We start from the raw sequence: 144,179 nt of genomic DNA, 5'->3' as shown, positions 1-144,179 counted from the left end.
TGATGCGAACCGAACGCTGTTTCTCAAGCAGTGGCTTACTTGAGATGCTGCCAATATATCAACTTAGGTTGGTTATATTGGGAGTAGATGGTTCGGCGCAAGGTATGGCGATCGTTGTTCATACCCCTGCATTTTTGCGGGACCCCGTGAATACGTTGTTTTGATAACGTATGTTAACATTGTCTTTACGGCGGTAATGGTACAAATGCTGTTTCTATAGTGAACAGTAATGATTGGGGACGCTTTCATGACATGCTGGCATGAAAGGTTCAATGGATATATACATTGTGGTTTTCTGCAGGTACACTAACCACGAATACAAAATTAGGACGGATAGGACTTATCGGCTAGTTATTAGTGAGAGACGTATGTCTTATGCCACTGAAACTAACCACGTAAGTCCGAAGATATTCGGCAATTGTTTTGGTTGTGAGGTTGAATAGTACGTGCATGCATAATACATTAACCAACAAAATGAGTGCTTGAATTTGTTGATTTTCTAAGGATAGGTAACATGTTGGTTATTCTTAGTATGGGTCCAATAGAATCTTTAGTTGAGTACCTTAAGTATCCATCTGATTTCCAGCCTTTGCTGTTATCAGAATCGATTGTCTCGTTCTATTTACCTTGTAAGTTCTTAGCAGGGTAAATATATCTTACCATTTGCATTCTTGTCGCAGATGGCTGCTCCTTCGAACGTCTCTTGGGATCATGCGGGGCATCTTCACACTAATGCCTTGCATTGGGAAGGTTTTCCTCATCTTCTATGGGAATCATTAAGTCTGTTCCATTACACTGAGCCTCCCCAATACGACGAAGTGGAGTATCGAGAAGAAGGTGTTCCTCGATGCTGAGTTAGGATGACGATTCCTCAACATCCTTTCCGCTCCCAGTGGAATCCCATAGAAGTTGATGTGGTGGGGTATCGTCTTGTTGATACCATCGAGACTGCTGCTCTGGAGGCTATCAATATATTCTGCAACCAGCATCCAATGGAGGTTGCCGGGTATCCTATTGGTCTTTCCCTGCTATAGACTCCAGTGATCCGGAATGGAACTTTCGGATAGACCATATTGGTCATTTGTTGGGAGATCTAGCCGAAGAAACGATCCGTAGTATCACCAGGTTCATGAATGTTCAGCACCATTATCAGATTTTGCTGCTTCGTAGCATGGGTCAGTTGACTGGTGTGGCTCAAGGTCACTATCGGAATGCTGACCGTCAAGTCACTCAGATAGTGGAACTTCAAGCCTTGGTGACTCAGAAGGATGAGATCATCGCAGCACGAGATGAAACCATCCTTCATTGAGAAGATCAGATCAACAAGTGTGATGCCATCATCACTCAGCGTAATACAATCATTGAGTTCCTCCAGGAACAAATCCACGATTTGATCCTTGAGGCTGACGATGCCCAGGCTCACATTGAAGAACTGCAGCAATAACCGGTACCTCCCGCTGCACCTCCAGTACCTGAAGGTGGAGAAGAAGATCCGGAAGAAATTGAGGGCGTCTCAGATCTTGACTCCAAGCATGGAGATCCGGAGCCCAATCCTCAGCCAGATTACTCTTCCTTTGGCAGTCAGTCTTCTGTAGGCAATTTCGACGATTTCTAGTTGTCAAATCGTCGACTCTCTAGATGTAACTCGTGTAAAGTGTAATGACTTAGGTAGTAAGTAGTTTACTTAGACCATGTGCCATTTGTTGTAATATAGATGGCCTGTGTATGGATCCTTTTAATGTACGATGTTAAGGACCGCCAGAATCTGCGATGTAATATAAGATTTGTGTTTCATCATCTTGTTCTATATCTTATTTCTGAAATGAGTTGGTTGAATGGAACATGTGAACTGCTTATCTGAGTGGTGTACCTTCTGAAATTGGGAGTAAGGCTATGTGGTTAATAATGGATATCTCCTTGGTTTCAGATGGTTGGAGCCACGCACGGAACCCCGGAAGGTTTTCGGGCAGATCAGGCCAGCGGTTCTCAACAATCGCCACCACCACTGCCACCTTCAAATCTAGCCGAGGTTATGGCTTGGCAGACCGAACTTCTCAATCTGCTGGTACAAGCATAGCAGAACCAACAGCGCCAGCAATCATGAGGAGGTCATAATGAACCCCAGGTGGCAAACTACCAGGACTTCTTCAGCACCCAGCCCCCGCTATTCAGCAAAGTGGAGGAGCCCCTTGATGCCGATGCTTGGCTCGCACCATTGAATCCAAGTTTGCTCTTCTTACGATTCCATGTGCGGACTCTAGCAAAGCTCATTTCGCTGCCCAACAATTACGCGGAGCTGCCCGTATCTGGTGGGATAACTATTGTGCAATGCAAGCTGATGGCCATGTTATCTCCTGGGAAGAATTTTGGAATGCTTTCCGAGAACATCATATACCCGAAGGGCTAATGGAGCGGAAACTGAATGAGTTCTTGGCACTTACCCAAGGCACCTGCACCGTACTATAATATGCACAGGCTTTTAATCACCTATGTCAGTACGCGGGCTATCACGCAGATAGTGACACCAAGAAGCAGGACCGTTTCCGTCGGGGCTTGAGAACTAAGCTCAAAGAACGTCTGAACCTTATAAAGGCAAATACCTTCAGCGAGCTGGTTATCATGGCCCTGACTCAGGAGGATTGCATCACGGCACATCATGCCGAAAAGAAGCGAAGAATTTCCACTGGACCCGCGGGCGTTCAACCCTCGCGGTATCGATTTGTTCAGAATGCACCACCTAGAGCGCCACAGCGGAATGCTCCGTTTGGCAGACTGGTTTCAGGCCACCTCAACAACAAGGAGGGTATAGACCTCCCGTACCTCCGCAACAACCACAGCAATCTGGCCTACGGCCAAATGTTCAACAAGTCCAATAGAGAAGCAGCACTTATCGCTGTTTCAATTGCGGGAGTGCGGATCACTTTATCAGAGATTGTCCGCAGCCCAGAAAACCTAATCAAGGGTAGAATTCCAATCAGGGTAATCAGAACAAGAGCAAGAGGCCGATGATACAAGTCCGGCAAGGGCGAGTTAACTTCACCACCCTTGCACAACTTCCGGATGGAGCCCCCATCATGTCGTATACATTCTCTATTCACCACAAACCAGTTGTTACATTATTTGATTCAGGAGCAACTCATAGTTTTATTAGTAACAACTGTGGTACCCGAATAGGACTTGATCTTTGTCCTACCTAGGGGTCATATATGATTTCTACCCCTGGAGGAAAGATTACTTCTAACCAAATGGTTAAAAGTGTGTCAATCCAGTTAGGCAGTAAATTAATCAAAACTGACTTGGTACTGCTAAACTTAGAGGGTATTGATGTTATACTTGGGACAAATTGGATGACTGAACATAGAGTACTGCTAGACATCTCTTCCCGAGTTATTGAGATTAATTCACCACATCAAGAAGCCACTACCCTCTATCTGCCTCAGCCGGAGTATCTACACTCTTGTACTTATGCCATCACAGACATCAAAGTAAAAGATATTCCTGTAGTCTGTGGGTATCCCGATGTCTTTCCAGATGACTTGCATGGAATGCCACCAGACAAAGACATCGAGTTCATCATTGAACTTCAACCTAGCACCGCTCCTATTTCAAAGAGGCCATATCGTATGCCTCCAAACGAGTTGCCGAGCTAAAAATCCAACTCCAAGATCTTCTTGACAAAGGTTTCATACGCCCAAGTGCTTCACCTTGGGGTTGTCCTGCTCCCTTTGTAAAGAAGAAGGACAATAGCCTAAGGTTATGTGTCGATTATCATCCACTCAATGCGGTCACTATCAAAAATAAGTACCCTATTCCCCGCATTGATATCTTATTCGATCAACTAGCTGGAGCTAAGGTCTTTTCTAAGATTGACTTACGCTCTGGTTATCATCAGATCGAAATCAAGCCTTGTGACATTACAAAAATGGCTTTCTCGACCAGATATGGATTATATGAATATCTGGTTATGTCCTTTGGGCTTACTAACTGTTATCACCATAATTTGACTGGGCCAAGAGATGGGCCGAGAGCAACATGGGCTGAAGGAAATCATCATAATGGTCTGCGAATCGGCTTCTGTGTGAACGTGTCAAGGGCCAGGATGGCCGTGTATCTAAGGATAGTTTAAATATAGTAAGTTAGAGATTGTATCGTAATCAGCTAGGATTAGTTAGAAAAGAGCAAGTCTCCGGACTATAAATATGTATCATGAGATTCAATAAAGGAATCAATCATTCACAACAAACTCTCGACACATCGCCACCCCTTCCCCAAGGGCTTTCTCCAGGTAATCGACATGCTGCTCCGATCATGTTCTGCATGGTCGGAGCAGCGTTACTTTTATCTGTTTATCCTTGTGTTTCTCGTACTGAAGCGTTTTTTATGGCGAGTAACACTAGTTATCTTAAACGATTATGATGATGCATTGGTTTTGAATGGTAAATCCATGTTGTGCTTGTTGTTCGTGATCGTTTAGCTGCTCTATACTTGATCTCAGGTGCAAGGGCAGCGCCATGCTCTATTCTTGTTTAGTAGATCTAATCTGTTATGGTAGTTCTTTGTGTCACAAGGAATTGATTTAACATCTGTATGATTAGGCCCTTCAAACGGGTTAAATGTTCCGGCTGCATGTTTGGTGCCTTATGGTAACCTGATGAGGGATTGTTCCGGGAATCGACTTGTTCGTTGGTTTTTAGGCCTCTCCTTGGGTTAGCGTATTGTTATCTTTCATGTTCGTTAGGCTTAACCACACGTAGGATGTTCCTATTATGCAATGAAAGCTTTTACCCTCACAGATTGGATTAGCTTGGCAATTACAGAGCATGCTTTTATCTTTTCTATTGGATTCGTACAAAACGTTCGCATGTTAATAGATCCGATCTATTAAACGTGGCAATCGGCTTCTTTTAGCCGATTCTGGAAGGTACCCGAAGGTCCGACCTAGTACAGTGACTCCATCGGCTTCTTTAGCTGATCTCGGGGTCATTGTAAGAGCCGATCACGGCTCGGACTAATGTTTGATATGGCTGTGCATGCAGAAAATAGCCAACGAACGACTTCTACACCTTCCTGATCAGGTATAGGTCAGGTGGCACGGCTAGCACTTCACCAAGCCAGGGTGTGTGCCGGACTTCTGGGCCGTTGACCGAGGGACCGGGACCCACCAGCAGTCCCGGAAGCCTCCCGGCTCCTCGTGTTGCCTGTCGCTGCTCGCCGGTGGGTTTTGATCGACAACACATTCTGGCACGCCCAGTGGGACCATATCGACTACTTCATTGACATCATCGACTACTCCATTGACTTCATCGACTACTTCATCGACTTCACCGATCACATCAACTACTGCGTCGACTACATCGACTACTCTAGTGACTACTTCGACTACATCGACTAGAATCGGCTGCATTATCTTCTTCGGCTTCATCGACTTCCGTTGTCAAGATGCCGGACGAGAACCCGATTACTTTTGAGGAGTTGTCCGATGAGCACAGGCAAAGGTATAATGAAATAAAAGTTGCTTTTGAAGCCGATCTCATCAGCTCGTTTGAAAGAACTCGTTACCACGGCATCAGATGGAAGGGATTTTCATCTGAAGGGGCACTCGATGAAGTGGATTTGTCTACTCCTACGGAGGAACGTACACGAGCTCTCCACCAGGAGGTCAACTACATGGTGGCTCATTCATTGCATCGATATTCTGAGAGTTTGGTGAACACCCTCGAGCGCGTTGCGGTGCGCGTGGTGCAGGAAATTATGAAACACCAGTACTCTCCAACAGGACCTGCTTTAGGGAGTCACAGAGGGGAGTTGCCTTCTCAATCCAGACCGCCAGTGCCTTACGCATTTGCAGCCCTAGAGCAACAGAATTCTCCAGCATATGTTATATACAAGGTGGGAGGTGACCCTACTGATCACCAATTCTTCAGCGAACCCCCCAAGGAGGTTCCGCATGGATATGTTTGCACGTATATACCAAATGGTGGTAACCCAGCTCAACCCACGCAGAGAGCAACTGGAGGATCATCTGCAGTCGATGCCAACAAATAGACATGGCTGGCTATTTATGCAACAGGGCCGAGTCATGAAGGTACGCTGTCACACCCGATTTATAAGAACATAAACCGAGCAATCATATATGTGCCAGGATCAAGTCACGCATATATATAACAGAATCATCAAGATATCACAACACGTATCTCGAAATAAGAGCGTATAAATTATAAATGAATATCTTTATTACAACTGAATCAAGAATCAGTTCGAGGAATGCGGAAGCGTAAAATAAATACATGAAAAACAGGGCGCCGCAGGGACGTCGGCTGGGAGACAACGCTTAGAAATCGTCAAGTCCGCTGATGTAGTCCTCCACGTTGCCTGGTGCTGAGCAGCAGTCGAAGGTATCCCAAAGAGAACAGAAGGGTAGAGAAGGCAAGTGTGAGTACACAAATTGTACTCAACAAATATAACACAAATTATGAGGCTCTAAGGTTGGCTGACTCAACTGCATTAGCTTTTAATCTTGAAATTTTTTTATTAAAGCTATTTACTACAAGTCGATGAATTACCATGAACCCACGTTGCATAAGAAATTAATCAGAATTGATTATGAACTACTGAGAACCCATACCAAACCACCAAAGATAAACCCCACTAATCAGATGGAGGATCTGGGCCACTCATAACCGTGAGCACGGCTAGTATACCAGGTTTACACTCTCGAGAGGTTGCACAACTTTACCCACAAGTCGTGAGCTACGCTAATTGTTCATCACACTTCCTTAGGTGAGATGACTAGCAAGCGCACTACGAGACCGTTACAAAGGATCACATTAGTAAGGTGTAACCACTAAGATTTCTGGATCAGTGATGATGGGGCCCACCTCACGGGGGTACAAGCACACAGCACAGACCAAGCCGGAGGAGAAGGGACCATTGAAGCTTACCACCCCTCTTGCCCCGCAGGTAAGTTACTCCCAAACCAAAATGACCTAATTAGTTAGTCAAGACCGTCCCATTCCAGCCTTATGGTTGCGCGGTTGTCCCAGGTTGTCACTCTATGAACCAGTCCTTAGGGAGAGTGGCCAACCAAGCACTAAGCACCATGCTGGCCCCCTAAACCATGTTTCTAACAAAAACATATTTTAAGGAGACGTGAGCCACTCAAGCACACAGCACAGAGGGCCACTCTTAGAATTAAGTTGCATATAACCATTAATCAAATTAATTAAAAAAAGGACCATTACGTGTGAGAGCGCAGCACCTAGCACAACTAACCAAAATGCAACCCAAGGTATATATATAAAGGATAAGGTGGCTAGGAAGTCCTTATAGGCATACATAATTAAAATGCAGTATGAAATTGTATTTAAAAGTGATGGGATGTTCATGTTATACTTGCCTTCCTCAAAGTTCTCCTGCTGCTACTCAAAGGCTTCTGAAGATGGTGGCTCCTGGTACTCCTCCGGTGGCTCGACGTCTACTCACGATCGTAACATCAAAACATGGTCCACACATGCACACACATATAAACAATGGCAAAATATAAGAAATAGTACAACAATACAAAGAAACAGCACACAAAACTAGACTAAAGCCATTCTACGTGTCACAACGATCACGTGGATATGAAAACCACTTAAAACGGAGCTAAGACGCGAAAACTAGGGTTAAAACAAGGTCCAGGGGCTTTTCTGTAAGAAAATAGGAGTTCCAGGGGGTTCTGCGCAAAAACTAAGGGCTTAAACCTAATTAAAGGTTAGACTTAGGGTCTAACATGCAAAAAAACATGAGGTATGGACGGCGGGTACTAATTCTAGGAAGCTCAATGGCCTAAACCTTAAAAACAGGACCTAACTGTAATTACTTTTGAACTAGGGGTGGACTGCGGGTTGATTCCTGGAAAACACAAGGGCTCTTTAGCAAAACTGGTGGGCTAAAGCGGTATCTTTAAATCTGGGCCGCCGGATCTAGTTCTAACGGCCCAGATTTGATCTCTCCCGCGAAGCGGTATCTACGCGTATCAGCCGTAGTATCTTGATCTAACGGATCGAGCCCCTTACTTAACTGGGTCTAATCTGGATCGCCTATTCTGGATCGGACGGCTCTGATCTATCCCATGCCTCGAACCGGTATGCTTTGCTCGGGTCTGTTGGATTTCGATCTAAGGGCTATGTTTTGGGTGAGACCCGATCTAATCGTGAGCGCAGGCTACGGATTGGACGGCCCGTGAAGTTTGGGGTGCGGGCGGCGGTGATTGCTCACCGGAGATGGCCCCCGCGGCGGCGCTTCGCCGGTGTTGGCCAATCTCGGCCGTCCGGGCTCAATTCTAGGTGGGGCTTGGCCGGGGAGAAAGCTCGTGACACGCCTAATCTACCTAGGGGCTCGCTTGGGCACGGCACGGCGGCGAACTCCTATTACGGCGGCAAACCCGTGCGCGCTCGGTGGTGCTCCGTCATGATGACGTTCTGCCCACGGGCCGGCCTACAAGCTACGACTTCTACCTTAAGAGCAAGAGGGGATTGGGGCGGTGCTCACCGAGGCACGAATTTGGCCGTGCTGCCGTGCGGGGTGCCGGCGTCGAGGTCAAGCGGCGGCGCGCACGGGGTGATCGTGGATAGGCTGCGGTAGGGCTCCTCCTGGCCTGCTGTTCCTCCAAATCGACTCGTGCGGGTCCTGCGAAGGCGTGCAGGGGGTCAGCTCGGCCCATGGCCTACCGGCGGCGAGCAATTGCTCGGGGGTGGCTTGCGGCTTACCTACGGTGGCGGCTAGGGTTTGGGTGACGGCGAGGGTAAGGCGCAGAGGGTTAGGGTTCCGCTTTAAGGGGAGAGTTGGGGTATTGGCGTGCGGGCCGGGCGCGGGCTCACCGGGATTCTCGAGAGGGCGTTGTGCGCCGGGGAAGAAAGGGAGAAGGGGGAGGACGGAGAAGATGATGGGTGGGGACAGGCTGCTAGAAAGAGAGAAGGAGGAGGCGCGGCTTGGGCTGGCGCTGAGGGAGCTAGGCCGGGGTGGCTGTTGGGCCGCGGGGAGAAGAGAGGAGAGGGAAAGGAAGAAGTGGGATTTGAAAACAACTCAATTCAATTTGAATTCAAATGGGATTTGAATTCAAACTCAACTATTCAAACAAACAAAATAGATGCACCAGCATGAATGCACAAACATGTTGACCCTAAAGTAAGTTTTAATTACTTGTGATATAAAATTAGTTTAAATGCAAGATAAATCAAGAAAAACCTTAGAAATTTTATTTAAGCCAAAATAAATTCATTAAAATTTAGGAAATTTACATTAGGGTGTTACAAACCTACCCCCCTTACAGGAATCTCGTCCCGAGATTCGAATAGGCTAGCTAGCAAAGAGATCGGGATATGTCTTCCTCAGCTCATCTTCTGGCTCCCAAATAGCCTCATCCTCTGTGTGATGGCTCCACTGAACACGGCACATCTTGATCTTCTTGTTCCTGGTAACTCTCTCGGACGTCTCCAGAATCTTCACCGGATGCTCGGTATAGGTTAGATCCTCCTGCACTTCCAACCCCTCCAATGGTGCTTGCTCTTCTGGCACCCTCAAGCACTTCTTCAGCTGAGATACATGAAAGACATCATGCACTCCTGAGAGACCGGGAGGTAACTCCAAACGATATGCCACCTCACCTTTCCGTTCCAACACCTTGAACGGCCAATGTATCTACGGGGCTAACTTCCCCTTCACATTAAACCTACGGATTCCCCTCATCAGTGAGACCTTCAGATACACATGATCATCCACTGCAAAGGTCAAATCCCGACAACGTACATCCGTCGTAGCTCTTCTGATGAGTCTGAGCGACCCTGAGATTCTCTCGTACCTACTGCACCAACTGTTCTACCTCCTCAGCAATATCTGGACCGAACACCTGCCTCTCGCCAATCTGATCCCAATACAGCGGAGTTCTGCACTTCCGACCGTACAGGGCCTCGAAAGGAGATTTCCTCAGACTGGCCTGATAGCTGTTGTTGTACGAAAACTCTGCAAACGGCAAGCATTTATCCCAGCTGCTACCATACTGAATAGCGCAGGCCCGAAGCATATCCTCCAATACTTGGTTGGTTCTTTCTGTCTGCCCATCTGTTTGAGGATGATAGGCGGTACTGAAGCGTAGCTTTGTGTCCAACGAATCATGAAACTGCTCCCAGAACCGTGAAGTGAACTGAGATCCTCGATCAGATATGATCTTCTTTGGAACACCATGCAGACAGACGATCCTGGAGATGTACAACTCTGCGAGTCTAGCTCCGGAGTAAGTAGTGTTCACTGGGATGAAGTGGGCAACCTTCGTCAACCGATCCACTACTACCCATATAGAGTTGTACCCTTTCTGAGTACAAGGCAATCCCACAATGAAGTCCATAGTGATCTCCTCCCATTTCCACTCTGGAATCTTCAAAGGCTGCAATAGACCTGCTGGCCTTTGATGCTCTGCCTTGACACGCTGACACGTGTCACAGATAGCCACGTACTCTGCAACGGAACGCTTCATCCCATACCACCAGAATCGTTCCTTAAGGTCGTAATACATCTTCGTGCTGCCCGGATGAATGGAATACGCTGTATCATGAGCCTCACTCAAGATCAGCTTCCTGAGATCCTTCACATCTGGCACACATATCCAGCCCTTGTACCACAAGGTACCCTGATCATCCTCTCTGAAATGAGGTGCTTTGCCAAAGCAATTCACGGATCTCCTGCAGCTTCTTATCTTCTTTCTGATGCTGCCTAATCTCTGCCTCTAGAGTGGGTTCTACCTCGAATGATGCACTAGAGGTGTGATGCAAGAAACCCAAACTCAACTGCTCAAATTCCTCGCATAATTCCTAAGGCATCTGAAAAGCCATGGTCATGTTGACATAGCTCTTCCTACTCAGAGCATCTGCTACAACAATGGCCTTGCCCGGATGATAGTGAATCTCCAAGTCGTAATCCTTGACCAACTCTAGCCATCTTCTCTGCCGCATGTTCAGCTCACTCCAAGTGAAAATGTACTTGAGGCTCTTGTGATCGATGTAAATATCACATCTTTGCCCAAACAAGTAATGCCTCCATATCTTCAGAGCATGCACAACTGCAGCTAACTCTAGATCATGAGTGGGATAATTCAGCTCGTGTTGGCGTAACTGCCGTGAAGCGTAAGCTATAACTCTGCCTTCCTGCATCAAGATGCAACCAAGACCATCCCTCGAAGCATCACAATACACTGTGAACCTCTTGCTCTAGTCTGGCAGAGTAAGGACTGGCGCCGTAGTTAACCTCTTCTTCAGCTCCTCGAAGGCCTTCTGATGCTCATCAATCCAGGAGAAATCCACACCCTTCTCTAGCAAGGAAGTCAAAGGCTTCGCAATCTTGGAGAAATTCTCAATGAACCTCCAATAATATCCTGCTAAGCCTAGAAAAGAGCAGACTTCCTTCACTGTCTGCGGTACCACCCAGTCAAGCACATCCTTCACGTTTCTGGGGTCCACCGCAATACCTCCCTTGAAGATGACATGACCGAGGAATGGAACCTCGTCAATCCAGAATTCGCACTTGCTGAGCTTGGCATACAGCTTGTGCTCTCTGAGCCTCTGCAACACAAGCCTTAGATGTTTCTCATGCTCTGCCTCTGACTTGGAATATACCACGATATCATCAAGGAATATCACCACAAAGGTGTCCAGATAATCCATGAAAACCTTGTTCATCAGATGCATGAAGAAAGCCGGAGCATTGGTCAAGCCAAAGGACATGACCGTATACTCGTATAGCCCATACTTGCAGGTGAATGCCGTCTTCGGGATATTCTCAGGATGAATCTCCAACTGGTGATAACCCAAACGCAGATCAATCTTCGAGAATACACAAGCACCCTGAAGCTGATCAAAGAGATCCTCAATACGAGGCAATGGATACTTGTTCTTGATGGTGACTGCATTCAGATCCCGATAATTGATGCACATTCTCTTTGCTCCATGCTTCTTCTCTACAAGCAATACAGGGAAAGCCCAAGGAGAGAAACTACGACGGATATAACCCTTGGCTAGCAACTCGTCGACAGTCTTCTTAACTTCCTCATGCTCAACGGGTGCCATACGATAGGGCCGCTTAGCAATAGGAGCTATGCCAGGAAAGAGATCAATAGAAAACTCAATATCGTGATCAGGCGGCATACCTGGCAAATCATCCGGAAAGACATCCGGGAATTCAGACACCACGCGAATACCATCCGTGGGTCTAGCCTCCATCTGACAAAGAATTCCAGAAGGCTCCGAAGCACTGACTGTTGTGACACTCAGATAATTAGCATGGTCACACTCTAGATTTTTTTAGTGTGTTGTTATGTATAAAATGTGGCAAAAGTGTAATTAGAAATTTCAATGCTAAGGGAAAAGGGTTACTTATATAATTATATTTTAATAAGGGTCCTTTTGTGCTAAATGGGTGAACATGGAGGGTGGAATTCAAAAGTATGACGGTTGTTTGGCAAAAGTTAAAAACTTGTGTTTAAATTGCAAAAGTAGGTGAAACTACCCTTTGGATATAAATGTGGTGTAATTTTAAAATAGGATTTATGCAAAGTTTAGAAATCTTGCTAAATTTCAAATTAATTGCAAATCCTTAGCTCTTCTGTGGATGAACCTTGAAGCAAAGTTGTACATTTTGAAAAACCATACACTTTTGCTTTTGGGCCCATCTCCATTTGAGCACTGGTTTAAAAGTTTTTGATGTATTACAGTGCAGTCCCTGTCTTTTCAGGTTTTTACAACCAGGTCCTCCTTCGTCTACCTCTCTCCCCCTCTCCTCTGTTCTTCTCTGTCGCGCGCCACCGTCACTGCCCGGCCATGTGCGCCACCCCTGCTGTCTCTGCGCCGCTTAAGGCCTCGCTACGTGCCACCCCGGCCTCTATCCCGCCGCTTCCCACCCCCGCGCTGGCCTTTCCCCGCCCGGCCACGTCGCCCGCCTCCTGCCCGAGCTGCACCTCGCCGCTGCTTGCCGTCGCAGCATCTCCCGCGCCACCTCCTGCCTTCCGACGAGCCCACGTGCCATTCACTGCCTTGCCACTGCCCTACCGACCTGGTGCTGTCTTGCTCCGCGTTCTCCATGTTGCTGAGCTCCTGCCTGAGCTCCGCCGCGACTGCCACACGCGCCGCCGAGGTGCCAGCACCTGCTTGAGCCCCGGCACAGCTTCTTCTGGACCCCGAGCACCTTCTCTAGCTCCTCTAGCACACGCTCTGGCGGTTGCAAGTTTCTTTTCCATCCATATCCCACTACTTCGTCCACTATTGCCCACCGGACCTCCACCGTGCCTCTGGACCACCGTCGACCGACGCCCACATTCCCCCTGAACCCCAATCCAGTGCAATCTTACCTCCGCCATGACCTGCTGGTGCTCCTCAGCCTCTTCAATTTCGTTTTCTTCCACCCTAGCACCCTTTCCCACAGCGCCGGTGAGCTTCCAGCTGCCGCCGCCGCTCGGCCTCTCGTCAACCCACCAATACAAGGCCTCCCCGCTCCGATCAACAGCACCGTCAGCACCACATCATCCTCCTGAAGCGATCCCGCCACACCTTCACCGCTCTCCATCACCCTCGCCTGCAGAACGCCGGCCACCATTGCCGCCGGTGAGAACCCGAGCTCTACCCCGCCGTCGATCACCCCTCTCCGGCCTACTTCTGTCAAAATTGAGTTGGGGGAAAGCATCCCCCCACTTCCCCGGTGCTCATGTGCACCTTATTCCCCCGTGTTCGCTGGCCCCTCGCCGGGAACGACGACGCCCCGACACGGCCGCCACCATTGCTCGTCGCCGGCCGTGCTCCGCTGGTGCCCTTCGAGCACATCACCCCCCATCTTGATCTATAGCCTCTGCAGGTCATGTGGCACCAGTCCATCCCCACCCCGGACCTCGCCGCCGGCGAGAACGCCGGAGACAGGAACGCCGGACGCCGTCGAGAGACGGCAAGGGCATATCTGTGATGGTTTTGTCGGTTCTAAGGGCCTAAGTGCTAAAAACCAAGGACCCCAGTGCAAACCCTTTGTTATTTTATGTGTGAAATGCTGCTGGCTTGTAAAATCTATAGGAAATTGTAGGAAATTCCAAAAATTATCAAACTAGTTTTGTTAGAAACTAGATTTCAAACCTTACAACTTTTATTAATAAATTTTGATTTGAAACTAAATATTGTTGAATCTATTTTAAATTCAAAGTAAAAGGGTATAGGATACATAACTTTTACATACTAACTTTGTTTCTTGCAATTTTTGGTAAAAAGCTTGTATAGATCATGTGTAACCTTGTGTAAAAGTTCCAAACTTAGCACTGTTTTGTAGCCTAAGTTCTTTTGAATTTGGACAATTCAAATTTAGAATGTTTTGAAATTAATTAAGCATGTTCCTTAGACTTAATTAATTAGATCTTTTTGTCATAATCTAATGTGTTGATAATTAGTATATAATTAAATTTTCAAGACTTTCATAATTTTATTTACCTAAGGTTTGAATTTAAACTTGAAGTTTAAATTCAAATTCAAATGTCTTAATTCCTATTTTCAGTAAACCCAATACTATAATCACAACTTAATTATAAATGATAATTAAAGATTAAACCCCCTTGTTTCATGAGTTCATGTCACACCCGATTTATAAAGAACATAAATCGAGCAATCATATATGCGCCAGGATCAAGTCACGCATATATACAACAGAATCATCAAGATATCATAACACATATCACGGATAACAATAATATAAATTGTAAATGAGTTATTTTATTACAACCGAATCAAGAATCGGTTCAAGAGTTGCGGAAGCGTAAAAGAGATACATGAAGAGCTGGGCGCCACAGGGACGTCGACTGGGAGACAAACGCCTACAAGTCATCGAAGCCGCTGACGTAGTCCTCCACGTTGCCGGGCACTGAGCAGTAGTCGAAGATATCCAAGAGAACAGAAGAGTAGAAAGGCAAGAGTGAGTACAACTCGTACTCAACAAGTATAACACAAACTATGAGGCTCTAAGGTTGGCTGACTCGACTGCATTAGCTTTTAGTCTTGGCAAAATTTTATTAAAGCTAATTACTACAAGTGGATGAATTACCATAAACCCGAATTGCATAATAAATTATTAAATATTAATTAAGAACTACTGAGAACCATTCAAACCAAAACCACCCGGGGAATCTCCCTAATCAAAGGTTGATAACCCCACTAATCAGACGGAGGATCTGGGCCGCTCGTGACTGTGAGCACAGCTGATATATCAGTTTTACACTCTTGAGAGGTTGCACAACTTTACCCACAAGTCGTGAGCTACGCTAGTTGTTCATCACACTTCCTTAGGTGAGATGGCTAGCAAGCGCACTACGAGACCGTTACAAAGGATCACGTTGGTAAGGTGTAACCGCTAAGGATTCTGGATCAGCGACGATGGGGCCCACCTCCGGGGGTACAAGACACACAGCACAGACCAAGCCGGAGGAGCAGGGACCATTGAAGCTTACCACCCCTCTTGCCCACGCAGGTAAGTTACTCCCAAACCAAAATGACCTAATTAGTAAGTCAAGACCGTCCCATTCCAGTCTTGTGGTTGCGCGGTTGTCCCAGGTTGTCGCTCTATGAACCAGTCCTTATGGAGAGTGGCCAACCAAGCACTAAGCACCGTGCTGGCCCCCTAAACCATGTTTCTAACAAAAACATATTTTAAGGATGCGCAAACCACTCAAACACACAGCACAGAGGGTCGGCTCCAGAATTAAGTTGCATAAGATCATTAACAAATTAATTAAAAAGGACCAAGTTTGTTATAGCGCAGCAACCTAGCACAACTAGCCAAATGCAACCCAAAGGATATATATATATATAGGATATAAAGTGGCTAGGAAATCCTTATAGGCATACAGTATTAAAATGCAGTATGAAATTGTATTAAAAGGTGATAGGAGGTTTATGTTATACTTGCCTTCCTCGTACTCTCCCAGCTGCTGCTCGAACTGCTCGGAAGATGGCTGCTCCTGGTACTCGTCCAAAGGCTCCGCGTCTACTCACGATCATGAAGCATAGTCCACACATACACACATGCACCACCATAGCAAACTATAAGAAAACAGTACACCAATACAATAGAACAGCACACAAAACTAGCCTAGAACTATTCTACGCGTTATAGCGATCGCGTGAACATAAAGAACACCCAAAACGGAGCTAAGACGCGAAAACTACGCTTGAAACAAGATCTAGGGACCTATTTGTGAGAAAAACAGAACTTTCAGGGGGTTCTGTGCGAAAACTGGGGACCTAAACATAAATAAAGGGTAAACACAGGGGCTAGCACGTGAAAACACAAGGCACGGACTGCGGGCACTAAATTCAGGAAGCTCAGGGGGGTCCGTGCAAGATTTTGGGTCATCCTGGGATTATTTCTCAACTAACTAGGACTGCGGGTTGTTTTCTCTAAAAGACAAGGGCTCTTTAGCAAGAACGCCAGACCGAAGCGGTACTTTCTTTTCTGGGCCCTCAGATCTTGATCGGGTGGCTGAGATTAGATTCACTAAACGAAAGGGTACGCGCTCACTATGGCCACCCGATCTAAATCGGACGGTCCGGACCTGATGCCGATCTAGATCTAATCCTGATCGTTAGTTTGAGATCGAGCGGTTCGGGTTGGGTACCGGTCTGGATCTAATCCAGACCGTTTGGTTCGGATCGGGCAGCTCGGATCACGGCTCGGGTCATGGCTCGGGTCAACGGCGCTTGAAGCGGCGGCGTGGCCACCGGAGCTCTGTCTCCGCGGCGGCGCTACGCCGGCGATGGCCGATCTTGGCCGTCCGGCCTCCATCCGGGACGAGGTCAAGCCCTGGAGGATGCTGGCGGCACGTGCAATCCATCTGGGCGATCAGTGCGGCAGATTGGGGCTTGGGATCACGGTGGCAAGGGGGATGCGCACACGCAGAGGGAGATAGGGAGGCAAAAGGGGCACGGAGCGCTCCTTACCACACTGGGGTGCTGCGACGACGGTTGGAGGCCGAGGATCGAGGGCGCCGGTGATGAATCGCGGTGGCGCAAGGTGGGTTGGCGGCGGCGCTGTCCTCGGGTCGAGCGGCGGCATGGTGGCGCTACGGCACAGAGGAAAGCTGAGGGAGGCAGTGGCGGCTGAAGGAAAGCGCGAGAGAGAGGCCACGGCTAAGAAGGGTGGAGCGGTCCTCGGCGTGCGGGTCGTTCACGCAACGGCCCCCGCACCTCCCGCGGATGCGTTGCGGCTCGATCCAATCCAGGCGCGGGCGTGCTTCTAGAAGCAAAGGAAAGCCCGGTGCTGGCCAGTGGGGCCGTGCGAGCGCGGGGGAGGGAGCCCAGGGCGCGGCGGAGCGGGGCCACGGACAGGGGCCGAGCTGCCGGCCGGCGGGGGGAAAAACAGGGGAGGGCGCGAGGAAGGGGTGGGGTCTGACCCGTGGGGTCGCTAGGTCAGAGAGAGGAAGGGGCTCGCTCGGGCTGGCGCTGAAGAAAGAAGTGGGCCGGGCGTGGCCCGCGCGGGGAAAGGAGAGGGAGAGGAGTGTTGGGCCTCGGGGAGAGTTTGCGCTAGGGAAAGGAGAGAGGAGGGGAAAGGGGAGCTGAGCTGGGCTGGGCCGAGAGCTTGGGGGCTGCTTTCTTTCTTCTTTTCCTTTTCTTTCCTCTTTTCCAAACTCAATCTATTCACACAAATCCATTTGAATTCAATCAAATTTGAACTCAAACCCTAAAATTTCAACACAACTAAAACAATGCTCCAGCATGAATGCACAAGCGAGTTGATCCTATAATGAATTTTATTTTCTTATGTTATACAATTACTTTAAATGCAGGAGAAATTAGAGAAAACCCTGGAAATTTTATTTAAGCCCAATTAAATTCCTTAAAATTTGGGAAAATTACATTAGGGTGTTACAAACCTACCCCCCTTACAGGAATCTCGTCCCGAGATTCGGATAGGCTAGCTAGCAAAGAGATCGGGGTATGTGTTTCTCAGCTCATCTTCTCGCTCCCAAGTAGCCTCATCTTCCGTGTGGTGACTCCACTGAACACGGCACATCTTGATCCTCTTGTTTCTGGTAACTCTCTCGGATGTCTCCAGAATCTTCACTGGATGCTCGATGTAGGTCAGATCCTCCTGCACATCTAACCCTTCTAACGGTGCTTGCTCTTCCAGCACCCACAAGCACTTCTTCAGCTGAGACACGTGGAACACATTGTGCACTCCTGAGAGACTGGGAGGTAACTCCAAACGATATGCTACCTCACCCTTCCGTTCCAACACCTTGAACGGACCGATGTATCGAGGGGCTAGCTTCCCTCTCAAATTAAACCTACGCATTCCTCTCATCGGCGAGACCTTCAGATACACATGATCACCCACTGCGATGGTCAAATCCCGACGACGAACATCCGAGTAACTCTTCTGACGAGTCTGTGCGACCCTCAGGTTCTCTCGCACCTGCTGTACCAGCTGTTCGGCCTCCTCAACAATATCCGGACCAAATACCTGCCTCTCGCCAATCTGATCCCAATACAGCGGAGTCCTGCACTTCCGACCATACAGAGCCTCGAAAGGGGATTTCTTCAGACTGGCCTGATAACCATTGTTATACGAGAACTCCGCATACGGCAGGCATTTATCCCAGCTGGTACCATACTGGATAGCACAGGCTCGAAGCATATCCTCCAACACTTGGTTGGTTCTTTCTGTCTGCCCAGCTATCTAAGGATGATAAGCGGTACTGAAGCGCAATTTCGTATCCAGCGAATCGTGCAACTGCTCCCAGAACCGCGAAGTGAACTGAGATCCTCGATCAGATATGATCTTCTTTGGAACACCATGCAGACATACAATCCTGGAGATGTACAACTCTGTGAGTCTAACACCGGAGTAAGTAGTGTTTACCGGAATGAAGTGAGCAACCTTCGTCAACCGATCCACTACTACCCATATAGAGTTGTACCCTTTCTGAGTAAGAGGCAAACCAACAATGAAGTCCATAGTGATTTCCTCCCATTTCCACTCTGGAATCTTCAACGGCTGCAATAGACCTGCCGGCCTCTGATGCTCTGCCTTGACACGCTGACAAGTGTCATAGATAGCCACGTACTCCGCAACGGAACGCTTAATTCCATACCACCAGAATCGTTCCTTCATGTCATAATACATCTTCGTACTACCTGGGTGGATAGAATATGCTGTATCATGAGCCTCACTCAAGATCTGCTTCCTGAGGTCATTCACATACGGCACACATATACGACCCTTGTACCACAAGGTACCCTGATCATCCTCCCTGAAATGAGGTGCTTTGCCAATCTTGATCAGGGCACGGATCTCCTGCAGCTTCTTATCATCCTTCTGATGCTGCCTGATCTCCGCCTCTAGAGTGGGTTCTGCCTCGAATGCTGCACTCGAGGTATGATACAAGAAACTCAGACTCAGCTGCTCAAACTCCTCACATAACTCCTGAGGCATCTGAAAAGCCACGGCCATGTTAACATAGCTCTTCTTGCTCAGAGCATCTGCTACAACATTAGCCTTGCCCGGATGATAGTGAATCTCCAAGTTATAATCCTTGACCAACTCTAGCCATCTTCTCTACCGCATGTTCAGCTCACTCTGAGTGAAAATATACTTGAGGCTCTTGTGATCGGTGTAAATGTCACACCTTTGCCCAAACAAGTAATGCCTCCATATCTTCAGAGCATGCACAACTGCGGCTAACTCCAGATCATGAGTGGGATAATTTAGCTCGTGCAGGCGCAACTACCGCAAGGCATAAGCTATCACTCTGCCTTCCTGCATCAGAACGCAACCAAGACCATCCCTCGAAGCATCACAATACACTGTGAACCTCTTGCTCTGGTCTGGCAGAGTAAGGACTGGCGCCGTAGTCAGCCTCTTCTTCAGCTCCTTGAAGGCCTTCTGACGCTCATCAGTCCAAGAGAAATCCACACCCTTCTCTAGCAAGGAAGTCAAAGGCTTCGCAATCTTGGAGAAATTCTTGATGAACCTCCGATAATATCCTGCTAAGCCCAAGAAAGAGCGGACTTCCTTCACTGTCTGCGGTACAACCCAGTCAAGCATATCCTTCACCTTCCCGGGGTCCATAGTAATACCTCCCTTGGAGATAACATGACCGAGGAATGGGACCTTGTCAATCCAGAATTCGAACTTGCTGAGCTTGGCATACAGCTTGTGCTCTCTGAGCCTCTGCAACACAAGCCTCAGATGCTTCTCATGCTCTGCTTCTGACTTGGAATATATCAGGATATCATCAATGAATATCACCACAAAGGTGTCCAGATAATCCATGAAAACCTTATTCATCAGATGCATGAAGAAAGCCGGAGCATTGGTCAAGCCAAAGGACATGACCGTATACTCGTATAGCCCATACTTGCAGGTGAATGCCGTCTTCGGAATATCCTCAGAACAAATTTTCAGCTGATGATAACCCGAACACAGATCGATCTTCGAGAACACACAAGCACCCTGGAGCTGATAAAAAAGATCCTCAATACGGGGCAATGGATGCTTGTTCTTGATGGTGACTGCATTCAGTTCCCGATAATCGACGCACATTCTCTTCGCGCCATCCTTCTTCTCTACAAGCAATACGGGAAAAGCCCAAGGAGAGAAACTGCGACGGATATAGCTCTTGGCTAGCAACTCGTCGATGGTCTTCTTAACTTCCTCATGCTCAACGGGAGCCATACAATAGGGCCGCTTAGCAATAGGAGCTGTGACAGGCAAGAGATCAATAGAAAACTCAATGTCGCGATCAGGCGGCATACTTGGCAAATCATCCGGAAAGACATCCGGGAATTCAGACACCACGCGAATACCATCCGTGGGTCTAGCCTCCATCTGATGAAGAAATCCAGAAGGTTCTGTAGCTCCAACAGTGACCTCCTGACCATCCGGTGCTGACAGAAGAACCGTCCTCTGAGCACAATTTATCCGGACTCCCCACTTAGCAAGAGTCTCCATCCCGAGGATCACATCAATACCCTTGGTGTCTAGCACCATCAGATTAGCACTGAACTCTACCCCCCTTATGGCCACACTGACTCTGGGACAGAAGACATGAGACCTCAACTGTCCTCCCGGTGAAGATACTAACATGCACCTCTTTAATGTGCTAGTAGGAATACCATGATGCTCAATAAAAGACTGGGTGATGAAAGAATGCGTAGCACCAGTATCAAAAAGCACTGTAGCAGGATGGGCATTAACCATGAACGTACCAATGACCACGTTAGGAGCCTCGGCCGCTGACTCGGCCGTCACGTGGTTCACCCTGCCCTAAGCTGGGGCCTTGGGCTGAGCTGCACGCCCCTGCTGTCCTGACTGTGCCTTCCGGGGGCAGACGTTGGCGTAGTGCCCCGGCTCGCCGCAGTGGAAGCACACTCGCGGAAATGCAGCGGCCTGCTGCCCGGCAAGAGGAGTGGGCACTCCCTGCCTCTGAGCTGGTGGAACCGGAGGCGCTGGAAGTCTCTGTCCCTGTCCTGCCTCTGCGAAGGACGAGGAGGAAACTGCTGCCGCTGCTGGTACTGCTGGGGCGGCCTCTGCTGCTGCTGCTGCGGTGGATGCTGATATCGGGGCCGAGTGTTGCTGCCCGACGAGGATGGAGCCATCTTCCTCTTCTTATCCTCAATCTCCTGGCCCTTACGCTCGGTGTTGAGGGCAGCATCAACCAGCTGGTTGAAGTTGTCGAAGCGGTGGTTCAGCAGCGCATACTGGATGTGATCATCCAGCCCTTCCTTGAAATACTCCTGCTTGTCGCTATCACGGGCGACGTCAGCAGGGGCATAGCGGGCAAGCTGAAGGAAACGGTCACGGTACTCCGTCACCGTCATCGATCCCTGAAATGACAAACACAGATAACAAGGATAGAAATCGCTCAATATGTCAGGCTCACGAAAGAGGTCAAGGATAGATCGAAGCTCCAAAGAAATTGTAGGGTAGATCGGTAGCGGCTAACCAGTACCCTGGTTGTTCTGCTCCTGCTGGTCAGAACCGAAACCGGTGCGCCTGGTGTTCACCATCTGATCGCAACAAATGAACTTTCATGAGAACGAGATATTGTGCAGCTGTGGAAATGAAACTTCGGTAGGATATGACAGAGTGAAAGGAAATATAAGTTTTACCCCCAACGTTCTAACTCAATTTTTATTATTTAGTTCAAGTTGTGTTAGGGTCGATTTGCATGAACAAATTTAACTACGAAACTATGCAATCAACCAAAGATCCAAATCATACATTTGCACAATAACAACCATTCAATGTTCACAACTTAGTCGAATTTATCACACCACTCGACTAACACACTCGTTCTAGCGTATATATTTTTTTATCGGGACAACCTAAACTTTTAACTTATAAGATTAGGCGACTCAGGCCAACGTCTACGGAAAACTCAAACTATTTCTCAGAAAAGACAGGAGAGATAGCAAATCAAGGGGCTTAGGACTCAAGGAATAGAGACAGGAAATGATATGTGAAGATTTGCGGAAGCAAGGCAAGAGAAAAAGAAGTCCTAAACTCGTCCAGACCTATCTAGGCTTCGTCCTACAGTCGATATGGCTCTGATACCTATCCTGTCACACCCGATTTATAAACAACATAAATCGAGCAATCATATATGCGCCAGGATCAAGTCACGCATATATACAACAGAATCATCAAGATATCATAACACATATCACGGATAACAATAATATAAATCATAAATGAGTTATTTTATTACAACCGAATCAAGAATCGGTTCAAGAGTTGCGGAAGCGTAAAAGAGATACATGAAGAGCTGGGCGCCACAGGGACGTCGACTGGGAGACAAACGCCTACAAGTCGTCGAAGCCGCTGACGTAGTCCTCCACGTTGCCGGGCACCGAGCAGCAGTCGAAGATATCCAAGAGAACAGAAGAGTAGAAAGGCAAGAGTGAGTACAACTCGTACTCAACAAGTATAACACAAACTATGAGGCTCTAAGGTTGGCTGACTCGACTGCATTAGCTTTTAGTCTTGGCAGAATTTTATTAAAGCTAATTACTACAAGTGGATGAATTACCATAAACCCGAATTGCATAATAAATTATTCAATATTAATTAAGAACTACTGAGAACCATCCAAACCAAAACCACCCGGGGAATCTCCCTAATCAAAGGTTGATAACCCCACTAATCAGACGGAGGATCTGGGCCGCTCGTGACTGTGAGCACAGCTGATATATCAGTTTTACACTCTCGAGAGGTTGCACAACTTTACCCACAAGTCGTGAGCTACGCTAGTTGTTCATCACACTTCCTTAGGTGAGATGGCTAGCAAGCGCACTACGAGACCGTTACAAAGGATCACGTTGGTAAGGTGTAACCGCTAAGGATTCTGGATCAGCGACGATGGGGCCCACCTCCGGGGGTACAAGACACACAGCACAGACCAAGCCGGAGGAGCAGGGACCATTGAAGCTTACCACCCCTCTTGCCCACGTAGGTAAGTTACTCCCAAACCAAAATGACCTAATTAGTAAGTCAAGACCGTCCCATTCCAGTCTTGTGGTTGCGCGGTTGTCCCAGGTTGTCGCTCTATGAACCGGTCCTTATGGAGAGTGGCCAACCAAGCACTAAGCACCATGCTGGCCCCCTAAACCATGTTTCTAACAAAAACATATTTTAAGGATGCGCAAACCACTCAAGCACACAGCACAGAGGGTCGGCTCCAGAATTAAGTTGCATAAGATCATTAACAAATTAATTAAAAAGGACCAAGTTTGTTATAGCGCAGCAACCTAGCACAACTAGCCAAATGCAACCCAAAGGATATATATATATATAGGATATGAAGTGGCTAGGAAATCCTTATAGGCATACAGTATTAAAATGCAGTATGAAATTGTATTAAAAGGTGATAGGAGGTTTATGTTATACTTGCCTTCCTCGTACTCTCCCGGCTGCTGCTCGAACTGCTCGGAAGATGGCTGCTCCTGGTACTCGTCCAAAGGCTCCGCGTCTACTCACGATCATGAAGCATAGTCCACACATACACACATGCACCACCATAGCAAACTATAAGAAAACAGTACACCAATACAATAGAACAGCACACAAAACTAGCCTAGAACTATTCTACGCGTTATAGCGATCGCGTGGACATAAAGAACACCCAAAACGGAGCTAAGACGCGAAAACTACGCTTGAAACAAGATCTAGGGACCTATTTGTGAGAAAAACAGAACTTTCAGGGGGTTCTGTGCGAAAACTGGGGACCTAAACATAAATAAAGGGTAGACACAGGGGCTAGCACGCGAAAACACGAGGCACGGACTGCGGGCACTAAATTCAGGAAGCTCAGGGGGGTCCGTGCAAGATTTTGGGTCATCCTGGGATTATTTCTCAACTAACTAGGACTGCGGGTTGTTTTCTCTAAAAGACAAGGGCTATTTAGCAAGAACGCCAGACCGAAGCGGTACTTTCTTTTCTGGGCCCTCAGATCTTGATCGGGCGGCTGAGATTAGATTCACTAAACGAAAGGGTACGCGCTCACTATGGCCACCCGATCTAAATCGGACGGTCCGGACCTGATGCCGATCTAGATCTAATCCAGATCGTTAGTTTGAGATCGAGCGGTTCGGGTTGGGTACCGGTCTGGATCTAATCCAGATCGTTTGGTTCGGATCGGGCAGCTCGGATCACAGCTCGGGTCATGGCTCGGGTCAACGGCGCTTGAAGCGGCGGCGTGGCCACCAGAGCTCTGTCTCCGCGGTGGCGCTACGCCGGCGATGGTCGATCTTGGCCGTCCGGCCTCCATCCGGGACGAGGTCAAGCCCTGGAGGATGCTGGCGGCACGTGCAATCCATCTGGGCGATCAGTGCGGTGGATTGGGGCTCGGGTCGGTGATCCCCACGGCGAGGGCGGCTCGGGATCACGGTGGCAAGGGGGATGCGCACGCACAGAGGGAGATAGGGAGGGAAAAGGGGCACGGAGCACTCCTTACCACACCGGGGTGCTGCGACGATGGTTGGAGGCCGAGGATCGAGGGCGCCGGTGTCGAATCGCGGTGGCACAAGGTGGGTTGGCGGCGGCGCTGTCCTCGGGTCGAGCGGCGGCACGGCGGCGCTAGGGCACAGAGGAAAGCTGAAGGAGGCAGTGGCGGCTGAAGGAAAGCGTGAGAGAGCGGTCGCGGCTAAGAAGGGTGGAGCGGTCCTCGGCGTGCGGGTCGTTCACGCAACGGCCCCCGCACCTCCCGCGGATGCATTGCGGCTCGATCCAATCCAGGCGCGGGCGTGCTTCTAGAAGCAAGGGAAAGCCCGGTGCTGGCCAGTGGGGCCGTGCGAGCGCGGGGGAGGGAGCCCAGGGCGCGGCGGAGCGGGGCCACGGATAGGGGCCGAGCTGCCGGCCGGCAGGGGAGAAAAACAGGGGAGGGCGCGAGGAAGGGGAGGGGTCTGACCCGTGGGGTCGCTAGGTCAGAGAGAGGAAGGGGCTCGCTCGGGCTGGCGCTGAAGAAAGAAGTGGGCCGGGCGTGGCACGCGCGGGGAAAGGAGAGGGAGAGGAGTGTTGGGCCTCGGGGAGAGTTTGGGCTAGGGAAAGGAGAGAGGAGGGGAAAGTGGAGCTGAGCTGGGTTGGGCCAAGAGCTTGGGGGCTGCTTTCTTTCTTCTTTTCCTTTTCTTTCCTCTTTTCCAAATTCAATCTATTCACACAAATCCATTTGAATTCAATCAAATTTGAACTCAAACCCTAAAATTTCAACACAACTAAAACAATGCTCCAGCATGAATGCACAAGCGAGTTGATCCTATAATGAATTTTATTTTCTTATGTTATACAATTACTTTAAATGCAGGAGAAATTAGAGAAAACCCTGGAAATTTTATTTAAGCCCAATTAAATTCCTTAAAATTTGGGAAAATTACATTAGGGTGTTACAGTTCATGTGTGTTAATTATTGGATTGCAACTTTATTATGAAATAAAAATCTTAGACTCAAACACCATCTCACTTAAATTATTGCATATCATGTAGAATCAACGAGGCTCGACGACGGAGACTACGAGCTAGTCTTGGGACCAGACCAAGGATTTTCTGAAGACCTGATAAACGTCGCCGAGGATCTAACTGAATCTCCGAACCAAAGTTCGGAAGTCTCTGACATTCCTGCCCCCACCCCCACTCAAGAAGGCAAGACCCAATGCATACCCCAGTATTTCAAGTTATTACAATTTCATTATTATATTATATATCTTGCATTAAGTCTAGGAGTTGAAATGAAACCCTAGTTGCATAAGATCTTAGGAATCCAATGTATTGTACCCGAGTCCTTATCGCATAGACGCTATGCTAAATAGGGCTGGTAAAAGTCGAGTGATTTCCTATCACTCGCGCGACATAGGAGTTGCGTGATTACTATTCTGCAATCACTATAAGGATGATGGACAGGGTCATGTATGATGCCATGACCTGGAGTTTTACCCTGTCTATTTTGGATAAAGTTGTTAAGGTCACAGTGTGGTAGTGGTGGCTAAGCGTTTGAAAGTACTAGCCACATGCTGTGAAATATGGTAAAGCGGTAAGCCTAGTAACCAATCGGCCCGGCAAGTGGACATACCTCCCACCACTCGTAATTTGATTTTTCTCACACACCGACGTGCGGGAGTACGTTCCGCACTGCGGACAGGAGTACGGTCATGTAGTCGTGCTACAGATGTGTGTCCTGCACAATTGGTGTGCGTATGGTCCTACAGTCGCTTGTGGTGGCCCTGTTCCACGACCCGGAATGAAAGGTAAACGGTTGCTTCGGAACGACATGTTGGTATTCCAAGCGTGTGAGTTAGGTTTACCCTTGCAAGGTTGAAACTTGATTCAGAATCGTCCGTCTCTCGCGGAAATTGAAACTGCTTATTCCTTCTGCCACATAGAGTAAGAAGTGTAACTAATGATGGAACAATCTTGATGGATGATAATCTCTACCTTGCTTGCTTAGTGTAGGTGCTAACCTAGATTCAATAATCAACTAGAATTTGGAAGCTAAAATTTGAAAGTAGATTATACTCTTTGTTGCTTTTCAGCTGCAAATGAACCCAGAACCCTTAAAATGCCTTCATGAGTCTAGATACGGGCTAAATTATACCCAATCCCGGGTAAGCCTTGCTGAGTATTAGAATACTCAGTTCTTGCTAGTCTCGTTTTCAGGTATAAGCTTCGAGAACACCATGGATAGTTCTGCGTGGCCAACCGCTGTTCCACATGGCTGGTCCGTGGAGTGGGATCCGTCCCCGGCTGGCAGTGACCCTCCTGAGTGACACCAGGCCCTGGGCTGAGCATGGTGTCAGCCTTTGCGACGAGTGTAGTCGCGTGTTTCTTTACCTTCCGCTGTGAACATGGACAAGCTGTTTTGCTTGTCAGCTTAAACACTGTTTGTATAAGTTTCCTGTAAGTTTGAATAAGGTTTGTAATAATATTTGCATATCTGTAAATTAAAAGTTTGATGGGCTGTACTGTGATTGTAAACTCATCTTCGTGCGAGGTAAACCTACTTCGATCCTGTTGAACCGTGGTTGTATCGGGCGGAGACCCGACTGACCAATGGGTTGTTCCGTTTGAAGTGCGTTGAGTTGTGCTCGACTGTATAGCGATGACTAGCGCACTTGAACCGGAATAATTCAGGCGGTTCTGCCACAGCTGGTATCAGAGCTGTAGGTTTACTTTTACAACTACAGTAGCTCTTAAAAAAAGTGTTTTCAGGATAAAATTGGCCAACAAATGAGTTTATAACGTACGTTGGATCCGTTAAGGTTGATGCTTAGAACGCAAAGCCCTAGGGATGTGTATGGGTAATATTAGGTGGCCGCTAGAATATGTATATATGTATAGATAGCTCTGACTTGCAGCACTACTTTCCGTCAAAACTTAAATTCATGTTCAACTCAACTTTACTTTGTGTAACGACACCTTCGGTGGTGAGGTAAGAAGGTAAGGATCCTCAGCTAACTGGGGAGTTAGCCTTCTCGTCGGTGATGCGAACCGAACGTTGTTTCTCAAGCAGTGGCCTACTTGAGATGCTGCCAATATATTAACTTGGGTTGATTATATTGGGAGTATATGGTTCGGCGCAGGGTATGGCGATCGCTGTTCATACCCCCGCATTTTGCGGTACCCCCGTGGATACGTTGTTTCAATAACGTATGTTAACGTTGTCTGTACGGCGGTAATTGTACAGATGCTGTTTCTATAGCGAACAGTACTATTTGGGGACGCTTTCATGTCGTGCTGCCATGAAAGGTTGATGATATGTATATGTGGTCTTCTGCAGGTACACTAACCACGATTAAGAGGTTAGGACGAGTGGGATTTATCGACTAGTTACTAGAGAGTGTCGTATGAGTTATGCCACCGAAATTAACCGCGTAAGTCCGAACATATTTGGCAGTTGTTTATGGTTGTGAGGACGAATAGTACGTGCATGCATAATACATTGTCGAACAAAAAATGCAATGTATGTTTAATTCTGTTAAGGATGAATGGTGTGTTGTTTATCTGTGGAATGGGTTGATAGGATTCTTATGGTAGTCTTAAGTGAGTATCTTAAGTACCTTAGGTATCCATCTGATTTCCAGTCTTTGCTGTTATCAGAATTGATTATCTCGTTCCATTTATCTTGTGATTTCTCAGCAAGGTAAAAAGTCTCACCATTTGCATTCTTGTTGCAGATGGCAGCCCCTCCTAATGTCTTTTGGGATCCAGTCGAGCATTTCCATACAGATGCCTTGCACTGGGAGGATTTCCCTCGCCTTCTCTAGGAGTCATTGCATTCGCTCCTTTATACTGAGCCTCCACAGTACGACGCAGTAGAATTTCAAGAGGAGGGTGTTCGCCGATGTCGAGTTAAAATGACTATTCCTCAGCATCCCTTCCGCTCTCAATGGCAGCCTATTGAAGTTGATGTGATGGGCTATCGAGTAGTTGACACCCTTGAAGGAGCAGCACTGGAAGCCATTTACTTTTCTGCAATCAACATCCAAGAGAAGTTGCAGGACAGCCGATTGTTATATTTTCTACCACAGATCCCAATGATCCAGAATGGAACCTCAGAATAGTCCCCAAAGGTCACAGGTTAGAAGGTTCCACGGAGGAAGTACTTCGGGGTACTATGCGGTTTATGGATGTGCATCATCATTATCAACTGCTACTACGTCGCGAGATGGGTCAGTTGATCAATACTGCGTGAAGTTACTATAGGGAGGCTGATAGACAAGTCACCCAAGTTGACCAACTTCGAGCCTTGGTGATTGAGAAAGATGGGATCATCGCTGCTCGAAATGAGACTATTCATCACCGGGAAGACCAGATCAATGAGAGTGATGCGATAATCACCCAACACAACACGATCATTGAGTTCCTCCAAGAACAGATCCATGACCTCATTCTCGAGGTTGATGATGCCCAAGCCCAGATCAATGAACTTCAACAGCAGCCCGCACCTCCTGATATACCAGCCCCCGAAGAGGAAGAAGAAGATCTTGAAGAAATCGAAGGAGTCTCCGAGATCGATTCTGAGCACGGAGATCCTGTTATCAGTCCCCATCATTCTTCTTCTGGCAGTCAGTCATCAGTGGGCAACTTTGATGACTTTTAGTTTTGGCTGAGTGGGTAACAGTCTAGTTGTAATTAGTGTAGAAAGTTGTGACATAGGTAGTGCATAGCATATTTAGATCAAGAGCCACTTGTTGTGTTATATGTGGCGTGTGTACTTAGGCAATGGCTTGTAGAGGTTACAGCGCGCTGATGTAAGATGTAAGGATCACCAGTGTTTAAGTAGTAATCTAAATCTTGTGTTTTGTTATCCTGCTCAATATTCCTGCATCTGATCTAAGTGGATTGAATGGAGCATATGAATTACGTTTTCATTTGGTAATTGCATATCATCTGAAATTGGAGTAAGAATATGGTTGATAATGGATATCTCCTTTATCTTAGATGGTTGGAGCTACTCGCGGAACCCCGGAAGGATTCCGGGCAGATCAGGCCAGTGGTTCTCAGCAACCACCACTGCCACCTCCAAATCTGGCCGAGGTTATGGCCCGACAAACAGAACTCCTCAACCAGCTTGTGCAGGCTCAAATGGGTCACTTTCATCAGCAATCCCGAGGCCGAGACAAACCTTTATCGGCCAGTTATCAAGACTTCCTCAGTACCCAGCCTCCATTATTCCATAAGGCAGACGAGCCTGTGGACGCTGATGCTTGGCTCCGTACCATCGAGTCCAAGTTCGCCTTATTATCTGCTCCATGTTTGGATGAAAACAAGGCGCTTTTTGCAGCCCAGCAACTCCGCGGCACAGCTCGCCTATGGTGGGATCATTTTCACGCCATGCAGCCTGCTAATCATGTCGTCACCTGGGATGAGTTTCGGACTGCATTTCGAGCACATCATATCCCCGAAGGACTCATTGAGCGAAAGCTCAATGAATTTCTGAACTTGACTCAGGGAACCCGCACTATCATGCAATACGCACAAGTCTTCATTCACTTGTGCCAATATGCGGGATACCATACGGACAATGATGCCCGCAAAAGAGATCATTTTCGCCGAGGCCTGAACACCAAACTTAAAGAATGACTGAATTTGGTAAGTGCTAATAATTTCAATGAACTGGTCAACATGGCCATTACTCAAGAAGATTGCATCTCAGCCCACAGAGCAGAAAAGAAGAGGAAGACACCCACAGGGCCTACAACTATGCAATCGTCAAGATATCAGTTGGTCCTGAGCACTGCTCCTCGAGCCCCGCCTCGAGGTAATTTGCCTGGCAGATGGGTAGCCAGACCACCCCAACAGGCATGATTCAACAGGCCACCGACACCACAGTTTCAGCAGCAACAACAACAAGGTCCGCGACCGAGCTTTCCGCTAGCCAATCAAGGGAACAGCAACTACCGTTGTTTCAACTGCGGAAGCCCGTCACACTTTATCAAGGATTGCCCTCAACCTAGAAAGTCTTTCCAAGGGCAAACATCCAGTCCAACCATCAAGGGCAAGGGTAAGAGGCAAGTAGTCCAGGTCCGCCAAGGAAGGGTGAACCTCACTACACTCTCCGAACTCCCCGAAGGGACACCAATAATGACGTGTACATTTTCTATCCACCATCACCCAGTAATTGTTCTTTTTGACTCTGGTGCCACCCATAGCTTTGTCAGTGCAAAGTATGGGACTAAAATAGGCTTGGATATCTATCCTACTAATGGAGATTATAAGATAACAACTCCTGGTGGAAAAACCTTATTGAATCAAATTTGTAGGAAGGTACCACTTCAGCTGGGTAGTCAATTGATAAAAAGGACTTACTTCTACTAGACCTAGAAGGAATGGATGTTCTTTTAGGTATGAATTGGATGACCCAGCACCATGTGTCCTTAGATATCTCTTCTCGAATTGTGGAGGTAAATGCACCTGAGTATGAATCTACCATTCTTTATCTTCCACAACAGAGGTACTTTAATCCGTGCACCTATGCTACAACCGGGATCAAGTTAAAGGATATTCCTATTGTTTGTGAATATCCAGATGTCTTTCCAGACGATTTGCCTGGAATGCCCCCAGATAGAGATATCGAGTTTATCATAGAACTCCAACCTGGCATAGCCCCTATCTCTGAGAGATCTTACCGTATGCCTCCTAATGAGTTGGCCGAATTAAAAATCCAACTCCAAGACCTTCTTGACAAGGGTTTCATCCGTCCAAGTGCATCACCATGGGGTTGTCCAGCCTTGTTTGTGAAACAGAAAGATAATAGCTTAAGGCTATGTGTTGACTATCGTCCTCTCAATGCGGTAACTATCAAAAACAAATATCCCTTACCCCACATTGATATTCTCTTTGATCAGCTAGCCGGAGCTAAAGTATTTTCCAAAATTGATCTTCGCTCCAGCTATCATCAAATTAAGATCCGGCCAAGTGACATTCCAAAAACGGCCTTCTCCACTCGATATGGTCTATATGAATACCTAGTCATGTCGTTTGGTCTCACCAATGCTCCAGCATATTTCATGTATCTCATGAATTCTGTCTTCATGCAAGAACTCGACAAATTTTTTGTGGTCTTTATTGATGACATCTTGATCTATTCCAAAAATCCAGAAGATCATGCCAAACATCTTCATGTCATCCTTCAGCGATTAAGAGACCATCATTTATACGCCAAATTCTCCAAGTGCGAGTTTTGGTTAGATACTATAAAATTTCTGGGCCATACCATCTCGGGTGACGGTATATCCGTTGACCCTAGCAAAGTACAAGAAGTGATGGATTGGAAACCTCCCACAGTAGTCCATCAGATCCGTAGCTTTCTTGGTCTAGCTGGCTATTATCGTCGCTTTATTCCTGACTTCTCCAGAATAGCCAAACCTATGACCGAACTACTAAAGAAAGGTGTTAAATTCTCTTGGGATAAAAAATGTGATGATGCATTCCACACTCTCAGAGATCATCTTACTACTGCTCCAGTTTTAGCTCAACCAGATGTGTCAAGACCCTTCGACATTTATTGATGCATCAGGAACCGGACTTGGTTGTGTGCTTATGCAAGACAACCGAGTAATTGCATATGCATCACGAGCACTCAGGATTCATGAACAGAACTACCCTACACATGATCTTGAACTTGCAGCAGTCATTCATGCCTTGAAAATCTAGAGACATCATCTGATGGGTATGAAATGTCACATTTATACTGACCATAAAAGCCTCAAGTACATCTTTACACAGGCAGATTTGAATATGAGGCAAAGATGTTGGCTAGAATTTATCAAAGACTATGACCTGGAAGTACATTATCATCCAGGCAAAGCCAATGTCGTTGTGGATGCACTCAGTCGCAAGGCACATTGCTCTTGCTTGTCTGTAGAAGCTTTTAACGAGACTCTTTGCTGGGAAATGAGAAAGATTAATCTAGAAATCGTTCCCCAAGGTGACTTGAACCATCTCTCAGTTGAAGCCACGCTTAGGGATAGTATTATTCTAGCTCAACAGTGTAATAAAGGAGTTAGAATTATTAAGCAGAAGATAACACAAGGAGAAGGAAAGTATAAATGCTTCCGAGTAGATCCCGAAGGAGTTTTATGGTTCAACGAACGTATCGTTGTACCTAAAGACCATAAGCTCCATAAACAGATAATGGATGAGGCCCACCTATCCAAATTTTCTATGCACCCTGGCAGTACGAAGATGTACCAGGATCTGAAACAAAACTTTTGGTGGACTCGTATGCGATGAGAAATTGCCAAGTATGTCTCAGAATGTGATTCTGCCAAAGAGTCAAGGCTAGTCATCTAAAAACTGCTGGTATTCTTCAACCTCTACCTATTCCTTCTTGGAAGTGGGAGGATATCAGTATAGACTTTATTGTTGGCTTGCCTAATACTTCTCTGAGACATGACTCAATTTGGGTAATCGTTGATCGGTTAACTAAGAGTGCACATTTCCTTCCTGTGCACACTACATATAATGTCAAGAAGTATGCCGAGGTTTACCTGGATCAAATTGTTCATCTTCATGGGATACCTAAGACGATAATTTCTGATCGTGGAGCACAATTCATCAATCGGTTCTGGGAGCAACTTCAAGATGCTCTCGGAACTAAGTTAATTCGAAGCTCTGCATATCATCCTCAGACAGATGGATAGACTGAAATGGTAAATGAGATTCTGGAAGATATGCTTAGAGCCTGTATCTTTCAATATGACAAGAATTGGGATAAGTGCTTATCACTGGCCGAATTCTCTTACAATAACAGCTATCAGACTAGTCTTAAAATGGCCCCGTTCGAAGCATTGTACGGTCGCCGATGCGTAAAAGGGAAACTTGCTCCCCGATACATCGGACCCTTTGAAATCCTTGAAATTTATGGACCCGTAGCTTAACGTCTTCAACTTCCTTCTCAATTGGCGGCCATCCATAACATCTTCCATGTATCCCAACTTAGGAAGTTTGTTAAGATTCCTACTGACATCATTGATTCCCAAGCCATCGAAATCGAACCTAATTTGACCTATACGGAACATCCAATCAGAGTATTAGATACCAAAGAGAGAAACACTAGAAGAGAAACCATTAGAATGTTCAAGATTTAGTGGAACCATCACACAGAAGAAGAAGCAACATGGGAAACCGAATCTTATCTTCAGCGTAATTTCCCAGACTTCTTCCAAGCTAACCTCTGGACTTGATCATTCAAAATCTATTCTGTTCCGGAATCTCGGGACGAGATTCTTTGTAGGGGGGAAGGCTGTGACACTCAGGTAATTAGCATGGTCACACTCTAGATTTTTTTAGTGTGTTGTTATGTATAAAATGTGGCAAAAGTGTACTTAGAAATTTCAGCGCTAAGGGAAAGGGTTACTTATATAATTATATTTTAATAAAGGTCCTTTTGTGCTAAATGGGTGAACATGGAGGGTGGAATTCAAAAGTATGAGGGTTGTTATGCAAAAGTTAAAAACTTGTGTTTAAATCGCAAAAGTAGGTGAAACTACCCTTTGGATATAAATGTGGTGTAATTTTAAAATAGGATTTATGCAAAGTTTAGAAATCTTGCTAAATTTCAAATTAATTGCAAATCCTTAACTCTTCTATGGATGAACCTTAAAGCAAAGTTGTACATTTTGAAAAACCATACACTTTTGCTTTTGGGCCCATCTCCATTTGAGCACTAGTTTAAAAGTTGTTGATGTATTACAGTGAAGTCCCTGTCTTTTCTGGTTTTTACAACCAGGTCCTTCTTCGTCTACCTCTCTCCCCCTCTCCTTTGTTCTTCTCTGTCGCGCGCCACCGTCACTGCCCGGCCATGTGCGCCGCCCCTGCTGTCTCTGCGCCGCTTAAGGCCTCGCTACGTGCCACCCCGGCCTCTGTCCCGCCGCTTCCCACCCCCGCGCTGGCCTTTCCCCGCCCGGCCACGTCGCCCGCCTCCTGCCTGAGCTGCACCTCGCCGCTGCTTGCCGTCGCAGCATCTCCCGCGCCACCTCCTGTCTTCTGACGAGCCCACGTGCCACTCACTGCCTTGCCACCGCCCTACCGACCTGGTGCTGTCTTGCTCCGCGTTCTCCATGTTGCTGAGCTCCTGCCTGTCATCCACCTTGCCACACGCGCCGCCGAGGTGCCAGCACCTGCTTTGAGCCCCGGCACAGCTTCTTCTGGACCCCGAGCACCTTCTCTAGCTCCTCTAGCACACGCTCTGGCGGTTGCAAGTTTCTTTTCCATCCATATCCCACTGCTTCGTCCACCATTGCCCACCGGACCTCCACCGTGCCTCTGGACCACCGTCGACCGACGCCCACATTCCCCCTGAACCCCAATCCAGTGCAATCTTACCTCCGCCGTGACCTGCTGGTGCTCCTCAGCCTCTTCAATTTCGTTTTCTTCCACCCTAGCACCCTTTCCCACAGCGCCAGTGAGCTTCCAGCGCCGCCGCCGCTCGGCCTCCCGTCAACCCACCAATACAAGGCCTCCCCGCTCCGATCAACAGCACCGTCAGCACCACATCATTCTACTGAAGCAATCCCGCCACCCCTTCACCGCCCTCCATCGCCCTAGCCTGCAGAATGCCGGCCACCATTGCCGCCGGTGAGAACCCGAGCTCCACCTCGCCGTCGATCACCTCTCTCCGGCCTACTTCTGTCCAAATTGAGTTGGGGGAAAGCATCTCCGCACTTCCCCGGTGCTCGTGCGCGCCTTGTTCCCCCGTGTTCGCCGGCCCCTCGCCGGGAACGGCGACACCCCGACGCGGCCGCCGCCATTGCTCGTTGCCGGCCGTGCTCCGCTGGTGCCCTTCAAGCACATCACCCCCCATCTTGATCTATAGCCTCTGCAGGTCATGTGGCACCGGTCCATCCCCACCCCGGACCTCGCCGCCGGCGAGAACGCCGGAGACAGGAACGCCGGACGCTGTCGAGAGCCGGCAAGGGCATATCTGTGATGGTTTTGTCGGTTCTAAGGGCCTTAGTGCTAAAAACCAAGGACCCTAGTGCAAACCCTTTGTTATTTTATGTGTGAAATGCTGCTGGCTTGTAAAATCTATAGGAAATTGTAGGAAATTCCAAAAATTATCAAACTAGTTTTGTTAGAAATTAGATTTCAAACCCTACAACTTTTATTAATGAAGTTTGATTTGAAACTAAATATTGTTGAATCTATTTTAAATTCAAAGTAAAAGGGTATAGGATACATAACTTTTACATACTAACTTTGTTTCTTGAAATTTTTGGTAAAAAGCTTGTATAGATCATGTGTAACCTTGTGTAAAAGTTCCAAACTTAGCACTGTTTTGTAGCCTAAGTTCTTTTGAATTTGGACAATTCAAATTTAGAATGTTTTGAAATTAATTAAGCATGTTCCTTAGACTTAATTAATTAGATCTTTTTGTCATAATTTAATGTGTTGATAATTAGTATATAATTAAATTTTCAAGACTTTATAATTTTATTTACCTAAGGTTTGAATTTAAACTTGAAGTTTGAATTCAAATTCAAATGTCTTAATTCCTGTTTTCAGTAAACCCAATACTATAATCACAACTTAATTATAAATGATAATTCAAGATTAAACCCCCTTGTTTCATGAGTTCATGTGTGTTAATTATTGGATTGCAACTTTATTGTGAAATAACAATCTTAGACTCAAACACCATCTCACTTAAATTATTGCATATCATGTAGAATCAACGACGCTCAACGACGGAGACTACGAGCTAGTCTTGGGATCAGACCAAGGGTTTTCTAAAGACCCGATAAATGTCGCCGAGGATCTAACTGAATCCCCGAACCAAAGTTCGGAAGTCTCTGACATTCCTGCCCCCACCCCCACTCAAGAAGGCAAGCCCCGATGCATACCCCAGTATTTCAAGTTATTACAATTTTATTATTATATTATATATGTTGCATTATGTCTAGGAGTTGAAATGAAATCCTAGTTGCATAAGATCTTAGGAATCCAATGTATTGTACCCGAGTCCTTATCGCGTAGACGCTCTACTAAATAGGGCTGGTAAAAGTCGAGTGATTTCCTGTCACTCGTTCGACATAGGAGTTGCGTGATTACTATTCTGCAATCACTATAAGGATGATGGACAGGGTCAAGTATGATGTCATGACATGGAGTTTTACCCTGTCTATTTTGGATAAAGTTGTTAAGGTCACAGTGTGTGGTAGTGGTGGCTAAGCGTTTGAAAGTACTAGCCACATGCCGTGAAATATGGTAAAGCGGTAAGCCTAGTAACCAATCGGCCCGGCAAGTGGACATAGCTTCCACCACTCGTAATTTGGTTTTTCTCACGCACCGACGTGCGGGAGTACGTTCCGCACTGCGGACAGGAGTACGGTCATGTAGTCGCGCTATAGATGTATGTCCTGCACAATTGGTGCGCGTATGGTTCTACAGTCGCTTGTGGTGCCCCTGTCCCATGACCCGGAATGAAAGGTAAATGGTTGCTTCGGAACGACCTGTTGGTGTTCCAAGCGTGTGAGTTAGGTTTACCCTTGCAAGGTTAAAACTCGATTCAGAATCGTCCGTCTCTCGCGGAAATTGAGACTGCTTATTCCTTCTGCCACATAGAGTAAGAAGTGTAACTAATGATGGAACAATCTTGATGGATGATAATCTCTACCTTGCTTGCTTAGTGTAGGTTCTAACCTAGACTCAATAATCAACTAGAATTTGGAAGCTAAAATTTGAAAGTAGATTATACTCTTTGTTACTTTTCAGCTGCAAATGAACCCAGAACCCTTAAAATGCCTTCATGAGTCTAGATACGGGCTAAAGTATACCCAATCCCGGGTAAGCCTTACTGAGTATTAGAATACTCAGTTCTTGCTAGTCTCGTTTTCAGGTATAAGCTTCGAGAACACCATGGATAGTTCTGCGTGACCAACCGCTGTTCCACATGGCTGGTCCGTGGAGTGGGATGCGTCCCCGGCTGGCAGTGACCCTCCTGAGTGACACCAGGCCCTGGGCTGAGCATGGTGTCAGCCTTTGCCACGATAGTCGCGTGTTTCTTTTCCTTCCGCTGTGAACATGGACAAGCTGTTTAGCTTGTCAGCTTAAACACTGTTTGTATAAGTTTCCTATAAGTTTGAACGAGGTTTGTAATAATATTTGCATATCTGTAAATTAAAAGTTTGATGGGCTGTACTGTGATTGTAAACTCATCTTCGTGCGAGGTAAACCTACTTAGATCCTATAGAACCATGGTTGTATTGGGCGGAGACCCGACAGACCAATGGGTTGTTCCGTTTGAAGTGCGTTGAGTTGTGCTCGACTGTATAGCGATGACTAGCGCACTTGAACCGGAATAATTCAGGCGGTTCTGCCACAACTGTGACCTCCTGTCCATCCGGTGCTGACAAGTGGACAGTCCTCTGAGCACAATCAATCCTGACACCCCATCTAACAAGGGTCTCCATTCCCAAGATCACATCGATACCCTTGGTGTCTAGCACCATCAGATTTGCACTGAACTCTACCCCCCTTATGACAACACTGACTCTGGGACAGAAGATATGAGACCTCAACTGCCCTCCCGGTGAAGATACTAACATGCCCCTCTTTAATGTGCTAGTATGAATGCCATGATGCTCGACAAAAGACCGAGTAATGAAGGAATGCGTGGCACCAGTATCAAAAAGCACTGTAGCAGGGTGAGTATTGACCATGAACGTACCAATAACCACGTTGGGAGCCTCGGCCGCTAACTCGGCCATCACGTGGTTCACCGTGCCCTGGGATGGCGCCTTGGGCTGAGCTGGGCGCCCCTGCTGTCCAGACTGCACCTTCTGGGGACAAACATTGGCGTAGTGTCCCTACTCGCTGCAGTGATAGCACGCCCGTGGGAATGCTGGAGCCTGCTATCCGGCAGGAGGAGTAGGCACTCCCTGCCGTGGGGCTGGTGGAGCCGGTGGAGCTGAGCGTGCCGAAGGCGCTGGAAGCCTCTGGCCCTATCCCGCCTGCTGCTGCTGCTGCTGAGGGCGAGGCGGGTACTGATGCTGTCGCTGCTGGTACGGCTAGATCAACCTCTGCTGCTGCTGCGGCTGCTGCTGGTGGTACTGGTACCGAGGCTGAGTGTCGCTGCCAGTCACAGTAGGAACCATCTTCCTCTTCTTGTCCTCAATCTCCCGGCGTTTGTGCTCAGTGTTGAGGGCAGAATCAACCAGATAGTTGAAGTTGTCGAAGCGGTGGTTCATGAGCGCGTACTCCAGGTGATCTTCCAGCCCCTCCCTGAAGCGCTCCTGCTTATCGCCATCATTGGTGACCTCAGCGGGGGCGTAGCGAGCGAGCTAGAGGAAACGATCACGGTACTCGGTCACCGTCATAGCTCCCTGAAATGACAAGCACCGGAAAAATAAAGGTAGAAATTACTCAGCGTTTCCAATTTCACGGAGATAAACAAGGGTGGGCTTGAGCTCAAAAGGAATTGCGGAAAGATTTTACTCTAATTTACCTGCTTAAGTGCAAGGAACTCCTTGTGCTTCATCTTCATCACTCCAGCAGGGATGTGGTGGTTCCTGAAACGCTCCCGGAACTGGACCCAAGTGAGGGCATCGCGGTCCCGAGCTGGGTCGGACTCCCACCAATCGAGAGCTGAGCCTCGCAGCTGCCCTGCTGCGTATAGAACTCGCTCCCTGTCGTCGCACTGAGCGACATCCAACTGGCGCTCTACTGAACGAAGCCAGTCATCAGCCTGGAGTGGATCAGCCGCGTGGGAGAACGTCGGCGGGTGACCCCTCAGAAAGTCCGCATGCCTATTGTGGGGCTGCTGCGATGGAGGAGGTGGCAGCTGAGCGTGGATCTACTGTAGTGTCTGAACGGTGTTGTTCAGGGTGGCCATCATCTGCATCTGGAGCTGGAAGAACTGCTCCGGAGTCAGAGGTGGAGGCATCGGCAGCGGCTGGTCGGTACCCTGGTTGTTCTGCCCCTGCTGGCCAGAACCGTTGCCGGTGCTCCTAGTGTTCACCATCTGTTTGCAGCAGAATGAAATTTATAAGAGACAGATATCGTACGATTCTGGAAAGAAACTCTAGCAGGATAAAGTAGAGAGCAAAGAGTGTACGGTTTTACCCCCCAACGGCCTAACTCAAATTTGATTACTTAATTCAGGTTTGCATTAAAGTCGATTTGCATGAGCAAGTTTAACTTCTAAACTATGCAATCAACCAAAAATCCAGATCAAACATTTTGCACAATCATAAACACTCAATATTCAAACGTTAGCCGAGTTTATCACTCCACTTGACTAAAACAAATAAGCGCTCTAGCGTATTTTTGCCAAGGCATCCTAGACTTATGAAGACAAACAGAAAAATGCAGGCCAACGTCTACAGAAAATACCAGACTAATTCTCGGAAAATACGCAGAGGGTTAGCAGATCGAGGTTTAGAGCTCAAGGGATAGAAGCAGAAATGAATGTTTGACTTTTGCAGAAATAAGGCAAGAGAAAAGAAGTCCTTAGACTCGACCATTTCTATCTAGGCTTCATCTTACAGTCGACACGGCTCTTATACCAATTCTGTCACACCCGATTTATAAGAACATAAACCGAGCAATCATATATGCGCCAGGATCAAGTCACGCATATATACAACTGAATCATCAAGACATCACAACACGTATCTCGAAATAAGAGCGCATAAATTATAAATGAATATCTTTATTACAACCGAATCAAGAATCAGTTCGAGAAATGCGGAAGCGTAAAATAAATACATGAAAAATAGGGCGCCACAGGGACGTCGGCTGGGAGACAACGCCTAGAAATTGTCAAGTCTGCTGATGTAGTCCTCCATGTTGCCTGGTGCTGAGCAGCAGTCGAAGATATCCCAAAGAGAACAGAAGGATAGAGAAGGCAAGTGTGAGTACATAAATTGTACTCAACAAATATAACACAAACTATGAGGCTCTAAGGTTGGCTGACTCAACTGCATTAGCTTTTAATCTTGACAAAATTTTATTAAAGCTATTTACTACAAGTTGATGAATTACCATGAACCCACGTTGCATAAGAAATTAATCAGAATTGATTATGAACTACTGAGAACCCATACCAAACCACCAAAGATAAACCCCACTAATCAGATGGAGGATCTGGGCCGCTCATAACCGTGAGCACGGCTAGTATACTAGTTTTACACTCTTGAGAGGTTGCACAACTTTACCCACAAGTCGTGAGCTACGCTAGTTGTTCATCAGACTTCCTTAGGTGAGATGACTAGCAAGCGCACTACGAGACCGTTACAAAGGATCACGTTAGTAAGGTATAACCGCTAAGGTTTCTGGATCGGCGATGATGGGGCCCACCTCACGGGGGTACAAGCACACAGCACAGACCAAGCCGGAGGAGCAGGGACCATTGAAGCTTACCACCTCTCTTGCCCCGCAGGTAAGTTACTCCCAAACCAAAATGACCTAATTAGTAAGTCAAAACCATCCCATTCCAGCCTTGTGGTTGCGCGGTTGTCCCAGGTTGTCGCTCTATGAACCGGTCCTTAGGGAGAGTGGCCAACCAAGCACTAAGCACCGTGCTGGCCCCCTAAACCATGTTTCTAACAAAAACATATTTTAAGGAGACGTGAGCCACTCAAGCACACAGCACAGAGGGCCACTCTCAGAATTAAGTTGCATATAACCATTAATCAAATTAATTAAAAAAAGGACCATTACGTGTGAGAGCGCAACACCTAGCACAACTAACCAAAATGCAACCCAAGGTATATATATAAAGGATAAGGTGGCTAGGAAGTCCTTATAGGCATACAGAATTAAAATGCAGTATGAAATTGTATTTAAAAGTGATGGGATGTTCATGTTATACTTGCCTTCCTCAAAGATGGTGGCTCCTGGTACTCCTCCGGTGGCTCGACGTCTACTCACGATCAAAACATCAAAACATGGTCCACACATGCACACACATGTAAACAATGGCAAAATATAAGAAACAGTACAACAATACAAAGAAACAGTAGACAAAACTAGTCTAAAGCCATTCTACGCATCACAACGATCACGTGGATATGAAAACCACTTAAAACGGAGCTAAGACGTGAAAACTAGGGTTAAAACAAGGTCCAAGGGCTTTTCTGTAAGAAAATAGGAGTTCCAGGGGGTTCTGCGCAAAAACTAAGGGCTTAAACCTAATTAAAGGTTAGACTTAGGGTCTAACACGCAAAAAAAACACGAGGCATGGACGGCGGGTACTAATTCTAGTTAGCTCAGGGGCCTAAACCTTAAAAATAGGACCTAACTGTAATTACTTTTGAACTAGGGGTGGACTACGGGTTGATTCCTGGAAAACACAGGGGCTCTTTTGCAAAACTGGTGGGCTGAACCGGTATCTTTAAATCTGGGCCGCCGGATCTAATTCTAACGGCACAGATTTGATCTCTCCGCGAAGCGGTATCTACGCGTATCAGCCGTAGGATATTGATCTAACGGATTGAGCCCCTTACTTAACTGGGTCTAATCTGGATCGCCTATTCTGGATCGGACGGCTCTGATCTATCCCATGCCCCGAACCGGTATGCTTTGCTCGGGTCCGTTGGATTTCAATCTAAGGGCTATGTTTTGGGTGAGACCCGATCTAATCATGAGCGCAGGCTACGGATTGGACGGCCCGTGAAGTTTGGGGCGCGGGCGGCGGTGATTGCTCACCGGAGACGGCCCCTGCGTCGGCGCTTCGCCGTTGTTGGCCAATCTCAGCCATCCGGGCTCGATTCTGGGCGGGGCTTGGCCGGGGAGCAAGCTCGTGACATGCCTAATCTACCTAGGGGCTCGCTTGGGCACGACACGGTGGCGAACTCCTGTTACGGCGGCAAACCCGTGCGCGTTCAGCGGCGCTCCGTCATGATGACATTTTGCCCACGGGCCAGCCTACAAGCTACGACTTCTACCTTAAGAGCAAGAGGGGATTGGGGCGGTGCTCACCGAGGCACGAATTTGGCCGTGCTACCGTGCGGGGTGCCGGCGTCGAGGTCAAGCGGCAGCGCGCACGGGGTGATCGCGGACAGGCTGCGGTAGGGCTCCTCCTGGCCTACTGTTCCTCTAAATCGATTGTTGCAGGTCCTCCGAAGGTGTGCAGGGGGTCAGCTCGGCCCATGGCCTACCGGCGGTGAGCAATTGCTCGGGGGCGGCTTGCGGCTTACCTACGGTGGCGGCGAGGGTAAGTCGCAGAGGGTTAGGGTTCAGCTTTAAGGGGAGAGTCGGGGTATTGGCGTGCGGGCCGGGCGCGGGCTCACCGGGATTCTCGGGAGGGCGTTGCGCGCCGGGGAAGAAAGGGAGAAGGGGGAGGATGGAGAAGGTGATGTGTGGGGACAGGCTGCCAGACAGAGAGAAGGGAGGAGGCGCGGCTCGGGCTGGCGCTGAGGGAGCTGGGCCGAGGTGGCTGTTGGGCCGTGGGGAGAAGAGAGGAGAGGGAAAGGAAGAAGTGGGCCGCCGGTGAAAGAAAATGGGCCCGAGGAAAAGGAAGAAAGAGGGGGAAAGGGCTTGGGCCACGGACTAGGAGAGTTGGGCTGCCAGCTGGGCTGCTCTTCTCATTTTCTTTTCTTCTTTTCTTTTCTTTTTCAAAACAACTCAATTCAATTTGAATTCAAATGGGATTTGAATTCAAACTCAACTATTCAAACAAACAAAATAGATGCACCAGCATGAATGCACAAACATGTTGACCCTAAAGTAAGTTTTAATTACTTGTGATATAAAATTACTTTAAATGCAAGATAAATCAAGGAAAACCTTAGAAATTTTATTTAAGCCAAAATAAATTCATTAAAATTTAGAAAATTTACATTAGCGTGTTACATACGCACTCGGCCCCAGGAATTCATGCAGTGGATCAAATTAGTGCCATTTTGAGAGATCAATTTGGCATTCTCCCAAGAAGGCGAGCGATCAGCTACACCAAGCCGTATCCAGGCAACTACGACCTGATTGCTCTGCCGCCCAAGTATCGGCTACCTGAGTTCACCAAGTTTAGCGGAGCAGAAGGATCCAGCTCCATAGAACACGTAAGCTGACATCTAGCGCAGTTGGGGATGATTTCGGTGTCGGATCCATTGCGAGTAAGGTTCTTCTCGCAATCTCTCACAGGGCCGGCTTTTGGATGGTACACATCATTGGGCCCTGATTGTATCCACACCTGGAAGCAGCTAGAAGAACAATTCCATAAACAATATCATTCAGAAGCTGCAGAAGCTGGGATTGCTGATTTAGCACAGGTCCGCCAGAAATGAGGAGAAATAGTGGCGGAGTACATCCAGCGTTTCAGGGAAGTCAAGAATTGATGCTACTCGATTCGAATTTCAGAGAAGGAGGAAGTTGAATTGGTGACTTTGGGATTGGTAAAGCCAATCAGAGATTTTGTTTTCCAGCTGGAGTTCAACTCTTTGGCACATCTGGTGCAAAAGATGACGGTATACGAGCAGCGTCACCCAGAATTATACTATGACAAGTTTAAGCATCAAGTAGTAATGGTTGACGCTGAAGATTCTGAAGACTCTGAGGATGACCAAGAGATCGCAGTTGTGGAGTGGGCACGGGGGGCAAAGCCCGTGCCCTGCAAGTGGGTGAAACAATAGGGCCCTCTGAAAGGTTTTGATTTTGATGTAAGCAAAGTCGAACAGATATTCGACTTACTCTTGAAGGAGAAGCAGTTGAAGTTCCCTGAAGGTTTCAAGATCCCAACAGCTCAGGAGCTCTAGGGGAGATCATACTGCAAGTGGCATAACTCTTTCACTCACGGTACCAATGACTGCAAGGAACTCCGGCGACAAATACAATCGGCCATTGAGCAAGGCCAATTAATCTTGGGGCAGTACGCCATGAAGGTCGATACCCAACCATTCCCGAATGTAAATATGTTGGAAGGGTACGACCGGTCAGCACGTCGTCAGCTGGATTTCACGCTCGGTATTAACATGGCAGGACGTGCATCACGTCAACATACAAGGAGACAAGAGGCCGATTCTCGCGATCGGCCCCAAAAAGAAGAAAGAGACTATATCACCGAAGAACAGGTCAGGCATGTCAGGAATCAATGACCGGTTTCCTCTCATCTTCTGAGAAAATACCAGTATCAGTATCAACAGCATCTCCAACGTGAGACTGAAGAAGAAGAGTACGAGCAACGCACTGGAAAACGCCTCAGGAAGCGAGAAGATACACAAGATCATTGGCATTGCCCGTTCTTCAAATACTGCTGGGATTCTGGTATGAAAAGACTACCTACCCTTGAGGATTGCCCAGAGTGCAATTCTCAGAAGCAAGATACAAGGAGTGCTTCAGTATTTCAGCATTTGGGACCAAGGCAACCCCGCCATGAACAAGATAAGTCGACACATACAGTGGGAAATTCAGAAGAGGAGGAGGACAAGTATCACCGACCACGCTGGTATCCTGATGGGCTCAATCGGTCCCAGAAGCGGAGGGTACAGCGGCTGCGCAACCTGGAAGAAGCCGAGGCCCAATACTTGGAAACATTAAGGAAGGCACGGCCAGATTTGGCGGAGAAAGTTCACCACCCCCAAAAAGCGGAGACTAGTTCTTCCTAGAAGGTATGGCAACCCAAGAAGTCGAAAGCTGATGTGAAGACATCGGCTGATGCACACATGGTGTTTAGGATCTGTTTGGTTGGAGAACCTGGTAGGACGGAACCGTTCCATTCCAGATTCTTGTTTGGTTGCCGGAACGGAACCGTTGTAGTTTTTTGTTTGGTTCGAGAATTAAGTGGAACGGAATGGTTCCATTTCTTGTTTGGTTTGAGAATTCAGGCGGCAGGTACCTAGGAGGAACTCTGGGAGCTCTTCATATGTGTTACCCTGCATGAGGCAAACCATGAAACCAAGCGTATAGGTGACAAGTTAGAAAGAAGCATAACTCTTCTGTGACCTTTACGGACATGCTCATGCTCAAGCTCAAGCAAATGTTTATACTAACGGATGTTGTGAACAAGTTAGAAGCAAGTTGGTTACCTGTCCCAAGAAAGCCATTTCGATCACCAGATTATTCAAGTAGCCAAGCACAAGGCTCACCACACCTCGTGCCACTGTCGATGAACCTATATCAACTCCAAGCTGAAAATTATGCACAAAGATGTTCAGAGCTGAATATCCCTTCTAGTATCTCGGAAAACATATATTTATGCAGTAACATGCGATGCTGTCAGAAAAGCAAATATAAGACACAACAATATGTAACAAATCAAAAGCAACCTCTTAAATCTTTGCTATACATATCGTACATTGTTGTAATTGAAATTAACAATTAGCTTGAGCAGATGTTCAGTCAGATTCTGCTTCTCAGATATAACATGAAAGAATAACAAAGAAATAGAAGACATAATAGTGATAAAAGAAATTGAAGCTGTCATTGTCTTGACACTGCATACTATGCAGGTAAATAAGCTGCCCCCTGATCCTGTAGTAACCAAAAATACACTCTTTGCTGCGTTTGGATGGGTAGCCATAGAATGCAACAAGAAAAGCTAACATATGACATGCTTCTAGCTTACCTCCAAATAGTTGCTTCCACGGAAATAATTGATTTCTAGTGCCTGTCCAACTAAGCAAGCTTTCTTGCCCACACTCCGCTTAACAATCCAAGATCCCTACATGGAAAGGCACTCCAAACATAAGAAAGTCGACAGCTTTCTAATGGTGTATCCATCATATAATACAAAGCTAAACTGTATGTGGTTGAACCAGGAACCTGTATCCATCAGGTTATAAGCAAGGATTTAAATCATTGTACAACATGTGATATATCAAGTATCATCCCATCTATACACCCAAAAAATATCTCACCTGTATGTTTACAATGAAGAAGAATTTGGTGCCCCCTTGTGCTGCACATTTCTACAATAAAAGCTATTGGTAAATATTTCATTCTTTCAGGTGAAATCGAACTACTGCCTTTAGCTTAAGATACCTGGACTAGTCCTCCAGGGCGACCAGCTAGATCATCCTCACATACTCCATACAAACATAAACTAAACATTGACACAAGTATAATAACACATACAAATAAGTCCAAATTTAAAAGGCACATATGCCCACTTAATTAAAAAGTACATAGGTCCAAAAAGTACATAGATCACTTAATTAATAGTACATAGGTCTACTTAATTAAAAGTACATAGATCCATATTAGAGTAAGATACACAAGCAATCAACTAGAAGTTTGCATTAATAAACATGGTCATCCAACTGATCTTGTACAATAGTGGCAAGTCGGCAAACGCTCTAGCAATATCAGGATTAGCCACCAAGTGAGCATAGTACCTTGACTTGTCTTGAATCTCAAAACCTGGAAGATTGTCCACAATGCTAAACAATCCTTCCGGTAAAGCACGGTTTGCTACAGCAGCTTCCTTGATGGCGTTGGCTAATGTTTGAGTGCTACGCTCCAAAACTCCAGCCAAACTCTCGTTTGCAGCCTCCACAACCTTGGCTTTCTTGTATGGTCTAGTGGCAGCACTACATGATGCCCCATTGGCATCATTTACATCACTTTGTGCCTGTCCATTAGTCATCGCTATAGCAGCCCCATTGTCATCATTTTCAGCAGTGCAATCCGCATCTACACCAAGGGGTTCATTTGAGCTCTTTGCAAACTGCCTTGTAGCAACACTATTGCCAAATATTGTCGCTAGATTCCCATAGTAAGGCAAAGGCTTGTTAATGTATTCATCATCACCCTTGTTTTTAGGATTCTATCAACAAACAAAATATTTATTAGAAGATGACAGCAACAATACATGCAATTATAATAGAAGATGGCAGCAACATTTTTACCTTAAAATGGTTCTGGTAGTGCTCATGATCAAGAGAAATAATGTATTGCTCTTCATCCCAAAGTGCACCACTCAAACTCCTAAGTTGGTTGATTTTGACATACCTTCTCCTCAATGTCTTCAAGTGATTACCAATATGATCACCTGTCCTATTAAGTTTAAACTTTTCATTCAAAGCCTCAGCACACTTGTTGAGATGGACTTTCTTGAAACCAGTAGATGTTTTGAGGCCCTCATCTATAATGTTTGCAAGAAAAGTGTGCACAAAGGTTGACTGACTTGCTGTCCAAACTGTTTGCCCAGCAGCACTTTTGGACTCTACCTCCATTGGATGAAGCTTTGTAACACCAAACTAAAGTAAATTTGAGCAAACATAGGTCCATAAACACACAAAGATACATAGGTCCATAAAAAAAAGATACATAGGTCCATAAACACACAAAGATACATAGGTCCATAAACAAAAAAAAGATACATAGATCACATGTTGTTGCCATGAGAGTTAAGTCAGTCTTGCCACATGGTATTGGCGATTTCCTGCCTAAAATTAACCATAAAGGCATGTTCAATAGCTTGCCCATGTGATGATCTTTCGTGGCTAATAGTAGGCACTTCCTCATCCTCCGGAATTATGATCACATCACCCCCATCATCTATAACCCAGTTGTGAACAATGCAGCAAGCAACAACAATTTCAACTTGCATAGCAAAAGGAAAATGTGGAGTAGCATCATCAAGAATCTTGAACCTTCTCTTCAATGACCCAAAACCGCGTTCTACTGTTTGGCGGAGAGATGCATGCCTACGGTTGAACAATTCTTTCTCATTTTGCACAGGATTGTTGCCCCACTCGTTTAAGTGATACCGCACACCACGGTAAGGAGGCAAAAATCCTGGTTTAGCTCCATATCCAGCATCCACTAGGTAGAACTTGCCTATCATATAAGGGAGATGTGTGTAACAATGCTAGCATGGCTATGTCATGATTAAAATGGTTGAGCTAACATATTAATTTTTATCTTGTGGGACACGAAGACCATTTTGTCGTTCTAAAGCATTCCGTAAAATATACGCGTCATGGGCTGTCCCCTCCCATCCGGCCAAGACAAATGTAAATCGAAGATCAAAATCAATGGCTGCCACTACATTTTGGGTAGGGTAACTTTTCCTACCATGGAAGGCAGCCTCCATTGCCTTAGGAACTGTGGCTCGTACATGTGTACCATCAATAGCACCGATACAATCCTATTGTAGCAGTATAAGAGCATATAAGCACCCCAAAAATGACTTGTGCGCTGAAAAATGATATGAAGATAGAGCTGAACCTTAAAATAAGGATCCCACTTCAGGTTCCCTGCAATTTTAGCTGGTGTTGCTGACGATGGTGGCCTAATGTAGTCCTTTCGTAGCTCCCCAACAGCATGCAATACTTTGTTGAAGTAGCGACTAACAGTTTCACTAGACCTACCAAAATTGGTAGCAATTACCCTATTCCTAACATTGTGACAGATTGTGCGCAAAAACATGGCAACTTGTTGCTCGACACACATATGAATGGTGTCTTCCAAAAGGCAACGGTTTCTAAAAAATTCACAAAAACGGAAGAATGATGCCCTAGTAAGTCTTAGCATGTTCACACAAGTTACATCATCCCTCCATATCTTAGTATTGAGATAAACGAGTCTTATCCTATCCCTCTCATCAATTGGAGCATAAGTAATCCTTCCTACAGGAGCACGCCATTTTCTTTTTGCAGATTCAATCACCAAGGCCATCATTGAAAGGAAATGATGTGCCGCAGCGACAAAAACTAATAGCTGGTTCTCACTATCCATCATCTATATTATACAACAAACATACAATCATTTGGCAACACACAAACTATAAATTCACGACATATAAATGTTAAGTTTCATATATACCTTGAGCTCGCGACTCATTGCCTTTGTTACCAATCAAAAGGGAGGTCGTTCCTACAAAAAAGATAAGAAAATCAAACGTTTGCATCAATGGCAGAGGATAAAATCAAACATTTGCAAAGAAGATAACAAAATCCCTGCGCGCCGCCCCTGCTCCCCCCACGCGCCGCCCAGCTCCCCCCGCGCGCCGCCCCTGCCACCCCCCGGCGCGCCGCCCCTGCTCCCCCCGCGGCCGGCGTGCCGCCCCTGCTCCCCCAGCGCGCCGCGCTCCCCTGCTCCCCCCCCCCCCCCGCAGCCCGCGCGGCACCCTGCTCCCCCCACGGCCTGCGCGCGCCCTGCTCCCCCCGCGGCCCGCGCGGCGCCCTGCTCCCCCCCGTGGCCCGCACGGTGCCCTGCTCCCCCCGCGGCCGGCGCACCGCCCGTGCTCCCCCGGCGCGCCGCGCTCCCCTGCTCCCCGCCGCGGCCCGCGTGGCGCCCTGCTCCCGCCGCGGCCTGCGCGCCGGGCGCGGCCTGCGCTGCTCCCCCCGCGCGCCGTCTGTGACAGTTCATGTACTTGTAAGTTAGGCACATTATTTGTTAGTGTGAAGTATGTGCTTATTAGTGTAAAGCTTGTGTGTGTTTAAGTAAAGCTTTTAAAAATTTAAATGCACATAAAAAGGGTATTTTTATAATTACGGAAAAACCTAGGGTTGTTTTTGCAAAATGTAATTGGATAGGGGGTAACTTCAAAATAAGTGAAGGGTGGTTTTGCAAACATGTTTTTCTTACTTTATTCCCTGTAAAAATATATATTTATCCAAAAGTTTTATTTGAAATGTATGTGTTGAGTTGTGTAAAAATTTGGGTAAAGTTGTGAAAATAAGGGTGTTTATGTAATTTTATGAAAGTACAAGTCCTTTTATGCAAGTATTTGAATTACAAAAGTAACTTTCAAAGTTACTCAGGGCTAAAGTGTAAAAGGTGCAAGTTATCATGACATGTCTATCCAATCATTATGACGTGTCTATCCCGTCATCATGACGTGTCATAAATACTTGCATTTAGGTCCTAAATATTATGAAGTTGCACTTTTTAGGACAAAAGTAATTCAAATCCAACTTTGTTCAAAATTTAACGTGTAAAGATATAAGTTTTGAGTTTTTGAATTTGGACACTAAAGCAAAGTTGTAGAGTTTGGAAAACTCTCCAACTTTCGTTTTGGGCATTTCTTCATTAGGGTTTTAGATTAACGAGAAATTATGCTTTACAGAAAAGTCCCTGCAATTTTCTAGATTTACGAACAAGTCCTTGGGAAATTCCTTTTATCCTTCTCCTCTGTTTTTCTTCTCTCTGGTGCTTCCTTTTCCTCTACCGGCGGCACCCCTGTCCAGGGATTTTTCCCCTGCCTTCCTTCCTCTGCTCGCTTCGGGTCATCGCAGGAGCGATGCTGGAGTGGGGCCCGGGCGGAGGCGAGCGGCCCCGAGCGAGCGGCGGCGCGCAGGGCGGCTCGGCGCGGCTCCAGGCGGCAGCGCAGGCGCGCGCCGGCGTGGCGTGGGCGCGACGCTGGAGCGGGCGCAAGGGCGCGGCGCAGCAGTGCGCGAGCGGGGCGTGCGGGCGGCGCCGGGCTCGGGCGGGGGCGAGCGGCTGGAGGCGGCGCAGGAGCGTGGACGCGCGGGCGGCTGGTGGCGGCGCGCTGGAGTGGGGTGCGCGGAAGCTGGCGGCGCTGGAGCAGCGCGCGACGCGGGCGTCGCGGGAGCTAGCGGTGCAGGCGACGGTGTGCGCGGGGCGCGGCGCAGGCGCGTTGGAGCGGGCTCGGGACCGGCGGTGCGGAGCGAGGCATCGGGTGCGCCGAGCTTGGGCGCAGGGGTGGATGTGGCGCGGAGGTGGCCCGGCACCGAGCTCCTGCGCAAGGGCCTGGGGCGCTCCTTCCCCGGGCAAACGGCGGCGACGTCTTGGAGTCTACTCCCCGCGACCTCCTGAGTAGACGAGCAGCTGCGGCACACACGTGACGCGGGCCAAGGATGCGCACGGCTCGGGCGTGCGTGGATGGAGCTGAGGCATGGCAGCTCGGGGCAGACCCGCCCAGGGGGGCAGCGAGGCCGCACGCAGAGATGGCCTGGTGCGGGCGAGCCTCGGTCCTCGCGGAGGCGGAGGGGCGGTTATGGCGCGGTGGGCCGAAAAAAGAAGCGGCGAAGCGAAGGCGGCGACCGGGCATGACGAGCTCGGAGGAGCCACGGTGTAGCCAGGCACGGCGAGCTCCCTCCACCCATGCGGAGGTCGAGGCAGGAGCAACGTGGCACGGGTTCGACACGCAGCACAAGACTGACGGCGGTGGTAGGCCGGCCCTGATGGCGTCACAGCAGGTGGAGAGGGCGGCGAAGTTGCAGGACCCGGAGGTCCGGGCAAAATTGGGCTGACGCGTCCGCAAGTGCGTGCGGGAGCACTCTGCCGGTGGCCGGCTCGGCTCTTTCCGCAGGCGCGTGCGTATGCAAGGCAACCGACCACGTGCATGCAGGCTGGGGGCTGTTGGTGCGGGAGCAGAGCAGAAGCGGCGCACCGGAGATGCGACCAGGCGTGGCGGTCCTGCAGGAAGCTACGCGGGTGTGCCGGCCATGCTTTAGCAGCACACGTGCGTGAGCAGAGGAGACTCAGTTCATGAGCAGGAGGACCCTGAGGTTCGCGAAGGAGTCGGTATAGCGAACCAATCCGGCCCTATCGGCTTCTGCCATGAGTCCACGACATCCAACAGCTCCTATTCCTCGCCGATTGTTCGAGCAAGACCACCACACCTCGAAGAAACTCCTTGACCCCCATCAAGCCTCTTCGATCCCTGTAAGCCGGAACATCGTTGCCGTGGCAAAGCCGACTACCGCCACCACAGGTCACTGTGAGGAATATCCCTCCGGCCATCCTCCACCCACTACAATCCCCAGCAAGCTTCTTCATCACCGATGAACCTCTCCAGTTCCACCTCGCCATCCTTCCCACACTGGAACCTCGTCACCATCGAGCACTTCTCATCGCCGATCCTGTTCACCACGGGAATTTACTTTCCGCCCGTTCTCCTCCACAACCAAAGTTACCCCAAGGTTTGCCCTAATCCACTGAATCTTCCTAATGCCGGCGACCCCCTTTGCCGGAACATCGTCGTCTTCTTCCTATTCTCTATTTTCCCCGACCAGGGAAATTCGTAAGAAGTTCATAAAAATACAAACTCAGTTTTGTTTGAAACCTTAGGTCAAAATCTATAAGTTTTATGTTGTGATCTTGAGTTGAAAGTTTTTGATTTGAAGTCTAGGTTAAGTATTAGGGAATGAGTGCTTTATTGTACCTTATGTTATATGCATGTGTTATAGCTGTAAGGTAAATCATAGGATGTATGTCTCAAGTGGAGATGTGTGATATTTAGTTAATCCTATCAGACGAGTGCTCATATCCCTGCCATCAAGACTTTGTCCTTGTTTTGATTGCCGTTTCCTCAAGGTCCTTTTCGTATAAGGATCCTTGTTAGTCCATGTGCATCTGCTGCTTAGTTAATACATCTCTGCAGCTATGCTTCAGCATCGGCTATCAGCTCCGCCGCCAAGCATCCGTTTCCTTTGAGTCTATGATGTATCTGTGTAACAGTTGTCAGCCGATGCAATTCTTTTCATATTCTTCTACCATCGGCTGATTAGTCGATCCGGTTGTTACCCATCTAATATCGGCTACTGCCGATACAATTCTTTTGTTCTGTCCTACATCGGCTGCACATAGTCGATGCATCGGAGATGCACACACGATCTTAGGGTTCTTGCTATCGACCGATCCAAGCCGATTCTAGTTGTTTTCCCATATCGGTCAAATATGGCCGATCAATCCTTAGTTTTCCCATCCTTATCCACACACTTCTATCAGCCGATTTATCGGCTAGGAAATCGGCTATATACCTATCGGTCACATACCCTCAACCACACTCCGATCAGCTGCACATCTTTAAAACATATCCTCATCGGCACAAGCCCATCAGCCACATCCTCTTCAGTCTAATTCCGCACTTGCGGTTCCATCAGCCTAGACCAAGTTTAGTGTTCTGTTCCACCTAGCTCTTGTAACAGGTCTGACTTAGATAACCCTATCGGCTGTACGTCACTCAATTGTTGTGCTGACGTAAACAAGTCGATACAACCACACCTAGTTACCTAGGATAACACTTAAGCACATCTCAGTTAAGACACAGCTGCTTTAGGAATCACCCCTCTGCTAAAGTAATCGATGCTTTCATCGATCAATTAGGAACCCGATGTACCTATCAATCGGCTACACAGGCCAAAGTATACCACCCTAGATCAGTAAGCTAACACAGTAGACACGCCTCTGTTAAGCACAACCAAAGCACATCAATCGGCTAAACCTGATGCATCCTCATCGGTTAAGGCCAAGACCAATGCACCAACCAATTAGATAGACCAAAGGCATGCTGATAATCCAATCAGCAAGATCCTTCCTTGTTCTATCCTTGAAACACTATACCTTTACTATTCCTATCTCTATCAGTCGTTTTAACCTTAGGTAAAACCAAATCAGTTAATCTCTTCTGCTCATATCCAGAAACTACTCCTGCCAATTTCTCTTCCAAACAGAAATCAGCAGATTTCCTAAAACTGTATAGAGAGCTCCCTTCTTTACCAATTCTATCAGCTAAAACCCTGTTGTTTTCCATCGGCTCTATTGGAACCTTCAACAAATAGCCGATTTTAATCAGTTGTCCAACTAAAGCTCTACCCAAGTTAGTTTCTGATCTTTTTGATTGTTATGTGAGTAGCATGTTAAATGAGTGTTGAATTGCAACTTTATTATAAAGTAAGGTAGTTTCATATGCACACTTTGAATGTAATATTGCATTGCATGTAGATACGACTACTTCCGCAAACGGTACCTACGAGATCTCCCAGGAGTCTGCAGAGGATGTTTCTGAAGACCAAGTGAACGTCACCAAGGGATTATCTGAAGCCCCGAACAAAAATTTGGAAGATAACAATGCTAACATCCCTGACTTCAGTCCCACCAATAAAGGCAAGCCCCGGACATAACCCACTATTTTAATTACACTGCAATCTATATCTATTTATGTAATTCCATGCATTAAGTTCTTAGGAATTGCTTGGAACCCTAGTTGCATAATTTCAGGAACCGATGTACTGAACACTAGAACTTGAGTCCGACTAGCTGCTAGGCTAATAGGACCGGTAGAAGTCGGGTGATTGCCTGTCACTCGCGAGCTTTATAGGAGTTGTAATGTTTACATTCCTGCAGTCACTATAAGGATGACGGACGGGAGTTTTGTGAAGTATCATGATTGAGATGATACCCCGTCTGTGTTGTTGAACTTGATAAGGTCGCAGTGTGTGGTAGTGGTGGTTAAGTGTTTGAAAGTACTAACCACATGCCGTGAGTTTTGGGTAAGCGGCAAGCCTAGTAACCAATCAGCCCGAGGAGTGGACATACCTCCCACCACTCGTATTTTGGTTCTTCCTGTTACTCGATTCGACGTGTAGGAATACGTGTTGCTGGGCAACTAGGAGTACGGTCATGTAGTCGCGCTACAGGCGTACGTCCTACACTTTGGAAGTGCGTATGGTCCTACAGTCGCTTGTGGTGGATCTGATCCACGAGTCGGAATGAAAGGCAAACGGTTGCTTCAGAATGACCCTTTGATGTTCCAAGCGTGTGAGTTAGGTTTATCCTTGCAAGGCTGAAATTCGATTCACGAATCGTCCGTTTCTCGCGGAGATTGAGACTGCTTGATCCCTTTACCATATAGAGTAACAAGAGCAACTTTACGGTTATCAAAGATGATGTTTGGCTAAAGATTATACCATGCTTGCTTAGTTATAGGTGCTTATCTAGAATGGATAATCACATAGAACTTGAAAGCTAAAAGTTGAAATTAAGGATCTACTCTTTGTTGCTTTTCAGCTGAAACTAAACCCAGAACCATTATAAGCCTTCATAAGTCTAGTTACATGGCTAAGTATACCATGAAATGGGTAAGCCTTGCTGAGTATTAGTATACTCAGTCTTGCTAGTTATATGTTTTTCAGGTAAAGTCATTGAAGACCCTACTTTTCCCCTGCCTTGGCCCTGTGCTCTTCCAGACGGTTGGTTCGTGGAATGGGATCCGTCCCCGGCCAACACTGATGATACCGAGTGATGTCGTGCCCGGGCTTAGCATGACATCCATTTTGACGATGTGTTGTAAATCTTTGCGTACGTTGTCCGCTGCCAAGAACCTTCACTTTAACAGTTGTAATAATTTTACTAAATTTGAAACTTCAAACTACTTTTGGAAACTCTTGTAATGTAATTCCCTGTGATGTAAAATATGATGGTGACTGTATCTCTGGACTCACCTTCGTGTGAGGTAACCTTATTTGATCCTGTATTCGGTGGTTTATCGGGACGTTACCCGATAGGCCAAGGGATTATACCGTTTGAAGCACGTTGGAGCCCTCAGGAATGGACTCGCATACTTGAGCCGGTATAATTCAGGTTGGTTCTGCCACACCGTCCCCTCTCCCCCCGCGCGGCGCCCTGCTCCCCCGGCGTGCCGCCCCCTCTCCCCAGCGGCCTGCGTTGCTCGGCCCGGCGCGGCACCCTGCTCCCCCGCGCGCCGCCCTGCTCCCTCACGGCCCGCGCGCCACCCTTGCTCCCCCCGCGCTGTAGAGGAGGAGGAAGCCACGAGGAGGAGGAAGAAGAGGGAAAAGAGGAGGGGAGGTGGCAGATCTACGGCGGCAGAGGAGGGGAGGCGGCAGATCTCACCGGAGGCAGGACGGACAGCCGGCGGCCGGCGGCCCTCGGGCGACGGGGTTAGGCGGTGAAGAGGATTCGGGATGGGGGCGGTGAGAAGAGTGTCTGCATCGCTGAGTTTTGGACGCGGGGCTGGACACGCTCGATCCGGAACGGACGCATACCGCCAATTTTTTGGAACCGGATGGTTCCGCATATGGATGGAATATTCCATACTAGAACCAATCGGTTCCACCTTGTCCACCAACCAAACAACCCAAAAAATGGGATGGAACGGTTCCGTCCCACCCGATCCCTCCAACCAAACACATCCTTATTCTTCCTGCAGAATTTCATGCACCAAGACATGAGGAGGTGCCAGTGGCTCAGCTTGACATAGGGCCACGGCCAGTCATATTTGAGAAGCCCCAAGAAAAGAATTACAGGCACCTGAAGGCGTTATATCTCAAGGGGTACATAAACGGCCAGCCTGTCAGCAGGATGCTAGTCGATACAGGAGCAGCGGTAAATATAATGCCGTATTCAGTGCTGCGCAAGTTGGGGCATTCTGTTGGGGACTTGATCAAAACCAACATCACGCTAAGCGACTTCAACGGACAAACTTCAGAAGCGCAAGGAGTCCTCATTGTGGATTTGACGGTAGGAGGTAAAACTGTCCCTACGTCATTTTTTGTGGTCAACAGCAAGGGCTCATACACCGTTCTGCTTGGGAGAGATTGGATCCATGCCAATTGCTGTATCCCTTCTACAATGCACCAGTGTCTGATTCAATGGGATGGAGATGAAGTAGAAGTGGTCCATGCGGATGACTCTGTTGAAGTTTCACATGCTGCCATGAGTGTCTGGGACGTGGAGGACTAGGAACTGATCTCAGGGATTAGCTTGGAGGGCTGCGACCGCGTGGAAGCTACAAAAAATGGGGTGAGGCTGGTCTTATCCAGTGGCCTTATGGAGTAGATGGGAAAGTAACAGGAAAGGCCGATCCCCGCGATTGGCCCCCAAAAAATAGAATCGAGTTGTTTTTGTCATCCATGTTACATTGTTATAATGATCGCAAAGAGGCCTGCTCGAGCAGCCGGCCATGTGATTCTAAAATAATAAAAACTAATGCAAAGAACAAGTCAGCCGATCCCTGCGATCGGCCAAATCCTTCTGCTTCATATTCTTTGTTTATTTGCAGAATTGACTTGATGGATGAAGGGAAGCTAGGTTATGGGTTTACATCTGCTGACGAGCTGGAAGAAGTCGATATTGGTCCTGGGGATAAGCCACGGCCAACATTTATCAGCAAAAAGTTAAATCCAGAGTTGCAAGAGGCGATGATAATACTGCTGAGAGAATATACGGACTATTTTGCCTGGGATTACACAGAGATGCCCGGGTTGGATAGAAGTATTGTTGAGCATTGACTCCCTCTCAAGCCAGGATTTCAGCCGTTCCAGCAACGAGCACGGCAAATGAAGGCCGAAGTCCTAGAAGAAGTCAAGAAAGAAGTCGAAAAGATGATAACAGCAGGCTTCATCAGGCCATGCAGGTATGCTGAATGGATTTCCAGTATTGTACCTGTAAGAAGAAGGACGGCCGATGGAGAGTCTGTGTAGACTTCAGAGATCTTAACAGAGCTACACCAAAAGATGAGTATCCGATGCCAGTTGCGGAAACATTGATTAATGCAGCTGCTGGTCACAAGATGTTGAGTTTTATGGATGGCAACGCTGGTTATAACCAGATTTTTATGGCTCCAGAAGATATTCATAAGACTCCATTCAGAGTACCAGGTGCAGTGGGATTATTTGGGTACGTGGTCATGACTTTTGGTCTCAAAAATGCTGGTGCTACATATCAACGGGCCATGAATTATATGTTTCATGATTTGATCGGCAAGCTGGTGGAAATCTATATTAATGACGTAGTGGTAAAATCTGCCTCGGATGAGGGACATTTAGGAGATCTACGGTGAGTTCTGGAACGAACTAGGAAGTTCGGGATTAGGATGAATCCTAAGAAGTGTGCCTTTGGTGTTTCAGCCGGTCAGTTCCTGAGTTTTCTGGTTCATGAACGGGGAATCGAGATCGGCCTAAAAAGTCAAGAAGCTGTAAAAAAAATGGTGCCACCTACCACAAAGAAGGAACTCCAACAACTCATTGGTAAGATAAATTTTGTTAGGAGATTCATTTCCAATCTGTCAGGAAGAATTGAGCCATTCATGGAGTTGGTGAAAATTAAAGCTAATGACGAGTTCCGCTGGGGGGCAGAGTAACAACAGGCGTTCGAAGAAATAAAAGAATATTTATCCAAGCCGCATGTGTTAGTCCCACCCCAGCAGGGTAAGCTATTTTATGTTTATCTGTCAGTGGGTGACACTTCCATTGCTTCGGTCATCGTACAAGTGCAGGATGGCATGGAGAGATTTGTTTTTTATCTCAGCAGGAGGATGCTAGATGCGGAGACAAGGTACCCTGAAATTGAGAAAGTATGCCTTTGTCTATTCTTTACCTGTACGAAGCTCCGCCACATACTGCTTTCTGCCGAGACAATTGTCATCTGCAAATCAGATGTTATCAAGCATATGCTATCGGCCCCGGTGTTGAAAGGATGACTCGGTAAATGGATGTTCGCTCTATCAGAATTTGATATCCGGTACCAGCCTGCGAAAGCAGTCAAAGGGCAGGCGCTGGCTGACCTCATTGCGAAAAGGACCAGCTCAGACATAGCAGCGCTTTCCATCCACGCATGGGCAATGTATTTTGATGGGTCAGTCTGTGGAGATGGTTTCGGCATAGGTATCTTGCTCGTCTCGCCTCGGGGGGCAATATATTCCTTTTTGATCAGATTGCCAACACCTTGCACCAATAATCTAGCCGAGTACGAAGCGGTGCACAAAGGTATGGAGTTACTTCTTGAAGCTAGAGCAGAAGCAGTAGAAGTTTTTGGGGATTCAAAACTGGTCATCTCTCAGCTCACAGAGACATACCGATGTGAGAGCGAGTTGTTGTTTCCCTTGTGGAGACAATGCCAGGAGCTAATGGCCCAGTTCAGAAATATAAATTTCTACTGGATACCAAGGGTACAAAATTCCGAGGCAAATGATCTTGCCCAGATGGCTTCAGGTTACAAGGCCACGGCGGATGGAGCTGATTTTCCAATAAACCTGCTGGATCAGGGGGATTGGAGAGCCGATATCTTCAATTACTTGAAGGATCCGGCTCGGGGGGCACCTAAGAAGATACGTTATAGAGCCATGAAGCACGTCCTGATAGGGGATGACTTGTTCTACAGGACCCTAGAAGGGCTACTACTTAAGTGCTTGGGGCCGATTGAGTCCAATCGGCTTTTACATGAAGTCCATGAAGGGACGTGTGGTACTCATCAATCAGCTCACAAGATGAAATGGTTGATTAGACATTCAGGATATTATTGGCCTGATATGCTGGAGATTGCTTCAAGTATTATAAAGGATGCCAGGCCTGCCAGAGGTTTGGAAAAATACAGATAGTACCAGCATCAGCAATGAACCCTATCATCAAACCTTGGCCATTCAGGGGCTGGGGCATGGACATGATCGGTAAGATTAATCCTCCATCAAGTAAAGGCCATCAGTTTATTTTGGCCATCACAGATTATTTTACCAAATGGGTAGAGGCTGTTCCTATAAAGTCAGTAACATCGAGGGACGTCATCAATTTCATCAAGGAACACGTTATTCATAGGTTTGGGATTCCTCAGACCATTACAACAGATGGAGGGTCGGTGTTTATATCTGATGAATTCAAAAAGTTCGCTGCCGACATGGGGATTAAATTGATCAGGTCATCTCCATACTACGCTCAAGCAAACGGACAAGCCGAAGCGTCCAATCAGAGCCTGATCAAAAGTTGATCAAAAGGAAGATTGATGAACATCCACGGCGTTGGCATGAAGTATTATCAGAAGCGTTATGGGCTTATCGTGTTTCATGCCATGGGGCAACAAGAACTTCACCATATCATTTAGTATATGGGCAAGAGGCCGTATTGCCATGGGAAATTACGGCCGGTTCAAGACGGATAGAGTTTCAGAATAAGTTGACTGCTGAAGAGTATGCAGCGCTAATGAGCGACAATGTGGAAGACATTATAGAACTCAGGCTTTGGTCGCTGGAAAAGATCAAGGAAAATAAGGCTAAGGTAGCCCGTGCATACAACAAGAAGGTTAGACCGAAGGAATTCCAAGTTGGGGATTTGGTGTGGGAAGCGGTGTTACCATTGGGGACTAAGGATGCGACATATGGTAAATGGTCTCCAAATTGGCATGAGCCTTATAGAGTTGATCAAGCTCTACCAGGGAATGCGTACATGCTCGAAGAATTGGATGGGGTTAAATTTCCGATGGCTATCAATTGTCAGCATCTCAAGAAATATTTCCCAAGCATGTGGGAAGATAAGTAATGAAGCCGATGCAAGGCATCAGGCTATGGACCAGTACAATCAGGGTATTTGCAAGGAAAGCCGATATGACACATTGGGCTGCAAGACATAATCGAGTACTTTGCGGTACATCGAGTTGATCTGATCGGGTGCCTCGTGGTATACTAGGCTGCAGGACAATATCTATCGGGTACTTTGGAAGCCGGTGCGATGCATCAGGCTGTAAGGTGGAATGAGATGAGCAAGCTAGATCTGTAAAGGAAAAGCAGCGCCGGTCCGGGCACAGAGCTGAAGGTTGAACAGCTGATGTTAAACCATTGACTTTAGAAGCAATAATCGGGCCTTGCAAATCCTAGGTTTCAATAAAAGCAGAAAGGATGGTTGCAGGTGTTTCTTGATCTTAAAAGAACAGGTTCGACTCCTTTGCGGGGTTTTCTAGGTACTCATATTTTTCGACCTGATTGGGGATCGAGATTTAACAACAAGCAAAGAAGTCGACTGCGGAGTACTCTTGTTATTAACAAGATCATTCGAAGGGTACTCGAGTTCTTGGGGATTTTTGATCCGAAATAAAGAAAAGTTTGAGATTGGAGTCGGCAATTCAAGGAAAGAGGCCGATGCGATGCCATCGGACTTTAGAAGATTAGATTTTCAAGCATTGGCTTGCTGAAACAAAAGGGTTCATTTACAAGAAATTATTACAAAAGAAGCCGATCTACCGGCTATGCGCACAACGGCGGAAGACCCTATGAACTACCACCAGTAAGTCCCTAAGATCTTGCGGCGTTTGTACGGGGGGGACGTGCTGGTGTCATCGTCGCTGCTGCTATCATTGCCGCTGGTGCTGTTGCTGTCACCACCATCATCGCTGGAGTCGTCGCTGGCATCCCTAGTGTCTTCTGAAGTCGATGATCCGCCACGCAGGAACCCTCCTACTGCTGAGTCATCATCGGTGGAAGTGTCCTTGGCATCTTCTTCTGAGGAAGAGAAGAAATCATCGTCCCAGGAATCTTCGTCGTCGCCTTCGTCCAGGTCCCCATGAAGGAGAGTCTGGAGGTCCTCATCGTCAGTCAGGGGCTCATCGTCCTCTGACCAAGTGCTGAAGTCCCACTCCTCTGCGTCCCAATGCAGAGGAGAGAAAGTTTCATACGAAGCTATTGGATCGAACTCCGGCGTCGCCTCCCTGGAGGTTTCGGAGTCAGGAGAAGTGATGGAGATGATGGAAGAAGACGAAGGGGAATTGGAGGAAACAGAGGAAGAGGAAGCCATTGTCGGGGATGCAGAGTGTGCTGATGCGACTAATACACGGGGAGAGAAGATGGACAGAAATAAATCCACTGATGATAGTTTATAAAGGCAGAGATGGAAGGCGAAGCGGCATTATCGCAGTTCCCGAGGGAGAAGTCGAAGGGACGTGTCTGGTGGTATTGGAAGGCAGCGCGCGCGTGCAGGCCTCGGAAGTCGAAGGGCCGCGTCCAATGGCATTGGGAGCGGTATGTGCGTGCACAAGCCTGAGAAGTCGAAGAGGCAATGGTTTCGGAATTATCATTGCCAAAACCAGGGGGGCATGTGTTATCGCCATAATTTGACTGGGCCAAGAGATGGGCTGAGAGCAACATGGGCTGAAGGAAATCATCGTAATGGTCTGCGAATCGGCTTCTGTGCGAACGTGTCAAGGGCCAGGATGGCCGTGTATCTAAGGATAGTTTAAATATAGTAAATTAGAGATTGTATCGTAATCAGCTAGGGTTAGTTAGAAAAGAGCAAGTCTCCGGACTATAAATATGTATCATGAGATTCAATAAAGGAATCAATCATTCACAACAAACTCTCGGCGCATCGCCACCCCTTCCCGAAGGGCTTTCTCCAGGTAATCGACATGCTGCTCCGATCATGTTCTGCTTGGTCGGAGTAGCGTTGTTTTTATCTGTTTATCCTTGTGTTTCTCGTACTGAAACGTTTTTGATGGCGAGTAACACTAGTTATCTTAAACGATTATGATGATGCATTGGTTTTGAATGGTAAATCCATGTTGTGCTTGATGTTCATGATCGTTTAGCTGCTCTTGTACGTGATCTCAGGTGCAAGGGCAGCGCCTTGCTCTGTTCTTGTTTAGTAGATCTAATCTGTTATGGTAGTTCTTTGTGTTACAAGGAATTGGTTTAACATCTGTATGATTAGGCCCTTCAAACGGGTTAAATGTTCCGGCTGCATGTTTGGTGCCTTATGGTAACCTGATGAGGGATTGTTCCGGGAATCGACTTGTTAGTTGGTTTTTAGGCCTCTCTTCGGGTTAGCGTATTGTTATCTTTCATGTTCGTTAGGCTTAACCATGCGTAGGATGTTCCGTTATGCAGTGAAAGCTTTTACCGTCGAAGATTGGATTAGCTTGGCAATTACAGAGCATGCTTTTATCTTTTCTATTGGATTCGTACAAAACGTTCCCATGTTAATAGATCCGATCTATTAAACGTGGCAATCGGCTTCTTTTAGCTGATTCTGGAAGGTACCCGAAGGTCCGACCTAGTACAGTGACTCCATCGGCTTCTTTAGCTGATCTCGGGGTCATTGTAAGAGCCAATCACGGCTCGGACTAATGTTTGATATGGCTGTGCATGCAGAAAATAACCCACGAACGACTTCTACACCTTCCTGATCAGGTATAGGTCAGGGGGCACGCCTAGCACTTCACCAAGCCAGGGCGTGTGCCCGACTTCTGGGCCGTTGACCGAGGGACCGGGACCCACCAGCAGTCCCGGAAGCCTCCTGGCTCCTAGTGTTGCCTGTCGCTGCTCGCCGGTGGGTTTTGACCGACAACACTAACGCACAGGCATATTTCATGTATCTCATGAATTCAGTCTTTATGCCGGAACTTGACAAATTCGTCGTGGTCTTCATTGATGATATTCTAATATATTCCAAGACTAAAGAAGACCATGCTAATCATATATGTGTCGTTCTTCAACGACTACGTGATCATCGCCTTTACGCCAAATTCTTGAAATGTGAATTCTGGCTGGATAGTGTGAAATTTTTGGGACATACTATCTCCAGTGAAGGCATATCGGTAGATCCAACCAAAGTCTAGGATGTTATGGATTGGAAGCCTCCGACTTCAGTCCATCAAATTCGAAGTTTCCTTGGATTGGCGGGATACTATCGCCGATTCATTCCAGACTTCTCCAAGATAGCTAAACCCATGACTGAGCTACTTAAGAAAGAGGTTAAGTTCCGTTGGGATGACAAGTGTGATGAAGCATTCCACACCTTGAGAAAACTTCTGACAACCGCTCCAATGCTAGCTCAGCCAGATAATACCCAGCCTTTTGATGTCTATTGCGATGCCTCTGGAACTGGCCTTGGTTGCGTTCTTATGCAAAACAACCAGGTCATTGCTTATGCATCCCGAGCACTCCGGAATCATGAGCAAAACTACCCAACGCATGATCCTGAATTGGTAGCAGTTATTCATGCTCTCAAGATCTGGAGGCATCATCTTATGGACGCCAAGTGTAACATTTACACTGACCATAAGAGCCTCAAATATATCTTTGCCCAAGCTGACCTAAATATGAGGCAAATTTGTTGGTTAGAACTGATCAAAGACTACGATCTTGAGGTACACTACCATCCTGGCAAGGCCAATGTGGTTGCGAATGCACTTAGCCGCAAGGCACATTGTCATTGTTTATCTATAGAAACTTTCAATGACACTCTCTGCAATCAGATGAGAAAACTCAATCTAGAGATCATTCCTCAAGGTAGTCTAAATCTATTGTCTATCGAATCTACTCTTCAAGATAAAATCATCATGTCGCAATCACATGATGAAGGTATCAAAGTTATCAAGTTAAAATTATCTTAGGGAGAAGCCAAATATAAGTGTTTTCACACTGATCATCAAGGAGTTCTATGGTTCAACAATCGTATTGTTGTACCCAAGGATCATCAACTTCGTAAACAAATCCTTAATGAAGCACATCTATCCAAATTCTCTATTCATCCTGGTAGTACCAAAATGTATCAAGATCTTTGACAAAATTTTTGGTGGACTAGGATGAAAAGAGAAATTGCTAAATATGTATCTGAGTGTGATACGTGCCAGAGAGTCAAAGCCAGTCATTTAAAGCATCTGGTACACTCCAACCACTACCCATTCCATCATGGAAGTGGGAAGACATTAGTATGGATTTCATTGTCGGTCTTCCTAACACGTCCCAAAGACATGACTCCATATGGGTAATCATTGATAGACTTACTAAAACTGCTCATTTTCTTCCCGTGCATACCACTTATTCTGCTAAGAAGTATGCCAAAATCTATCTTGATCATATTGTTCGGTTGCATGGTGTCCCTAAGACCATCATCTCTGATCAAGCGGCCCAATTCATTGCACGCTTCTGGGAACAATTGCAGTCTGCTCTTGGAACCAAACTAATTCGAAGCTCTGCATATCATCCCCAGACTGATGGTAAGATTGAGCGAGCCAACCAAATTCTTGAAGACATGCTCCGAGCTTGTATTATTCACTATGGTACAAGCTGGAACAAGTGTCTTGCCTTGGCCGAGTTTTCTTACAACAATAGTTATCAATCCAGTCTCCAAATGGCTCCCTTTGAAGCGTTATACGGTCGAAGATGTCGAACTCCTCTGAGTTGGTCTGAAACCGGCGAACGCAAAATCTTTGGATCAGATCTAGTTATCGAAGCTGAACATAAGGTCAAGGTTATTCAAGCTAATCTTAAAACAGCCCAGTCTAGACAAAAGAGTTATGCAGATCAAAGAAGAAAACCTCTGCAGTTCCAAGTAGGGGATTTTGTCTATCTCCGAGTATTTCCTACCAAAGGTGTTCAACGTTTCGGCATAAAAGGGAAGTTAGCACCCCGATATGTCGGACCCTTCGAGATTCTTGAAGTCAGTGGCCCAGTGGCTTACCGAATTCGTCTTCCATCTTAATTGGCTGCCATTCACGATGTCTTCCATATCTCTCAACTCAAGAAATGTATCAAAGTACCTATGGAAATCATTGAAACCCGTGCCATTGAGATTGAACCTGATCTATCTTGCAAATATAATCGTCCGATTCTATTCTGCTTCAGAATCTCGGGATGAGATTCTTTTTAGGGGGGAAGGCTGTGACATTCAGGTAATTAGAAAAATAGACACTAGATTTAGTGTGAAAGGTGTATGCTTGCTATGGTGTATGTTTGTAGCACAAAGGAATAGGGGTATAATTGTAATTCTATAAAATATAGGTCCTTTAGTGTTAATTGGGTAAAATGGGAGGTAGCATCAAAACCTAGGAAAAATATAACACTAGGTGTCAAATCTATATCACCATAGGAAAGAAAGTGCAAAAGATAGGTTAAATCCTAAGAAAAATAGGTCGTTATATGAAAACAGGGACCTAGATATGATTAAAACAAAAATCATGGGTCCTTTTATGCAAAATAGTTGAAATATAAAAGTAACTTTCAAATTTACTTAGGGCCAAAATGTAAGAATGCAAGTCATCATGACATCACATGAAAACTTGTAAACATACCCAAAATTACATCAAATTCTACTTTTTTTCAAAATTTAACATGTAAAGCTATAAGCTTTGGGTATTTGAACTTGAACCCTAAATCAAAGTTGTAGGGTTTGAAAAACTTTCCAACTTTTATTTTGGGCATTTCCTCATTAGACCTCTACATCAGTGGGAAATTTTAGTTTACCGAGAGGTCCCTAAGATTTCTGAAATTTTCAAACAGGCCCCCCGGACCCCTTCCCTCTCTTCTTCCTCCTCGAGCACGTGCTGCCCCGCTCTGCTCCTCCTGCCGCCGGCGCAGTGCTTCAGCCCTGGCCGCCGCTTTGCCACCACCGCCGCACCACCTCCTGCTTGGATGACCCCCCACGCGTCGTCTTCTCCCTACCCCGGCCCTGTTCCCCTCCCTGCTGCTCTCCTCCGTGCACGACACAACCGCCTGAGCTCACGACCGACCGCCACACACCTCGCCGTCATTGCCACCACCTGCTTGCACACACCACACCGCTCGGGGCCTCAAAACACGCCCGATGACTGCTCTGTGATCTTGTTTACTCGTTGCCGCACTTCTTTTCCACCGCATTCCCTCTTTCCCGAGCTCACTCCCTCACCGGACCTCCGCTGCCACCACTGCCCACCGTCGTCAGCCACCCTCGCTGCCTCTGCACCCCAATCCAGTGTTGCTAGAGCACCGCAGTGACCCACTGGTGCTCTATAGCCTGTCCAATTTCATCCTCCCGCATCCGAGCCTCGTCTTCCACAGCTCTGGCCAGCACAAGTTCCGCCGCCGCCTCCTGCTCACCGTGGACAGGCCGCCTCAGCCATCCCCGCACTACGACAACCCCTCAGCCAATTCCCTTGTGACCCCGTGAAGCTCTGTGACCCCTCAATTGGTTCCCTAGTGCACCACACCGGCTCCTCGACGTGTGCCGGCGATCTCCACCCACCGCCGCTCGGCCTCACCGTCGACACATCGCCACAGAGCCCCTCAGCCTCCACCAGGGGCACCAGCATCACCGCACCGACCTGTAGAAGCTCCTCGACTACTTCCCCACCACTCTCCGGCATCCCAGCTACCGGAACAACCTCGCCGCTGTCACTTCCTTCGCCGGTGAGCCTCTGTCTTCGTCGGACTCCTTCCTCCGACCCTCCTCGACCCCAATGGACTCTACCCCGAGCTTCTCCACACCGTCCTGAAGCTCCTCGACTACTTCCTTGCCGCCCCCGACTGCCGGAGCATCGCTCCCGCCAGTCATCTCTGCCGCCGGCCGCACTACTTCCATCGCACCGCCGCTATAGGTCACCCCGACCTGATCCCGACCGCCCCCAGAGGCACACCGACGTGGTGATGCTTCCCCACCCTTCCACCCTCACCGTCGGCGATCGCCGTCGCCGGATTTAGCCGGTCAACCATCGCGCCCCCCCTCTGACCACGGCTAAGGACCATGGGTTGAAAGACTCAAAAGCCCAGGGGGCTATCTGCAAAGCCAAGACTCATATGAATAGTGCCATAAGGACCCCCCTGTGTTATTTCTGCTGCAGATTTTGAAATTCAACAGCAATTCAAGCAAAAATCATAAAAATGCAAATTAAAATTTTTTGAATTCCTTATTCTAAGGTCTACAACTTTCCTTATGGATTGATTTTCAGTTTCTGAGTAGTTTGTGCTCTAATTTAAATGCTAAGTTTAAGTAGTTGTAGGCTAAGAAAATGTATAGTAAATAACAGAAAAATGGTAAAAATGCAAACTCAATTGTGTTAGTTTTGTTTTGACATGTAGTACCTAGGAAAAATATTTAACATACTGTTTATATAATACTTTTGTAATATATAGGTTTAAACTTGAATAAGGCTTAAATGATTTAATGCATTTAATATGTGTAGTTCTAAATGCTCAAAAAATCATGAAATTATTTTGAAATGTTGGATTTGAGTGGTGTAACCCATATACAAAAAGCTAGGATAAAATCTTACATGTGTATATAGATTTAAGTACTATCTAAATAAGTTAGCTTTATTATTAATTATCCTTGTAAGCACAATTCCTATAGAAATAAGATCTTGATAAATTGACAATAACTTGAATATAACTTAATCTATAATTGATAAAAATTCCAACCCAATGCTATAGTAGTTTATTTGGACATGTCGCTTAATGATGCTAACTAAGTTAATGTACACCCGATAAATGACTGCCCAGTGAAGAAGTAAATGATATGTGTAATAAGTACATTATATTTTTGTTGGATTGCAACTTTATCGTGAAATAAAATAAAAGTATATACATCCCTTAAATTATAACTTTGCATATCATGTAGACTCGACTACTCTCGCCGACGGGGACTATGAACTAACCCCGGAACAAGGAGTGGAATCAGCTGAAGACCCCGGGAACGCCGTCGGAGATCTAACTGAAGCTCTGAACCAAAGTTCGGAAAAGTTTGACACTCCTGCCCCCAACCCTACTCAAGAAGGCAAGCCCCGGACATAACCCCTACTTTATTTACACTGCAATCTATACTATTTACACCTATCTATGCATTACGTTCTTAGGAATTGTATGAGAAACCCTAGTTACATTTTCCTAGGAACCAGTGTATTGAATACTAGCACTTGAGTTCGAATAGCCGCTCTGCTAATAGGACCGGTAGAAGTCGGGTGATTTCCTGTCACTCGCGCGATATAGGAGTTGCAATGTGTCACACCCGATTTATAGGAACATAAATCGAGCAATCATATATGCGCCAGGATCAAGTCACGCATATATACAACAGAATCATCAAGATATCACAACACGTATCTCGAAAATAAAAGCGTATAAATTATAAATGAATATCTTTATTACAACTGAATCAAGAATCAATTCAAGAAATGCAGAAGCGTAAAATAAATACATGAAGAATAGGACGCCCCAGGGACGTCAACTGGGAGACAACGCCTAGAAATCGTCGAGCCCGCTGATGTAGTCCTCCACGTCTCCTGGTACAGAGCAGCAGTCGAAGATATCCCTGAAAGAACAGAAGAGTAGAGAAGGCAAGTGTGAGTACACAACTTGTACTCAACAAGTATAACATGAATTATGAGGCTCTAAGGTTAGCTGACTCAACTCCGTTGGCTTTTAATCCTGGCAAATTTTATTAAAGCTATTTACTACAAGTGGGTGAATTACCATAACCCAAGTTACATAGTAATTAATCAGTATTAAACATGAATCTACTGAGAACCAAGCCAAACCACCAAAGGTAAACCCCACTAATCAGACGGAGGATCTGGGCCGCTCATGACCGTGAGCATGGCTAGTATACCAGTTTTACACTCTCGAGAGGTTGCACAACTTTACCCACAAGTCGTGAGCTACGCTAGTTGTTCATCACACTTCCTTAGGTGAGATGGCTAGCAAGCACACTACGAGACCTTTACAAAGGATCATGTTAGTAAGGTGTAACCGCTAAGGTTTCTGGATCAGCGACGATAGGGCCCACCTCACGGGGGTACAAGCACACAGCACAGACCAAGCCGGAGGAGCAGGGACCATTGAAGCTTACCACCCCTCTTGCCCCATAGGTAAGTTACTCCCGAACCAAAATGACCTAATTAGTAAGTCAAGACCGTCCCATTCCAGTCTTGTGGTTGCGCGGTTGTCCCAGGTTGTTGCTCTATGAACTGGTCCTTATGGAGAGTGGCCAACCAAGCACTAAGCACCGTGCTGGCCCCCTAAATCATGTTTCTAACAAAAACATATTTTAAGGAGACGTGAGCCGCTCAAGCACACAGCACAGAGGGCCACTCTCAGAATTAAGTTGCATATAACCATTAATCAAATTAATTAAAAAGGACCGAGGTGTGTGAGAGCGCAGCACCTAGCACAACTAACCAAAATACAACCCAAGATATTTTTTATAAAGGATAAAAGGTAGCTAGGAAGTCCTTATAGGCATACAGAATTAAAATGCAGTATGAAATTGTATTTAAAAGTGATAGGATATTCATGTTACACTTGCCTTCCTCGAAGTTCTCCTGCTGCTGCTCAAACTGCTCTGCAGAAAGGGGCTCCTGGTACTCCTCCAAAGGCTCAGCGTCTACTCACGATCGCAACGCCAAAACATGGTCCAACACATACACATACATGCAAATAAGGACAAAAGATAAGAAACAGTACAACATTACATAAAAACAGCACACAAAACTCTGATAGAACTATTCTACACGTTACAGCGATCGCGTGAGCGCGAAAACCGCCTAAAACGGAGCTAAGACGTGAAATCTAGGGTTAAAACAAGGTCCAGGGGTCTTTCTGTAAGAAAATAGGAAAACCAGGGGTTTCTATGCGAAAACCGAGGGCCTAAACATAATTAAAGGCTAGATCTAGGGTCTAACTTGCTAAAACTCATGGCTAGGATGGCGGGCACTAATTCCAGGAAACGTAGGGGTCTAAAAGAATAAAACAGGACCCATCTGCAAATACTTTTGAACTACGGGTGGACTGCGGGTTGTTTTCTCAAAAGGACAGGGGCTCTTTAGCAAGAAAACTAGGCTAAAGCAGTATCTTCTATTCTGGATCATTGGATCGAGATCTGGTGGTGCAAATCAAAGGGGATGAGGGGGTCGGGCACTGGCGGCGGCGATTGCTCGCCGGAGAGCACTCCCGTGGTGGCAGCTCGCCGGAAACACGCCGGACTTGGCATATCTTGGCCGTCCGGGATCGGATTTGAATGAGATCAAGCCTGGGAGCTAGGGCATGGCACGGCGAACATGTCTGGGCACTTGTGGTGGTGGGTTATGGCACAGTTAGGGCATTACGACGGCTAGGGCGGCTCGGGGCGGCGGACAACGCCGGCGTGCGCGCGTTTCGGATGCTACGGCCAGCCAAAAGCTACGACAGCTAGCGCATAAGCCTCGGGGGGTTGACGTGATGCTCACCAGAGGCTCGCGGTGGCCGGAGCTGCAGCGGAAGATGGCCGGCGGTGAGGTTCTGCGGCGGAGGCGGGTCGGTGTTCGTGGGGAGGGGTGTTGCCGAGGGTCTCCGGGCTCCAGGTCACCGTAGATCGACGTGTGGAAGTCCTGCGAAGGTGCCAGGGGGATTAGCGAAGTCCAGGGATCGCCGGCGACGAAGAATTGTGGGGGCGGAGTGGGGTACCGGCGGCAGTCCTCGGCTCGATTCCCGCACGGTAGGGCTCTGGGTCGAGGGGGGGGGGAAGACTCGAAGAACTTCCTGACGGGGCGGCAAAACTGCTGCGAGCCTCGGCCGGGGCTGGGGTGCACCGGAGCGGCCGGCCCACGACGGAGCAGAGGCGCTGCTCGGCGGAGCAAGCGGGCGGCGGCGCTTGGGCTTCGGTGGCGGCTGTAGCGGCGAGGGTAGGAGGCAGAGGGAGTTGGGGATCCTACTTGTAGGGAGGCGGAGCACCCTTGGCGTGCGGGCCCAGCGCGGAAGCCTCACCGGAGATCTCGGGTGGCAGGTGCGCGTCGGGGAAGAAAGGAAGAAGGGAGAGGGAAGGGAGGGCGCTGACGCGTGGGACCGGCCTGGTAGAGGGAGAAAGGGAGAGAGGAGAGAGCGCTCGGGCTGGGAGAGGAGTGGCGCCGACATGCGAGCCCGAGGTGGCAGCGAGGGAGAGGGGAGAGCGTGCTCGGGCTGGACTGCGCTGAGGGAGCTAGGCCTCGGTGCGGCCCATGCGGGAAAAGGAGGGAAAGGAGAGGGGAGAGCTGGGTCGGGCATGGATGGGCCGCGTGGAGAAGAGAGGGGAGAGGGGAGTGGGCTGCTGCTCTCTTTTCCTTTCCCTTTTCTTTTCTCTTTCCTTTCCACCCTCAAACTATTCAAACAATTCTATTTGAATTCAAACCCTATATACTCAACACAAATAAAATAATGCTCCAGCATGAATGCACAAACAAGTTGATCCTATAATAAATTTTATTTTCTCGTGTTATAAAATTATTTTAAATGCAAGATAAATTAGAGAAAACCCTGAAAATTTTATTTGAGCCAAAATAAATTCATTAAAATTTTGGAATATTATATTAGGGTGTTACACAATGTTTATATTCCTGTAATCACTATAAGGATGACAGACGGGATTCGTGAGAGGTATCATGGTTGAGATGATACCCTATCTGTGTTGGTGAATTTGATAAGGTCGTAGTGTGTGGTAGCGGTGGTTAAGCGTTTGAAAGTACTAGCCACATGCTGCGAAATATGGTAAGCGGTAAGCCTAGTAACCAATCGGCCCGAGGAGTGGACATACCTCCCACCACTCGTATTTGGTTTTTCCTGTTACTTGATTTGACGTGTGGGAATACGTGTTGCCGGGCAACCAGGAGTACGGTCGTGTAGTCGCTCTACAGACGTACGTCCTGCACATTGGATGTGCGTATGGTCCTGCAGTCGCTTGTGGTGGATCTGATCCACGAGTCGGAATGAAAGGCAAACGGTTGCTTTGGAACCATCGTTGGAGGTTCCAAGCGTGTGAGTTAGGTTTACCCTGGCAAGGCTGAAATTCGATTCAGGAATCGTCCGTTTCTCGCGGAGATTGAGACTACTTGATCCCTTTGCCACATAGAGTAACAAAAGCAACTTTGTGGTTATCAAAGCTGATGTTTGGCTAAAGATTCTACCATGCTTGAATAGCTATAGGTGCTTATCTAGAATGGATAATCACATAGAATTGAAAGCTAAAAGTTAAAATTAAGGATCTACTCTTTGTTGCTTTTCAGCTGAAAACTCTACCTAGAACCCAAAAAGCCTTCATAAGTCTAGTTACATGGCTAAGTATACCATGAACGGGTAAGCCTTGCTGAGTATTAGCATACTCGGTCTTGCATTATGACTTTTTGTTCAGGTAATCCCCCTGACGACTCTGCTCTGCCTATGCCGTGGCCTTACCCTCTGCCCGATGGTTGGTTCGTGGAGTGGGACCCGTCCCCGGCCAACACAGATCCCTCCGAGTGATATCATGCCAGGGCTAGCATGATATCTGAACTGGCGACGTGTACAGTGCCCGTGTTTTAAACTCCGCTGCCATGACTTGAAACTTAAAACTGTTTTGTAATAATTCCCACGAGTTGGGATCTGATGTTACTTATAAACACTCATGTAATATATCTGCTTGTGATGTAAAATGTGATGGCAATTGTATCTCTGGACTCGCCTTCGTGCGAGGTACCTTGTTTGATCCTGCGTTCGGTGGTTTATCGGGACGTTACCCGACAGGCCAAGGGATTATACCGTTTGAAGCATGTTGGAGCCCTCAGGAGTGGACTCACGTACTTGAGCCGGTGTAATTCAGGTTGGTTCTTCCACAACTTCCCCTTTGGAACCTTGAAAGTGCATTTTTCAGGATTCAAATTGATGTTGAACCTTCAGAGGTTAGCAAAATGGCGTCTAGCGTGGCAATCAGATCACCCGCATGAGGCGCTTTCACCACTATGTCGTCCACGTAGACGGTGACTATAGGTTTTGGCGGTTCAAGCTGGTCGGGCTGCCAAGGTGGATCGACGTAATCGGTGAAACATTTCTGCATGCAACGCTGGTAAGTGGCACTAACATTTTTCAAACCGAATGACATAGTGACGTAGCAGTACCTGCCGAATGGGGTGATGAAAGAGGTCGCGAGCTAGTTGGACTCCTTCATCGCGATCTAGTGATAGCCTGAATAGGCATCCAGAAAAGAGAGGATTTCACATCCCGACGTGGAATCGACTATCTGATCTATGCATGGCAAAGGGAAAGGATCCTTGGGATACGTCTTGTTAAGGCCAGAATAATCAACGCACATTCTCCATTTCCCTTTCGTCTTTTTTACAAGGACAGGATTGGCAAGCTAGTTGGAGTGAAACACTTCCTTGATGAAACCAGCTGCTAGGAGCTTGGCGAGCTCCTCGCCTATGGCCCTGTGCCTCTCATCATCAAAACGGCGCAGGCATCGGTGCACGGGCTTAGAACCCGGCTTGATGAGGAGGTCGTGCTTGGCAACCTCCCTTGGGATGCCTGGCATGTCAGAGGGCTTCCATGCAAAGGCATCGCGATTGGCATGCAGGAAGTCGATAAGCGCGCTTTCCTATTTGGTCGGAAGTTGGGTCTCGATTCGCAGGTCTTGGTCAGGATGTTCGGGTCGACCCTGGTCACCTTGGTATCCTCGGGCAAGCGGAAGGTTGTAACACCCTAAGGTAATTTCCTCAAATTTTAATTAATTTATTTGGGCTTAAATAAATTTTCCAGGCTTTTCTTTAATTTTTGTGGCATTTAAAGCAATTTATAACACAAGAAAATAAAAGTTATTATAGGTTTAAAGTGTTTGTGCATTCATGCTGCAGCATTATTTTTTAATTGTGTTGGGTGTGTAGGTTGAGTTCAAATTTTGGTTTGAATTCAAATAGATTTGTTGTTTTAGTTTGAGTTTAGAAAAGAAAAGAAAAAGAAAAGAGAAGGAAAAAAAAAGGAGAGGCAGCCCAGCCCAACCAGCCCACCCCCACCTCTCTTTCTCTCTCGGGCCCTCTCTTTTCCCTCCTTGCGCGGCCCAGGCCCGGCCGGCCTCCCTCTTCCCTCCTTCTCTTTCCCCGCGGGCTTTCTCTTCTTCCCGGCCCAGCCCACCGCACGGCTCCTTCTCCCCGTTCTCCCCCTCGCAGCCACTGACGGGGCGGCCCCACCCGTCAGGGGCGTCCCCTTCCTTGCGACCGAGCCGGACTCGAGCTCAAGTCTGAGCTCGACCGCACCACCGCGCTGCCCCGCCTCGGGCCCGCTCGCCAGGCGCCGCGTGGCCCCTATTTAACGCGCCGGCCGCCCCCTAGGGTTTTCCCCTTAGCCACCTTAGTGCTCCGCCGCCCCGAAACCCTAGCCGAGCAGCGCCGCCGCCGCTCACCTCGGGCCGCCGCCGCGCCGGTCCCTCGCCGGCCGCCGCTGCCACTCAAGCACCAGGAGCTCATCCTGGTGGGGTAAGGAACACCCCCGTCCCTTTTCTCCCTCTGTCTCGCTCTTCCTGCAGTCGCGCAAGCTCGCCGGCGTCCCCGAGTCGCGCGCCGCCGTCGCCCGGCCGCTACGGCCAGCCCCTCAGCCCCCTTTTGCCCCAATTGGGTTCCCCGTGTCCGCCTCTCTCTCCCCGACCCGGTCTCGTCTCAGATGGAGGCCGGAATCGCTAGATCGGTGAACTCCGGCGAGTCGCCGCCGCCCGGGTCGCCGCCGGCGTCTGCCCCGCCGCTCGCACCCCCCAATTCCCTGGGCCGTCCGATCTTAATCCCGCGGACGAGATTTGATCAAACCGGTATCCGACCCGAGCCATTAGATCTAAAACCGATGATCCAGATTAGATCTAGAGCGTCATTAGATCCCAGCCGTCCAATTCAAATCCAGTGAACCGCGCGAGTCTTTAACCGTAGATCCGTTTCCGATCGTCCGATCTTGATCCGAAGGCCCACGTTCGCGCGTACCCCTTCGCGTATGGATTCTAATCTGGGCCGTGCAGATCTGATCCGAGGGCCCAGATTAAATCATACCCTTTCAGCCAGCCTTTTTGTTAAGAAGCCCCTGCCTTTTGAGGATTCAACCCGCAGTACACCCCGTAGAGCAAAAGTATTTGCATTCATGTCCTTTTTCTTCCTGTTTGACCCCTGGCCTTTCTAGAAATTGTTTTTCAACCATAGTTTTGTAGTTTTTGCAGTCTAGCCCCTAGGTTTAACCTTTAATTAGGTTTTGGCCCTCAGTTTTTACACAAAACCCCCCTGGTTTTCCTGTTTTCTTACAGAAAAGCCCCTGGACCTTGTTTTAAGCGTAGTTTTCGCGTCTTAGCTCCGTTTTAGTTGGTTTTTGCACCCACGCGATCGTTGTAACGCGTAGAATAGTTCTAGGCTAGTTTCATGTGCTGTTCTATTGTGTTGGTGTACTGTTTTCTTATAGTTTGCTATTGTTTGTGCATGTGTGTATGTGTGGACTATGTTTGATGATCGTGAGTAGACGCGGAGCCTTTGGACCAGTACCAGGAGCAGCCGTCTTCCGAGCAGTTCGAGCAGCAGCCGGGAGAGTACGAGGAAGGCAAGTATAACATGAACCTCCTATCACTTTTAAGTACAATTTCATACCGCATTTAATTCTGTATGCCGATAAGGATTTCCTAGCCTCCTTTATATCCTTTATATATATCCTATGGGTTGCATTTTGGATTAGTTGTGCTAGGTTGCTGCGCTATAATAAATCTTGGTCCTTTTTAATTAATTTGATTAATGGTCTTATGCAACTTAATTCTGGAGCCGACCCTCTGTGCTGTGTGCTTGAGTGGTTTGTGCGTCCTTAAAAGATGTTTTTGTTAGAAACATGGTTTAGGGGGCCAGCACGGTGCTTAGTGCTTGGTTGGCCACTCTCCATAAGGACCGGTTCATAGAGCGACAACCTAGGACAACCGCGCAACCACAAGACTGGAATGGGACGGTCTTGACTTACTAATTAGGTCGTGTTGGTTCGGGAGTAACTTACCTGCGTGGGCAAGAGGGGTGGTAAGCTTCAATGGTCCCTGCTCCTCCGGCTTGGTCTGTGCTGTGTGTCTTGTACCCCCGGAGGTGGGCCCCATCGTCGCTGATCCAGAATCCTTAGCGGTTACACCTTACCAACGTGATTCTTTGTAACGGTCTCGTAGTGTGCTTGCTAGCCATCTCACCTAAGGAAGTGTGATGAACAACTAGCGTAGCTCACGACTTGTGGGTAAAGTTGTGCAACCTCTCGAGAGTGTAAAACTGATATATCAGCTGTGCTCACAGTCATGAGCGGCCCAGATCCTCCGTCTGATTAGTGGGGTTATCAACCTTTGACGAGGGCGATTCCCCGGGTGGTTTTGGTTTGGATGGTTCTCAGTAGTTCTTAATTAATATTGATTAATTTATTATGCAATTGGGTTTATGGTAATTCATCCACTTGTAGTAATTAGCTTTAATAAAATATGCCAAGACTAAAAGCTAATGCAGTTAAGTCAGCTAACCTTAGAGCCTCATGCTCGTGTTATACTTGTTGAGTACGAGTTTGTACTCACACTTGCCTCTCTACTCTTCTGTTCTATTTTGGATATCTTCGACTGCTGCTCAGTGCCCGGCAACGTGGAGGACTACGTCAGCGGCTTCGACGACTTCTAGGCGTTTGTCTCCCAGTCGACGTCCCTGTGGCGCCCAGCTCTTCATGTATCTCTTTTACGCTTCCGCAACTCTTGAACCGATTCTTGATTCGGTTGTAATAAAATAATTCATTTATGATTCATTTACGATTTATATTAATGTTATTCCTAACATGTGTTGTGATATCTTGATAATCTGTTGTATATATGCGTGACTTGATCCTGGCGCATATATGATTGCTCGATTTATGTTCTTATAAATCGGGTGTGACAGATTGGTATCAGAGCCGTGTCGACTGTAGGACGAAGCCTAGGTAGAATTGGTCGAGTTTAGGACTTCTTTTCTCTTGCTTGCCTCCGCAAATCCTCAACCATCATGTTTCTGCTTCTATTCCTTGAGTCTTAAGCCCTAGAATTGCTACCTCTCCTGTCTTTCCTGAGAAATAGCTTGAGCTTTTAGTAGACGTTGGCCTGAGTTGCCTAATCATGTAATTTATAAGTTTAGGTTGTCCCGATAAAATACGCTAGAACGAGTGTGTTGGTCGAGTAGTGTGGAAAACTCGACTAATTTGTGGATATTGAATGTTTGTTATTGTGCAAATGTTTGATTTGGATTTTTGGTTGATTGCATAGTCTAGTAGTTAAAAAGTGTTCATGCAAATCGACCTAACCCAACTTGAACTAAATAATAAAATTGAGTTAGAACGTTGGGGGTAAAACCTATATTCCTTTCTTTCTGACATATCCTTCCGAAGTTTCATTTCCGCAGCTGCACGATATCTTATTCTCATAAATTTCGTTTGTTGCAATCAGATGGTGAACACCAGGCGCACCGGTTCCGGTTCTGACCAGCAGGAGCAGAACAACCAGAGTACCGGTCAGCCGCTACCGATGCCGCCACCACTGACCCCGGAGCAGTTCTTCCAGCTCCAGATGCAGATGATGGCTACCCTGAACAACACCGTTCAGGCTCTGCAGCAGATCCATGCTCAGCCACCGCCTCCTCCGCCGCCTCAGCCCCGTGACAGGCGTACGGATTTCCTGAGAGGTCACCCGCCGACCTTCTCTCACGCCACGGACCTACTCCAGGCGGACGACTGGCTTCGTTCGGTGGAGCGCCAGTTGGTTGTTGCGCAGTGCGACGACCGGGAGCGAGTTCTGTACGCCGCAGGGCAGCTGCGAGGCTCCGCTCTTGACTGGTGGGAGTCCTACCCAGCTCGGGATCGTGAGGCTCTCACGTGGGACCAGTTCCGTGAGCGTTTCAGGAACCATCACATTCCTGAGGGCATTATGAAGATGAAGCAGAAGGAGTTCCGTGCCCTTAAGCAGGTAAAAAAATTTAACGGAATTCCCTACCATTCCTTTTGAGCTTGATCCATCCTCGATTTCTTTCGTAAAACCTAACCAATTGAGCGGTTTCCATCCTTGTTATCTGTGTACGTTATTTCAGGGATCTATGATGGTGACGGAGTACCGTGACCGCTTCCTTCAGCTTGCCCGCTACGCCCCTGCCGACGTCGCTCGTGATAGCGACAAGCAGGAGTACTTCAAGGAGGGACTGGATGATCACATCCAGTATGCGCTGCTGAACCACCGCTTCGACAACTTCAACCAACTGGTTGATGCGGCCCTCAACACCGAGCGTAAGCGCCGGGAGATTGAGGATAAGAAGAGGAAGATGGCTCCATCCTCTTCGGGCAGCAACACCCGTCCCCGCTACCAGTACCCTCCACAGCAGCAGCAGCAGAGGCCGCCCCAGCAGTACCAGCAGCGGCAGCAGTTTCCGCCTCGTCCTCAGTAGCAGCAGCAGGCAGGACAGGGTCAGAGGCTTCCAGCGCCTCCGGCTCCACCAGCTCAGAGGCAGGGAGCGCCCACTCCTCCTCCTGGGCAGCAGGCTCCGGCACTTCCTCGAGTGTGCTTCCACTGCGGCGAGCCAGGGCACTATGCCAACGTCTGCCCTCGGAAGGCGCAGGCAGGACAGCAGGGGCGTGCAGCACCGCCCAAGGCCCCAGCTCAGGGCAGGGTGAACCACGTGACGGCCGAGTCAGCGGCCGAGGCTCCCAACATGGTTATTGGTACGTTCATGGTTAATGCCCATCCTGCTACATTGCTTTTTGATACTGGTGCTACACATTCTTTCATCACCCAGTCTTTTGTTGAGCATCATGGTATTCCTACTAGCACGTTAAAGAGGTGCATGTTAGTATCTTCACCGGGAGGGCAGTTGAGGTCTCATGTCTTCTGTCCCACAGTCAGTGTGGCTATAAGGGGGGTAGATTTCAGTGCGAATCTGATGGTGCTTGACTCCAAGGGCATTGATGTGATCCTTGGGATGGAGACTCTTGCTAAGTGGGGAGTCCGGATAGATTGTGCTCAGAGGACGGTTCTTCTGTCAGCACCGGATGGTCAGGAGGTTACTGTGGGAGCTACGGAGCCTTCTAGATTTCTTCATCAGATGGAGGCTAGACCCACGGATGGTATTCGCGTGGTGTCTGAATTCCCGGATGTCTTTCCGGATGATTTGCCAGGTATGCCGCCTGATCGCGACATTGAGTTTTCTATTGATCTCTTGCCTGGCACAGCTCCTATTGCTAAGAGGCCCTATCGTATGGCTCCTGTCGAGCATGAGGAAGTTAAGAAGACTGTCGATGAGTTGCTAGCTAAGGGTTATATCCGTCGCAGTTTCTCTCCTTGGGCTTTTCCTGTATTGCTTGTAGAGAAGAAGGATGGTGCGAAGAGGATGTGCGTCGATTATCGGGATCTGAATGCAGTCACTATCAAGAACAAGCATCCATTGCCCCGTATTGAGGATCTCTTTGATCAGCTTCAGGGTGCTTGTGTATTCTCGAAGATTGATCTGCGTTCGGGTTATCATCAGCTGAAGATTCGTCCTGAGGATATTCAGAAGACGGCATTCACCTGCAAGTATGGGTTATACGAGTGTACGGTCATGTCCTTCGGCTTGACTAATGCTCCGGCTTTGTTCATGCATCTGAGGAACAAGGTTTTCATGGATTATCTGGACACCTTTGTGGTGATATTTATTGATGATATCCTGATATATTCCAAGTCAGAAGCGGAGCATGAGAAGCATCTGAGACTTGTGTTGCAGAGGCTCAGAGAGCACAAGCTGTATGCCAAGCTCAGCAAGTGCGAGTTCTGGATTGACGAGGTTCCGTTCCTCGGTCATGTTATCTCCAAGGGAGGTATTGCTGTGGACCCCGGAAAGGTGAAGGATGTGCTTGACTGGGTTGTACCACAGACGGTGAAGGAAGTCCGCTCTTTTCTGGGCTTAGCAGGTTATTATCGGAGATTCATTGAGAATTTCTCCAAGATTGCGAAGCCTTTGACTTCCTTGCTGGAGAAGGGTGCGGATTTCTCTTGGACTGATGAGCGTCAGAGTGCCTTCGAGGAGCTGAAGAAGAGGTTGACTACGGCGCCAGTCCTTACTCTGCCAGACCAGAGCAAGAGGTTCACAGTGTATTGTGATGCTTCGAGAGATGGTCTTGGTTGCGTTCTGATGCAGGAAGGCAGAGTGATAGCTTATGCCTCGCGGCAGTTACACCGGCACGAGCTGAATTATCCCACTCATGATCTGGAGTTAGCCGCAGTAGTACACGCTCTGAAGATATGGAGGCATTACTTGTTTGGGCAGAGGTGTGATATTTACACCGATCATAAGAGCCTCAAGTATATTTTCACTCAGAGTGAGCTGAATATGCGGCAGAGAAGATGGCTAGAGTTGGTCAAGGATTATGACCTGGAGATTCACTATCATCCGGGCAAGGCCAATGTTGTAGCAGATGCTCTGAGCAGGAAGAGCTATATTAACATGGCCGTGGCTTTTCAGATGCCTCAGGAGCTATGCGAGGAGTTTGAGCAGTTGAGTCTGGGTTTCTTGCATCACACTTCGGGTACATCATTCGAGGCAGAGCCCACTCTAGAGGCTGAGATCAGGCAGCATCAGAAGGAAGATCAGAAGTTGCAGGAGATTCGTGAGTTGCTCAAGATTGGCAAAGCTCCTCATTTCAGAGAGGATGATCAGGGTACCTTGTGGTACAAGGGTCGTATATGTGTGCCGGATGTGAATGACCTCAGAAAGTTGATCCTGAGTGAGGCTCATGATACAGCATATTCTATCCATCCTGGCAGCACGAAGATGTATTACGATCTGAAGGAACGATTCTGGTGGTATGGAATGAAGCGTTCCGTTGCGGAGTACGTGGCTATCTGCGACACTTGTTAGCGTGTCAAGGCAGAGCATCAGAGGCTAGCAGGGTTATTGCAGCCGTTGAAGATTCCAGAGTGGAAATGGGAGGAAATCACTATGGACTTCATCATTGGCTTGCCTCGTACTCAGAAAGGGTACAACTCCATATGGGTAGTAGTGGACCGGTTGACGAAGGTTGCTCACTTCATTCCGGTGAACACTACTTACTCCGGTGCTAGACTCGCAGAGTTGTACATCTCCAGGATTGTCTGTCTGCATGGCGTTCCGAAGAAGATTATATCTGATCGAGGATCTCAGTTCACTTCGCGATTCTGGGAGCAGTTGCATGATTCGTTGGATACGAAGCTGCGTTTCAGTACTGCTTATCATCCTCAGACAGATGGGCAGACAGAGAGAACCAACCAAGTGTTGGAGGATATGCTTCGAGCCTGTGCTATTCAGTATGGTACCAGCTGGGATAAATGCCTGCCGTATGCAGAATTTTCGTATAACAACAGTTATCAGGCCAGTCTGAAGAAGTCTCCTTTCGAGGCCCTATATGGTCGGAAGTGCAGGACTCCGCTGTATTGGGATCAGATTGGTGAGAGGCAGGTGTTTGGTCCGGATATTGTTGAGAAGGCCGAATAGCTGGTACAGCAGGTTCGAGAAAATCTGAGGGTCGCTCAGACTCGTCAGAAGAGCTATGCGGATGTTCGTCGCCGAGATTTGACCTTCGCAGTGGGTGATCATGTATATCTGAAGGTCTCGCCGATGAGAGGAATCCGCAGGTTTAATGTGAGAGGGAAGCTAGCCCCTCGATACATTGGTCCGTTCAAGGTGTTAGAACGGAAAGGTGAGGTGGCATATCGTTTGGAGTTGCCTCTCAATCTCTCGGGACTACACGATGTGTTTCACGTGTCTCAGCTGAAGAAGTGCTTGAGAGTGCCAGAAGAGCAAGCACCGATAGAAGGGTTAAATGTGCAGGAGGATCTGACCTATGTCGAGCATCCGGTAAAGATTCTGGAGACGTCTGAGAGAGTTACCAGAAACAAGAAGATCAAGATATGCCGTGTTCAGTGGAGTCATCACACGGAGGATGAGGCTACTTGGGAGCGAGAAGACGAGCTGAGGAAGACATATCCCGATCTCTTTGCTAGCTAGCCTATCCGAATCTCGGGACGAGATTCCTGTAAGGGGGGTAGGTTTGTAACACCCTAAGGTAATTTCCTCAAATTTTAATTAATTTATTTGGGCTTAAATAAATTTTCCAGGCTTTTCTTTAATTTTTGTGGCATTTAAAGCAATTTATAACACAAGAAAATAAAAGTTATTATAGGTTTAAAGTGTTTGTGCATTCATGCTGCAGCATTATTTTTTAATTGTGTTGGGTGTGTAGGTTGAGTTCAAATTTTGGTTTGAATTCAAATAGATTTGTTGTTTTAGTTTGAGTTTAGAAAAGAAAAGAAAAAGAAAAGAGAAGGAAAAAAAAAGGAGAGGCAGCCCAGCCCAACCAGCCCACCCCCACCTCTCTTTCTCTCTCGGGCCCTCTCTTTTCCCTCCTTGCGCGGCCCAGGCCCGGCCGGCCTCCCTCTTCCCTCCTTCTCTTTCCCCGCGGGCTTTCTCTTCTTCCCGGCCCAGCCCACCGCATGGCTCCTTCTCCCCGTTCTCCCCCTCGCAGCCACTGACGGGGCGGCCCCACCCGTCAGGGGCGTCCCCTTCCTTGCGACCGAGCCGGACTCGAGCTCGAGTCTGAGCTCGACCGCACCACCGCGCTGCCCCGCCTCGGGCCCGCTCGCCAGGCGCCGCGTGGCCCCTATTTAACGCGCCGGCCGCCCCCTAGGGTTTTCCCCTTAGCCGCCTCAGTGCTCCGCCGCCCCGAAACCCTAGCCGAGCAGCGCCGCCGCTGCTCACCTCGGGCCGCCGCCGCGCCGGTCCCTCGCCGGCCGCCGCTGCCACTCAAGCACCAGGAGCTCATCCTGGTGGGGTAAGGAACACCCCCGTCCCTTTTCTCCCTCTGTCTCGCTCTTCCCGCAGTCGCGCAAGCTCGCCGGCGTCCCCGAGTCGCGCGCCGCCGTCGCCCGGCCGCTACGGCCAGCCCCTCAGCCCCCTTTTGCCCTAATTGGGTTCCCCGTGTCCGCCTCTCTCTCCCCGACCCGGTCTTGTCTCAGATGGAGGCCGGAATCGCTAGATCGGTGAACTCCGGCGAGTCGCCGCCGCCCGGGTCGCCGCCGGCGTCTGCCCCGCCGCTCGCACCCCCCAATTCCCTGGGCCGTCCGATCTTAATCCCGCGGACGAGATTTGATCAAACCGGTATCCGACCCGAGCCATTAGATCTAAAACCGACGATCCAGATTAGATCTAGAGCGTCATTAGATCCCAGCCGTCCAATTCAAATCCAGTGAACCGCGCGAGTCTTTAACCGTAGATCCGTTTCCGATCGTCCGATCTTGATCCGAAGGCCCACGTTCGCGCGTACCCCTTCGCGTATGGATTCTAATCTGGGCCGTGCAGATCTGATCCGAGGGCCCAGATTAAATCATACCCTTTCAGCCAGCCTTTTTGTTAAGAAGCCCCTGCCTTTTGAGGATTCAACCCGCAGTACACCCCGTAGAGCAAAAGTATTTGCATTCAGGTCCTTTTTCTTCCTGTTTGACCCCTGGCCTTTCTAGAAATTGTTTTTCAACCATAGTTTTGTAGTTTTTGCAGTCTAGCCCCTAGGTTTAACCTTTAATTAGGTTTTGGCCCTCAGTTTTTACACAAAACCCCCCTGGTTTTCCTGTTTTCTTACAGAAAAGCCCCTGGACCTTGTTTTAAGCGTAGTTTTCGCGTCTTAGCTCCGTTTTAGTTGGTTTTTGCGCCCACGCGATCGTTGTAACGCGTAGAATAGTTCTAGGCTAATTTCATGTGCTGTTCTATTGTGTTGGTGTACTATTTTCTTATAGTTTGCTATTGTTTGTGCATGTGTGTATGTGTGGACTATGTTTGATGATCGTGAGTAGACGCGGAGCCTTTGGACCAGTACCAGGAGCAGCCGTCTTCCGAGCAGTTCGAGCAGCAGCCGGGAGAGTATGAGGAAGGCAAGTATAACATGAACCTCCTATCACTTTTAAGTACAATTTCATACCGCATTTAATTCTGTATGCCGATAAGGATTTCCTAGCCACCTTTATATCCTTTATATATATCCTATGGGTTGCATTTTGGATTAGTTGTGCTAGGTTGCTGCGCTATAACAAATCTTGGTCCTTTTTAATTAATTTGATTAATGGTCTTATGCAACTTAATTCTGGAGCCGACCCTCTGTGCTGTGTGCTTGAGTGGTTTGTGCGTCCTTAAAAGATGTTTTTGTTAGAAACATGGTTTAGGGGGCCAGCACGGTGCTTAGTGCTTGGTTGGCCACTCTCCATAAGGACCGGTTCATAGAGCGACAATCTGGGACAACCGCGCAACCACAAGACTGGAATGGGACGGTCTTGACTTACTAATTAGGTCGTGTTGGTTCGGGAGTAACTTACCTGCGTGGGCAAGAGGGGTGGTAAGCTTCAATGGTCCCTGCTCCTCCGGCTTGGTCTGTGCTGTGTGTCTTGTACCCCCGGAGGTGGGCCCCATCGTCGCTGATCCAGAATCCTTAGCGGTTACACCTTACCAACGTGATTCTTTGTAACGGTCTCGTAGTGTGCTTGCTAGCCATCTCACCTAAGGAAGTGTGATGAACAACTAGCGTAGCTCACGACTTGTGGGTAAAGTTGTGCAACCTCTCGAGAGTGTAAAACTGATATATCAGCTGTGCTCACAGTCATGAGCGGCCCAGATCCTCCGTCTGATTAGTGGGGTTATCAACCTTTGACGAGGGCGATTCCCCGGGTGGTTTTGGTTTGGATGGTTCTCAGTAGTTCTTAATTAATATTGATTAATTTATTATGCAATTGGGTTTATGGTAATTCATCCACTTGTAGTAATTAGCTTTAATAAAATATACCAAGACTAAAAGCTAATGCAGTTAAGTCAGCTAACCTTAGAGCCTCATGCTCGTGTTATACTTGTTGAGTACGAGTTTGTACTCACACTTGCCTCTCTACTCTTCTGTTCTATTTTGGATATCTTCGACTGCTGCTCAGTGCCCGGCAACGTGGAGGACTACGTCAGCGGCTTCGACGACTTCTAGGCGTTTGTCTCCCAGTCGACGTCCCTGTGGCGCCCAGCTCTTCATGTATCTCTTTTACGCTTCCGCAACTCTTGAACCGATTCTTGATTCGGTTGTAATAAAATAATTCATTTATGATTCGTTTACGATTTATATTAATGTTATTCCTGACATGTGTTGTGATATCTTGATAATCTGTTGTATATATGCGTGACTTGATCCTGGCGCATATATGATTGCTCGATTTATGTTCTTATAAATCGGGTGTGACAAAGGTGCTGGACGGGGTTGGCTTGTTGTGGTCGGGAGCGTCCTCCACCGCTGTTTCGTGAAGCCTCTTAAGCTCAACAGAGTTGGCGATGATGGTGGCAAGCTCGAAGTGCTGGTGGCTATAGGCGTTCACTTGTTTGAAGGAGCCACAAACCGTGATGACGCTGTTCGGTCCTAGCATCTTCAGCTTGAGGTAGGTGTAGTTGGGGACCACCATGAACTTGGCATAGCATGGATGCGCATGGCATGGTATGATCCCTCGAAGATTAGGGTCTCGGTGCGGAGGTTACTATGGTCACCGAACATTACTGGTAGGTCTATGTTCCCTAGGGGGTACGCCCGCATGCCCAGGACAATACCGAGGAAGGGGAAAACGGAGGTGCGGAGGTTGGACCGCGAGATGCTCATAGCGTCGAGGGTCTCAACATACAAAATGTTGAGGCTACAACCCCCGTCCATCGACACCTTGGTCAGGCGCTTGTTGCCGACGATGGGGTTGACAAGGAGCGGGTAGCTCCCCGGTCGGGGAATGCTAGGAGGATGGTTGTTCTGATCAAAAGTGATCGGAGTGCTTGACCAACGGAGGGACTTGGGGATGCGCTCCTGGTAGTGCTGACCTACCAGAGTCATACCTTGTGTTGACACTTGGAGCAGTCATCCTTAGGACCTCCGAAGATCATGAGGCAGCCATCCGACTTGGGGAAGCTGTTCCCGTCCTTGGCCGGCACACGCTGATTTTTGGGCGCCTTCTCATCACGGTCCCCACCCTTGGGCCTGCTAGACTGGCCCAACATGCACTTGAGGAGCTTGTAGTCCTTGAGCTTGTGCTTGATAGGATAGTCGTGGTTAGTGCACCGCTTTTCGAGGAGTAGCTCGAAGTGGTCGGGCTTGCCCTATCGCTTGCCCACGTGGTTAGCCGTCGTGACCGTGTTGGGGTTGGGGCGACACCGATCCTTCTTCTTCCGTTTTTTCTTGCCTTGAGGAGGGGCCCTCCTCCTAGTCCTTCCCTTAGCATTGCCTTTGGCCCGACCGTCGGTGAAGACCACCCCGACCGCCTTGTCGCCGGAGGCGTGGTTCGTGGTGATGTCCAGGAGCTCGCGAGTGGTGCGCGGCTTCCGGCAGCCAAGCTTGTGAACGACGGACTTGCAGGTGGTCCCAAAGAGGATTGCACTGATGACATCTGCATCAACGACGTTAGGGAGGGAATTGCATTGCTTGGAGAGCCAGTGGATGTAGTCCCGCAGGGACTCACCAGGCTACTGTTTGAAGCTCTTGAGGTCCCTGGAGTTTTCGGGGCGCACGTACGTCCCCTGGAAATTCCCAACGAAGACCTATTTGAGCTCCACCTAGCTACGGATGCTGTTGGGCGGCAAGAATTTGAGCCATGCTCGAACGAACTCCCTGACACAGATGGGGAGGTACTTGATAATGAAATAATCATTGTCCGCTCCTCCGGCCCGACAAGCGAGCCAAAAGTCTTCCAACCATACACCACGGTTCGTCTCCCCAGTGTACTTGGTGATGTTGGCAGATGGTCGGAAGCGCGGCGGGAATGGTGCCTTTTGGATGCAATGACCGAAGGCCCGCAGTGTACTAGGGCTCTGGTCGCCGTCCCGATCGCACGGTCGGCCGCCACGCCTGGGGTGCCTCCTCGTGCTCCGGTCGCCTAGGGTACCCGCAGTGTACTAGGGCTCCGGTCGCCGTCCCGATCGCACGGTCGGCCGCCACGCCTGGGGTGCCTCCTCGTGCTCCCCTTCGGGTCAGTGGGCATCAGCCGCATCTGCGGCCAAATAGTCGACATCGGCATCGCGGCGGGCCAGTTGCCGTGAGTGAATGATGCTACGCGCATCGTAGTTGGGCCCGAGCTGCCCACGCACTGGCGGGTGCCGGATTGGGGTGAGGCGCAGCCACGGCATCGTGACCGCCTGGGGTGGACGCCCTTGCTGCTGGTGGACTGAGGGGTTTGGCTGCCATGAGCCTGCCACCCCCTCCCGACTGGGATGGATGCCGCGTGCCGGTGGCATGACGTGGAGCTTTCCGCATGCTGCACGGTGGCATGCTCCACCAACTTCTGGATGTTGTGGTGGAGCTCCTCTTGTTGAGGGTCCACAGGCTCGAGCAGGTTGCGCAGGAGCATCGCTACTGCGGTGATGTTCTGGCCGGCCCGCGCAAACTGCAGGGGGTCATTGGCATCTGCGACAATGGCCTATTGGACTTGACGGGCGTGTGCCCCTATGCCGCCCGTAGCGTTACGAGCATTCGGCCCCTACATCGACACGAGTGGCAGCTGGTGTTACCAGTGTTGGCGTAAATCTTCACCGTGCGCCTGGCCATTAGCTAAGGCCTGCGCGCGTGGGTCTTGCGGGGTATGCGTATCCTTGGTCTCTATCGGGACCGCCATGGCGCATTCTCACAGCGAGGGACAGCCTAAGGGCGACATGTCACTGACACTGGAACCTTCGCTCATGAGGTCATCATCGGAGAAGAGATCATGGAATGAGGCAGGACCATACCCTGTCGTGATCACGAACTTGGTCGCGAGCAGGGGCAGTGATATGGTCTTTTAAGCTCCCTAGCATATACGCCCGTGGCATTTGTGAGGCCGAACAGGAACTGACCGTGCGATGAGCATGGTGGGGACAATGGGGTCCCTCCTGAGAGCTGGTGGAAGATGTTCCGTAGTGAGAATAGGAGCAAGTCCATGTTGCTCGCTAAGGGATTAGCGCCAAGCATGATCTCGATGCGACGCGCAAGCTCCTCGGTGTCGAGATCAGCCAACGGCTTAGTCGAGGGAGTGCCTCCCTCAAGCATCATCAGAGGAGTGGCCTCCTCGTGGAGGCGAAGCATGCCGAGACAGCAACGAAGTCCAAGCTTCCAAAGCGAAAGGCCTGGAAGGGCGCGAAGATCGGAGGGGCCCACAACCCAGCGTGTGGGGCCATGGGAAACTCCAACGAGCCGAAGCAAATCGTATCGCCCAGGCTCACGTGGTTGGAGGTGTCGGAGACGAAGGCCATCTGATCGCCAGGACGGTGGACGCACGACGTCTTCCCCACGGACGGCGCCAAACTATCGGTTCCGCAAATGGCCGATAGCCAAATCTACTCAAAGTGTATATCGTGCGTCGTGATCGAAGATGGACTGGCACATAATGACTCAAGATTTATACTGGTTCAATCGATCGTGCCCTACATCCAGTCGGGGGTCGGTCAGATGTATTGCTTGAGCCTGGGTGCTCGTGAGTGTTTGGGGAGTTACAAGCTTACGAGTGGAGGATGGATCTCTTAAATTTCAGTGCCCTTTCCTAAGCAGCTGACCCTCCCTTTTATAGTCCAAGGGGGCCTCTTTTACAGGGGAACTAAGGGTAGAGAAAGAGAGGTAGAGAGAGAGAGTTCCTTGCCCCATCAATCGGGGTCGCCAACTCTATCAGTCGGAGTCCTCGGGTGGCCACCGCCCAAGTCCCGTGTTGCAGAGTGGCCATCTTGTTCTTACCCTGTGTATTGTGCTTCGCCAGTTGGAAGGGTAAGCGTGCACAGATAAGCACAGTATGGCAGTCACGCTCCATCCTCAACGTTACGCCCTGTCATTCCGCCATGATGGAGGCATGCCCGCCGCATCATGATGACATCGTTGTGTTCCGTCTGCTCACAAGGACGGTCAGGTGAAACAACACCTCTCTGTTATGGCAGTGAGGGGCACTGTAACCCCCGTGGGGGAGTGGTTGGCTTGTACGGCAAGTTGACTCCGGCGTGCATCCTTATCCGCCGCACCTGCTCCCGGGGCCCACCAATACGCAGGGTCTGGCTAGCCTCGGCCTTGGTTGGGGATAGTGACACGTGTGTCGGTGTTTAACCGGCTGCCCACCGAGGGATATACCCAAGGTGGTAAGTTTTGGGTGAGGAGACGCCGAGATCAGGAACTCGAAGGTGCAAGGAACACAAAGCTTAGACAGGTTCGGGCCGCAAGATGCGTAACACCCTACGTCCTGTATGGTGATTTGTATTGCCTTTGGTGTAGAATGATCTAGAGATCGTGTTTTGAGAGGGGTCCCTGTCCTCCCTTATATATCCAAGAGGGCTCATCGAGTACCTTCGAAGCAGTCTTCGACTTCTTCTGAAGCTTCGTCTTGAAGTCCTTCTTCGAGTACTTGCTTGGCTGCATCGAAGCTATGAGGTGCTCATGCCCCGAATTTTTATTATGGTGTGCGATTTAAAAATCGCACTCCATATGGAGTAGCCCCAGAGCCTTAGGTTGAATCAAAGAATCAGGCTGAGGGTCCCATTAGTCTGTAAACCTCCTTATCTTTCAAAGAAATTTGAAAAATAAGTAGTCGATACCAGGTATCCCGCAGCCCCCGAGCCTTAAATCCAAATCCCACAAATTTGGAGATAAGGATCCGAAAACCGTGGCATGCAGGCTAAAAAATGACAACTTGAGAGATTACCAAAGTGATGATACAAATGATGGAAATTAGATCACGAATTCGAAAAACCTCTTTTTCCGAGCTAATTGGCCCTGAAAAAATGATTAATCGAATATTTAATCCAAACAGTCCACCAAATGACCCCTCATCTTTGGAATATTCCCAAAAAACGACTCTTGAACTTCGGAACAGTAACTTTTCCCCACCCCGCTGGTTATTTAACCCCGCGGCAACAGTGAGAAAAACTGTGCTTTCAATCTACATTTTGCCAAGAGCCACCAAAATCCCAAATCAGAGCCAAACGCCGCTGCCATCCCCCGAAAGAAATCCCCCCTCCCTGATCTCCCCGCCCCTCTCCCCGCAGCCCCCGAGCATCTCGTGGCAAGCGAATCGGAGATGACGCCCAAGAAGTCAGAGATCGAAGGGAAGAAGAAGGAAGCGCAGCCATCAACCGCGGAGTGGACACACAGTAAGTGCTCCCTCAACGATCTAAACAAACTAGTTTCCGAGGGGTTGCTGCAAGAAAAGAACCTCGTCAACTGGCGCCCCTCTTACCGTGAACCTTTCCCCATGGAAAATATTGACGAAATCGTCATATTTCTCCATTTTGCCGAATGGGGATTGGCCCTCCCTTCTTGTTCTTTCTTCCGAGGCCTTCTGTATTATTACGGGCTTGAACTTCATCACCTCAACCCGAATTCTATCTGTCACATTTCAATTTTTATCTATTTTTGCGAAGCTTTCCTCAGAATCGACCCCACTGGGATCTTTTCCGCTTCCTCTTCCGCATTAAACCACAGCCCACATCCAAGATCCTTTCCGTTGCGAGGGGTGTGGCAGAACCAACCTGAATTATACCGGCTCAAGTATGCGAGTCCACTCCCGAGGGCTCCAACATGCTTCAAATGGTATAATCCCTTGGCCTGTCGGGTAACGTCCCGATAAACCACCGAAAGCAGGATCAAAACAAGGTACCCCGCACGAAGGCGGGTCCAGAGATACAAAGGCCATCACATTTTACATTACAGGCAGTTAAATTACATGAGTGTTTAAAAGTAATATCACCTTCCCATCCAGGGAATTATTACAAGCCGACATAAGTTTTAGGTTAAACAGCGGAATTTAAAGTACGGTATGGTACACGTCGTTAGTACAGAAGTCATGCTTGCCCTTGCATGACATCACTCGGAGGGGTCCGGGTTGGCCGGGGACGGGCCCCACTCCACGGACCAATCATCAAGCAGAGGGTAGGGCTATGGTATAGGCAGAGCTTGGTCAGCTGGAGCATTACCTGAACAAAAGTTGTAAAGCAAGGCTGAGTATTCTAATACTCAGCAAGGCTTACCTGGTGATGGTATACATAGCCATATAACTAGACTTATGAAATCTGGTAATGGTCATGGGATAAATTTTCAACGAAAAGCAACTAAGAGTAGATCCTTATTTTCATTTTTTTTTAGCTTTGAAGTTCTAGTTGAATATCCATTCTAGGTGAGCATCTAAATCTATACAAGCATGGTATAATCTTTGATCATTCATCACTTTTGAATATCATAATATGATCACTCTTATTACTCAATGTGACAAAGGGATCAAGCAGTCTCAAACATCGTGAGAAGCGGATGAGTCTGAATCGAATTTAACCTTGCAAGGTAAACCTAACTCACACGCTTGGAACACCACAGGGTCGTTCCGAAGCAACCGTTTACCTTTCATTCCGACTCGTGGACAGGTCCACCACAAGCGACTGCAGGACCATACGCACTTCCAAAGTGCAGGACGTACGTCTGTAGCGCGACTACAAAACCCGTACTCCTGGTTGCCCTTGCAACACGTATTCCCACACGTTGAACATAAGTAACCAAAAGAAGCAAGATGAGTGGTGGGAGGTATGTCCACTCCTCGGGCCGATTGGCTACTAGGCTTACCGCTTACCATATTTCGCGGCATGTGGTTAGTACTTTCAAATGCTTAACCCCGATCACCACACGCTGCGACCTTATCAAATTTTTTAACAACACAGACGGGGTATCACCTCAACCATGATACCTCATAAAACTCCCGTCCGGCATCCTTATAGTGATAACAGGAATGTAAACATTACATCTCCTATATCGCGCGAGTGACGGGAAATCACCCGACTTCTATCGGCCCTATTAGCATAGCAGCTAGTCGGACTCAGGTGCTAGTATTCAATACATTGGTTCCTAGGAAAATGCAACTAGGGTTTCAAACAATTCTTAAGAACTTAATGCAGAGGTATATATATAATAACATAAATTGTAGATTAACTAAAGTAGGGTTTATGTCCGGGGCTTGCCTTCTGGTATAGGGTTAGGGGCAGAAGGATCGAGGTCTTCCGAACCTTGGTTCGGAGCTTCAGTTAGATTCTCGACGGTGTCTCCAGAATCTCCAAGAGTTTCTTCGGCTTGATCCGCGATCAACTCGTAGTCACCGTCGGCGAGAGTAAATGGTTCTATATGATATGCAAAAATATAGGGTTAGGAGAAGCATATTCTTTTTTTTGTTTTATTTCATAACAAGGTTACAATCTAAATAGTTAACATACATAAAATACCATAAACTTAAGGTATAAAAAGGAGGTTTAGTTGTAGGTTAATGCTTATGTTTAAATTATGATTACAATATCAAAGTCATTGAAATAGGTGCCAAAATATTTGAATTTAAATACCAATTTCAAAATTAAATTTAAACTTTTGACAATAAGAATTATAAAATCTTGAAAATTTAGTTAGACATTGGTTATTTACACATCAGATTATGGTAAAAAGATCTAGCTAAAATAAATTTAAGGAACACATTTAATTAAATTCATAACATTTCAAATTGGAATGCCCAAGTTCAAAAGAGTTCAGACTACAAAACATTGCTGGTTTGGAAACTTTCACCAAAGCCTACACATAACTTAAGGAGGCCACAAACCAAAAATTACAAGCAATCAAGCCATCATGTGAAAGTTGTGCACCTTTTACCCTTTTACTTTGAATTTAAAATAGATCCAAAACTATTTGGTTTCACAGCAAACTTTATTAACAAAAGCTGTAGGATTTGAAATCTAGTTTCCAGCAAAATTTATTTGACATTTTTTTGGAATTTCCTACGAATTTCTAGGAATTTTACAAGACAGAAACACTACTCACATAAAATAACAAACATCATTATAGAGAAGTCCCTAGGCAGCACTACTCCTCTGGGTCTAACCCTTTGCACAAAACCCCTTGGATTCCTTTCTCTTCTAACCCGTAGTCCTTTCCCCCGGTCAAGGCAAAGGCGCGGGGTTGACCGGCTTGCTCCGGCGACGGCGAGCGCCGGCGGTGAGGACAGAGGGGCGGGGGAGCACCAAAGGCTCCTTGCGCACCTGAGCTGGCTCGGAATTGAGGAAAGACGGCTCGGAGTGGTGGAACGACGGAGGCTTGCGGCCGGCGGCGAGGTGGAACGGTGGGGGCAGTACTCCGGGGCTTGTGGAAGACGGTGGAAAGGTCGGGAAGCTTCCTGGGGATGTAGTGGAGCTCAGGCCGGGGTCAAATTGGGCTAAGGAAGGCCGGAAGAGAGGGCTCCACGGTGAGGCCGAGGCGGCGGCGGCGGCGGCGCTTCGTCGGTAACCAAATTCCGACCGGAATTGGAAGGCACTGAGGGGTTGGCGAGCATCAATAGGGCACTAGGAAACTACTACGGTGGTCGATGGGTGTGAGGAACGCTCGGTGAGGGCTGCCCACTGCGACCCGTACTTCGCCGGAGAGAAGAAAGGGGCGGCGGAGGCAAAAGAGTTAACAGCGTGTATGGCAAAGGGGAAGAGAGCGTAAATGGGTCCTCTGCGTTCTCCTGGTCATGTTGAGTAGAAGAAGGAAGATGATAGGATAAGCGCAGGGGCGTGGAGATGGCGGCGACGACATGGCGGCCGGCGAACCGCTCGGGTCATCGTGGCATGCGCGCAGGGATGCAGCAGAGGGAGGGGAGCAGGGCTAGGATAGGAGGATGACGACGTGTGGACGCGAGCTCAGCATGAGGTGGACGGCGGCGTCTACAGGGCGGCGGCCAGGGGAGATGCTCTGTCGCCGGCGACAGAGCGGAAGCAGGGGAGCAGAAGGGGTGCAGAGGAAGAAGAAGAGGGGAAAAAGATCCAGGGACCCATTTGCAAAAGTTAAATACTTCAGGGACCCTGAGGTAAACTAATTTTTCCCACTAATCTAGGGGTTTTCTGAGAAAAAGCCCAACATGAAAGTTGTAGAGTTTTTCAAGCTCTACATTTTTGCTTTAAGACTCGAATTCAAAAACTCAAAGCTTGCAACCTTATAAGTTGAATTTTAAACAAGGTAAAATTTAAATCACTCCCGTCCTTACCGAACGGGATTTTGACCAAATTTTTGATATGTTTGCAAATATTCATGAAAGGTCATGATGACAAGTAATTTTACAAATAAGTCCTTAAGTAAGCATAAAAGTTACTTTCACTTCTCAACTTTTTACACAAAAGACCCTATGTCCTATATTTTTTACACATAGGCCCTTATCCTTCTTAGGGGCTTATATAATCATATCCAAAGCACACACTTTACACATAAAGACTTATAAAGCATGAAAATTTTCAAATACACCCTTAACATCTATGTCCATTACATCCAAGGTTTAATTTCAGGAATCTTATTACCTAGATGTCACAGCCTCCCCCCCTAAAAAGAATCTCGTCCCGAGATTCGAAGGCAGGAGATGATTGAATGATTAGATTTGGGAATTAGTTGAAAGGAAGGTCGGGAAATGCTGTTGAAGATAAGATTCTGTTTCCCAAGTTGCTTCCTCTTCGGTGTGATGATCCCATAGGATCTTATACATTTTAACTGTCTTCCTTCTGGTGACCCTTTCCTTAGTATCCAAGATTTTGTTGGGTTGTTCCACATAGGATAGATCAGGCTCGATCTCAATGGCTGGGGTTTCAATGATCTCCGTAGGTACTTTGATACACTTTTTAAGCTGAGAGACATGAAAAATATCATGAATAGTAGCCATTTGAGGTGGAAGGAGAAGTTTGTAAGCCACTGGGCCACAAATTTCAAGAATTTTGAAAGGTCCGATATATCGGGGTGCTAGTTTTCCTTTTATTCCGAAACGCTGAACGCCCTTGGTAGGAGATACTTGGAGATATACAAAATCTCCTATTTGGAATTGCAAGGGTTTCCTCCTTCGATCCGCATAACTCTTTTGTCTAGATTGGGCCATTTTAAGATTGGCTTGAATAATTCTGACCCTATCCTCGGCTTCCACGACTAAATCTGGTCCAAAAATCCTGCGCTCACCGGTTTCCGACCAACTCAAAGGAGTTCGACACTTGCGACCATATAATGCTTCAAAAGGTGACATCTGAAGACTAGTCTGGTAACTGTTGTTGTAAGAAAATTCGGCCAAGGCAAGATATTTGTCCCAACTCGTTCCGTAATGAATGATACAAGCTCGGAGCATGTCTTCAAGTATTTGGTTGACTCGCTCAGTTTGTCCATCCGTTTGAGGATGATATGCAGAGCTTCGGATCAGTTTGGTGCCGAGAGCGGACTGTAATTGTTCCCAGAAGCGTGCAACGAATGGTGCTCCTCGATCGGAGATGATGGTCTTAGGAACACCGTGTAACCGAACAATTTGATCAAGATAGACTTCAGCATATTTCTTAGCAGAGTAAGTAGTATGTACAGGAATAAAGTGAGCCACTTTTGTGAGTCTATCGATAATTACCCATATGGAATCATGTTTTTGAGATGTGTTAGGAAGACCAATAATAAAATCCATACTAATGTCTTCCCACTTCCACGATGGAATGGATAATGGTTGAAGTGTACCAGAGGCCTTAAGGTGACTAGCTTTGACCCTCTGACATGTATCGCACTCAGATACATACTTAGCAATTTCTCTTTTCATCCTGGTCCACCAAAAATGTTGTCGTAGGTCTTGATACATTTTGGTGCTACCGGGATGAATAAAGAATTTGGATAGATGAGCTTCATCAAGAATTTGCTTTTGAAGCTGATGATCTTTTGGTACAACAAGGCGTTTGTTGAACCACAAGACTCCTTGAGGATCAATATGGAAACACTTGTATTTAACCTTTCCTTGAGATAGTTCTGATTTGATGATTTCGATACCCTTATTATGTAGTTGTGACATGATAATTTTATCCCGAAGGGTATTCTCCAGAGCTAAAAGATTTGGACTGCCTTGAGGAACAATTTCTAGATTAAGTTTCTTCATCTGATTACAGAGAGTATCATTGATAGCAGTCGTAGATGAACAGTGGCAATGTGCCTTGAGGCTAAGTGCATCCGCAACCACATTAGCTTGGGTAAAGATGTATTTGAGGCTTTTATGGTCAGTGTAAATGTTACATTTAGCACCCATGAGATGATGTCTCCAGATTTTAAGAGCGTGAACAACTGCTGCTAATTCCAGGTCATGAGTTGGATAGTTTTGCTCATGAGTTCGGAGTGCTCTGGATGCATAAGCAATGACTCGGTCGTTTTGCATTAGAACACAACCGAGACCAGTTCCAGAAGCATCACAGTAGACATCAAAAGGCTGAGTATTATCTGGTTGAGCTAGCACTAGGGTAGTTGTTAGAAGTCTTCTCAAAGTGTGGAATGCTTTATCACACTTATCATCCCAGCGGAACTTAACCTCTTTCTTAAGCAGTTCAGTCATAGGTTTAGCTATCTTGGAGAAATCTGGAATGAATCGGCGATAGTATCCCGCCAATCCGAGGAAACTCCGTATTTGATGGACCGAAGTTGGAGGCTTCCAATCCATAACTTCCTGGACTTTGGCTGGGTCAACCGATATGCCTTCACTAGAGATGGTGTGTCCCAAAAATTTCACACTATCCAGCAAAAATTCACATTTTGAGAATTTGGCATAGAGGTGATGATCACATAGTCGTTGAAGAACGATATGTAAGTGATTGGCATGGTCTTTATTATTTTTGGAATATATAAGAATATCGTCGATAAAGACCACGACGAATTTGTCAAGTTCCGGCATAAAGACTGAATTCATGAGATACATGAAATATGCCGGTGCATTGCTAAGCCCAAATGACATAACCAGATATTCATAAAGTCCATATCTGGTTGAGAAGGCCATTTTTGGAATGTCACAAGGCCTAATCTTGATCTGATGATAACCAGAGCGTAAATCAATCTTGGAAAAGACCTTAGCTCCAGCTAATTGATCAAACAAAATATCAATGCGGGGTAGTGGGTACTTATTTTTGATAGTGACCGCATTGAGTGGACGATAATCAACACATAGCCTTAGGCTATTGTCCTTCTTTTTGACGAAAAGAGAGGGACAACCCCAAGGTGATGCACTTGGGCGTATAAAACCTTTATCAAGAAGATCTTGGAGTTGGATTTTCAATTCAGCCAATTCATTTGGAGGCATGCGATACGGCCTCTTCGAAATAGGAGCGGTGCCAGGTTGAAGTTCAATAATGAACTCGATGTCTCTGTCTGGTAGCATTCCAGGTAATTCGTCTGGAAAGACATCGCGGTACTCACAGACTACAGGAATATCTTTTACCTTGATGTCTGTGATGGCATAAGTGCAAGAGTGCAGATACTCCTGCTGGGGCAGATAGAGGGTAGTTGCTCCTTGATGTGGTGAGTCAATCTCGATCACTCGGGAAGAGATGTCTAGCAGTACTTTATGTTCTGTCATCCAATTTGTCCCAAGTATAATATCAATACCCTCTAGATTTAATAAAATCAAATCAGTTCTGATTTCCTTGCTACCCAATTGAATTGGCACCTTTTTGATCATTTGGCCAGATGTAATTTTTCCTCCAGGGGTAGAGATCACATATGACCCCTTAGTAGGGCAAAGATCAAATCCTATTCAGGTACTGCAGTTGTTACTAATGAAACTATGAGTTGCTCCTGAATCGAATAATGTAACAACTGGTTTGTGGTGTACCGAAAATGTACCCGACATGATAGGAGCTCCATCCGGAAGTTCTGCAAGGGTAGTGAAGTTGATTTGTCCTTGCCGAACTTGCATCATCGGCCTCTTGCCCTTGTTCCAGTCATTTTGACTGGAACTCTGTCCTCGATTAAGTTTCTTGGGCTGCGGACAATCTCGGATGAAATGATCCGCACTTCCGCAATTGAAACCGTGATAGACTTGTTGAACATTTGGCCGTGGGCCCAATTGTTGTGGTTGTTGTAGAGGTACAGGAGGTTGATACTCTTCTGGTTGTTGAAACGACTTGAAAACCAGTCCACCAAATGGAACATTCCATTGGGGTGCTCTTGGCAGCGATTCTGAACAAACTGATACCGCGAGGGTTGAACGCCCGCAGGTCCAGTGGATATCCTTTGCTTCTTTTCGGCACGGTGTGCCGTAATACAATCCACCTGAGTTAAAGCCATGTTAACCAGCTCACTGAAGGTATTTGCCTTGATAAGATTCAGATGTTCTTTGAGCTTAGTATTCAAACCTCGACGAAAACGATCTTGCTTCTTGGCATCATTATCAGCATGATAGCCCGCATACTGACACAGGTGATTAAAAGCCTGTGCATACTGAAGTACGGTGCGGGTGCCTTGAGTAAGTGCTAAGAACTCAGTCAGTTTCCGTTCCATTAGCCCTTCAGGTATATGATGTGCCCTAAAGGCATTTCGGAATTCTTCCCAGGAGATAACATGGCCATCCGTTTGCATAGCACAATAATTATCCCACCAGATACGGGCAGTTCCGCGTAATTGTTGGGCAGCGAAATGAGCCTTGTTGGAGTCCGCACATGGAATCGTAAGAAGAGCAAACTTAGATTCAATGGTGCGGAACCAGGCATCGGCATCCAAGGGCTCCTCCGCTTTGCTGAACAGTGGGGGCTGAGTACTAAGGAAATCTTGATAGGTTGCTACTAGAGGTTCATCACAACCTCGTGACTGCTGGTGTTGTTGATGCTACTGTGCTTGTACCAATAGGTTGAGAAGTTCAGTTTGCCGAGTCATAACCTCGGCTAGATGTGAAAGTGATAGGGATGGTTGTTGGGAATTGCTGGATTGATCTGCCCGGAAACCTTCCAGGGTTCCACGTGTGGCTCCAACCATCTGAAACAAAAATTCAGATGATAAAATTTATTTACCCTGCTGAAGACTTACAAGGTAAATAGGACGAGACAACTGATTCTGATACAGCAAGGGTTGGAAATCAGAAAGATACTTAAGATACTTGTCCAACACTACCACAAGAATCCCGTTAACCACACCAAAGATCAACAACCAACCACACATCCTTAGAAGAACCAAAACACACATTGTATTCATGTATTTGATGATGAGTTATGCATGCACGTTCTACTCGTCCTCACAATCCAAAATAATTGCCAAATATCTTTGGACTTACGTAGTTAATTTCGGTGGCATTATACATACGTCTCTCACTATTAACTAGTCGATAAACCCTATCCGTCCTAGTTTCGTATTCGTGGTTAGTGTACCTGCAGAAAACCACAATATATATCCAATGAACCTTTCATGCCAGCATGTCATGAAAGCGTCCCCATTTATTACTGTTCACTATAGAAACAGCATCTGTACAATTACCGCCGTACAGACAACGTTAGCATACGCTATCGAAACAACGTATTCACGGGGGTACCGCAAAATGCGGGGGTATGAACAGCGATCGCCATACCCTGCGCCGAACCATATACTCCCAATGTAGTCAACCTAAGTTGGTACATTGGCAGCATCTCAAGTAGGCCACCGCTTGAGAAACAGCGTTCGGTTTGCATCACCGACGAGAAGGCCAAGCTCCCTCAGTTGGCTGAGGATCCTCACCATCTTACCTCATCGTCGAAGATGTCGTTACAGAATGTAAGGTTGAGTTGTGCATGAATTTAAGTTTTGACAGAAAGTAATGCTGGAGGTTAGATTTATATATAGTACAGCCACCTCTATTTTCCCTTAAACATCACCCTAGGGCTTTACGTACTAAGCTCAATCCTTAACGAATCCAACGTATTTTTACAACACACTTTGTTGGCCAAATTTTATACTAAAAGTGTTTTTAAGGCACCTCACATCTCCGGTGTACACTTGTTAGCTCTGATACCAGCTGTGGCAGAACCAACCTGAATTATACTGGCTCAAATACGCCAGTCCACTCCCGAGGGCTCCAACGTGCTTCAAACGGTATAATCCCTTGGCCTGTCGGGTAACGTCCCGATAAACCACCAAAAGCAGGATCAAAACAAGGTACCCCGCATGAAGGCGGGTCCAGAGATACAAAGGCCATCACATTTTACATTACAGGCAGTTAAATTACATGAGTGTTTAAAAGTAATATCACCTTCCCATCCAGGGAATTATTACAAGCCGACATAAGTTTTAGGTTAAACAGCGGAATTTAAAGTACGGTATGGTACACGTCGTTAGTACAGAAGTCATGCTTGCCCTTGCATGACATCACTCGGAGGGGTCCGGGTTGGCCGGGGACGGGTCCCACTCCACGGACCAATCATCAAGCAGAGGGTAGGGCCATGGTACAGGCAGAGCTGGGTCAGCTGGAGCATTACCTGAACAAAAGTTGTAAAGCAAGGCTGAGTATTCTAATACTCAGCAAGGCTTACCCGGTGATGGTATACATAGCCGTATAACTAGACTTATGAAATCTGGTAATGGTCATGGGATAAATTTTCAACGGAAAAGCAACTAAGAGTAGATCCTTATTTTCATTTTTTTTTTAGCTTTGAAGTTCTAGTTGAATATCCATTCTAGGTGAGCATCTAAATCTATACAAGCATGGTATAATCTTTGATCATTCATCACTTTTGAATATCATAATATGATCACTCTTATTACTCAATGTGACAAAGGGATCAAGCAGTCTCAAACATCGTGAGAAGCGGATGATTCTGAATCGAATTTAACCTTGCAAGGTAAACCTAACTCACACGCTTGGAACACCACAGGGTCGTTCCGAAGCAACCGTTTACCTTTCATTCCGACTCGTGGATAGGTCCACCACAAGCGACTGCAGGACCATACGCACTTCCAAAGTGCAGGACGTACGTCTGTAGCGCGACTACAAAACCCGTACTCCTGGTTGCCCTTGCAACACGTATTCCCACACGTCGAACATAAGTAACCAAAAGAAGCAAGACGAGTGGTGGGAGGTATGTCCACTCCTCGGGCCGATTGGCTACTAGGCTTACCGCTTACCATATTTCGCGGCATGTGGTTAGTACTTTCAAACGCTTAACCCTGATCACCACACGCTGCGACCTTATCAAATTTTTTAACAACACAGATGGGGTATCACCTCAACCATGATACCTCATAAAACTCCCGTCCGGCATCCTTATAGTGATAACAGGAATGTAAACATTACATCTCCTATATCGCGCGAGTGACGGGAAATCACCCGACTTCTGCCGGCCCTATTAGCATAGCAGCTAGTCGGACTCAGGTGCTAGTATTCAATACATTGGTTCCTAGGAAAATGCAACTAGGGTTTCAAACAATTCTTAAGAACTTAATGCAGAGGTATATATATAATAACATAAATTGTAGATTAATTAAAGTAGGGTTTATGTCCGGAGCTTGCCTTCTGGTATAGGGTTGGGGGCAGAAGGATCGAGGTCTTCCGAATCTTGGTTCGGAGCTTCAGTTAGATTCTCGACGGTGTCTCTAGAATCTCCAAGAGTTTCTTCGGCTTGATCCGCGATCAACTCGTAGACACCGTCGGCGAGAGTAAACGGTTCTATATGATATGCAAAAATATAGGGTTAGGAGAAGCATATTCTTTTTTTTTGTTTTATTTCATAACAAGGTTACAATCTAAATAGTTAACAAAGTCATTGAAATAGGAGCCAAAATATTTGAATTTAAATACCAATTTCAAAATTAAATTAAAACTTTTGACAATAAGAATTATAAAATCTTGAAAATTTAGTTAGACATTGGTTATTTACACATCAGATTATGGTAAAAAGATCTGGCTAAAATAAATTTAAGGAACACATTTAATTAAATTCATAACATTTCAAATTGGAATGCCCAAGTTCAAAAGAATTCAGACTACAAAACATTGCAGGTTTGGAAACTTTCACCAAAGCCTACACATAACTTAAGGAGGCCACAAACCAAAAATTACAAGCAATCAAGCCATCATGTGAAAGTTGTGCACCTTTTACCCTTTTACTTTGAATTTAAAATAGATCCAAAACTATTTGGTTTCACAGCAAACTTTATTAACAAACGCTGTAGGATTTGAAATCTAGTTTCCAGCAAAATTTATTTGACATTTTTTTGGAATTTCCTACGAATTTCTAGGAATTTTACAAGACAGAAACACTACTCACATAAAATAACAAACATCATTACAGAGAAGTCCCTAGGCAGCACTATTCCTCTAGGTCTAACCCTTTGCACAAAACCCCTTGGATTCCTTTCTCTTCTAACCCGTAGTCCTTTCCCCCGGTCAAGGCAGAGGCGCGGGGTTGACCGGCTTGCTCCGGCGACGGCGAGCACCGGCGGTGAGGACAGAGGGGCGGGGGAGCACCAAAGGCTCCTTGCGCACCTGAGCTGGCTCGGAATTGAGGAAAGACGGCTCGGAGTGGTGGCGCGACGGAGGCTTGCGGCCGGCGGCGAGGTGGAACGGTGGGGGCAGTACTCCAGGGCTTGTGGAAGACAGTGGAAAGGTCGGGAAGCTTCCTGGGGATGTAGTAGAGCTTAGGCCGGGGTCAAATTGGGCTAAGGAAGGCCGGAAGAGAGGGCTCCACGGTGAGGCCGAGGCGGCGGCGGCGGCGCTTCGTCGGTAACCAAATTCCGATCGGAATTGGAAGGCACCGAGGGGTTGGCGAGCATCAATAGGGCACTGGGAAGCTACTACAGTGGTTGATGGGTGTGAGGAACACTCGGTGAGGGCTGCCCACTGCGACCCGTACTTCGCCGGAGAGAAGAAAGGGGCGGCGGAGGCAAAAGAGTTAACAGCGTGTATGGCAAAGGGGAAGAGAGCGTAAATGGGTCCTCTGCATTCTCCTGGTCATGTTGAGTAGAAGAAGGAAGACGATAGGATAAGCGTAGGGGCGTGGAGATGACGGCGACGACGTGGCGGCCGGCGAACCGCTCGGGTCATCGTGGCATGCGCGCAGGGATGCAACAGAGGGAGGGGAGCAGGGCTAGGATAGGAGGATGACGACGCGTGGACGCGAGCTCAGCATGAGGTGGACGGCGGCGTCTACAGGGCGGCGGCCAGGGGAGACGCTCTGTCGCCGGCGACAGAGCGGAAGCAGGGGAGCAGAAGGGGTGCAGAGGAAGAAGAAGAGGGGAAAAGATCCAGGGACCCATTTGCAAAAGTTAAATACTTCAGGGACCCCGAGGTAAACTAATTTTAACCACTAATCTAGGGTTTTCTGAGAAAAAGCCCAACATGAAAGTTGTAGAGTTTTTCAAGCTCTACATTTTTGCTTTAAGACTCAAATTCAAAAACTCAAAGCTTGCAACCTTATAAGTTGAATTTTAAACAAGGTAAAATTTAAATCACTCCCGTCCTTACCGAACGGGATTTTGACCAAATTTTTGATATGTTTGCAAATATTCATGAAAGGTCATGATGACAAGTAATTTTACAAATAAGTCCTTAAGTAAGCATAAAAGTTACTTTTACTTCTCAACTTTTTACACAAAAGACCCTATATCCTATATTTTTTACACATAGGCCCTTATCCTTCTTAGGGGCTTATATAATCATATCCAAAGCACACACTTTACACATAAAGACTTATAAAGCATGAAAATTTTCAAATACACCCTTAACATCTGTGTCCATTACATCCAAGGTTTGAGCCATGTTTCTAACAAAACATCTTTTAAGGACGCACAAACCACTCAAGCACACAGCACAGAGGGTCGGCTCCAGAATTAAGTTGCATAAGATCATTAACAAATTAATTAAAAAGGACCAAGTGTGTTGTAGCGCAGCAACCTAGCACAACTAACCAAAATGCAACCCCAAGGATATATATATATAGGATATAAAGGTGGCTTGGACTGCGGGTTCAAATTCCATAAAGATCAAGGGCTTCGGTGCAAGAAATAGGGCTAAACTGCAATTGTTATTGAACTGTAGTGGACTGCGGGTTGATTCTTGAAAAGCGCAGGGGCTCTTTAACAAAATGGCCAGGCTGAAGCAGTACGCGCTAATCTGGACCACTGGATCTAACTTCTACGGCCCAGATCAGATCTATTTCGCGAAGGGGTATGTGCGCATCGTGGCCGCTGGATCTAGATCTAACGGTTTACACGCGATTCAGTTCGGACGGTCCGATCTAACTGCCATTTACGGACGGTCCGATCTGACTGCCGTTTACGGACGGTCCGATCTGTCCGAGGGGGTCCGGTCCACTGGATCCTGATCGGAGGGCTGGGACTAGACTCACACGGCGAAGGGGTATCTGCGGATCTGGACGCTTGGATCTCGATCGAAGGTTGCTGGTCCAAGAGGTAAGCGAGATCTAATCCTACACCTCCACTACAGATCGAGCGGCTGAGGGCTTTCCGGCCGGCTCTGGTGGCGGCAGCTACTGGGCACGGCGGAGGGCGGCCGGGGCTCGCCGGAGGACACGCTATTGGGCGTTTCCGGCCACTATTCGGGGTACGGCTGGCACTGGGAGAAAGAGAGGACGACGGCGAACCCATCTAGGCGGTCAAGGAAGCAGTTTAGGGTTTGGGTTGGGGTTCCCCACGGTAGGGGCGGCTCGGTTTCACGGTGACAAACGGAACATGCTCACGTGGAGGGAGAGAAGCACGGTGCGACCCTTACCACGTCTGGAAACCGTGACGACTGCTGGCGGTGGAGAAGTGGCGATGCCGGAATGTAATTGCGACGGTGCGGCTCGGTCAACGACGGCGCAGCCCTCGGATTGAGCGGCGGAGCGGCAACGCGGGGCTTGGGGGAAAAACTGGGGAAGGCAGAGGCGGCCGAGGGGAAACATGAAGAAGTGGTCGCGGCTAAGAAGGGGGCGGTCCTCGGCGTGCGGTCAATCGGGCAACGGAACTCCGCCCTTCCCGGAGTCGTTGCGGCTTGATTCAATCCAGGCGCTGCGGCTTCTAGAAGCAAGGGGAAGCTCGGGTGCTGGCCAGGGCGCGGGCTCGGGTACGGCGCAAGGGCTCGGGGCGCGCAGCAGAGCGGGGCCACGGGCAGCGACAGGGAGGCCGGCCGGCGGGGAAGGGAAACAGAGGAGGAGTCGAGCTGGGGGAATGACCGAGAAAGAAGGAATAACTGAGGAAAGAACGAGAATGACTGAGAAAAGAAGGAATGACTGAGAATATAAGGGATGACTGAGAACAGAAGGAATGACTGAGAGAAAGGAAGGAATGACTGAGAAAAGAGAGACTACGGGAATGACTGACTCACTTTCCTGTTTCCACTCAAATCTATTGGAATTCAGTTCGAATTTGAATTCAACTTGTATGCACTCAACCAAATAAAACTTATGCACCAGCATGAATGCACAAACATGTTGACCTTACAATAAATTTTATTTCCCGTGTTATAAATTTCTTTTAAATGCAGGATAAATTAGAAAAACCTTGAAAATTTTATTTGAGCCAAAATAAATTCCTTAAAATTTGGGAAAATTACATTAGGGTGTTACAGAACATCAGAGGCCAGCAGGTCTATTGCATCCATTGAAGATTCTAGAGTGGAAATGGGAGGAGATCACTATGGACTTCATTGTTGGATTGCCTCGTACTCAGAAAGGGTACAACTCTATATGGGTAGTAGTGGATCGGTTGACGAAGGTTGCCCACTTCATTCCGATGAACACTACTTACTCCGGCGCTAGACTTACAGAGTTGTACATCTCTAGGATCGTCTGTCTGCATGGTGTTCCGAAGAAGATCATATCTGACCGAGGATCTCAGTTCACTTCATGGTTCTAGGAGCAGTTGCATGATTCGTTGGATACGAAGCTGCGTTTCAGCACTGCTTATCATCCGCAGACAGATGGGCAGACAGAGAGAACCAACCAAGTGTTGGAGGATATGCTTCGAGCCTGCGCTATTCAGTATGGTACCAGCTGGGATAAATGCCTGCCGTATGTAGAGTTTTCATACAACAACAGCTATCAGGCCAGTCTGAAGAAATCTCCTTTCGAGGCCCTGTATGGTCGGAAGTGCAGGACTCCGCTGTATTGGGATCAGATTGGTGAGAGGCAGGTATTTGGTCCGAATATTGTTGAGGAAGCAGAACAGCTGGTACAGCAGGTGCGAGAGAATCTGAGGGTCGCACAGACTCGTCAGAAGAGCTACGCGGATGTTCGTCGTCGAGATCTGACCTTTGCAGTGGGTGATCATGTGTACCTGTAGGTCTCGCCGATGAGAGGAATCCGTAGGTTTAATGTGAGAGGGAAGCTAGCCCCTCGGTACATTGGTCCGTTCAAGGTGCTGGAACGGAAGGGTGAGGTGGCATATCGTTTGGAGTTACCTCCCAGTCTCTCGGGAGTGCACGATGTGTTCCACGTGTCTCAGCTGAAGAAGTGCTTGAGGGTGCCAGAGGAGCAAGCACCGATAGAAGGGTTAGATGTGCAGGAGGATCTGACCTACACCGAGCATCCGGTGAAGATTCTGGAGACATCCGAGAGAGCTACCAGAAACAAGAGGATCAAGATGTGCCGTGTTCAGTGGAGTCACTATACGGAGGATGAGGCTACTTGGGAGCGAGAAGATGAGCTACGGAAGACATATCCCGATCTCTTTACTAGCTAGCCTATCCGAATCTCGGGACGAGATTCCTGTAAGGGGGGTAGGTTTGTGAAAGGACCTCAAGATGCCTAGAGGGGGGGGGTGAATAGGCTAATCTGAAACTTAAAACACTTCGAACACGGTTAGCAACACAAGTGTCCAGATACTCCAGATATAAGTCCGGATACTCCGGATATAGTGTCCGGAGTTTCCGGAGATAATGTCCGGACTATCCGGGTATGAAGGATACTGCTACTAATCAAAGATAGAAATGCTGTAAATTGAATCCAGTAAATTTAGAGGGACTAGTGGTACCTCTGAAGTGTTTCTCACCAGTTGTCTTACTCCTGAAACTCGTATAATGATAGATCGCCCTCAAACCCTAAAAAGTTAGTCTCACAAGCAAACAAACACAAATGTACACTAGAATTGCGAGAGAGACACAGAATTTGTTTCCCGAAGTTCACTCCCAAAGGAGCTACGTCTCCGTTGAGGAAGAATTCAAGAGACGGTGCTCAAGAACTCCTATACTCCTCTCCCAAGGGTGAGACCAACGCTCAAACCCTAGGGTCACTTACTATTAATTCCTCGGAGAGGAATGAAGATTACAAACCAGCTGTGATGCTTACAAATCAATCACGCAATCACAAGCGACGCCTAGCCGTCTAGGAGCTTGGAGCTCCAAGAGTAATAAACTAGAATCCACGGGCTAAACTTGGATTGATGTGCTCAAGAGATAAAATCAAGGCTTACTTGCACAATCTTAGCTCTTGCAACAATCTCACTTCAAACCCCAAAGAAAATCACTCAAGAATGGAGCAAATGGGGAGTGAGAGGGCTCTCTTTGGCTTTTCTGCAGTTTTGGTCGAAAATGAGCAAGAGAGGGAGAGTGAGAGGAGGTATGGGGGTATTTATACCCCCTCTCCCAGAAACTAGCCGTTGGGAGAGCGGTACCCGGAAACTCCGGGTATATGTCCGGATACTCCGGACATAGGAGTCCGGACACTCCGGACCAAACTCGTTTTGCAGACCGGTAACAGTAACCCGGATACTCCGGGTATAGGTCCGGATACTCCGGAAATTTCATCCGGACACTCCGGATTGAGACCCGGACACTCCGGGTTAGACATAGAATTTCACATGCAGTTCCTTTTTGAGTGTTGAGATGGTTTCTTATGATTTTTGTGGGTTCTCTTGAGCACAGCTACCATGTCTACACTAGTGGATCAAAGTTCCCCTTGATAGTATGGCGTTCCTATACTCAATTTCAAAATAAAATCTAGTCTTTTAGTACACTTGAGAACGCCGCTTTTCATATCCTTTTTGAGGGTTCACGCTTTGCCATATGCTTTGCTCAGTCATCCTTAGCACCTGTACACATGCTTGATAACACGATTAAATATATATGTGCTTTGTCATTTATCACCAAAACCCACTTAGGGGCCTAGATATCTTTCAATCTCCCCCTTTTTGGTGATTGATGACAACCCACATGTATCTCATTTGATAACCATAGAAATGTAATCTTAAGCATGTAAAGAGCTCCCCCTTAATGTATGCCATGAATTTGAATTTCAAATTGACTTCTCTAAAGTCAAGATTGGCATATAAGAAAAAGATATGGAAACTCTTTATACATTCTACAGTGGGGTGAGCATGTGTGTGCTGAAAAATGTGTGATGCAAATGTCATGTCATATAATCAAGAAAAACTAGTGTTTGAACACAGAAAGTAACATTGCATCATAATCAAGTTAAGATCACACTATCAGCTCATCCTTAAAAACAAACTGCAAACTAGTAAACAACAAAGTAGCACACATTACAAAGTTCCTCACACCACATAGTCCTTACATTAGAATTGTTCAAGAGAAACGATAAGACATAAAGTTGATACAAAGCCCAAATGAGTATATAAATGATATTTTCACTCCCCCTTTGTCATCAAGTGCCAAAAAGGAAATGAAAAGTGGCAAGAAGGTCTTCTACTCATCATCATCTTGGGCATCATCATCGGAGGTGTCCTCATCCTCATCCGAGTCGGGGATTTCGCGGTAGTTTGGAGGTGCTTCTTCCTCGGTCTCTTCCTCTTCATCAAATATCTCTTGGCCACGAGGAGGAGAGCGACGGGATCGAGTAGGGGCACGGGTGCGCTGACGTGGGCGAGGAAGAGGAGCATGAGCAGCAGCAATGGCGGCCTCATCCGCAGCATCCCATTCGGCAAATGGGTCATCAAACTCGGGCAACTCATGGTATGGATCCGCCGAAAGCCCCAAGTGACTCTTAATCTCAATAATGTCACGGCGGTTTTCATTTATTTCTTGAGTTGCAGTCTTGCACATGCAGAAAATGCTCTTAAGAGCCCTCTTGATAAAGGAATCATGATGACCACGGCGAGAAGAAGATGGACCCGAATAAGATGGAGCTGGGTCAAACCTTGGGTTCCTTGTGGCATCGGAATGAAGAGGAGGGGCGTGCGGTGCATCACCGGACCGAGGACGAAGATGAAGAGCTGCATGCTTGCAATCCTTAGGAAATGTGACCTTGGTAACCCTCTCAATCATATACATGATGTAAGGAGCAGATGGTAGAAACTTCTGTGGATCATTCATCGTCCTCCTTAACTCATTCCAAATGAAGTCCATAATGGAAAAGGGTCGCCCACCGGGCATAACACGGGCAAGGAGATTGCAAGCAAAGTACCTAAGAGCAGTGGCATCAACATCCTTAGCATCAATGGTGGCACGAAAGAATTGGTTCATGGTGTAGTAGAAGGGTTGGAGAGTGCTTGCATTGCCGGCTTCCGCTAGAATAGGGTTGTAGAAAAGAGCCAGTAATTGACTTGGCTTCAACTGATGTTCCACATGAATGGGATCTCTCTTCTCATCCTTTGAGCCAAGTCCAAGGAGTCTAGAGAATGTCATATAATCAACTCCGTATTTCACTCCTTCGGTAGTCCAAAAGAAGGCAACTTGCCTTGCATCATAATATAAAGAGGAGTGAAATTGGGCAAGTATCTCCTCATTCCAATCATATCGAAACCCCATGATGTCATAAAGACCAAATTCCTTGCACTTTGCAATAGCTTGATTGAAGAATGGATCATTCATCCTCTCAAAATAAGCCCAATCCACATACTTGCAAGGGACAATAGGAGCTTTTCCCTTGCGCATGACCACTGAGGAGTAGAAATCTTGATGCAACTGACACCAAAATCTTCTTTCCAAATTTTCTGCTTTCTCATACTTATATACGTCCTCCTTGTGGGCATCAGTGAGAGCCACAGTCTGCTTGAAATAGTTTCTCCCCATGGTGGTAGTAAACTCAGGGAGAATTTGAGGACGGGCAAGCTTTGGACATCTAGGATATTGGCGTTGATCTTGTGGATATTCAACTTGAAGACAAGGAGGAGTGCGAGGGCAGATATCCCAAGCAATTCCCCGCCTTGATGGATTTGCCCGTGACGGAGGAGGCACTGCCATGCTTGGCATCATATAAGGAGCTTGACGAGGTGGACGTGCTTGTGAGCTGCTCCCTGCAGGCTCTTTGCCCGGACGGTGACGAGGACAAAGTTCTCTTGGAGGAGGACTAGGAGGTGAAACTTCCTCCTCTTGGATTTGAGGATCATGACGGCGTTTTTGTCGTCTCTGACCGGAAGAAGCATGAGCACGCTCACGTCCCATAGCCTGGACATAGGATATATCGATTAGGAGCAATCTAGAGACAATAGAAACGAGACTCGAAGGCTAAAACTCTGAGAATCCGGAGAGTCCGGATATATGTCCGGATACTCCGGCCATACTGTCCGGAGTATCCGGACAGTAAATCCAGAGTCTCCGGGCATCGACATATAAACCCTATTTTTATGAAATCTAGAGATTTGCCCATGGGATTTGAATGAAATTTGGGGCACAAGCTGCTGCACATGAGGGAAGATAATGCCCCAAAGGATACCTAGTTTTGACCACTACATTGAGAGATCGGGCGATTTGAAGTTTGAATACCTTGATGAAGAGGAAAACGCGGGAAACTCCAAATCCAAAGCGTTCTCCGGAGATTCCGGATGAGAGAATGCACTCCCTTCAACGATTCACAAATCTTACAAGAAAAGGTGGTGGAAATCGCCCCTTGGACGATTGGGAGACAGTGGAGAGGAGGTGAGGCGTGGTGGAGGTGAAAAATAGAAGATAAGAACCATTTTGACCGACCCCCCGCGGTATATATAGGATGGTTTTATCATCCGGAGTATCCGGACATATGTCCGGACTCTCCGGATGTCCGGAGTATCCGGACATATGTCCGGAATATCCGGCTCCCCCTAAAACTGAGATGAATTCTAGTGAGAATAGGATTGAATTTTGATAAGAGAAAACTAGTGATGTGAGAGATTCACTTAACTTGAGACTAGCCAGCAATCAACAATGGGAACAATAGTCTCAAGCAAGCAAGAGAAGATTCAAATTATTTTGAAAGTCACACTCCTAGCAATTCTAGTATATTTTTCAAAAACAATTTCGCTATAGCACTCAAACATGTGCATGATCTCAAACTAAGTTACGAGAATCCAAAATATTTAGCTCACTCCTCAAGGTACAAAACCTTTGCTCATCAAGTGGTTTAGTGAAGATATCGGCTAGTTGTTTATCGGTGCTCACATGACTTAAAATGATATCTCCTTTGGCCTCATGGTCTCTCAAGAAATGGTGCCTTATGTCAATGTGTTTGGTTCTTGAGTGGTTAACGGGGTTTTTAGCCAGCTTGATTGCAATCTCATTGTCACACAAGAGTGGAATCTTGCTAAATTTACAACCAAAGTCGCTCAAGGTAGATTTCATCCAAAGTAATTGTGCACAACAAGCACCTGCTGCAACATATTCAGCTTCGGTAGTGGATAAGGCAACGAAATTTTGTTTCTTGGAACTCCAAGACACAAGGGACCGGCCAAGGAATTGAAAAGTCTCCGATGTACTCTTCCTATCTACTTTGCAACCGGCATAATCCGAATCGGAGTAGCCAAGTAGATTGAAAGTGGAGCCCTTGGGATATCACAAGCCAAGGTGTGGTGTGAAAACTAAATATCTTAGAATTCTCTTAACAGCCATAAGATGACACTCCTTAGGATTAGCTTGAAACCTTGCACACATGCACATGCTAAGCATGATATCGGGCCTAGATGCACAAAGGTAAAGAAGGGAACCAATCATGGAGCGATATACCTTTTGATCTATGGCCTTGCCATCTTCATTTAGATCGAGATGTCCATTAGTCGGCATGGGTGTCTTGATGGGCTTGGCATTCTCCATGTCAAACATTTTCAACATATCTTTGGTATACTTGGTTTGACAAATAAAAGTTCCTTCCTTGAGTTGCTTGATTTGAAATCCAAGAAAGAATGTCAACTCTCCCATCATGGACATCTCGAATCTCTTTTTCATGATCCTACTAAAATCCTCGCACCAAGATTGGTTAGTAGAACCAAATATAATGTCCTCGACATATATTTGGCACACAAAAATTTCTTTGTCAACTTTGCGAGTGAAAAGAGTGGGATCGGCTTTGCCTATCTCAAAGCCTTTCCTTAAGAGAAAATCCTTAAGGCATTCATACCATGCTCTAGGAGCTTGCTTAAGCCCATAGAGCGCCTTATGGAGCTTGTAGACGTGATTGGGAAGCTTAGGATCTTCAAAGCCCGGTGGTTGCTCAACATATACCAATTCGGAGATTGGTCCATTAAGAAAAGCACTCTTTACATCCATTTGATATAGCTTGAAATCATGGTGAGTTGCAAAGGCAAGCAAGATACGAATTGACTCAAGCCTAGCCACGGGTGCATAAGTCTCACCAAAATCCAAACCTTCGATTTGAGTGAAGCCTTGAGCAACCAACCTTGCTTTGTTTCTTGTCACCACGCCATGTTCGTCTTGCTTGTTCCGAATGACCCACTTTGTTCCAATGACATTTTGCTTGGGTCTTTCTACCAAGGACCAGACTTCATTCCATGTGAAGTTGTTCAATTCTTCTTGCATGGCCATCACCCAATCCGGATTATCCAAAGCTTCTTCAACCTTAAGTGGTTCCAAGGAAGAAACAAACGAGTAATGTTCACAAAAGGCTGCCAAATGAGAACGAGTAGTTACCCCTTTGTTTATGCTTCCAAGGATGTTATCTACGGGATGATCCTTTTGAATAATTTGATGAATTCTTGGATGAGGAATTTGAGCTTCATGTTGTATGGGCTCGACTTCTTGTTCAGCCTGAGACTGATCTTGATGAGGAGATGATGGTTCATCTTCAGAAACCCGGATACTCCGGCCCTTTGTCCGGATACTCCGGACAGGGGATCCGGAGTCTCCGGACAGATTACCGGAGTTTCCGGGTTGCGCCGCGGAAGTCGATGTAGATGACCCTTTGAATATCAACACATCATCATCATCTTGCTTGGTGATTCTTCCATACCTACAACATCATCAACTTGCTCTTCTTGAGAGCCATTAGATTCATCAAATGTCACGTCACACGCAACTTCAACACAACTGGAGGTTTTGTTGAAGACACGATATCCATGAGCATTTGAGGCATAACCAAGAAGAAAGCCTTGATCAACTTTAGATGCAAATTTAGAGTTCTTGGGCTTCTTGTTAAGAATGAAGCACTTACTTCCAAAAACTCTAAAATATGACACGTTAGGCTTTTTACCAAGTAGAAGCTCGTAGGCCGTCTTGTTCAAGATCTTGTGAAGATAAAGACGATTGATAGCATGGCATGCCGTGTTGATTGCTTCCGCCCAAAATTGATCCGAGACCTTGTATTCATCAAGCATTGTCCTTGCGGCTTCAATGAGAGTTCTATTTTTCCTTTCAACAATTCCATTTTGTTGTGGAGTATATGGAACGGAGAACTCATGCCCAATGCCTTCTTCTTCTAAGAATTCTTCAATGTTGGTGTTCTTGAATTCGGTGCCATTGTCACTTCTCACTTTCTTGATCTTGGTCTCGAATTCATTTTGAGCTCTTTTTGCAAATTTCTTGAATGTCTCTTGCACTACACTTTTATCATGCAGAAAGAATACCCAAGTGAAACGAGAATAATTATCAACAATGACAAGTCCATATTTGTTACCACCAATGCTTATGTACGCCACCGGTCCAAAGAGATCCATGTGTAGTAGTTCAAACGGCTTGACGGTGGTGATGATACTCTTTGAGGGATGAGGAGCACCAACTTGTTTTCCGGCTTGACAAGCACTACAAATACGATCTTTCTCAAAAGAAACATTGGTTAGTCCTAAAATGTGATCCCCCTTAAGGAGCTTGTTGAGATTTCTCATCCCAACATGAGCTAGTCGGCGATGACATAACCAACCCAAGCTAGACTTTGCCACCAAGCTGTATCAAGTTGAGCCTTTTCTTGTGAAAAATTCACTAGATAAAGCTTTCCCTTGAGTACACCCTTGAAGGCAACGGAGCCATCGCTTCTCCTAATGACGGTCACACCTTCGTTGGTAAATAAACAATTGAAACCCGATGCACAAAGTTGTGATATTGATAACAAGTTATACCCAAGAGATTCGACTAAGAGAACTTTTGAAAGAGAGAATTTTGAGTTTAGATTAATGTTACCGGTACCAAGCACTTTTCCCTTTTGATTTCCGGCAAAAGTAATGTAATGATCATCATTTGATTCTTTCAAACTCTCAAATATGCTCCCTTCTCCGGTCATATGATTTGTGCATCCGCTATCAATCACCCATGTTGATCCACCGGAGAAGTATTCCTACAAAACAAGATTATTCCTTTCTTTTAGGTACCCAACAATACTTGGGTCCTTGAGTGTTAGTCAAAAGCACTTTGGGTACCCACACATGGCTTTTCACCTGAGTGTTCCATGAGCGGTGACCCACAAATCTAGCAACCACTTTACCATGGTGGTTCCTAGTTAAAACATAATCCGCATAAAATGACATTTAAGACAATGTTTTTAGTGTCTTGGGTGCTTGAAATGTGTCTTGCTTCAAAGAGGATGCAACAATTTTGGCACCTTCATCACATGTTGTGCCTCTCTTGATAAACTTGATTTGACTTAACCCTTGTTTCTCACTACTTCTCTTATGGATGGGAGTTGTCATGTTCACTAGGCATCCTCTTGCCCCTAAGGCGGCCTTCTTGTTATTCTTGACATAAGGAATGGCTTGAGATGTGCCATTTTCATTCTTTCCTAGTCCCTTACCTTTCTCAAATCCATATTTGCTTAAGTATCTTGAACCAAATCCCTTCGTGTGCTTCTCAAACTCACCTACCCTTGATGAGGGATTTGTCTTGAGTACTTCCTTGTGAGATGGTGCCTCTTCTTGCACCAATTGGGTGAGTCTACTAATCTCTTTCCTCATGGCTTGCATTTCGGCATGGTTAGTCACACAAATTTGAGTATCACCATTAAAGCATCGTGCACAACCATTACTAGTTGAAGGACTAGATGACTTTGAAGCCTTACAAGTGTTAGAAGAACTTGCTAAGAGAGTGCTAATTTTGACTTCAAGTGTCGTGTTCATGACTTGCAAGCTTGTTAAGCTTTCTTGAAGTTTATCATTATCTCTCTTTAAGCTAGCATGAGTGTCTTCAACTAAAAAAAGTTCTTTAGTTAAGTCATCCACTTTCCTCTTTTCACTAGTAAATGACTCTTCTACCTCAAGAAGCATGTTATCCTTGGCTTTTAGAGATTCTCCAAGCCTCTTGTTTTCCTTCCTTTCATTGGTAAGGTGCTTTTCAAGAGTTTCGGATTTTTCTCTCTCAAGCCTAAACAATTCCTCTTGTGATTCAAGAATCTCATCTAGATCATCTAGTTTCATTATTAACTTCATATTCTAGTTGCCGCACTCTTGCCATATTGTTTAATAAGACTAGCAACTTCATCATCATCATCTATTTCATCATCCGATGAGTTTGGGGATATTACCTTTGAGTTCTTTGCCATAAAGCACATAATTGGATCTTGATCTTCATCATCGGTGAGATCTTCAAACAAGCTTGGTTGATGTGAAGATAAAGTCTTGAATGCCATGGTTGCAATATCTTCATTGTCGGAGTTGCTTTCTTCATTTGAATCCCATTCTTGACCAAGATGAGCTTCACCGACATGCTTTTTGTATCTTGGTTTATCCCTCTTGGATGAACTCTCCTTGGCATTCTTGTTCTTCTTCTTTTCTTCCGGACAATCCGCAATGAAGTGCCCGATTTTCTTGCAACCAAAGCATGGCTTGCTTGATCTTCTTCTTGATTCATTCTTGTTCTTGCCAAAGTTTCGGAAGTTGCTCTTCCTTAGAACTCTTCTAAAGTTCTTGATGAAAAATGCCATTTGCTCATCATCAAGCTCATCATCTTCACTATCGCTAGAGTCATCATTCTTTGAGGATTGGATAGTCTTTTCTTTGCCTTTTAACTTTGCTTGAAGAGCCAACCCATTGTTCTTTGCAGCTTGCTCTTGTAGGTCGGCCAAATCTTGATTTATTTTGACTCTCTTCAATTGATCATGATGAGCCTCAATTCTTCCAAGAACATTCTCGGCGGTGAAATGCTTGAAACCCCTCTCCGCTCTTATCAAACTAGGTAATGTGACATCCCTAGCCATGTAGACGGTTAAGAGCTTATCCACTATCCAATGATCACCCCATTTGTCTCCACCAAGAGACTTGGTTTGATTGGTGATCTTTTTCATGCGGTTATACATCTCCTTAACGGTTTCATCTTTCTTCATGGAGAATAGACTTAGTTCATCTTCCAAAGTCTTGATTCTTGATTCTCGGACTTTTCTTAACCCTTGATTATTTACTTGGAGTGTGTCCCAAGCATCCTTGGCGGTAGAAGAATCTTCAATTTTGTCAAACTCTTCCGGACTCACGGAAGAGTGAAGAATGTTCAATGCTTGATAGTTTCTCTGTAAGACATATGCTTGCACGGGTGTTGTGGCTTCTCCATCTTCCGGAATCTCACACCCTATTTCAATGATTTTCCAAAGATCCTTGTGAATTGCACTCAAATAACCAAACATTTTGGTCTTCCATTGATTATATCCCGTTCCATCAAAATAAGGGGGCTTTCCCATGTGAATTGAAGCATTGTGATCATTAGGAATTTGAAATATGTAGTCATGACCCACTTGGTGATAGTCGGCTCTTTTCTTCACCTTTGAAGAGCTTGAAGATCTTCTCTTGTAGTCATTGTCCGAGTCATCACTTGACTCGATTATAACTTTAGTGCCTGATTTCACTTTCTTTCTTTGCAATTTCTTCTTCTTCTTCCTCCAAGCCTTCCATTCTTGAAATGATATCTCATCGTCGGTTGTTTTCAATTCTTCTTCCTCTTCTTGTAGCCTGTTCTTTTCCTTATCTTCTGATTTTTCAAATGACTTCTCCTTCTGAGCTTCAACCATTGGATCGGCTTGACCCTTGGATGAAGTGTCACTCGACATCTTGACTCTCCAAGCGGTTAAGCTTCAAATATGGAGAACTTTTGCTCTGATACCAATTGAAAGGACCTCAAGATGCCTAGAGGGGGGGTGAATAGGCTAATCTGAAACTTAAAACACTTCGAACACGGTTAGCAACACAAGTGTCCGGATACTCCGGATATATGTCCGGATACTCCGGATATAGTGTCCGGAGTTTCCGGAGATAATATCCGGACTATCCGGGTATGAAGGATACTGCTACTAATCAAAGATAGAAATGCTGTAAATTGAATCCAGTAAATTTAGAGGGACTAGTGGTACCTCTGAAGTGTTTCTCACCAGTTGTCTTACTCCTGAAACTCGTATAATGATAGATCACCCTCAAACCCTAAAATGTTAGTCTCACAAGCAAACAAACACAAATGTACACTAGAATTGCGAGAGAGACACAGAATTTGTTTCCCGAAGTTCACTCCCAAAGGAGCTACGTCTCCGTTGAGGAAGAATTCAAGAGATGGTGCTCAAGAACTCCTATACTCCTCTCCCAAGGGTGAGACCAACGCTCAAACCCTAGGGTCACTTACTATTAATTCCTCGGAGAGGAATGAAGATTACAAACCAGCTGTGATGCTCACAAATCAATCACGCAATCACAAGTGACGCCTAGCCGTCTAGGAGCTTGGAGCTCCAAGAGTAATAAACTAGAATCCACGGGCTAAACTTGGATTGATGTGCTCAAGAGATGAAATCAAGGCTTACTTTCACAATCTTAGCTCTTGCAACAATCTCACTTCAAACCCCAAAGAAAATCACTCAAGAATGGAGCAAATGGGGAGTGAGAGGGCTCTCTTTGGCTTTTCTGCAGTTCTGGTCGAAAATGAGCAAGAGAGGGAGAGTGAGAGGATGTATGGGGGTATTTATACCCCCTCTCCCAGAAACTAGCCGTTGGGAGAGCGGTACCCGAAAACTCCGGGTATATGTCCGGATACTCCGGACATAGGAGTCCGGACACTCCGGACCAAACTCGTTTTGCAGACCGGTAACAGTAACCCAGATACTCCGGGTATACGTCCGGATACTCCGGAAATTTCATCCGGACACTCCGGATTGAGATCCGGACACTCCGGGTTAGACATAGAATTTCACATGCAGTTCCTTTTTGAGTGTTGAGATGGTTTCTTATGATTTTTGTGGGTTCTCTTGAGCACAGCTACCATGTCTACACTAGTGGATCAAAGTTCCCCTTGATAGTACGGCGTTCCTAAACTCAATTTCAAAATAAAATCTAGTCTTTTAGTACACTTGAGAACGCCGCTTTTCATATCCTTTTTGAGGGTTCACGCTTTGCCATATGCTTTGCTCAGTCATCCTTAGCACCTGTACACATGCTTGATAACACGATTAAATATACATGTGCTTTGTCATTTATCACCAAAACCGTTCAAAACCTATCGAATCGTGGTTAGCATTCCTGCAGAAAACACAATATGTATATATTGAACCTTTCATGCCAGCATGTCATGAAAGCGTCCCCAATCATTACTGTTCACTATAGAAACAGCATCTGTACAATTACCGCCGTACAGACAACGTTAGCATACGTTATCGAAACAACGTATTCACGGGGGTACCGCAAAATGTGGGGATGTTGCTATTCATACCCCCTTACCTAACTATATACTCCCAATGTAGTCAACCGAAGTTGGTACATTGGCAGCATCTCAAGTAGGCCACTGCTTGAGAAACAGCGTTCGGTTCGCATCACCGACGGGAAGGCCAAGCTCCCTCAGTTGGCTGAGGATCCTTACCTTCTTACCTCATCGTCGAAGGTGTCGTTACAGAATGTAAAGTTGGAGTTGTGCATGAATTTAAGTTTTGACATAAAAGTAATGCTGGTAGTTAGGGTTATATATATACTATAGCCACCTTTAATTCCCTTATAAGCATTACCCTAGGGCTTTACGTACTAAGCATAATCCTTAACGAATCCAACGCAGTTTTGTCAAATACTTTGTTGGTCAAATTTTTATACTGAAAGCATTTTTAAGGTAAAATGTGTCTCCAGAGTAACCTTATAGCTCTGATACCAGCTGTGGCAGAACCAACCTGAATTATACCGGATCAAGTACGTGAGTCCACCCCGAGGGCTCCAACGTGCTTCAAACGGTATAATCCCTTGGCCTGTCGGGTAACGTCCCGATAAACCACCGATACACAGGATCAAATAAGGTTACCTCACACGAAGGTGAGTCCAGAGATACAATCACCATCATATTTTACATCATAGAGAATTACATAACAAGGGTTGTCCCAAAGAAGTATGAAGTTTCAAATTTAGAGAAAAGATTACAAACTGTTAAAGCTAGGGTTATTAGCAGCGGAAAACATATGCGAAGATTTACAATACGTCATCAAGATGGATGTCATGCTAAGCCCAGGCACGACATCACTCTGTATCACTAATGTTGGTCGGGGACGGACCCCATTCCACGGACCAACCTTCTGGAGGAGCACAGGGCCATGACAGGGAAAGAGTAGGGTCTTCAAAGGCTTTACCTAAAAAACATAAAACTAGCAAGGCTGAGTATACTAATACTCAGCAAGGCTTACCCGGGATTGGGTATACTTTAGCCCATAACTAGACTCATGAAGGCATTGTGAGGGCTCTGGGTTTATTTTCGGCTAAAAAGCAACAAAGAGTATGAACTACTTTCAAGTTTTAGCTTTCATCTTCTAGTTGAGTATTTATTATAGATTAGCACCTACACTAAGCAAGCAAGGTAGTGATTATCATCCATCAAGATTATCCATCATTAGTTCCACTTCTTACTCAATGTGGTAAAAGGGATAAGCAATCTCAATCCTCGTGAGAGGCGGACGATTCGAATCGAATTTAACCTTGCAAGGTAAACCTAACACACACGCTTGGAACACCAACAGGGCATTCCGAAGCAACCGTTTCCCTCATATTCCGGGTTATGGATCAGGGCCACCACAAGCGACTGCAGGACCGTATGCACACCCAATGTGTGCAGGACATACGTCTGTAGCGCGACTACAAAACCCGTATTCCTGTCTGCCTTGCAGAACGTACTCCCACACGTCGGTGCGTGTAAACATAAAATAAAAGTCGAGTGGTGGAGACAAGTCCATTTGCCGGGCCATTCGGGTACTAGGCTTACCGCTTACCATATTTCGCGGTATGTGGCTAGTACTTTCAAAAACTTAGCCACCACTACCACATGGATCGACCTTATCAACTTTTAACAAAACAGACAGGGTAAAACTTCAGGTCATGATGCAGCACATGACCCTGTCCGTCATCCTTATAGTGATTGCAGAAATGTAAACACGCAACTCCTATATCGCGCGAGTGACAGGAAATCACTCGACTTCTACCGGTCCTATTAGCGGAGCATCTATCCGATAAGGACTCGGGAGCATTACACTGGATTCCTAGGATTCATGCATCTAGGGTTTCATTACAACTCCTAGACTTAATGCAAGATACAATATAATAGACGTAGATTGCGGTGTAAATAAAGTAATGGGATATGTCCGGGGCTTGCCTTTACTGGTGGGACTGAAGTCAGAAATGTCAATATCTTCCGAACTTTGGTTCGGGGCTTCAGTTAATTCCTTGGTGATGTTCATTTGATCTTCAGGAACATCCTCCGTAGACTCCGGGGAGATCTCGTAGGTACCGTTGCCGAAGTAGTCGTATCTACATGTAATGCAACATTCCATTCAAGCGTGCACACAAAACTATTTTATTTCACAGCAAAGTTGCAATCCAGCACTCATATAACACACTATTTACGTAACAACCAAAAAGATCTAAAACTAAACTTAGATAGAGCTTTGGAAGGATAACTAATTAGAATCGGCTACTTGTTGAGGGTTACAATAGAGCCGATTGAAAACAACAGAGGTTTAGCCGATGGAAAGGTGCATCGATTTCCTAGGTGATCGATAAAAGCATCGATTACCCTGGCAGAAGGATGATTCCTAAAACAGTTGTATTAACTGAGATGTGCTTAAGTGTTATTCTAGGTAACTAAGTGTGGTTATATCGACTCAATTACGTCAACACAACAATTGAGTGACGTATAGCCGATTGGAGTGTGGTTAAGGGTATATGACCGATAAGTATAAATTCGACCTCTTAGTCAATAGATCGACTGATAGAAGTGTGTGGATATGGATGGGGAAACTAAGGATTGATCGGCCATATTAGATTGTTAGGGAAGACAGCTAGAATCGGCTTGGATTGGCCGATAACAAGAATCTTAGAATCGTGTGTGCTTCTCCGATACATCGACTCTGTACAGTCAATGTAGGACAGAACAATAGACTTGTATCGACAGTAGTTGATACTAGAAAGGTCTCAACCGAATCAGCTAACCAGCCGATGGTAGAAGTATCGACTGACAGCTGTTACGCAGAAACATTATAGGTTTAAAGAAAACGGATGTTAAGTGGTTGGGTTGATAACCTGACACTGAAGCATAGCTGTCGAGACGTATTAGCTAAACAGCAGATATACATGGACCAACAGGAATCCTTATATAAAAAGGGCCTTAAGAAGATTGCAATCAAGACGAGAACAATGTCTTGATGGCAGGGATGTGAGCACTCATGTAAAAGGTTTTAATGAAACATCACATATTTCTATTTAAGATCTATATTCTATGGCTTACTTTTTAGTTATAACACAAGCATACAATATAAAGCACAACAAAACATTCATTCCCTAACATTTAACCTAGATCACAATTCAAAGACTTTCACTCAAGATCATAACATAAAACTTGTAGATTTCGACCTAGGGTTTTCAAATAAAACTGATTTTACACTTTTATGAACTCTTTACGAAAATCTATAAAATGTAGAAGTTCATTGATTTGAAATACGGAAAGCTTTGGAAATTTTACAAAGAACACCCTAGAATTTTCTAAAACATCGTAATCAAGTCCCTGGTCCGGGAAAACAGATAACAGGAAGTTAACGGCGATATTCTGGTAAAGGAATCGCCGGCATTAAAAAGATCCCGTGAATCAGGGCAAACCTTGGGTTATGGAAAAGAACGGACGGAAAGTGAAGTCCCGTGGCGAATAAGATTGGCGATGAGAAGTATTCGACGGTAATGAAAAGTAGAAGTTGCTGGGTGTCGTGGACTCCTGGGACGAGACGACAGAGTCGGATTAGTTTGCTAGGACAACTCCTCCGCGAACCTCCAGGGTCCATCTGCTCACGCGCTAAACCTTCTTTTGTTTACGCATGTGTGCCACTGAAACACGGCCGGCACACCCGTGTAGCTTCCTGCAGGACTGCCGTGCTTGGTTGTATTGAGGCTCCTCCGAGCTCGTCACGCCCGACCACTGCCTTTGCTCCACGGCTTCCTCCTCAGCGGTCTCCAACGTCCCTCGCGTGGCTCCATTGCTTTCCCCGTGCGGGTCCGCGCTGAGTCACCGCGCCGCGGCACCGCGAGCCCTGAGCTCCACCCCTGCGCCATCGCCGATAGCCTCGCCGATACTTCCGCGTACGTGTGCCTGCGCGTTCCCGCACCGCGAGCTCCGCGCTCAAGCTCGCGCAAACCATTCCACAATGCGCCGCCGGCCCCGCATCCGCACACGCACGCTTGCACGTTGTCGTCCTGCTCGGCCACCTCTCCTGGCGCACGGCCCCTGCACGCATCGCCCGTGTGCCGCTCACGCCTGCGCAAGTCCAGCCTCCGCGCTCCAGCGCTTGCACTCCAGCGCGCTGTGTGCCGTCCGCTCCCACACACGCCGCCACGTCGCGCCAGCACTCCAGCTCCCGCGCGCGCTCACGCCCCGCGCTGCTTGCGCCACTGCCGCGCACGCCTACTGCCGCTCGCGTGCCCCATTCAGGCGCCATTCGCCCAGCGCACGCGCTCTGCTCCGCCGCGCACGCGCGCGTCCCGCACGCCTGGTTTGCCTCCGCACTCGAGCCAGCGCGCTCCCACGCCGTGCATTGCACGCCACCAGTGCCTGCCGTTCACCCGCGTCCCTCCACGAGCCATCCTCGCCCCGCTCTGGCGCCGCTCTGCCTCGGGCTCGCCCGCGTCTGAGCCCGCGCCGCACCACCCGCTTGGCTCCTGTGCGCTGCCTGCCTCTACTGCGCTGCTGAACCATGCTGTGTAGCCACTTCTACTTGCCCTGCGTTTGCTCCTGTTCCAACGCGCTCTGCTCCACCCCTGCACAGTCGGCCCCACTCCAGCGCCTACCCTCCAGCGCGCCCACCAGTGCTGCGTCGTGCCCCCCCCCCCCATTTCCTGCGCTCACTCGGGTCGCCCGCAGAGCCGCTCGCGCACGTTAGTTCCACGCCGCCGCGTGCCCGCGAGCGCGCCCGGCTCGCTCCCCCGCACTCTGGCCGCCCAGCGCTGCTGCCCAGCGCCTGCCTCCCTCCGCTCCTGGGCCCGCCTACCGCGCAGCGCCTCCGCTCGAACCGCCGCTGCGGCTGCTGGCCCGCACCGCGCTGCGCGCCGCCCGCACGCGCCCGCTACCGCGCCTCCTCGCGCAGCGCCGCCCTGCGCCTGGGCCCACACCGCGCGCCGCCCCGGCTCGGCGCCGCCGCCTGCGCGCGCCGCTTCGGCTCCCACGCGCCGCCGGGCGCACAGTGCCCCGCGTGGGGCCGCCCACAGCCGCCGCGCTTGGGCCGCCGCTCGCCCTGGCGCCAGCACCCCCGCGCCGCATCGCTCGGGCGCTCCCGCGCAGAGCCGCTCGCCCGTGCACCGCGGCCCGCCCGCTGCTGCTTACAGCAGCGCTGCCGCCAGCCGCCCGACCGAGCTCGAGTGCCTGCTGCTCCCTGTGCCCGTGGATGGAAGAGAGAGAGGGAGGGGATAGGGATGGAGACTAAGGGAACAACGCCAGCAGTGGATTTAGTGGAGACAGCGGAAGGCGCCAGGGATAAGGAGATAGAGGAGAAGGATGAACAGACTTCTCCAAGGACTTATGCGCAAATTCTGAAAACTGCAGGGACCTGTTTGTATAACTAAAATTTCCCGTTGATGTAAAACCCAAATGAAGAAATGCCCAAAACGAAAGTTGGAGAGTTTTTCAAACTCTACAACATTGCTTTAGGGCTCAAGTTTAAAAACTCAAAATTTACATTTTTACATGTGAATCTTTGAACAAAAGTCGGATTTGTATAGCTTTTGTCCTAAAGAATGAAACTTTATAAAATTCAGGACCTAAATGCAAGCATTTATGACATGTCATGATGACGGGATAGAATCGTCATAATGAGTGGATAGACATGTCATGATGACTTGCACTTTTACACTTTAGTCCTGAGTAATTTTGAAAGTTACTTTTGTAATTCAAATACTTGCATAAAAGGACTTATACTTTTATAAAATTACATAAACACCCTTATTTTTACCATTTTACCCAAAATTTTTACACACTTCAACGTACACATTTCCAATAAAACTTTTTGAGTAAATATATATTTTTACAAAACATAAAGTAAGAAAAACATATTTGCAAAACAACCCTTTACTTATTTTTAAAATTACCTTAATCCAATACAGTTTACAAAAACAACCCTAGGTTTTTCTGTAATTACAAAAATACCCTTTTTACTTGTACTTTTAAATTTTTAAAAGTTTCACATAAACACACATAAGCTTTATACAAACAAACACATTTTTCACACTAACAAAATATATTTCTAGCATTACAAGTACACGAACTGTCACAGCCTCCCCCCTAAAAAGAATCTCGTCCCGAGATTCGGATGAAAGACTCTTTAAGGGAAGAAAAGCAAATTATCCATCAAAAGTGACAAAAAACAATCACACTAGAGAAGGTTGATGTTGATGGTAAAACCCGTTGGAATATGACAAGATGAGTATGACAAAAGTATAGATGGATTGTACATGGGTGAGTTTGACAAGAGAAAAGAGAGAAAGGTGATCAAGTTCTCATAGAATTGAGATCACAATCATGAAAGCGATAAATGTCGATGACATTCATCACAAAACTTATAGTTAGCAAGGGAGGATAGCACAAGGGATTGACAAAGTGATGTTTGAAACATTCTTGCTCAGAGTTCATTATTTGATTGTTTTAGATGATATAGATTGTAAAACATGTCCATTTATACCGATGCAATCAAGGGATAATGATAAAATGCTCCAACTCAAAGTGCAATGCTCGATATATAACCATGAATGTAATGCACTGTTGAGATGTATGATTGCAATGATGGTGCAACATGAGGATGAGGGATCCCATGCACGACCGAGATGATGCATATGACACAATGCAATTACGATAATGCTGACCGAATGATGCATACACCATGATGCAAGGATGATGATGCTTGTGATGTATGCACATAAGAAATGCATAAAGTATGATGCATACCCTCATGAGTTGATGATACACACGACTCGTATCTTACAACCGTTCTCTCCTAACTAACACCTGGGTAAATCCATATCCTTAAACGAGGATCAAAAGTTAGGACACTAGTATGGTTGCATAGAAAGAGATTGCAGTGGGGTTACGTCACATAGATCTAGTCACCAGTGCGCTCCTAATGGCTCAATCATATGGCTGCAGCGCACATGAGGCTTTAGGTTCCGACACGGCAACATGATCATGTGATTAACACCACCACAAATGAGGAATAGCAACCCTATAGTGCCAACAGCAGCAAGATAGGTCTTAAGAAGCCGAAGACAACCTAAAGCTGTACAGGAGGCACACTCGTTAGTTAGTCTACGGGCTTTCGATAATGATGCAACACTATGCATTGACCAAAGATGGTATATGTTATGATGCATGACTTTTGCTAGTAGAATTGTATTCAAAAAGTAATTATTGTCATACATCTTTTTAATTTATCCAAAATCATCTGAGCAAAAATGGAGGGTACAAATTTTTGGATGTTGTAACCAGAATAGCCAACAAGATAAGGTACAACATCAGGAGAGGATAGATGGATCACTAATGATGGATTGAAGGATTTGATGATAGTTATCAAGGTTTAATCATCAAAGAAAAAGTTCAATGCTTCTACCGAAACAGATTCAAAGCACGATCAAGGGTTTGATTTAGCTGTCACGCTAAGATCGGTGATAGGGTCTAAACATGACCCATCCCATGGGATTCACAAAAGACTTTCTCACTTTAGGTCAGCCTAGCAGATTATGTCGGCTCCTACCACAATATGTATATATTGAACCTTTCATGCCAGCATGTCATGAAAGCGTCCCCAATCATTACTGTTCACTATAGAAACAGCATCTGTACAATTACCGCCGTACAGACAACGTTAGCATACGTTATCGAAACAACGTATTCACGGGGGTACCGCAAAATGTGGGGATGTTGCTATTCATACCCCCTTACCTAACTATATACTCCCAATGTAGTCAACCGAAGTTGGTACATTGGCAGCATCTCAAGTAGGCCACTGCTTGAGAAACAGCGTTCGGTTCGCATCACCGACGGGAAGGCCAAGCTCCCTCAGTTGGCTGAGGATCCTTACCTTCTTACCTCATCGTCGAAGGTGTCGTTACAGAATGTAAAGTTGGAGTTGTGCATGAATTTAAGTTTTGACATAAAAGTAATGCTGGTAGTTAGGGTTATATATATACTATAGCCACCTTTAATTCCCTTATAAGCATTACCCTAGGGCTTTACGTACTAAGCATAATCCTTAACGAATCCAACGCAGTTTTGTCAAATACTTTGTTGGTCAAATTTTTATACTGAAAGCATTTTTAAGGTAAAATGTATCTCCAGAGTAACCTTATAGCTCTGATACCAGCTGTGGCAGAACCAACCTGAATTATACCGGATCAAGTACGTGAGTCCACCCCGAGGGCTCCAACGTGCTTCAAACGGTATAATCCCTTGGCCTGTCGGGTAACGTCCCGATAAACCACCGATACACAGGATCAAATAAGGTTACCTCACACGAAGGTGAGTCCAGAGATACAATCACCATCATATTTTACATCATAGAGAATTACATAACAAGGGTTGTCCCAAAGAAGTATGAAGTTTCAAATTTAGAGAAAAGATTACAAACTGTTAAAGCTAGGGTTATTAGCAGCGGAAAACATATGCGAAGATTTACAATACGTCATCAAGATGGATGTCATGCTAAGCCCAGGCACGACATCACTCTGTATCACTAATGTTGGTCGGGGACGGACCCCATTCCACGGACCAACCTTCTGGAGGAGCACAGGGCCATGACAGGGAAAGAGTAGGGTCTTCAAAGGCTTTACCTAAAAAACATAAAACTAGCAAGGCTGAGTATACTAATACTCAGCAAGGCTTACCCGGGATTGGGTATACTTTAGCCCATAACTAGACTCATGAAGGCATTGTGAGGGCTCTGGGTTTATTTTCGGCTAAAAAGCAACAAAGAGTATGAACTACTTTCAAGTTTTAGCTTTCATCTTCTAGTTGAGTATTTATTATAGATTAGCACCTACACTAAGCAAGCAAGGTAGTGATTATCATCCATCAAGATTATCCATCATTAGTTCCACTTCTTACTCAATGTGGTAAAAGGGATAAGCAATCTCAATCCTCGTGAGAGGCGGACGATTCGAATCGAATTTAACCTTGCAAGGTAAACCTAACACACACGCTTGGAACACCAACAGGGCATTCCGAAGCAACCGTTTCCCTCATATTCCGGGTTATGGATCAGGGCCACCACAAGCGACTGCAGGACCGTATGCACACCCAATGTGTGCAGGACATACGTCTGTAGCGCGACTACAAAACCCGTATTCCTGTCTGCCTTGCAGAACGTACTCCCACACGTCGGTGCGTGTAAACATAAAATAAAAGTCGAGTGGTGGAGACAAGTCCATTTGCCGGGCCATTCGGGTACTAGGCTTACCGCTTACCATATTTCGCGGTATGTGGCTAGTACTTTCAAAAACTTAGCCACCACTACCACATGGATCGACCTTATCAACTTTTAACAAAACAGACAGGGTAAAACTTCAGGTCATGATGCAGCACATGACCCTGTCCGTCATCCTTATAGTGATTGCAGAAATGTAAACACGCAACTCCTATATCGCGCGAGTGACAGGAAATCACTCGACTTCTACCGGTCCTATTAGCGGAGCATCTATCCGATAAGGACTTGGGAGCATTACACTGGATTCCTAGGATTCATGCATCTAGGGTTTCATTACAACTCCTAGACTTAATGCAAGATACAATATAATAGACGTAGATTGCGGTGTAAATAAAGTAATGGGATATGTCCGGGGCTTGCCTTTACTGGTGGGACTGAAGTCAGAAATGTCAATATCTTCCGAACTTTGGTTCGGGGCTTCAGTTAATTCCTTGGTGATGTTCATTTGATCTTCAGGAACATCCTCCGTAGACTCCGGGGAGATCTCGTAGGTACCGTTGCCGAAGTAGTCGTATCTACATGTAATGCAACATTCCATTCAAGCGTGCACACAAAACTATTTTATTTCACAGCAAAGTTGCAATCCAGCACTCATATAACACACTATTTACGTAACAACCAAAAAGATCTGAAACTAAACTTAGATAGAGCTTTGGAAGGATAACTAATTAGAATCGGCTACTTGTTGAGGGTTACAATAGAGCCGATTGAAAACAACAGAGGTTTAGCCGATGGAAAGGTGCATCGATTTCCTAGGTGATCGATAAAAGCATCGATTACCCTGGCAGAAGGATGATTCCTAAAACAGTTGTATTAACTGAGATGTGCTTAAGTGTTATTCTAGGTAACTAAGTGTGGTTATATCGACTCAATTACGTCAACACAACAATTGAGTGACGTATAGCCGATTGGAGTGTGGTTAAGGGTATATGACCGATAAGTATAAAGTCGACCTCTTAGTCAATAGATCGACTGATAGAAGTGTGTGGATATGGATGGGGAAACTAAGGATTGATCGGCCATATTAGATTGTTAGGGAAGACAGCTAGAATCGGCTTGGATTGGCCGATAACAAGAATCTTAGAATCGTGTGTGCTTCTCCGATACATCGACTCTGTACAGTCAATGTAGGACAGAACAATAGACTTGTATCGACAGTAGTTGATACTAGAAAGGTCTCAACCGTATCAGCTAACCAGCCGATGGTAGAAGTATCGACTGACAGCTGTTACGCAGAAACATTATAGGTTTAAAGAAAACGGATGTTAAGTGGTTGGGTTGATAACCTGACACTGAAGCATAGCTGTCGAGACGTATTAGCTAAACAGCAGATGTACATGGACCAACAGGAATCCTTATATAAAAAGGGCCTTAAGAAGATTGCAATCAAGACGAGAACAATGTCTTGATGGCAGGGATGTGAGCACTCATGTGAAAGGTTTTAATGAAACATCACATATTTCTATTTAAGATCTATATTCTATGGCTTACTTTTTAGTTATTACACAAGCATACAATATAAAGCACAACAAAACATTCATTCCCTAACATTTAACCTAGATCACAATTCAAAGACTTTCACTCAAGATCATAACATAAAACTTGTAGATTTCAACCTAGGGTTTTCAAATAAAACTGATTTTACACTTTTATGAACTCTTTACGAAAATCTATAAAATGTAGAAGTTCATTGATTTGAAATACGGAAAGCTTTGGAAATTTTACAAAGAACACCCTAGAATTTTCTAAAACATCGTAATCAAGTCCCTGGTCCGGGAAAACAGATAACAGGAAGTTAACGGCGATATTCTGGTAAAGGAATCGCCGGCATTAAAAAGATCCCGTGAATCAGGGCAAACCTTGGGTTATGGAAAAGAATGGACGGAAAGTGAAGTCCCGTGGCGAATAAGATTGGCGATGAGAAGTATTCGACGGTGATGAAAAGTAGAAGTTGCTGGGTGTCGTGGACTCCTGGGACGAGACGACAGAGTCGGATTAGTTTGCTAGGACAACTCCTCCGCGAACCTCCAGGGTCCATCTGCTCACGCGCTAAACCTTCTTTTGTTTACGCATGTGTGCCACTGAAACACGGCCGGCACACCCGTGTAGCTTCCTGCAGGACTGCCGTGCTTGGTTGTATTGAGGCTCCTCCGAGCTCGTCACGCCCGACCACTGCCTTTGCTCCACGGCTTCCTCCTCAGTGGTCTCCAACGTCCCTCGCGTGGCTCCATTGCTTTCCCCGTGCGGGTCCGCGCTGAGTCACCGCGCCGCGGCACCGCGAGCCCTGAGCTCCACCCCTGCGCCATCGCCGACAGCCTCGCCGATACTTCCGCGTACGTGTGCCTGCGCGTTCCCGCACCGCGAGCTCCGCGCTCAAGCTCGCGCAAACCATTCCACAACGCGCCGCCGGCCCCGCATCCGCACACGCACGCTTGCACGTTGTCGTCCTGCTCGGCCACCTCTCCTGGCGCACGGCCCCTGCACGCATCGCCCGTGTGCCGCTCACGCCTGCGCAAGTCCAGCCTCCGCGCTCCAGCGCTTGCACTCCAGCGCGCTGTGTGCCGTCCGCTCCCACACACGCCGCCACGTCGCGCCAGCACTCCAGCTCCCGCGCGCGCTCACGCCCCGCACTGCTTGCGCCACTGCCGCGCACGCCTACTGCTGCTCGCGTGCCCCATTCAGGCGCCATTCGCCCAGCGCACGCGCTCTGCTCCGCCGCGCACGCGCGCGTCCCGCACGCCTGGTTTGCCTCCGCACTCGAGCCAGCGCGCTCCCACGCCGCGCATTGCACGCCACCAGTGCGTGCCGTTAGCCCGCGTGCCTCCACGAGCCGTCCTCGCCCCGCTCTGGCACCGGTCTGCCTCGGGCTCGCCCGCGTCTGAGCCCGCGCCGCACCACCCGCTTGGCTCCTGTGCGCTGCCTGCCTCTACTGCGCTGCTGAACCATGCTGTGTAGCCACTTCTGCTTGCCCTGTGAACCCCGCTCTGCTCCACCCCTGCACAGTTGTAACGCCCGCGTTTTTACCTTATCTAAATTACAGCACAAGTCGCTCGCTAGAAAATATTCTCTCGACAAGCTCGGATCGATCCTAAACCCTTGCCGTCCGAACCCCTAATCGCCCAACACATCTCTCGACCTTTCGCCGCCTGACACCCGAACTTGACCGCCATCCTTTTTCTTTTCCTCGACCCCCGCGACATGCCGCGTGCTCAACCCCGCACCCGCGACCGTCACCGCGAATCCCGCCGACACATTCCCCCCCCCCCCCCGCGTGCTCGACCTCACGCTCGCGACCGCCGCCGCAAAATCCGCCGACGTTTCTCCCCCCCTCCTTTTCTTTTCCCTTTCCCTTTTCCTTTCCTTTCTCCTTTCTCCTTTCTCTGTTTCTGCTTCCTGCTCCCCTGCACGCACAGCCCGACGCCGAGCAGAGCTCGACGCCGAGCGCCCGGCCACCCCTCTCTCTCCATTGACGACGCCACAGGAACGGCCTAACCCGACCCCTCCTCTGCGCACGCCGTGCCGTCTTGGCGCTCGCGCTGCCCCTGCCTGCCACGACGCCGAGCAGTGCCGGCCGCCGCGCGTCGCCTCGCCACGGGCCGCCTCCTCCCTGCACCGTGCGCCCCCAGGTCGCCCCTCCCCGCTACACGCCACCGCCCACCCCTGCGCAGCGGCGACCGAGCGCCACCGCCGCCCCCACCACCATTACTGGCCGCCCCCGAACTCACCGGCCTCCACCGCGCCATCCTCTCCTTCCCCCCCCCTCGCCGGCCTATAAGTACACCCCGCCGTGCCCAGCCACCGCCACAACCCTCCCCGCAGCCCTAGCCCCCTCCCCGGCCCTGCACTGCCGCCGCCGCCCATCCCTCCGCCCGCCGCCCCTGGCCTCCGTGGGCAGGCCGCCTCACGCCACCCCGGCCCGTGGTGAGTAGAGGAATAGAACCCCCTCGCTCCCCTCTCCGTTTTGCCCCTGCCCCCGGCCGCCGCCGTGCCCCTGGGCCGCCGGATTTGGTGGCGCCGCCGGCCTCTACCCCCCTCCTCTGTTCTGGTAACGGGAGGAAGAAGAAGGGCACAATTGCCCTGAGCCCCTGCCCTTTTGCCTATTCCCTAAAGAACCCCACCTCCCCTTAAACCCTCTTCCCAAATAACCCCCCCTGCTCATTCTATTTAGAAAATGAACCCCTCCACTACACAAAATAATTATGGATAGGTCCCTGACCCTTTTTAGAGTACCCTAGGTATTTCCGGAAATTCCAATCAAGCCCTCCCCTCCCAACAGAAATTACGAATAGGTCCTTGGACCCTTGTTCCTTCCCTAAAACCCCGTTCGGCCTATTATTTTATGCGCCAAAAATCCCCCGTTTGCCCTGAAACTTTACCACGCCATTTCTAGCATACTGTCGGCCTTGCCATCAAGAAATCCCCCGGAAATCTTCCTCCTACCATAGTTTCTTAAGTTATTCCTGATTCGGGCTTGTAAATAAAACCTTAATTCTTTTTCCTTATGGAATGTTTGTTTGTGTGCGCCGTAGATCACGAGGTGACCGAGGGAGAACCCGTCGACGAGCAGTACTGCGAGCAAGAGTCCGAGAACCAGTGCCGTGAGCCCGAACCTGAAGGACAGTACCTCGATCAGGACTTCCCGGAAGGTTTTGCGAATGGCAAGTCCAATCCCATCCTTTGATGCATTCTTATCCTAGATTTATAAATACAACCTATTGGCCTGTTTTGTAAAATGCATTGTTTTATTGCAAGACCTGGTTGGATAGCCACCCCTTGATTGCTATAACCCTACCCCGATGACCTAGGATTTGCTCGGTTAGGCGTAAACTACATGTCAGAGATACTTGTTACCTATTATTTCTCTCATTATATTGTTAACCATGATTATAAGCGCTTTACTAAGAATAAGGGTACGGGTGCTTTAGAAGATCAAAATGGGATTGTGGGGAAATAAAAAGAAAGGCTTAACCTGACGAGATGGACGGCGTTTTCGGTGCGAAATGCCGCTTGCGTGCTTGTACCTTGGTGGTTGAGCATGGTCGGGAGATGTCCGTCTGGTCGGTATAAGGATGAACTGGGGTGTCATCTTGCCTAACTCTCTTATCGTACAACCACTCGACCGTTGTGTGGGCAACGGCTTAGCATAAACCCCACTAGTTGCTCTACTAGCCAAAAATGGAGAGTGGGGGAGTAACGGGAGACCATGGGGAAGGGATACGATCTGTGTGAGTGATATTCCGGTTATGACTCCATTGATAGGTCATTAACCCCATGGTAGCTTCCGTGTTGGCTAGTTAGATTCAGCTAAGATGGGTAATGGCTTTGTTAGGATCCGCCGCGACATTAAGGTGTTCGTAGCGCGGTACCCTACTTGTGGGTAAAGTGTACAACCTCTGCAGAGTGTAAAAATCTATTCGAATAGCCGTGTCCACGGTATTGGACGCGTTACGGCATGGTCACTTCAATAGATGTTCCGGGATGACGGGTTTTGTGGCATAGGTTGTTTTGAAAGTACTCGGCAGCTGTACAGTAAGCTACTGTGGACGCCGAGTCCGATGACACTAAAACTTGGATCATTTATGCAGGATCAACACTACTTATGATTCGATTACTATAAAAATGTTTTGAGAAAGTGCTTTTGTTAAATAAACCCTTGCATGTGTAAAATCTTGCTTTATCGCAAATAAACCCTAACCCCACCCTTGATATAACCATGCATGATCTCTGTTATCACCCCTCCGCGGGTGTGGTTGGACTTGTTGAGTACCTTTCTACTCACCCTATATATATTTGTGGTTTTCTCAGAGGAAGACCCGGACTACGTGATCAGAAACGACAAATAAGGGTTGTGTCCGCGCCCAACTTTGCCTGTGGTGTTGACCCCCCCGCAAGATGCTTCTGCTAGCGTGTTACTCTGAGCCCGAGCTGGATCCCACGTGGGTCACGCTTTGGTGTATTACCATAGCCATTTTATTACTAGTTATCGTTTGTATCGAATGCCCGCCTCCTCGGAGGTTTGTACGGTAATGTACCATCTGATGTAATAAATGTGTATCAGCCTCCTGGGACTGATTTTTATATCACATTTAAGTCACCTCGGATGAGGGGACGCTTCAACAGTCGGCCCCACTCCAGCGCCTACCCTCCAGCGCGCCCACCAGTGCTGCGTCGTGCCCCCCTTCCTGCGCTCACTCGGGTCGCCCGCAGAGCCGCTCGCGCACGTCAGTTCCACGCCGCCGCGTGCCCGCGAGCGCGCCTGGCTCGCTCCCCCGCACTCTGGCCGCCCAGCGCTGCTGCCCAGCGCCTGCCTCCCTCCGCTCCTGGGCCCGCGTACCGCGCAGCTCCTCCGCTCGAACCGCCGCTGCGGCCGCTGGCCCGCACCGCGCTGCGCGCCGCCCGCACGCGCCCGCTACCGCGCCTCCTCGCGCAGCGCCGCGCTGCGCCTGGGCCCACACCGCGCGCCGCCCCGGCTCGGCGCCGCCGCCTGCGCGCGCCGCTTCGGCTCCCACGCGCCGCCGGCCGCGCAGTGCCCCGCGTGGGGCCGCCCACAGCCGCCGCGCTTGGGCCGCCGCTCGCCCTGGCGCCAGCACGCCCGCGCCGCATCGCTCGGGCGCTCCCGCGCAGAGCCACTCGCCCGTGCGCCGCGGCCCGCCCGCTGCTGCTTACAGCAGCGCTGCCGCCAGCCGCCCGACCGAGCTCGAGTGCCTGCTGCTCCCTGTGCCCGTGGATGGAAGAGAGAGAGGGAGGGGATAGGGATGGAGACTAAGGGAACAACGCCAGCAGTGGATTTAATGGAGACAGCGGAAGGCGCCAGGGATAAGGAGACAGAGGAGAAGGATGAACAGACTTCTCCAAGGACTTATGCGCAAATTCTGAAAACTGCAGGGACCTGTTTGTATAACTAAAATTTCCCGTTGATGTAAAACCCAAATGAAGAAATGCCCAAAACGAAAGTTGGAGAGTTTTTCAAACTCTACAACATTGCTTTAGGGCTCAAGTTTAAAAACTCAAAATTTACATTTTTACATGTGAATCTTTGAACAAAAGTCGGATTTGTATAGCTTTTGTCCTAAAGAATGAAACTTTATAAAATTCAGGACCTAAATGCAAGCATTTATGACATATCATGATGACGGGATAGAATCGTCATAATGAGTGGATAGACATGTCATGATGACTTGCACTTTTACACTTTAGTCCTGAGTAATTTTGAAAGTTACTTTTGTAATTCAAATACTTGCATAAAAGGACTTATACTTTTATAAAATTACATAAACACCCTTATTTTTACCATTTTACCCAAAATTTTACACACTTCAACGTACACATTTCCAATAAAACTTTTTGAGTAAATATATATTTTTACAAAACATAAAGTAAGAAAAACATATTTGCAAAATAACCCTTTACTTATTTTTAAAATTACCTTAATCCAATACATTTTACAAAAACAACCCTAGGTTTTTCTGTAATTACAAAAATACCCTTTTTACTTGTACTTTTAAATTTTTAAAAGTTTCACATAAACACACATAAGCTTTATACAAACAAACACATTTTTCACACTAACAAAATATATTTCTAGCATTACAAGTACACGAACTGTCACACCAGCTCTCCCCTTTCTCTCCTTTCCCATGTGGGCCGGCTCGGCCAGCAGTCAGCCCAGCCCCCGCCCGAGCGCCGCGCTCTCCCTCCTTTCTCTCTCTGACTCAGTGGCCCCACGCATCAGCACCTTCCTTCCCCCTTTTCTGTTCTTCCTCCTGAGCTTCAACCGGTCCCGAGATCCCTGGCGATCTACTCACTCCCGGGCCCGCACGCCAAGGTAGCCCGCCGCCCTACAAAAGGAGACTCCGGAGCCCCAGGACCCTAACCCTAGCCATGCGTCGCCCTGAAGACCTCCAGCACTGCCGCCCCCTTTCTTCCTCCGCTCCAGTCACCTCGGCCTCACTGTGGTCAGGCCGCTCTGCCGCGCCCCAGGCCACCACAGCCCCCGCAAGAGCTTCGCCTCGCCCCCCAGAAGCCTCCCGAGCCGTGCATTGGAGCTCTAGACCCCGGCATCACCGGAATCGAGCCACGACGCCGCCGCCGGTGATCTGCTCTGCCGCCTCAATTCTTCGCCGTCGTTGCGTCCCAGGCCCTCTTAACCCCTTGGTCACCTGCGCAGGAGCTTCCCGAGGCGACCCAGGGTGATCAGAGTCCCGGAGTCTGCTTGTAGCCATCGGACCGCGAGCACCCGATCTTATCCGCCGCCGGTCGTCGTCGACTTCCACCGTCCGTCGTAGCTTCGGCCTCCACAACCCCTTGGTGAGCCCCTCCTCTTTACCCTGGTCCTGTTACGCCAGATGTCGTGGTAGAAGGCTGCCCGTAGCGCCTGGAACACCGCTCGCCGGCGAGTCCGCCGCCCCGAGCCGCCCCTCACCGTCGTATCATCGCTAGAGTAGTTTTGGCCACTTCTGTTTCCCCTAGAGGTGTTTCCCAGGCTGTGGTGATGCCTTCCAGCCTGGAGTCGTGAAGAATGGCCCACCGGAGCGGCGGGAACGCCGAGCTCCGGCGAGCCGAGCCGCGCGCCGCCGCGGAGCTTAGTCTCCGGTGAGTCCCGCCGCCGCTAGCGCCTGCGTGGATTCTAGGCCGTAGAGATTAGATCCAGTGGCCCAGAACAGCGCGTACTGGTTCGGCCGGCCGGTTTCGCTAAAGAGCCCCTGCGCTTTTCGAGAATCAACCCGCAGTACACCATTAGTTCAAAATTATTCACAGATACGTCCTGTTTTATTCTTTTACCCCCCTGAGCTTTCAGGTTTTAGTGCCCGCCGTCCAAGCCCTGTGTTTTTGCGGGATAGACCTCAGATCTACCCTTTATTTATGTTTAGGTCCTTAGTTTTTGCACAGAACCCCCTGGTTTTCCTGTTTTCTTACAGAAAAGCCCCTGGACCTTGTTTTAACCCAAGATTTCGCGTCTTAGCTCCGTTTTAGGCGGTTTTCGTGCTCATGCGATCGTTGTAATGCGTAGAATAGTTCTAGGCTAGTTTTGTGTGTTGTTCTATTGTATTGGTGTACTATTTTCTTATAGTTTGCTATTGTTGTGCATGTGTGTATGTGTGGACCATGCTTGATGAACGCGAGTAGACGTCGAGCCTTCGGAGCAGTACCAGGAGCAGCCATCTTCCGAGCAGTTTGAGCAGCAGTAGGAGAATTTCGAGGAAGTCAAGTATAACATGAATATCCTATCACTTTTAAATACAATTTCATATTGCATTTTAATTCTGTATGCCTATAAGGATTTCCTAGCCACCTTTATCCTTTATATATATACCTTGGGTTGCATTGTGGTTAGTTGTGCTAGGTGCTGCGCTCTCACACACTTCGGTCCTTTTTAATTAAATTTGATTAATGGTTATATGCAACTTAATTCTGAAAGTGGCCCTCTGTGCTGTGTGCTTGAGCGGCTTACGTCTCCTTAAAATATGTTTTTCTTAGAAATGTGGTTTAGGGGGCCAGCACGGTGCTTAGTGCTTGGTTGGCCACTCTCCAAAAGGACCGGTTCATAGAGCGACAACCTGGGACAACCGCGCAACCACAAGACTGGAATGGGACGGTCTTGACTTACTAATTAGGTCATTTTGGTTTGGGAGTAACTTACCTGCGTGGGCAAGAGGGGTGGTAAGCTTCAATGGTCCCTGCTCCTCCGGCTTGGTCTGTGCTGTGTGCTTGTACCCCCGTGAGGTGGGCCCCATCGTCGCTGATCCAGAATCCTTAGCGGTTACACCTTACTAACGTGATCCTTTGTAACGGTCTCGTAGTGTGCTTGCTAGCCATCTCACCCAAGGAAGTGTGATGAACAACTAGCGTAGCTCACGACTTATGGGTAAAGTTGTGCAACCTCTCGAGAGTGTAAAACTGATATATCAGCAGTGCTCACAGTCATGAGCAGCCCAGATCCTCCGTCTGATTAGTGGGGTTTATCTTTGTGGTTTGGTTTGGTTCTCAGTAGATTCATGGTTAATCTTGATTAATTATTATGTAACTTGGGTTGTGGTAATTCATTCACTTGTATTAATTAGCTTTACTAAAGATTGCCAAAATTAAAAGCTAATGCAGTTGAGTCAGCTAACCCTAAGCCTCATAATTCGTGTTATACTTGTTGAGTACAAGTTGTGTACTCATACTTGCCTTCTCTACTCTTCTGTTCTCTCTGGGTATCTTCAACTGCTGCTCAGTACCCAGCGACGTGGAGAACTACATCAGTGGACTTGACGATTTCTAGGCGTTGTCTCCCAGTTGACGTCCCTGTGGCGCCCTACCTTTCATGTATTTATTTTACGCTTCCGCATTCCTTGAACTGATTCTTGACTCAGTTGTAATAAAGATAATTCATTTATAATTTATACGCTTTTGTTTCGAGATACGTGTTGTGATATCTTGATGATTCTGTTGTATATATGCGTGACTTGATCCTGGCGCATATATGATTGCTCGATTTATGTTCTTATAAATCGGGTGTGTCAGGTGTGGCAGAACCAACCTAAATTATACCGGCTCAAGTACGCGAGTCCATTCCTGAGGGCTCCAACGTGCTTCAAACGGTATAATCCCTTGGCCAGTCGGGTAACGTCCCGATAAACCACCGATACACAGGATCAATAAGGTTACCTCACACGAAGGTGAGTCCAGAGATACAGTCACCATCATATTTTACATCATAGAGAATTACATTACAAGAGTTTCTAAAGAAATACGAAGTTTCAAACTTAGAGAAATTATTACAAACCGATAAAGTTATGGTTTTTAGCAGCGGAAAACATACGTGACGATTCACAACGCGTCGTTGAGACGGATGTCATGCTAAGCCCGGGCACGACATCACTCGGTATCATCAGTGTTGGCCGGGGACGGATCCCATTCCACGGACCAACCTTCTGGAAGAGCACAGGGCCAAGACAGGGAAAGAGTAGAGTCTTCAAAGGCATTACCTGAAAAACATATAACTAGCAAGGCTGAGTATACTAATACTCAGCAAGGCTAACCTGTCTCATGGTATACTTAGCCATGTAACTAGACTTTTGAAGGCTTATGATGGTTCTGGGTTTAGTTTTAGCTGAAAAGCAACAAAGAGTAGATCCTTATTTCAAATTTTAGCTTTCAGATTCTAGTTGATTATCCTTTCTAGGTAAGCACCTATAACTAATCAAGCATGGTAAAATCTTTATTCAAGCATCATCTTTGATATTCACAAAGTTGCTCTTATTACTCTATGTGGTAAAGGGGGTAAGCAGTCTCATTCATCGTGAGAGGCGGACGATTCCTGAATCGAAATTCAAAACCTTGCAAGGGTAAACCTAACACACACGCTTGGAACACCAAAGGGTCGTTCCGAAGCAACCGTTTGCCTTTCATTCCGACTCGTGGATCAGTGCCACCACAAGCGACTGCAGGACCATACGCACTTCCAAAGTGCAGGATGTACGTCTGTAGCGCGACTACAAAACCCGTACTCCTGGTTGCCCAGCAACATGTATTCCTGCAAGTCGAACTAAGTAACCAAAAGAAGCAAATACATGTGGGGGGGGGTATGTCCACTCCTCGGGCCGATCGGTTACTAGGCTTACCGCTTACCATATTTCACGGCATGTGGATAGTACTTTCAAACGCTTAACCACCGCTACCACACACTGCGACCTTATCAAGTTCCACAACACAGACGGGGTATCATCTCAACCATGATACCTCACAAAACTCCCGTCCGTCATCCTTATAGTGATAACAGGAATGTAAACATTACAACTCCTATATATCGCGCGAGTGACAGGAAATCACTCGACTTCTACCGGTCCTATAAGCAAAGCAGCTATTCGGACTCAAGTTCTAGTGTTCAATACATAGGTTCCTGGAATTATGCAACTAAGGTTTACAAACAACTCCTAAGAACCTAATGCATAAAGACATATATAAATAGTATAGTTTGCAGTGTAATAAAGTAGGGGTTATGTCCGGGGCTTGCCTTTACTGGTGGGGCTGAAGTCAGTAAAGTTAAGATCTTCCGAACTTTGGTTCAGGGCTTCAGATAATTCCGCGACGAAGTTCCCGGGGTCTTCAGAATAACCTCCTTCTGGTTTCGGGATTAGCTGGTAATCTTCGTCGGCGAGAGTGGTCGAATCTATATGATATGCAAGATGGAGTTTAACGAATGCATACACTTTCATTTCAATTCACGATAAAGTTGCAATCCAAATAAAGGAACATTACATCTCGACAAACAACCTAACTACCCTGTACTGGGCAGTCATTTATCGGGTATCAACCAAACTAACTAGTTGCGTTAAGCAACAGGGTGGGTTACCCTAAACATCTATACTAACTTCATTAGGTAGCATGTTTGGTTATCTAATTGGTTGGTGTATAGGTCTTGGCCTTAACCGATGAGGATGCATCAGGTTTAGCTGACGGATGTGCTTTGGTCATGCCTAACAGAGGCGTGCCTACTGTGCGATCTTACTGATCCAAGGTTGTGTACTTTGGTCTGGGTAGCCGATTGACAGGTGCACTGGTTTTCTAATTGATCGATGAAAACATCGATCACTTTAGCAGATGGATGTTTCCTAAAGCGGCTGTGTCCTAACTAATCTGTGTGAGCATCGGCGTACTTAACTGATCGCGTGCGTATCAGCATAGCGGATCCATGCTTTAGCAAAACTAGTCGATCGGTGATTTGACCTTCTAGCCGATTTAGTGTATCGGCACATTCGCCGATTTATACATCGGGTAGAACTAGTCGAGTGATGTATCGGCATAGCTAGTTGACTAATGCGAGTAACTAGCCGATGGTGTATTGATAGACTAGTCAAACCATGTATCTGTACGGTCTGTGTCTCAGCGTATTCAGCCGATTGGTGGATCAGCTGTGTAGCTGGTTTTCATCCGTAATGTTCTCCTATATCTACTGGGGCATATCAGCTGTGTAGCTGATTGTCCTACTCTGCACTGGCTGTGCCTAACTAAGATGTGCTTAAGTGTTATCTTAGGTAACTAGGTGTGGTTGCGTTGGTTTGATTACGCCAGTACAACAATCAATTGTTATACAGCCGATGGGGTTATCTAAGTTAGACCTATTTCAAGAATTAGGTGTAACAGAACACTAATATTAAACTAGGTTGGTGAGACCATAAGTGCGGAGTTAGACTAAGGAGGATGTGGTTGAGGGTATGTAACCGGTAAGCATATAGCCGATCTCTCAGCCGATAAATCGGCTGATAACAGTGTGTGGATAAGGATGAGAAAACCAAGGATTGAACGGCTATATTTGACCGCTATGGGAAACAACTGGAATCAGCTTAGATCAGTGGATAACAGAACTCTAAGATCGTGTGTGTATTAGTAAACTAGTCGAGAGTGTGAACATCGGCTTAGCTAATATGTGCGCATGCGTTAGATTTGTGAATTGGCACAAGTAGCCGATTCCCTATGCTGTACTGGCTGTGCTTAGCTGATAATTACATTCTCTATTGGATGTGCCTATCCGATTCTTGACTGGAGTGTTAACCGGAGTAATCAGTGTTTGAGTGGTTTGATGATATCAGCAAACAACCGATTGATGCATAGCCGGCGTGGTTGTCTAGATTGGACCAGGTCGGTCAGGGCACTAACATCGGATCGGACCGATAGGGTGGTTAACATTGGCTGAGGGGCTTTTGCCGGTAGGGAAGAAGTCAAAGGCTCATGGCCGATAGGGTTACGCCTATCGAAAATCGGCTGAACTAGTAGCCGATTGCTAAGCCTAGTTACAAAGGTGTGTCAACTAAGTAGTCGACACACGAGGTAGACTAGAACCTTTACATAGGAAGGGGCTCCGACAAAATTGTAATCAAGTCCAAAGCAAAGGTATGAGCATCCATATGAATAAGGGTTAATCAATCATCACAAAAGGTCTGCCATAGGGCAGCTAGTACATCAGGCATGGTGCACAATTTATCTTTAGTCAATCTATGGCAAGGACTTTGGTTACCAATAGCTAATTAAGTTTAGCATCACACAAATAGTAGGCTAAATATAAATCAAACATTTCACGTTCGAATTAGACCCCTCTTATGCTTTAAAGTTGCACAACAAGTCTAATTAAGATTCGAATAAGCGGCACAAGAAACATATTGCAATAACAAGCACACATGACTAAATATAACTTTAAATGGATATGCTTAGCTATTTCTTCTATAAAACAAATTGAATTGATTAACTTAAAAGAATTTAAGTTACAAAGCAAAATTAGGTTTGAAAATTCCACATCAATTCACACTTAATCTATAAAAATTGTATACCAAAAGTCATGATCTACAAAGTTAACATGTAGGAGCTATGAATATTACTCTCTCTTATCTTGGATTTAACATAGATTCAAAAATATTTAGTTTCGTATCAAACTTACTTAATAGAAGTTGTAGAGCTCAAAATTTAGTTTCTAACAAAACTAGTTTCGCAATTTTTGGAATTTCCTACAATTTTCTGTTGAATTTACAAGTCAGCAACACAGCTGACATGAAATAACATGAACTCTTACCCAGAGGTCCTCAAACAACACTGTCTCTATGGGTCTAGAACTTGCAGAAAACCCCCTGAGCTTGTTCCAATTGTCGCACGAGGTCCTTCATCTGCAATTGGAATAGAGGAAACGCTTGGGGAAAAAATGGAGCTCAGGGACACGAGTTGCTCCGGCCGCAGTCTTCTGCACGCCTGTGCCACGCGTCCACTGGGTTCCGCTCGGTGCCGCCCGCCTGCTCAGCTCGCGCCATCCACCACTGCGCCAAACCGCTGCCGTCCGTGCGCCTGGCCGCCCAGCGCTGCCGCCCAGCGCCGCTTCCTGCTCGCGCGCTGCTCTCGCGCCGCCACCAGCCGCTCCCGCTCCGCCAGCGCTTGTGCCCCGCGCGCCTCCACGCCTCCGCCTCGCGCAACGCCCGCTCGCGCTCGCCCGGCCCTTGCGCCAGCCGCCGCCAGCACCTGCTGCCGCGCGCGCGCGCCAGCTCGCGCACCGGCCGAGCCGCGGCCGCCTGCCGCTGCTGGGCCCGCTCGCCGCGCGCTCGACCCGAGCCGCGCCGCTTACCTCGCCTGGGCCCGCCTCCAGCCGCGCGCTGCACCGCGCACTGCTGCCGCCCGCTTCAGCTTCCGGTCGCCCCGCGCCTGGGCCGCGCCCGCACCGCCCGTGCTCCTGCGCGCTAGCGCCCGCTAGTGCCGCGCGCTCGACCTGCTGCTCGGGCCCTTGGCTGCTGGATCCCGTGCCAGTGAGTGGAGGAGGGGTTCAACGGAAGGGAGAACAGAGGGAGGAGATAAGGTTGGAGGAGGGGAAAAGAGGATTTGCTAGTGCTGCTGCCGTGAGCTGCTATTGCCTGCTGAGGAAGACGCGTGGATTTTGTTTACAGCAGGAGGTGGCGAGGACGGGGAACAGCGGTGAACCGCGGTACAGAGAAGCAGAGCAGCACCAGAGGAGGAAGAGAAAGGGA

General features: G+C 47.4%; 1 protein-coding gene and 1 pseudogene across 1 annotated transcript; both read right to left on the bottom strand.

The window, feature by feature from the left end:
* Positions 1-45,845: 45,845 nt before the first annotated feature.
* On the bottom strand, positions 45,846-47,031 carry LOC112873093 (annotated as a pseudogene).
* Positions 47,032-47,206: 175 nt separating this feature from the next.
* On the bottom strand, positions 47,207-88,292 carry LOC112873092. Its single transcript, XM_025936118.1, has 9 exons — positions 87,831-88,292; positions 86,788-87,048; positions 86,465-86,704; positions 86,310-86,375; positions 49,153-49,665; positions 48,849-49,072; positions 48,401-48,764; positions 47,829-48,164; positions 47,207-47,746 (listed from the first exon to the last, which is right to left on the bottom strand). The coding sequence occupies exons 1-9, from the start codon at positions 88,290-88,292 to the stop codon at positions 47,207-47,209; spliced, it is 3,006 nt and encodes a 1,001-aa protein (XP_025791903.1).
* Between the last annotated feature and the right edge of the window lie 55,887 nt (positions 88,293-144,179).

This window comes from Panicum hallii, chromosome 9 (assembly GCF_002211085.1).
Source record: "Panicum hallii strain FIL2 chromosome 9, PHallii_v3.1, whole genome shotgun sequence".
NCBI classification, from domain to species: domain Eukaryota; kingdom Viridiplantae; phylum Streptophyta; class Magnoliopsida; order Poales; family Poaceae; genus Panicum; species Panicum hallii.
Note: the sequence above shows the minus strand (reverse complement) of the source record. Positions and strands in the feature narration are given on the sequence as shown.

Excerpts from the sequence above, each read along its gene's own strand:
- LOC112873092 (XM_025936118.1), bottom strand. The coding sequence starts at position 88,292 with ATGCTCCTGCGCAACCTGCTCGAGCCTGTGGACCCTCAACAAGAGGAG. Across the intron at positions 49,666-86,309 it reads GACCGAACAGCGTCATCACG|ATGATGGATAGTGAGAACCA; the intron begins GTTTGTGGCTCC and ends TGTATAATATAG. Across the intron at positions 48,165-48,400 it reads AAAGATCATCACATGGGCAA|CTTCATCCAATGGAGGTAGA; the intron begins GCTATTGAACAT and ends GGTGTTACAAAG.